Raw genomic sequence first — 144,179 nt, 5'->3', positions numbered from 1 at the left:
TGCCGAAAATCAGTTAAGAACTTTAACAAATCAGTCTGGATGACAGTTGGTCAACTTAATTCACAACAATTGGTTCAAAATGCTGCTGCCAGACTCTTAACAGTAAGCAGAAAGTTTGACCAATTTCCACCCATTTTGGCATCTGGGCACTGCCTTGTCTCTGTGAGGTCAGATTTTAAGGTTCTACTATTAACCTATAAAATTATTCAGGTACTGGCATCTCCCTATTTAGCTGACCTAGTCAAGCCCTATGTACCGGCCCGAGCTCTGTGTTCTCAGGGCTTTCTCTTGTGTCCCTAGGGTGAATAAAAAGTCTGCGGGTCACAGAGCTTTCTCTTATCGTGCACCTGTTTTGTGGAATGATCTCCCTACATCAATAAAACAGTCAGATTCTGTAGAGATGTTCAAGTCCAGACTTAGTACATTATTTATTCTCCCTTTTGTATGGCTAGCATACTGGCATAGTATGGCACTATGCTTCCTACCTTTTTAAATTCATTTTATTCATAAAATGGAGAGCTGTCCACTGGCCATTGCAACAGAGGGGCACCTAAGAAATGTTATAAAGACTACTTAAAGAAGTCCCTCGTTGCCTGCAACATCAACCTCCGCCACTGGTCCAGCATTGCTGCTGACCTTAAGGCCTGGCGGCATATCATCCACCAGTCCGTCTCCTCCTTCAAGTACTCCCGTAGGGCTAAGCTCGAGGAAAAGAGGAGGTGTCATGATTTGCCCCTGCTCCGTCTGTGTAGTTTTTCTGGCCGACTGGTTCTGTTTCCTGTTTCTCTCTGTCCGAGATGCGGCTGGGTCCATGTGCTGGATTGGATGATTTCTGTGGCGGAGACGGGACGGATTCTGCTGTAGGAACAGATATGACAAGTGGCTCAATGACCCCAACTCCCCACCCCTTCCACCTCACGGTGGACTGGACGCCTGCGTGGACTCTCCTCAATTGTTGTGCTGTGTTCTGTATTGTAAACCTTTTAGGTAGAATGGTCTGAGCAGAGAGCCACCCCCTTGAGTCTGGTTTGCTTGAGTTTTCTTCCTCAAATCATCAGAGGGAGTTTTTCCTTACCACTGTCACCTGTGTGCTTGCTCTAGGGGTTGGTAAGGTTAGACCTTACTTGCGTGAAGCGCCTTGAGGCAGCTTTGTTGTGATTTGCCGCTATATAAACTAAATTAATTGAATTGAAATACAAATGTATTTACCCCTCCAGGGCCAGTCTTTTTTTTTTACCCATCTTATAGAAAACACCACATTAAAAAAACCCAACAATAACACCATAGAAAAGCTGGGGAAATCAAAAAAGAAAAACTACAAAGGATTTAATAATCAGATTGCAGAAGGAATAAAGGAGTTTGAATAATGGTGAGCAGAGAGAATTCACTTGCCAAGATGTGCTTGTGCATTACTGGATGATTTACTGATTACACAAATCTCAGTGTTGAACTACAATCAGCTTTGAACAAATCTCCACAAACATATGTCTTTTGCACGAGAGCTGCTTTCATTATCAACACGCTTCATTTCTGTGACCTCAAAGGTTGGCGGTGTGAAGATGGTTTGTAAATGGGTAGCAGCACAAATATGATTTTACCAAAAATGAAATGCAATCTTACAAAAATATTTGAGAAAATAGATCAACCGGGTGCTTCATATGCTTGGGTGAATGCAAGGATATTGTTATGTGCTGACGCAGGTTGAGGAGCGGACCAACGTCTGACCGAACCCAGCGCTAAATAACCAGAAAGCGGTTCCACAAACAAAATGGTTTTATTTCCCCTCCAGTGCAATAATTAGTGTACAAAATAAATATTTGGTTTGTCTGGCGGAGTGAAGGACGGCGCGCTCTCCAGTGCCCAAAAGGATCGAAGCCTCGGCGCTTCTGGACTCAGATTCACCGCCAAACACCCCCCAGGTGGACACGACAAACTGACTCTGTGAAGGATGGAAAAAGGTGAGGTAAGTCAACAGAGCTACAGCAAATATCCTTCAGAGGCACACACTATCAGCAACACATTCAGGTCTGAATTTAAGCTTTATGTAAATGAGCAGCTTCTCACAACAGGTGGAGGATCATCAGTCCGTACGCCACGGCAATGAGAAGCAAACTGCACAATTCTCATCAATGTTCAAATATACTGCGTAACAGAATGCCAAATTACTATTAACGATCATTCAGACAATAATCACCTCTGATGTGTGCTGACAGCATGTGTCCCTCACCCGTCCTCCTTCACAGGCACGATGTGTCAAACCCTGGCGCGGTCCTCAGCGTCTCACAAACGAACGTCACAAGGTCGAGTTCCCGGCAATTCTGCTTGAACCACTCATGGCTTAAATGTAGAACGCCATCTCATTATCTGCTTCAGCTGAAAGTCTTTAAGTTTGCACGTGAGCATCATCCACAGGTGCTGTGAGTCAGTAGGCCTGCACGTGAACATCCTCCACAGGTGCAGCTAATAATGCTGATGAGGGTGAAGGACTCTTCTGCCAGCACCTTCTCCACAGACTTGCATACCACCTGGAGAGCAAAGAAAAGAAAACAACACAAAAGGAATTTGCGCGTCGGGACAGAGCCGCAATGGCGCACAACAAAAAGCACGTCCGTGTTGGAAGTCTCACAGGACAAGTTGTGACATGCCCAGCTGTTACACAATTTCTTGGATACTCACTCGACTGAAAAGCCAACGAAAGCCATCTGAATCTTCCGAATGGTTTCCAACACGGACGTGCTTTTTGTTGTGCGCCATTGCGGCTCCGTCCCGACGCACGAATTCCTCTGCACGTCTTTCATTACAAAATCTCCTGTAATAGTGGAATGTGCCGCAAAAGTGCTGATGTACACCTCTTCTGCAATTTCTCTGGTAGTCAGACGACATCCCGGATCAACACAGCGTTCACTTTGGAAATGATCTGGTCGTTTCAGCCTGTCGATGGCCGCTCAGAGCGCGGCGCGCCCTCCGCCGCTGTGGGCTGTCTTTAATCCGGTTGTAATGCTCCTTAATCTGTGTGACGCCCAGAGTATCCTCACCGAAAGCCGTCTGAATCTTCCGAATGGTTTCCACCTGGCTGTCTCTCACAGTTTCTGGAAAAATTTGATTCAGCACTGCTCCAATCGCTCAGCCATTTCCCTGACAATGAAAATCCGACGAGGGGGGTGGACCAGTGCTCACTCAAAGCCTGCCCACAGGCGAATGACGCAACCGACAGGCGTGAAAAAACTCACGCAGGCGCACGAAGGTTCAAGCTTGGCTGATGCAAGCGCACATGATTCAAATCCATATAGTTTTTGAAAAAAATAAAAAGGTCGGATACTTTTCTAACAGACGGCTTCAACGCCAGCTTCTTTATGGTGAGCTTGCACAAGGAACATGATCAGTCGGACGCCCGAAGAAACGGTTTAAGGACACCGTAAAGGACAACCTGAAACTGTGCGGCCTGGCTCCAAATGAACTTGAAGCCTATGCTTCAAATAGAACTGAATGGAGTTCCTTTGTAGAGAGGGCCCATGCAAACTTTAAGACTGCACGACGGGACCATATCGCCAGCGCCAGGAGTAGGTGAAAAGCAGGGATTCCTAGACCTGACTCTCAACTATTCCAATGCCCTTTGTGCTCTAGAATCTGTGTATCAAGAATCGGCCTGAACAGCCACACAAGGGCCCACCAGAGAAAGCAGCAGAACTGACATCGTCATCGATGATATATATATATATATATACACACACACACACACATAGAGAGTGAGAGAGAGTCATAATTTTTGCCTTTCAGCAGGTGAAAAATCATACTTTTGGAGTTGTTCCAGAATGCAAGCACTATATTGATATTGAGGCAGGAATAGAATTCAATATGTCATCAACAAACATTTCCTCAAGAGAATCACTCCGTTCTCTACAATTTCCATAGAAATTTTGTGTGCAAATGCGGTAATAGACACATTTATAACATCAAAAGGATTCAATTTTCTTTTCAATCACATAACAGTATGAATAGCTTTTTCCATTGAATCTAACAACGAGAGGCCATTACCACATGCCAAAGGATGGGTTGCTGCCACTTGCTTTTATGAAAGTGTGTCAAACCATTTTTCATATCTCACATTTGTTCTAACCAAACGGGCTCTGTCAAACAGGTTTTTTTCTAATTTGTCAGGCAGAGGTCATTTTTATTTCAAATTGGTGCGTGAAATCATCAGTGATGCATAGATATACTGAATGTAGACAGTTTTTCATAAAATGCTGATGTATTTTAGTTTATTTAATACATTAACCTTCTTTTTAAAACTTCACAATACACACAGATGACAACTACTGTCAGCTAATTGCAGCTGGTAAATTTTTTGGAAATGATGGCATGCAAAACAGGACAGATTACTCCATGCTGAGCATTTTAGTGATGTGGGGATGTGGCTAATGTTCAAATAGATGGGTGATAAAAGCAAATATTTTCATCTCAATCATGTAATGGCTCTCTTTGGAGCACTTTGTAGAAAAGGTTTCCAGCAAATGGCTGGAAAAGGGTGAGTTCCTCATCTTTCAAACATATTGTCGCCAGACCATTCCGTGCAGCCTTTTTGTGCTGCTACACTGGAATCAATTCATGCAAAGCAATTTATGTGTGGAGCATAACTGTTACCCCCATCCCCCCAAAATATAAAATATTAAGATTAAAATCAACTGCATCACTAAACTTAGTACTGAAAATAATTTTGTATATATTTGAAATTACTGCCAAATTAATGTCAAGATTTTACTAAATAAGTTGTTCATAAATTAAATCTAAAATCAGTATTTATTCTGACATGAATACATGATGCAGTGAAAGGGTTCACTGTACGATGTGCGTTTTAAAAGTATCCAACCTTTGGCTGTGAAAAATACAATTACTCACCTGGGGGTCTGAAACACTAATCCCCTTGGGACTGCACACACTTCTCCCAGCAGTTCTGCTATTGTTGGAAGCATTTCTGGAAGGCATTTTGGATTGGTGTCCAGCTGGGCTGCAACAATCTGCTTGTGACAAAAATCAAGTCTCTTTTAGTGTCATTTTGATCTTGAGGAACAGCCAAAAATTACAGTGAGCCATGTCAGCAGAGTAGGGAGCCTGACAAATCATAGCAATGTTGTGTTTGGCCAGGAAAACAATCAGCTGAGCAGAATGGGTGGATGCATTGTCATGATGGAGCTGTCAACTTTTCGTCGCCTGCACATCTGGTTGTTTGCAGCACACAGCAAAACTCTTTATTAATATTTTGGCGTTCTGGTTCATACTCATGATGCACCACCCCACAGGAGACAAAGAAATTGTCACCATGATTTTGACATTGCTGTGCACAAGCTGTACTTTCTTTGGCCTCTGTGATGTTGGATGCTTCCATTGCTGTGACTGAAATTTGGTTTCTGGGTCAAACGTATAAACTCATGTCTCATCACCAGTGATGACGGTGTTCAGGAAGTTGCGGTCACTGTTTGTACATTCCAACATGTCTTCCAGATGCAGTTGCATCTCTTGCACTGTTAGCAGCTTTGGCACCAATTTCGTTTACACTCTTTGCATGCCCAAATCCTCCATAAAGATGGAATGTAATGAACCTATGCTAATGCTTGGGTGATGAAACGATGGTCATCCATGACCAATGTCCATATTCTACCAATCAAATCAAATCAAATCAATTTTATTTATATAGCGCCAAATCACAACAAACAGTTGCCCCAAGGCGCTTTATATTGTAAGGCAAAGCCATACAATAATTACGGAAAAACCCCAACGGTCACAACGACCCCCTGTGAGCAAGCACTTGGATCTGGTTAGACACCATGTTTCTAAGATTTCAATCACTTAGTCACTTCGGCTTGTGGATGGCCTACCAAAACGTGCGTCACTCTCCACTGATGTGCACCCATTTTTAAGTGGTTACCATATTTGCGCATCTGAGGGTTCAGGGCTGAGCATCTGCCCACCACCTTTTTTGAAGAAAGTTTATTAAACAACCACCTAAAATAATTAAATTCTCTGACACCCCCCCCCCCCCCCCCAGCATATTGTAAAAGACAACAATAGGTTTTCACCATGTTTTGCTCCTCTTTCGTTTACGACTTGTGATGATATCATCCATTTGTCCTGTGCTCTGTGAAAGGCACTTCTGCAAGTAACAGGAAGTGTTCTGTGACAGTGTGGCTAGCTTTTTGGCTAGCATGAAGTAGGTGGTATCGGTTTGTGCTCATTTTTGTCAGACAAAAGTCCTTTTTTCCATCCAGCAAAATGAGTTCCTAGTCAGGTGATGTCTGCAGTTTGTCAGAAGGTTTTGTGCGTGTTCAGAACTTTGAGGGGAGCTCAGTTGGAGATCTTTCCTCTGCTGCCATGTTCAGTTTGAGACAGTGGGACACAGTGAGCACACGCAGCATTTCTGGACCAAACACAGAGAAAATTGACTTCACATGCTGACAGTCTCAGACCGGATGTTTCACTGTTTTCAGCGAGAGGCTGACAGGAAAATTATGGAATTTTTAAAATCTTAACAACCAGGAATTACAGACAGCAACAAAGAGATTAACTGCTGAGTCACTTGGATTTAAACAGGAAGGAGCTTTTGAAGCTTCCATGAGTGCCAGCGTTTTCTGTTTTAAAATAAACACTGTGCAAAATGTTTCAGTGAAGTAAACTATTGTCCACGAGGTTAATATTGAAAACTCACTTTTAATTTTATTTATTTATTTATTTATTTATTTTGCTGCGCCAGACATCAGCTGACAAGGAACACATTTAATAAATGACCAAAGGGCAGGGGGTGGGCGGGGAGACACAGGCAGATGATTTATTCTTTATGTGTGAGGAAATCAGACATTTTATTGAAATGGGCGGTTTGACAATCATAGTATTTGGGCAAGTTTGTACAAATGCCCAAAACAGAATTTTGTGCGGAACGCCCATGGCGCTCAATCACGCAAATACGGTATATCACTCTTATTTGCATTATGCACTTGGCATCATTGCAAAAGACCTGATAAATTTTGTGAATGTTTTCTGCTTAGGTATCACCAATCTTTTGGCAAAATGTGATGTAAAACATTTGCTCAAGTCGTTCTGTCATGTTATAGCAAATGAGAATCTGGTGGGTCTTCAGTACACGTGTTCAAAAAGTCACACATGCGCAAGAAGATTTGCTACACCTCCCCACCAAATGACAGCTGGCATGCTTCATTTGTTTCCGTAGGATAAAATCAAGTCAGCTACTGCTTCAGTGTACCTTGTTTAATCAGATAACCTTTGATGACTGCTACACTGCACCTTTTGAAGAATTTCTGCTGTTTTATTTTTCTTCTCTTTTCTTTCTTTATTTTTCTTCTTCCTGCGTGATGTTGGAAGATAAGGAGGCTCTCTTAGAGAGCCGTGTCCGTACGTTAGAGCAGCTTCTTAGCGCAGTGGAGTTAGATGTTACGGGCACTCCAGATGAGGTTAGTGTTGGGCCGGCTGGCCATCCCATTAGCATCAGCTTAGAAATGCTGGCTATGGAGGACGGCTTTCGGACTGTGGCTAGACGGAGGAAGCCCCATAGGGCTTGGTGCCCGGTTGTGGCACCCGGATCACACTCGCCAGTGCGAACTGTGAATCGGTTCTCCCCCTTGGATTTGCCAGATGTGAATTCTCTGAGCTCACAAGTGATTTCCACTCCTGTCTCCAGGCCGAAATACCGGACTTTAGTGATAGGGGATTCTATCACCCGCAAAGTCAGGTTACAGACGTTGGCTGACGTTAAATGTATTCCTGGGACATTGCATCTCATCTTAGGGTACTGACACTGCAGAAGGGAAGACAGATGAAGGAACATGACATGAGATATAGTCACATAGTTATTCACGTTGGCACCAATGATATCAGGATGAAGCACTCAGAGGTCATAAAAATGGACATAGAGAGGACTTGTGACCTTGCCAGAAAGATGTGTCGGCATTGATTAATAGTCTCTGGTCCCCTCCCCTCCCGGGGTACTGATGAGGCATTTAGCAGGCTGACATTGTTAAATAGGTGGCTGGCACAGTTTTGTAGAGAGCAAGACTTTAGCTTTATTGATAACTGGCCTTCGTTCTGGGGCCGCCGTGGCTTGTTGATGCCAGATGGCCTCCACCCTACTGGGGAAGGCGCCGCCATCTTGTCTGCGAACATAGATAGAGCTCTACAGGGAGGTTAACATTAGGAATCTACAGCAGGCCACGGAGCAGGTGATTAGAGACCCTGCAAGGCTTATGACAAATGTGGATGTGGAATCCATTAACTTAGCGGGGAATTTAGTGCAGAAAATCCACTATGGTGATAGTGCAGTTTATTTGCCAAGGAGGGAATTTCAACAAGTTGAGACTGTGGCCTGCTTCCGTAGTCATGTCCATAAAAATCATAGAGGGATGTGCTTTCCAAACTTAATACCCATTACTATATTGGATGATGTTGAAATTGAGGATAGCCCAGTAGTTGTTCCAGCAATAGCAAAGATTTTGTGTCTGCTACCTACAACGCGCGTGGAATGTCTTAAACCTAAACCTACTTCTAGGCATCTTATATATGCTACTCTGGATCCACCCCTAAACCCAAACAGTTCAACTGTCAACCCCACTGAGGTCCTTAGACTGGTTCTCATTAACATAAGATCACTGTTCTCAAAATCATTGTTGATCAATGATCTAATTATTGATCATCACTTAGATATGATTGGGCTATGTGAAACCTGGCTTAAACCTACAGCTGTCCTCCCCTTAAATGAGGCCTTCCCACCAGCATATACATTTAGTCACGTCCCCCGTGATGTGAAGCAAGGCGGGGGTGTTGCTCTTATTTATAAATCTAGGTTTGCTTATTAGCTGTTGGGGGTTACAAATATCACTCGTTTGAGCATCTGATTCTCTGCTCTGGTCAGGATGTTACACATTGCCAAGGTCAGAAGAATAAAAATCAGTCATATTACTTTGTCACTGTATATAGGCCTCCTGGCCCATATTCTGAATTCTTAGATGAATTTGGTCCATTCATCTTTAACTTGTCAACTAGTGTAGATAACATTCTGATCATTGGTGACTTTAACATTCATATAAATAAGCCTTCTGATCCCCTCTGCAAATCATTTATGGAAATTGTGGATGCATTAGGATTTCGGCAATGCATTCGGGATTCGACGCACATTAGTGGAAATACCCTGGATCTGGTTCTCGATCATGGCATTGCTGTCACAAATATTGACATCATGCCTCTTACATCAGTGGTGTCTGATCACTCACTTATTAAGTTTACAGTTTCGCTGCCGTGTTTAGTGGAACAACAACCTTTTATATCACTATGGCAATGCATCAACTCCTCAACTAAGACTGAACTCGACGCAAGACTGCCTGATGTCTTAGCTTCACATTTCACAAATACCCAGTCAGTAGACAGACTTGTGGATAGTTTAAACTCAGTGCTCAAAACTACACTCGATCTCAGTGCTGCATTTGATACAGTGGATCATCATATTCTACTTGAAAGGCTGGAAAATCACTTTGGGATTACTGGGAGTGCCCTTGCATGGCTGACATCATACTTGACCAGTCGTTCTCACTGTGTTTTGTACAGTAACACTACCTCTAACCTTAGTGACATGAAATTTGGGGTTCCACAGGGGTCTGTCTTAGGCCCCCTGCTTTTCTCCCTTTATATAGCACCCCTTGGGCACATATTGCAGCATTTTGGGATTACCTTTCACTGCTATGCAGATGATACTCAGTTATACATGCCGATAACTGCTGGTAATCTCGTTCACATAAAATCCTTAGAAGATTGCCTTGCAGCAGTGAGAAGTTAGATGTCTAGAAACTTCCTACTTTGAAACTCTGATAAGACTGAATTGATGGTTCTTGGTCCAGTGAGACATCTGCATCAATTTGACCAGTTAACGCTCAGCCTCAGCTCGTGTGTCATACATCACACTGACAAAGTGAGGAACCTTGGGGTAATATTTGATCCTTCATTGTCCTTTGGCCTCCAAATTAGAAATATAACTAGGATTGCTTTCTTCCACCTATAAATATAGCGAAGATTCATCCCATCCTGTCTATGGCTGATGCTGAGACCCTGATCCATGCATTTATCTCTTCTAGATTGGACTACTGCAATGTTCTATTTTCTGGTTTACAGCAGTCTAGCTTTAGGGGTCTCCAATTGGTTAAAAATGCTGCAGCCAGACTTTTGACACAAAGCAGAAAGTTCGTCCACATTACACCCATTTTAGCATCCCTTCACTGGCTTCCTGTCCCAGTGAGATCAGATTTTAAGGTTCTGCTACTAACCTATAACATTTTTCATGGACTGGCACCTCCCTACCTAGCTGACCTAATTAAACCTTAAGTACCGGCCCGGGCTTTACGTTCTCAGGGTGCAGGACTACTTTTTGTCCCTAAGGTGAATAAGAAGTCTGCGGGTCACAGAGCTTTCTCTTATCATGCCCCTGTTCTGTGGAATGATTTCCCTGTGTCAATAAAACAGTCAGATTCTGTGGAGACGTTCAAGTCCAGACTTAAGACGCACTTATTTTCCCATTCATATGGCTAGCATACTGGTACAGTTTTGTTTTACGCTTTTTAATCTTTTAATTAATTTATTAGTAATTGAAGGGGGCCGCGGCCTCAACTTTACCTAAATTCTGGGTCTTTTAGTAAGTTTAGGGCTAGTGGCCGGTGATCACCTTAGTATTTCTCTGTTTTTCTTGTTGTTTAATGCTGGCAAATTATACAGTATTTTTTTTGTCTTTCTGATGCCTGATTCTGTTTTTTCTCTCTGTTTAAGGTGCAGCTCCATCCAGAGATGGGAGTTGTATTCGTGTTGGCGATCCTCCTGTCCTATGTGCCAATAGCATTTCTTGTATATTTGTCCGTGAATTGTTCTGTAATTTATGTTTGTAGCATGGCCCAAGCAGAGGGTCACCCCTAAAAAATAAATTGAAAAATTCTCATTGGGTATATATGTAGACTTAGTATTAGAGGGTGTGGTATTTGCGCTGGAGACCCTCCTGTCCTGTGCACCAACAGCATTTCCTGTATATTCGTTTTGTGAATTGTTCTGTAATTTATGTCTGTAGCATGGCCCAAGCAGAGGGTCACCCCTTTGAGTCTGGTCTGCTTGAGGTTTCTTCCTCAGAGGGAGTTTTTCCTTACCACTGCTGCTCTGGGGGTTAGTAAGGTTAGACCTTACTTGTGTGAAGCCTTGAGGCAACTCTGTTGTGATTTAGGCCTATATAAATGAAAATAAATTGAAGGTACATGACATTGTATATATGACAAGCAATAAAATGTGTCTTGCAGTTATAGCTTGCATATCTTGTCCTCCTTATTCCAAAATAAACCAACATAATGCATTTCCTTGTCATGGAAGGAGGTGGTAGAAGACCCCAAAGCAGAGATCAGACAAGTATATGCAAAAACAGTCTTTATGGACTCATTCAGGAACAGGTCAAAGGTCGTAGCACCAGAGATCATTCAGATGGTGGTGCGAGGGAGGTGACAGAAGGATTGTCAGTGACGACAGGAAAAAGGTCCAAAAACACAAGAAGCAATCTACTGGTAAGTGCCAAATCCAACAGGTAAAATAAAATAAATAAATAAAACAGTCAGGGAAGTAAGGTTTGGCAAAAATAATTCAACAATGAAACATTGGAAATGTTGACAATAATAAGGCAACAATGCACCACATTCAAGAGAGGCCTGAAAGGAACACAGGGGTTTAAATACATTGGGAGGTTATCACACATTGGAGACACATGCAGTAAACTGCTAATGAGAAAATGCTGAGACACAGAAGAAAGCTACAGAAACACACAAGGAACAGGTGATCACAAAATAAAACAGGAAATGTACAAGAAGGACAGAACTGTGACACCACAGGGAACCACCAAAACCAGGAATGATCACAAAAGGGAGAGAGAGGACAAGGATAGACACAGACATGAATCATTACATACCTGGCTAGTTCTTAACTGGAGAGATCAAAGCTACAGCTCCATTCCAACACTAAAATTCAAAGTGAGTCCTCACAAAGATAGACAGACAATTCTACTCACAAGTACACACAAACACACAGACAGACACAAATTATTTTGTTATTATTTTAGTGTCAATCAGCCTTGTCCACTGTATGTGAAACTGCTCTGCATCCAGATTAGAGGTTCTTAAAATGGAATATTTTCTGTTACTTATATTTGTTCATAAACATTTAGAAGAAATTATTATTATTATTTTTTTTTTACAAACACTAACAAAAAAAATTCAGTAAACACATTTGAGGATATTGTGACCTGGAGATTAGAGAGCAGGCTTGTGACGAGAGGTTCCTCAGTTCATTTCCCCATCAAATTGGCAACTCACCAAGGTGTTCTTTAAACAATTGCTCCCCCCCCAGCAAGCACAGAGGTGACACAGGTTAGGACAAACTCACTCTGGTGATAATGACGAAGAAACTTCATGCAGAGAACAGACTCAGAGGCGTGACCCACTGCTTAGCCCATTCTAACAATTACACGGTTTTTACAAATTTTACAAGAATTTCTTATCAAAAAGAAGAAACAGAAACAGAAAAACAGAAGAGCAACAAAAACAGCATCCTTAATTGAAATTAAAAGGCAGTGTTGTGCTGCCTTGGTTCTGCTCGGCTCCCCCTCCCTTCCTGTGTTTCCAGGTGCCGTATCACGGCCCTTATTTAGCACACCTGTCAGCAATCACCTCCACTGGTATTTAAACTCTGGTCATTCCTCTCTACAATCGCCACAAACTCAATTTTATCTACATGGTATCCTGGCCTCTGTTTTCTAGTCATTTTGCATTTCTTTGTTTTTCCTGGATTTCCTAACCATTTCCTCTTTTGCCATCAGAAACCTGCCTCCTGTCAGCTGGTCGTGGTTTGGTTTTCATCTGCCATCTGGTTTGGAAATGCAGTCATTCTGTATTTTGGTCCAGTTGGCATCTCTCTCCACCAGCACCTCCCATTGGGCTTTGTACAGTTACCATTCATTCTGTTATTTACAATAAATTATTTCTTTTCACTCACTGACTCATTGCATTTGACTTCTAACCTCGTTTTCTGGTCTGACCATTACAGGCAACCCATCTTGGGTTTTTAATCTCTGTGCCTCCAAGTCCAGAACAGGTAGGTCCGGGGTGAAGGACCAGCATCCATCTCATAATGTCTCATCAGTGCCTCAGACAAAGAGAAAAAGAGCAGAATCAGAATCAGATAGAACTACACCGGAGGCATTAATTCACCAGCAGTACATCAAGAGGGAAGCAGAGAGAATTACTAATATGGTCACTGGTGGTTAGCCCTGTGCTTCTCTAACAGTTGACTGATGCAAATCAAAAACTCCATTCAAAGTAATCGATACAGTACAACTCCATTGAAACATGGACCCCTGAACTGGTCAATGGATTGTTTTTAATGTTATGAATCTGCTGAGTTAAGCTTGTTAAATTGTTACTTTGGCATATTCAAACTCTCAAAGTTCAAAGGTCACTCTTGCAAGACTAGTCACATTAACTCAGTGAGCTAAAAACAAAATCTTATCCAATAGGGGTCAATACGATAAATATACCATTTTGAAGTATAAGTTCAGGTCACAAACACTGTCATAACGATTTAGAGTGGGGGAAACTATGGTATGCTGTTTAATTCTAATAACAAGCTAGCTTCTATGCTGCCCTTTCAGGTACTATATATGGTGTCACCTGCAGTGGTACCTCCAGTAGTACTGTGCCAACACACAGTAGCAAAAACCTGATCACCCATCCATCCATCTTACATACCCCCTAATTCCAAAATTAAGGACTGAGCTTATTCAAGCAGTCAACCACCAGGGTTCTATCCACAGCGGGCAGCGCCGGAGGGCCCCGCCTGGTACTGCAAATTTCAACCCGGTGTTCTGTTGAGATGAGGTGCGTCATCGAGATGAGGTGCGTCGTCGAGATGAGGTTGCTCGCATAACTGCATATGTGCGCACTGAAAAAAATTACTTGACGAAGTTCACTTATTTTGATGGGCAAGTAAATGTATAAATTGTTGATCTGAATGTAGTAATGTATAAAATCAACTCACTATAAAACGCTAAGTATTTTTAACCTGGAGTTAGCTTATTTCAACAGGCAAAATATACATATACATACATTTATGCTCCTAACGTAAAATACAGAAAATGTTTTACTTACTAGGCTATAAATACACTGAATACAATTAATAAAAAAAACGTTGACAGAAAAAAACAAAAAACACAAATTGCACATGTGCAGTTGCATGTCAAGTGAGTTACATCATTTCCACATGTGCAGTTGTGCGAGGCACCTCATCTCGATGGGTGACGTCTTCAAGTCCGGGGTAGAGCGATGTGCACATGTGCACACATGCGCAGTAGCGCAACGCACCTCACCTCGACGTTCACCTCATCTTGACAGGACACCTGCTCTCGGGTTCAAACTGGCTGTACCACCCAGCACAGAATTTCTGAAAAATGAACTGAAATGTTGCAGAAAATGTACCAATTCCATTGTATTTCAAGCTTATAGAGTGATAGTTTTGTTCAAAACTTAGTAGAAAAAAAATAGAACGTTTTCCTATAAATAATTATGATGGCTTTTAGAACTAACGAATTTAATTTTAACGATCAACCTATGAGGTTGGACACGTAAGAAATTATTAATAGTGACTCACCAGTATTTCACAGTTCCTCTGACCGCGCCTCTTCGTTGTGGCACCGCTCCGCTGTCCGGATTGGCTGATTACTTGGGTGGTATGAAAAATATTACCCGTCCGCGAAAAGAGTGTATTGCTATTTATTCTTTAGTGTTTTATCCAATCATATTGGCATATCATTTATAGGTATATGATAACTGATAATATCAAATCATTTTTACCCAACGCCAAAATATGGCCATGGGGTATTGTCAAGACTTGGTGTCCATCTGTCCGTCTGTCCATCCATTCATCTGTCCATCTGTCTGTGCTCAGCATAACACCATTCCTATTACTGCCAGGGTCTTCAAATTCACAGGGCGCATTCTTGGGACACAGACCTTGGACAAGTTTAAAGATGGGTAATCTTGACCCATTCTAAGGGGTCAAGCCACATTCTTTCTACACACTCTTTCATCGATTACATGCTCATATGGCCGAGGGTATTTTAGCATTGCATTATATTATAAGCTAAAGATGCTGATGTACACCTCTAGTTGTAGATGTATTATTATTTGGGCATCACTGATTTGAATTATGTCACAGAAGTTCTGTCCAGTCAGGCTTCCACATGGTAGTTTTTGTTTTTTTTCTTTCTCCCCATGTTCACAGACTGGATTTGGAGCAGGGCTGCACCACTTCAAAGCGACTCATTTTGGTCTGTCCCGTGAGAGAGGCTAACACGAGCTAAAGAGAAACATGAATGCCATTGCTCCTGACAGCATGTTGATTTTAATACTCATTGTAGTGAGAGGGAAGGTACTTCAGGGGAGATAATTGTATCTGGTTCTGCTGCATCCTGCTTATTATTCATTCATAGAGAACAGAATGAACTCCTTGTACATATACGAAAATGCATTTAAGTGTCCATTCTCCTTTACTTAAAATTGCAGCTGCTGCTATCTGCTTTTGTCACTTCCAGTTCTGTGCTCTGCCAGCTCAGCTTTTAATGCACTCGTAGGAGCTTATATTTAAAGGAGCTGACAGGTGGGACAGTAACGCAGTTGTCTGTGCTTTTATTTCGTGTTGGGGGTTGCATTTTGAAAAGCCACAGTGCATTAGGATGAAATGCTCTCCGACAGAGCCCACGTGGAAGCTGAAATGCAAACATTTATGCGCTCTGCAACAAACATAAAAAGCTTGTACTCTCCAGCCACCAGCTTAAAGCAAAATGCTAAATGCCTTGTAATTATTTCACTGTTGAGTACTTTAAATGCTGAGATACGTGCCAAAAACAATGGGCATTTCCGAAATAGAAAAACTTTGTCCTGTGAGGTGTATGAAGGTGCACAATGAATTACAGCGCATACACAAAGTATTGAGGTGCATTCACATTTTTACATTCATGATAAAATTCATGACATTGATTTTTGCTGTTATCAAGCAACACGCAACATCTAACTATAAAGCAAGAAATGTCTGTGTGTGGGTGTGTGGGTATGTGGCTCGCATATCTCTCTGTCAGATCGACCTCAGCTTTCGGATATGGGTTGCGCATGGCACTGTGATGTGCATCCTTTATTATGCAAATTTTAGGGATTCATTTTCAAAACCTTTATTTTGACATTAAACCTTTATTTTTACATTCTAACATTAGTACTTCCAAGATGGCACCCTCCGTGGCATCTCTGTCATGCAAAACTTCTGTTTGTATCGGGATTTCCGTCAAAATTTGTTTCCATGTTCCATTTATTTCGTCATATAAAACTGCTTTTAAAATCACACACACACACACATACACACACACACACACACATATATATATATATATATATATATATATATATATACACGAGGTCTGTTAGAAAACTATCCGACCTTTTTATTTTTTGCAAAAACTATATGGATTTGAATCATGTGCGCTTGCATCAGCCACGCTTGAACCTTCATGCGCATGCGTGAGTTTTTTCACGCCTGTTGGTTGTGTCATTCGCCTGTGAGCAGGCTTTCAGTGAGCAGTGGTCCACCCCCCTCATCGGATTTTCATTGCGAGGAAACTGTCTGAACGATTTGGAGCTTTGCTGCATCAAATTTTTCCAGAAACTGTGAGAGACAGCCAGGTGGACAACATTCAGAAGATTCAGATGGCTTTCAGGGACGATTCTATGGGGATCACACAGATTAAGGAGTGTTACAACTGGTTTAAAGACGGTGCACAATGGCGGAGGGCGCGCCGCGCTCCAAGCGGCGATTGACAGGCTGAAACGACCAGATCATTTCCAAACTGAACGCTGTGTTGATCCGGGACGTCGTCTGACTACTACAGAAATGGCAGAAGATGTGCACATAGCACTTTTTTGCCACATTCCACTGTTACAGGAGTTTTTGTCATGAAAAGACGTGCGGAGGAATTCGCGCATCGGGACGGAGCCGCTAATGGCGCGAGACAAAAAGCAACGCCGTGATGAAGCCTCACAGGACATGTTGTGGCATGTCCAGCTCGTCCACAATTTCTCGGATAGTCACATGACTGAAAAGCCACCGGGCCTTTGTTGTTTACAATTTATGTAAATAATCTTTGCGATGATTTGTCTGATGCTGCGTAACATTTTTATGCTGATGACACTGTAATTTACTGTTTCGCTTCCTCAGCCTTAAAATCACTCGAGTTGTTGCAGTCCGTTTGAAACAGCTCAAGTCAAATCAAAGACTATGCTGTTTTCAAATGGCAAGCAGCTTCCATTTCCCCTTCCTAAGTTGTCAACCATTTATGGAGCAGTAATTGAAATGGTCACATCTTACAAATACTTGGGCATCGTAATTGATGAGAACTTGTCTTTTAAATCGCATACTGATAAACTTGTTTTTAAATTGAAATTGAAACTGGGTTTCTTTTTTAGAAATAAATCATGTTTTTCATTGCAAGCTAGAAAAAAACTGATCACCACAGTCTTTCTGCCCTTGTTGGACTATGAAGACTTGCTTTTTATGAATGCTCCTCATCAGTTTTTATTGAAACTGGATGCTGTATACCATTGTGCATTACGTTTTATTACTGGCTGCAGTTATCATGTACATCACTGCTCATTATATGCCGCTGCACATCGTTCATCCTTGTCTGTTCGTAGACACTCTCACCGGCTGATTTTTATCTATAGATGTATTCTTGGACTTCTGCATTCATATTTGTGTTCATATATGTGTAGAAACCTCAGTGCTTATGGCCTGCGCTCTCAGGACGTTATACTGATGCAGGTCCCAAGAGTCAGAACTGAACTGGGCAAAAAGGCTTTTAAAGTTGCTGCCCCGTCCACATGGAACATTTTGCAGAAGGACCTCAAATTGACACATCTTGTAACTTTGGGAGAATTAAAAACAATCATAAAAGACAGAGAGTTAAGGACAGTTGGACTGTGTAATTGCGTTTTGTAACTATGTATTGCATTTCTGTTTTTCGAATGTGTGTGTTTTGTGTTTGATGTAACTACATTGCTTTTGTGTTGCCATCTTGGCCAGGTCACTCTTGAAAAAGAGGTTTTAATCTCAATGAGTTTTTTACCTGGTTAAATAAAGGTAGAAGAAAGCAGTCTGAATCTTCCGAATGGTGCAAGAGCTGGGCATGTTACAACATGTCCTGTGAGACAAACACGGAGGTGCTTTTGTCCCGTGCCATTAGCGGCTCTGTGGCAAATTCCTCCGCTCCTCTTTCCATGACAAAAACTCCTGTAACAGTGGAATGTGGCGAAAAAGTGCTATGTGCACACCTTCTGCCATTTCTCTGGTAGTCAGACGACGTCCCGGATCAACACAGCATTCAGTTTGGAAATGATCTGGTCGTTTCAGCCTGTTGATCACCGCTCACAGCGCGGCGCGCCCTCCGCCATTGTGCGCCGTCTTTAAACCAGTTGTAACACTCAATCTGTGTAATCCCCATAGAATCGTCCCTGAAAGCCGTCTGAATCTTCCGAATGGTTTCCACCTGGCTGTCTCTCACAGTTTCTGGAAAAATTTGATGCAGCAAAGCTCCAAATCGTTCAGACATTTTCCTCGCAATGAAAATCCGATGAGGGGGGTGGACCACTGCTCACTCAAAGCGTGCTCACAGGCGAATGACGCAACCGACAGGCGTGAAAAAACTCACGCATGTACAAGAAGGTTCAAGCTTGGCTGATGCAAGCGCACATGATTCAAATCCATATAGTTTTTGCAAAAAATAAAAAGGTCAGATAGTTTTCTGGCAGCCAGCATCTTTATTGTTGTATTACTGCCACCTTGTGCATCAGTCCGTTATAGCAGTACTAAATCCTCTTGAGTCCAGCGTCTTTCAAATATTTAAAAAGCCAACACGTCCTCCTCTTCCTACAGAAACTTCTTTGAGGCCTTACAATTGATTTCTTTCAGTTTTTACCCGAGGCCATCAAATATGGTCATCGGGTATTGCGAAGGCTTTTCGTCCGTCTATCCATCTATCCACCCATCTGTCTGCGCAGCATAAGTCCAGTCCTATTACTACCAGACTCTTGAAATTCACAGGGAACATTCTTGGGACACAGACCTTAGACAAGTTCAAAGATGGCTAACCTTGACGTATTTTAAGAGGTTAAAAAGTCACATTGTGTTTCATTCTGATCCATTTTGTTTATGAGTGACGTGGGTGATAGCCAGTCAGAGTAGAGCTGCACCATGATGTCAGTCGCTGGTCTCTTCAAAAACGCTTCATTTGGTGTGTTTATATACATGTTTCTTATTTAAAAGCTTGCAAGCAATAAACACTTCTAAAACTGAAAACACTGTTTTTGGATTCTAATAACACCTCAGAACTTATTTACAAGACGTTTTGCTGAGGTTAGCATGGTGACGTCACTTCCTGGTGTAGCTACTTTGTAACCACTTCATTTCTGGTGTATTATGTAAAAGCTAGCAAGAAATAATCACTTCTAAAACTGAAAACACTGCTTTTGTAACCTGATGACACCTCTGGAGTCATTTACAGGACATTTTGCGGACGTTAGCTTGCACGATAACTCAAATGATGATTTGATTTGAACATGTACAAATTATACGTAAAACAATAGGATTGTAATAATTTTTTAAATAACTGCAAATTATAAAGAACACAATGCTCACAGTCTGCACTATTCATTGCATTTATTTTTTATAAAGGTGAATGCAATGAATAGTACAGACTTCTATTTATATACATCTATTTATATACACCTACTGGCTCCTTTGTAAATACATGTATATATTCTTTTTTGTCTTTTATATTTACTTTTACACCTTTGCACTACGGGAGTTGTCTTTTAATTTCGTTGTACCTTGTGTATAATGACAATAAAAAGCATTCTATTCTATTCTATTCTATACAGCCAAGGGTATTTTAGCATTGCATTATATTTACTCTTTAATAGATAAAACAATCAAAAATTATGAGATATATTTTGTAAAATAAAATATTTTGAGGGAAAATTAAAGCACTGTGCTAAATACTGTACAGATATAGTCACTGGTTATGATTTTTATTATTATTTATATTACAACTGGTGTCATTTGAAAGCGCTGCATTCCGGTGATGACATTTCACAATACCTTGTTTAGAATTCAGTTGGTCTGGTGGTGGTATTTGGCATTATTATGCCGTATTGATCTGGTGATGGTCTTTTTTTTATTACATTTTGTTGCTCCCAGTTTTCTCCAGGAATACAAACTTCCTACGGGCACTGCACTAGTTAAAACAAATTACTGAAAATTGTTGCAGATGATTTTACAGCTTGTTTGTAATGGTCAAATGAATTGATTGGTTATAATTAGTAAAGAAAACATCTCACAATTGGGTCTTTGTGTCAGAGAAAAGCCAAACTATGAGGTTGAATGAATCGCCTGCAGAGTCAGTAGACTGGTTTGTGCTGAGGAACTGCAGCACTGATGTTTTCCAGCATCACAGTGGAAGATGGAGGAAGTGTCTGGAATTATTTTGTGTCCATCTCCACTCTGCTATTTTTGGAGGGCATAATCTGAGAGGATACCAAGGTGTAACTATGGGAGTGTTTGGGCATACCTTATAAATAAAGATAGATTTGCAAAGCCACAACAAAGACTGCAACGTGTTATGTTGCTGGCTAACCTGATTGGCTGTCTAAGAATTTAAAATTGGTGAAGCTGCTGAAATCCAAATGTTTCCAACCATGTTGTTTTGAAATGGTGCAGTTAATATGTTTCAAAAGAAAAAAAAAGTGTTTTTTCACATTTAATTACTGTAACGAGTGTTGTTTTAACTTTATTGATTTTAAAATTGGAAAGTTTGCTGTAATCGTGGGCCAGAATATTACAGCATATATTATTTTAGGCGTGTAAGACAGCCAAGCAGCAGGCGCTGAGGTCATGTTAAAAGTCTCCATCGTAATAACGCCACAATGGCTTACTGGTTACACAAAACTGGGGGCAAATACAACCCAGCTGCCAGACAGCTGGTCCTCTTCAACATTCACTTTTGGGGACACCCACAAAAGAAAGCAAAGAAGTGATGAGAATGTACCACACTACAGCTGAAAGCCATCAGGATAAAACGTTAAGATGACGGGCCTTCCGCGCTCAACTAAGGGCTCTTTGTGTCCAAACACTGTCTTGGCACCACCTTATGTAAATGCTCATGTAAATGTGCCATTTCCAATTTATTATCATTTTCCATGGATAATCAAATTAAACATATTTATTTTTGCAGAAAACTATTTGATTTGGCCATCTGAATGATCAGTCATGAAAATACATGTGCTGCAAGACTGGTCTACTATTACTTGGTTTTGTCCCAGGGCTGGTGTAGATCGCAATAAGAAACAATAAGAACATTTAGATTTGTAACAAGTAAAGCTTGGACAGAAGAAGAAAACACAGTTAAAGATGCAAAAATGCCAAATGACTGAATTGATGGATTGAGTGTGAGAAAGAAAAAAAAAACAACCAATGAAGAAACAAGAACCAGATCATTTCTGGGGCAATGATGAATGAGAATAGCCAAAAACAATTGCTTCAATAGGGAAATAGGAAATTACTAAGTATCCTCTGCCTGGTCCATTTATGTGTTTGGGACATGAACCAAGTCTTGGTGAATTGACAGGAAGCCGCCCTCATGTCGCTGCTGAGTGAAGCGTGTGTGTGCACAGGAAAAGGGCGGGGCTGGTGGAGGCTTGTGGACCTGGCAGGACCAGACAAAAACATTGTGTGATGTGCGCTGCCTGGGATGGCCATTCATCCACACCAGTCAGGCCTCCATGGCAGTGATTAGCATTGTCATCGTCATTTCCAGGCCCTCTGTGCAGATGGCCCGCACGCTGGAGGTGCCAGAGTGAGAGTGGCTGTTCTCCCTCACATAATCACTCTCTGGCCTCTGCTCTCATCTGTCCTCTTTATTTCCATAAAAAAAAGTATTCTCGGAAAATTTGTATGGCCGTTTTATACTCCTTCATTACAGCTTTGAATGATCAAGAATAGATTTGCCAGCGAGTGATGAATATTTCTGCAGCACCGGTGACGCAACTGTGTGCTTTCTCAGTCACTTATATTGGCATGACCAAAATTTGATCTTTTTCATCAAGTGAAAATGTGTTTCATGCTGCAATCTGAAGAAATGTAGCTGTAGAAGATGACAGTTTGGGCAGAGCGGAGGGAGAGATCTTATCAGCGCAGCGCCTGGGGCACTACAGGGCTGCCGTGGGCTCTTTGCGGCCTCTGTAGATCCTCACAGCAATTAGCCTCTCTGTGAGGCCTGCACAGAAGAAACTGCTGAAGACAAACAGGGTATGGCATGAGAATTTGATACCACATCACCATGTGGTAATGTCTTATAAACTTATTTAAATCTCTGACAACAACCTTTGACTCTGTTTATACATTTCCACATCCCTCCTTGCTTCTGCTCTTCCTCCCTCTCCTCTTCCTCCTCCTCGTCCTCACCCCTCACCCCTCACCTCATCTCAAAGCTGAGATGATAGGCCTAATAATTAAAGCAATTCTATATGGGCTGGAGGGCTCCAGAGCATCTGTGTGTGTCAGATTCTTGACATGATACAGAGGGACAGCACAACTATTAAATATCCATCACGCCACGCCACATCAGTTCTAATGCAATCAGAAACACATGAGTACGTCAGCTAAGTCCCCCTCCATCCACAATGATTAAAGAAGTCTTTAATTTCAAAGACAAATAAAAAATGCAGAATCATTTCATCAAAAATGTAAATGACCTGTCTCTTTGGATGATGTTACTGTGACAGAGCGAGAGCTAATATAGAAATGTGTAGAATACACAGAACAGCAACACGGGGACTATTATCATTCATAAGCAAGGCTGTGAACGAGTTCAAGGAGGAAAAAAACAGAAATGTTCAGGAACAGAAACATTTCCTGGAAATAATGCTAACCATTTTAAAATGTTTGTTTATTTTGAACAAATTCAAATATTTTCTTATTGTAATACCTTGGTCCTGAGTTTTCTTCTTGTCTTGCTGAGAGAAAATTTCCAACAGCAGACAATTAAAGTAAAATATGGTTTGGTCTCCCTGTTCACCTCCAGACACAGCAAATATCATTCTATGGACTTTCTAAATCTTTGCTTTAGATATCAACTTCATTAATGTTTGATGGGCAAATTAACGTAAAGAGTAATAATGCTGGAAATGTTTGCTATCTACCCCATGACCCTTAATTGGAGTAAGCAGGTATAGAAAATGGACAGATGGATGTTTGCCAGCTAACCACTTCCAACATTAAGCTAAACAGTGTGCCCAGCCTAGCTTGTTATCTGTGGCATGACCAGTTGACCAGTCCCTAGTTCTGAGCCTCACAATGCTTGTTCATAGGGGTGAGATCTAACACTATCAGAAGAAGCCAGCCCCCATAGTAACTGCCAGTCACTCAGAATGCTGACCATTGGAGTGGCCAAACCAAGATCTGGCTATTTCCAGGCATATGGTCCTAAGAGAGGACTGCCACTGCTCCCTAAACAACATCCAGGTGTCCACTTGCATCAGCTGCCCCTTTATTAGACCTCTGTGTTGCTATATAGTGGACAACCTCTTCACTCCAAAAGCAGGACCCGTATTGCTCATATGTTTTATTCTTTTCAAGTGATGGCGATTCAATCCACCATCCCCTTCATAATGTTTGTCAATCTTCTGATGGAAGGCAACAGCAGAATTACTCCCAAAGAGTGCATAGTCATGAGATGTTCTCTTGCAGACTTGAGCTTTGTGGAGGCTGGAGTTCCAATCCCACTACCAACCCCTAAAAAAGGAGTTGACTGCAGGCTAGAGGGCTGTCTACACTCCCGGATGCAGTTTAATGGCATGCCCAACAGAAGTAGGGTCTCAAGAAATTACAAGTCAAAGTAATTTGCTTTTTAATTTGCAAACTTTGAAATGTTCAACAGTTTATCACCCACTACTTGCTGTCATCATCACAACATGTAGGACCTTGTAGTGAGCTCAGAACAGGTTGTGACAGACTCATACCCTACTGGGGCCAAAGGATTCCCACAATTCACTACAGCTAGTTATAAGTAAGCCAAAAGTAGCTAAGCTTGATCATAAGCGTGCCACTACTTCAAGCAAAAGTGATGGAGTTCTTTTGAAATGGTGAAATAGACATGACCACAATAGTGCCAGGGTTTTTGCCTTTTGGGAACTCTTCATCATCATCAGCAGTCAGCATGGCACAATTTGTGAATGTGTAACCAGGTTTAAGGAATATCAGGTTTATTTGACCTCTCTAATAATTTGTATGAATTTGTAACGCTCTGTCTTATTAGTACCACAATGAAACTGAAAATAATGAAATTGAAAACCACAAATATGGAATAATATTTTTAATGAAAAAATTAAAAAGTGACTAAATATTGAAAGACTGTCAACATGGTAAATGTACTGATTTTATATAATGCTTTCATTCTCATTGCTCTTATATTTTATCTTTATGTTCATTTATACTATTTTCATATTTAATAATTGCTGTTACTGACTGGTTGTCACCAATGAAGTTTCGTTGTTATTACAATGACAATAAAGTATCTCTCTCTCTCTCTCTCTTTCTTTCTCTCTCTCTCTCTATTCTCAAAGCACTGAACAGTGATGCCACACACTAACCCATTCACTTACCACTGTCAGGTTGTTGCCATTGGGCACACTGAGGTCACTGATGTTGTGCCCCGTCCGGTCCCCTATGATGTTAAGGCAGAGTGTTGCCATTTCAAGGTATGACAGTGCACAGAGGATCAGAGAAAGAGAAACAGACATGCAATAAAAAAAGGATAATGCCCAAATGGTGGTGCAAGTTGATGGCTGGTACATTCTGGGAATATTGATGGTGGACGTCTAGCCGAGCCTGCACTTCCGCGGCTGCAAACACAGGACAGAGCTCTTGTCTGTGGGGTGCTTTTTGGAAAGGAGGTCTCTGTCCCCTCCCTGTGTTGGGGGAAATCTCTGCACAACACATCCATCTATGATCAGCCCTTCCACCGTACCCCAGCAGTACCAGGCTGGTAGATGGTAGGGCAATTTGTGTACATTACAAATATCACATTTCTGGTCATACATGGGTTTATATAACGGATGAGGAAATTTGATTCTACATGTTTTGTACCATCGCACACTGCAACTACCACCCACTAGTGGAGGGGTGGCATTTAACTAAACATAGCGGAGTTCGTTTTGCTGATGGACGACGATTTGAAGGAGCTAACTGATGGTGCTAATTCTTTGAACACACACACATAAAAATAAATACACTATGCTGTAAGCTGTCTGGAGCTGTTAGGATGATGTTAGGATGAAGAGCTGTACTATTTTGTAAAGTGATTTTTCACTGGACTGAAGTCTTTTTTTTAATACACCAAATCAGTGCACGGCATCACCAACTACATCGTCAGACTTATTTTTGAACAATCTGTTTTTCCAAGTTGACTGAGAACAATTTTGGACTCTTAAAGTTCACGTTGGACTGTTGATGTCAAACCACCAGTGACGAACACCAAAATGTAAGTCCCTTTTCTGTTGTTTATAAATTAATAAAATATTAAATGACAAGGATCTGTTTTAGCTGTTATATAAAACAAATAATGAATGTTTTTACATCCTTTCAATGGTACATTCCAGCTTTCCCCAAATTAAATATTCGTACCATTGAACTCAAAAACATTCATTATTTGTATACTGGCTTATAGTGGGAATTTATTTAATATAATGCTTGTATGACATCATGATGCCATCACAATGGCAGCCACCCCCTGGCGGCGGAAGCTGCCAAAATTCTCAAAAAGTGTAACAGCCCCTATGCGAGACACTAAACTGCACACATGGGAGCAAGGTCTCACAGCGATTTGAATTGGTGGGGGAGGTGATGGTCTAGTGGTTAAGGTGTTGGGCTTGAGACCAGAAGATCCTGGGTTCAAATCCCCGCCTGACTGGAAAATCTCTCAGGGCCCTTGGACAAGGTCTTTAATCCCCTATTGCTCCTGGTGTGTAGTGGCAGCACCCTGACATCAGGGTGAATGTGAGGCATAATTGTAAAGCACTTTGAGCTTCTGATGCAGATGGACAAGTGCTATATAAATGCAGTCCATTTACCATTTGAAGGTTTTCTGATTAGAAGGCCACCGCTTTAACCACTTGACCATCACCTCTCAGAAGAAACAAGGATAATTTTTATTAAATAATAATTTTTATTAAATAATAATTTTTATTAATTATTTTTATTATAATATCATTAAAAACATTCATAAGATACAATTGTTGTTTACATTTGACAGCAAATGTGAAGAGTAAATGACATCAGCGTGAGTGTGTAGGACCCGCTGAGGCATGTCACCACCGGCTCTTATCTTGCACCCCACCACCATCTCAGCTGCTCTCATGTTTATGCAGAAATAGACTGAACTCTTTTGATTCTGCAGTGAAGCTTTTGATTTGGTGCTGAGTGTCTGCTGGCAGCCTTTCAACACTGTATTTCAGTTTCAGGCATTCACTCATCAAGCCCAGGTGGGGCAGGGGCATGGGCGTGAGGGTGAGGGTGGGTGGTTGAGCTGCTTAAAAGATTATTTGGGAAGCTCCGTCACCTATTTCCTGTGAAGACACTTTACCATCTCTTCTTTGCTTGTCCTCATGTTGCCCCACAAGCCTTCACTTGATGTACATGCAAGCGCTGTCTCTTGCCAAACACTGGCACTGGGAACATTTTTGGAAGGTTGACAAATACATTACTGATTCAAACAAACTTATATCAGACATAAACAACTTTAAAGTGCATCTTTTTTTCTTCTAGAAGCTCCTTGTCAATAACTTGAAGTTGTCTTGAGAGAACTTGTTGCAAACTTTCTACAACTTTTAAAATGTTCACATCACAAAACCTTATTTCGACACTTATTCAAGATCTTTAACTACAACCCCAATTCCAATGAAGTTGGGACGTTGTATAAAATGTAGGTAAAAACAGAATACAATGATTTGCAAATCCTCTTCAACCTATATTCAACTGAATACACCACAAAGACAAGATATTTAATGTTGAAACTGATAAACTTTATTGTTTTTGTGCAAATATTTGCTCATTTTGAAATGGATGTCTGCAACACATTAAAAAAAACTGGGACAGGGGTATGTTTACCACTATGTTACATCACCTTTCGAGGAACTGAGGACACTAATTGTTGACGCTTTGTAGGTGGAATTCTTTCCCATTCTTGCTTGATGTACGACTTCAGTTGTTCAACAGTCCGGGGTCTCGGTTGTCGTATTTTGCGCTTCATAATGCGCCACACATTTTCAATGGGCAACAGGTCTGGACTGCAGACAGGCCAGTCTAGTACATGCACTCTTTTACTATGAAGCCACGCTGTGGTAACACGTGCAGAATGTGGCTTGGCATTGTCTTGCTGAAATAAGCAGGGACGTCCCTGAAAAAGACGTTGCTTGGATGGCAGCATGTGTTGCTCCAAACCCTGGATGTACGTTTCAGCATTGATGGTGCCATCACAGATGTGTAAGTTGCCCATGCTGTGGGCACTAACACACCCCCATACCATCACAGATGCTAGCATTTGAACTTTGCGCTGGTAACAATCTGGATGGTCTTTTTCCTCTTTTTATTTTCCGGAGGACACAATGTCCGTTTCTGGATGTTGTTGATGTATGGCTTTCGCTTTGCATGATAGAGTTTTAACTTGCACTTGTAGATGTAGCGACGAACTGTGTTAACTGACAATGGTTTTCTGAAATGTTCCTGAGCCCACGCAGTAAGATCCTTTACACAATGACATTGGTTTTTAATGCAGTGCCGCCTGAGGGATCAAAGGTCACGGGCATCCAATGTTGGTTTTTGGCCTTGCTGCTCATGTGTAGAAAGTTCTCCAGATTCTCTGAATCTTTTGATTATATTATGGACTGTAGATGACGGAATCCCTAAATTCCTTGCAATTGAATGTTAAGAAACATTGTTCTTAAACTGCTGGACTATTTTTCACACAGTTGTTCACAAAGTGGTGATCCTCGCCCCATCTTTGCTTGTGAATGTCTGAGCCTTTTGGTGATGCTCTTTTTATACCCAGTCATGACACTCACAATTAGTGCCCTCAGTTCCCAAACGCTTATTGAGTATTATTAGAAGGAAAGGTGATGTAACACAGTGGTAAACATACCACTGTTCCAACTTTTTTGAAACGTGTTGCAGGCATCCATTTCAAAATGAGCAAATATTTGCACAAAAACAATAACGTTTATCAGTTTGAACATTAAATATTTCGTCTTTGTGGTGTATTCAATTGAATATAGGTTGAAGAGGATTTGCAAATCATTGTATTCTGTTTTTATTTACATTTTACACAACGTCCCAACTTCATTGGAATTAGGGTTGTATTTATTGTAGGGGGTACAGGAGTAAATCGGACCCGTTGAGAGGAACATACGTAGGAACAGCCATGGCGTTGTTTGGAAGCTGACCCTCTCTCCATTCCTAAAAGACAGGCGTAAACATCAACTGTGCGTCAACTTTAAGTGGAACCTTGTTGATTAGATTTGTGTAGCAATGACCAGGAACACTTTATGTAAAACAAGTAGCTGCTGTGACGTGAGGGGCTTTTGGGGGTCAACCACAGGTGAACTACCATTCTGGAGGGTCCCAGACTACATTAGCCAGAACTTCACCTAGAGATCCCCCCAAATGATCTACTGAGCCTGTCAAACACACGGCGGGGGTGTCGGGCAGAGAGTAGCAAGTCAGTTAACATGACGAGGCAACCATACATATAAATCACAATTCACTCAGGGAGCAGTCACACTCGATGACATATTCACTGGCTGCCTCTACAGCTCATTTGATAACGCCGCTGCCATACCATTCATTTCACTGAAGGATGAAAGGGAGGCTGAAAATGTCATCAGCTCACCGAGGCAGGAACACCACTGACTCAGAATAAAGAGGGAGGGAGGTGTCTTATAATTAATTAACTTTTTTAACCCTGCTACAGCCAGAATCATCCCACTATTTTCCAGGGGTCTTTCAATTAGACGTGCGCTGTAATTAAACGCTGTGTCACGGCGCTTCTGGCGCCTGCCAAATTTATGTCTACAGATAAGTTAGTGCCATTCATTATCATGATGGACAGCATAACCCAAAAGGAATACTGTTAGACGGCTTTAGAAAAGCCGCCGCAATCACATAATAATAGAAAAGCCTGTTATTATTGTCTCCTTTATCAGACTGAAATTGCTGTATTTCAAACACAGTTGACAAAATTGCCTGGAAAGACGATGAAAATCCCTGGAATGTCCATAAATAATAAGTTAGGATTTTTTTTCTTTTCTTTTCAAAATAGCAGTTAAATGCAGTGAATTCTAAAGAATAATACTCTTCATGTTCAGTTCTTTTAAGCGTAGGGAAAGTGACTCTGGCTTTTTAATTTTTTTTTTATTTTTATGTGAAAAGAAAAGAAAAACAATTCGGATTTCTCTTTGTAAAAAAGAACATTTAAAAGCAAATAATGCCCTTTCAACTCAATGAAAACAGATTAGATTAGATAGAACTTTACTGACCCCTTGGGAAGTCTCCCTCAGGGAAATTGAGGTTCCAACAGCATTGTATAACAGCACACAGGGTAAGAAGCACACAGAGCCTCAAAAGTCAAAGTAAAAAAAAAAAATTACAAATATAAATATAAATACACAAATATAAATACTGGACATACTGATCGCTACTGGTTTACTGGCTACTACTTCCTCTCCTTCCCATCCTCTGTCTTCCTCTTACTCCTCCTCCCCAAGAGTAAAGAGTTGTACAGTCAGATGTTGACAATATGATGAAGATTAGCATAAAAATCAATCAAAAGGAAAAAATAATGGAATGCATGCATATGGGCACCATTTAATTTTCTTTTTTATTTCTTTGTGTTTTTCTTTCTTTCACTTTTCCACAGTTGTTCTGATGGATATGCATTATGCTTTTGGCACGTTCCGCACCAGATGCTGGACCCTCTTCAGTATAAGAAAACATCATCATCAACATCATTAGAAATCTAAACAGGATGGTCATGTATAGTAAATCTGTCTATGTTGTATCCGAGGCAGTTGTAAAAAACTGAGTGACCACGTAAGAAGGAAACAAGTGAGGGAAGCCATTAAGACACACACCTCTGAAGGAGTTTGGGTGATGTCCCATCATGATTTTGACCCCAGTTTCCATCACAACTTCAGAATTTAGGAAATCAATCCTTGTCTTTTTCTTTTTAATTGTAGCCAAAATTCATATTACAAACATATATCTGCTTACATCCGAGTGTAACAATAGCCAAATTCACCTGAGTATGTGTTTACCATCACGCATCTGTAAAAATGCCATTTTTTTTCACACATTTAGAAAAAGTTAAAATGTTTCTGTTGACATCTCGACCCTGTTTTCTGTTGCAGAGTGTAACATGCTGTTCATGGGTTTCATGTTGCAAAGGAGGATAAGAAGGAAGCATCTGCTCAGAGAACAGCACTACATATTGTACTTGCTCTTCTCCTTTCACCTACAGTTTCACAAGAGTACAAAAGTTCCTCCAGTCTGTGCCAGTTAAGTCTGATTATTCACATTTTGTGGATCACAATTTTACCTGACAACACAAAACTTTTAAACTTTTCCAAATGGTGACATTATTCTACAGTCTTATTTTTTCCACTGATTACACCCATTTTTAGGCCCCAAATACCTAATTTGGTATATGCTTCTATGGCTGTGATTGGAGAAACTGTGCAAAGTGCAACTTTTGCCTTTTACATCTCCAGTTGCACACCTTCATGTTGGAGAAAAAAAGAGTTAAAAAAAAAAATCCAAGATCAAATCTTGGTTTGGGTCTTCCATGTGTCTCCACCCAAACTGTAGCTATTTTTTTCATGTCTTCTTTTGGAGAAAATCTGATGACATAAAACCATTTAAACATGTAAATGCCCAAGGGTACCCAAACTTTTCCATGCCACTGTACTGTGAAGTTATAGAAGAGTAAAAATGTGCACAACAGACGCAGAGTACAAAGAGTCACACATTCCTTTAGGTCATGCTGTCATCATCTCGCCTGCACAACCTTTGTGTTAGATGTACTTTCATGTCTAGAATGCCCAAGATCACACAAAATGTGTTGTCGTATTTTGTCTACATCTTGTTGAGCATACATACAGTGCAGTTTTTCGGTCACCCTGTATGGAAAAGCTCTTGTACGAGTGCAGTGTGGAATATTGATAATAAATGACTAGCTAGCTAGATCGATAGATAGATAGAGATAGGCAAAGACTTTATTTGCCATTTGTACTCGCACACAAGGTTTGGGTACACTGGAATTCTTGTGCAGATCTCTTGAGTAAATAAACAAATATAAAAGTTCAAAATTATAAAAGGTATAACAGTATAAAAAAGATACCCATTGCACCTGAAAAAATACATGTATTACAAGGTGTCAGGTTAGTGGGGGGAGAGACAAGCAGTTATTGCATACTTGTGTTCTACCTAAACATTTTTTTGAGAATATATTTCCATTCTAGCAAATTCTACTTAGTTCAAATTGTACCAAAAAAATTATTTAGCATTTCTAGTGTTTTATTAATTTGTTTTTTTTTTTTAAATTTACTGTGCTATGCTTCCAGTATGAAAATAACAGCAGTCAGCAGACTATTAACATGTATGTGCATATACAAATATGTAGGACTGCTTTTTTGCATTTACGCAATATCTCTAAAATCAGAAAGGTCTTGTCTCAGAGTGATGCTGAAAAACTAATTCATGCATTTATTTCCTCTAGGCTGGACTATTGTAATTCATTATTATCAGGTTGTCCTAAAAGTTCCCTAAAAAGCCTTCAGTTAATTAAAAATGCTGCAGCTAGAGTACTGACGGGGACTAGAAGGAGAGAGCATATCTCACCCATATTGGCCTCTCTTCATTGGCTTCCTGTTAATTCTAGAATAGAATTTAAAATTCTTCTTCTTACTTATAAGGTTTTGAATAATCAGGTCCCATCTTATCTTAGGGACCTCGTAGTACCATATCACCCCAATAGAGCGCTTCGCTCTCAGACTGCAGGCTTACTTGTAGTTCCTAGGGTTTGTAAGAGTAGAATGGGAGGCAGAGCCTTCAGCTTTCAGGCTCCTCTCCTGTGGAACCAGCTCCCAATTCAGATCAGGGAGACAGACACCCTCTCTACTTTTAAGATTAGGCTTAAAACTTTCCTTTTTGCTAAAGCTTATAGTTAGGGCTGGATCAGGTGACCCTGAACCATCCCTTAGTTATGCTGCTATAGACGTAGACTGCTGGGGGGTTCCCATGATGCACTGTTTCTTTCTCTTTTGCTCTGTATGCACCACTCTGCATTTAATCATTAGTGATCGATCTCTGCTCCCCTCCACAGCATGTCTTCTTCCTGGTTCTCTCCCTCAGCCCCAACCAGTCCCAGCAGAAGACTGCCCCTCCCTGAGCCTGGTTCTGCTGGAGGTTTCTTCCTGTTAAAAGGGAGTTTTTCCTTCCCACTGTAGCCAAGTGCTTGCTCACAGGGGGTCGTTTTGACCGTTGGGGTTTTACATAATTATTGTATGGCCTTGCCTTACAATATAAAGCGCCTTGGGGCAACTGTTTGTTGTGATTTGGCGCTATATAAAAAAATTGATTGATTGATTGATTGATATACTGTATATGGATACTTTTTTCGGCAATGTTGGAGGGTTTCCTGTAGAGATGTGTAACCACTTTTGTAAGTGATGCAGTATGAACACAGGAAACAAAAACATCTTACGCATTATTTGAAATGGTTAAAGATCCTACGGGAAATTCCCACTCGTCCTAGGGTGGGCTAGGCCTAGGGTCCACTAGTCCTGGTTAGGGTTAGGGGTTAGAGATATTATTGTTTTGTTTTGTTTTTGGTTTTTTACACTTGATTTAAAGATCTGACCAAACAGCTTGACACTTGCACAATTTTGATCCAAGCACTGGCACACAATCTGGTGTGCCAATGAATAAAACCGTCATAAGCTGTGTGTAAACTGTGTGTGGCTGCGTGCCAGTGGGCAAAGAAGATTTAGAAATATTCAAAACTTCTGGCACGCATTAATTTTGTGAACTAGTCATGAACATTGTGCAACCTACTCAAAAACACTGCGTATCAGTGAGTGTCACTGCGCAAAGCACATCTAAATTTGAAATTGAGATTATGATGAGACAGTGGTGGGGACAGTCCAGCTAATCCAATAGGAGATAATTATCAAAGCTAATGTTTTTGCTATCAGATTAGCTTTTCAGATAAGGTTTAAAACCATCATCGGACCAATTATTTTCCGATAAATTTAGTTCCGAAAACTTTCAGTCCGATAACATTTTTTTTGCTGGTAAAATGTAATAGTCAAAAACATTTGTAAACCCTAAAATCAAACATTTTAGTCCGTTTGTTGTGTATTTGTAGCAGACTAGTTGACTGTTGCTTGCTGATGATGTCATCATTAGGCACAAAACGTGATTGGTCAGTCGACGCAGCAAGCATTGTGGGTAGTGTAGTTCAGGTTCACTTTGGACGTTGCAGTGACTCGTCCACTCGACACAAAAACAAAACAGAGTAATTTTAACATTATTTTATTTTGTTTCTTTGTGGCTGTAATTTAATCGCCGAGACTTAGTGGGGGGAGAGGAGCTCTCATGGCGTACCTGTGTGTACAAAGGGAGGGACTTTTCTTCACGTTTACGCACTGTTTTGGATTTTTAAAAAGGACGCTTTATGGGGATTATTTATTCAGATGAATCCCACTGAAACTAACAGGTAAGAATTTAGATTTACGTGTATTTTATTCTGCCAATCAATGCATTAATGGATGTATTTCAATTGTTTAAGCCGCAGGGTTCAAAGTATGTGAAGAAAGCAGCAGCTTTTGGCTCATAAATGACGGTGTATAAAGATAAACTGTGACTTCTAATACTGTGTTTTACTGCTTTTGAAAGATGATGACAGTGTTTGGGTTTTTATTTTTTATTTATTAATTTTTCGTGCGTTCTTTGTGTTTGAGATCCTTGAATTTACCCAAAAGTCTCTGCGGCACTTAAAGTGAAACTGATTTATCACAAGCCGACAGTGTAATCTGATGTGACCGCATCCAAATCAATACTAATAGCTATCGGTTATCTTTAACAAAGATACATTTTTTAGCAGTTTATCGGTTTATCGTCATAAAAATAACTTTTCAGTTATCTGATTAATGGTTATCAAAGCTAACAATTTGGTTAGCTGTGCCCACCATTGTGATGAGATGTTACATTTTAATAAACCAAACTTTACAGATACATTAGCTAACTCATAAGAAGAAATGAAACTGCAACTGTTTTACGAATCCATTACAATATATTGTAAATAATTACCCTTTGAGACAAGATTCCGCACGATGTGCACAAGACAACCTGTAGCAGTAGATAATTTCTCTGTGATTCTGAGAGCGATGATAGAATGGTTTCATCAGCCAAGTTCTGAGAGCAAATGCATCATCGGCTATGAAATGGTTATTTTATATAACGAGGCATCAAGTGGGACAAAGCAGAGTGAATTGGCACAACCAATTGGGTGGCAGTGCGGGGATCAAATTTCTGCAAGAAACACAAACCAAAATGGGCATGGCAACCCACCACAGTCACATTATTATAAGATGCCCCAAGTTCTCTGAAAAATATTTTGCTGAGTGGAAGGGCATCTTGCGAGCCTTGTGCTGAGCAAAATCCTCTGTCCCCAGGGTCCAACTCCCTGGTTCTTCAGTTTCTCAAGCACAGTGTGTGTAAAAGTGCAAGTCACTGTGATAATGTAAATTAATTCAGACAAATTTAACAACATTAACATCCTTGGGAGAAAATATGTTAAACTCATTATCTTTGCTTTCTTTTTTGAGTAGCCTCCTGACTCTCAGGAGGATATGGATGGATGGATGAGAGTTATTGTCATTGTCATTACACGAGTGCAACAATGAGATTACGTCCACACTCAAATTACCACAGACAAGATACAGCAATTAATCCACAATTATTACTTGTTTATTGTAATAATGGCACACATCAGAATTAAGACAACACATATACATTGACATTGTTTATGTGCACTAAACTTGAAACAGTCCATTTCCCAAATTGAGGCGAAGTGAATGTGGGGGAGCCGCAGCAACATGTAGTCACGCCGCTGCCATCTTGGGGGGGAACAGGGACCTACAGCAGCTAAAACTGTGCAGCACCCCGGAGGGGGAAGGGAGTGGCGTGAGTGGGGGCCGGGCTGGGGTGTGGGATGAGGACAGGAGGGGAATAAGGGGTAGGTGGGAGCATGCTTTCAGTCTGTGTCCATGTGTGAGTGAAATGAGTCAGTTTCTGTCCGTGTGTACTGGAGTTGGAGAAGATAAGAAGGCAGCTGAATGTTCACCAAGGCCGTAGAAATTCTTCTGGAGGAAAACAACAGGGCATTTTGTCCTTCAGAGGCTGATAAGCCTGTCATGTTTATGATTGAGCAGTGAAAAATACCTTTACAACTTCACATGAACAACCAGATCCAATTATGAATATTCCCTGGTCTCCGACATCTTCTTTTGCAAGGTGAGCATTTGCTCTGAGATGTTATCCATTTTGCGTTTGAGTTCAAGCGTTAGTGCAGTCTGAGAATGTATCGCCTTGCCCAACTCATTAATCATAAATCAAATTAAATCAAATCATTTTTATTTATATAGCGCCAAATCACAACAAACAGTTGCCCCAAGGCGCTTTATATTGTAAGGCAAAGCCATACAATAATTACGCAAAAACCCCAACAGTCAAAACGACCCCCTGTGAGCATAATGACGGACAATTGAGGGGTCGTGGTTCTGGTGGCAGCCGTCTTGACAATTTTCCGGTAGGTCAGGGCAGCACATAAGCCAATACTACCAGCTCTCCTACAATGAAACCAAATATAAATAAATCCTCGACATCCTCCACAGAGAATGGCGCAAAGCATGCGACATGCCAAGTCTCCCAGGAGTCAAGAACATAGCCCGCAGGGTAGGTTCCAACTGGGCACGCAGGGTCCCCTGGCACTGATCTCCTTGTTGAAAAAATGGTGTCAATAGTGTTCAGAGACCAGTTGCTCAATTCCATGGTTAATCCAATATAGTTTGAAGAATTCACTGTTGTGTGGGCCGCCAGAAGAGGAGGTACTGCTGGCCCACCGCCAGAGGGCGCCCTGCCTGAAGTGTGGGCTTCAGGCGAGAGGGCGCTGCCGCCACGGACACAGCCGGGGGTGACAGCTGTCACTCATCATCTCATGACATCTGTCACCCATCTACACTTCATCATGCTACTCCATAAAACCCGGACGTCATCTCCACCTCGTTGCCGAGATATCTTCGACCTGTGAAGGTAAACTGCTCAGCCGTTTGTTTTGTCTTTCACAGACAGTTTTTGCTTTTGTGTTGTTTGCAGTCGGTTCTGTGAGTGCTTGCAGCTGGAGGCTGGGTTTGTGGTACGTGGAGGGCTGACGTCTTCGCTCCCCACGCCAAAGTTTGATAAGTACTCACTAACATGGCACGTGCCAGGGTTCTGGATTTGAGGTGGAGGTGGAATCTCCACCTTTGTTGTTACTGGGTGTACACACACCCACATCTTATTGTCTCTGCTCCTCGCCAGCAGTACCAGATCCGACATTCGGAGACGGTGGCCACCTGGGGACTCGGGACTTGGCGGCTCCAGTATTCTCCAGGTTCGGTGGCGGAGGAAATCGTGTGGTTCCGGTTCTTCTCAGGACAGACGTCTTCTATCCTCGAGCCTGCCCACACGTCACCTTTGTGATTGACTGTTTGCAAAATTTTATATTCCTCTGTGTTGTGGTTGTGCTCATTCACGACAGTAAAGTGTTCATATTCGACTCTTTCATTGTCCGTTCATTTACGCCCCCTGTTGTGGGTCCGTGTCACTACACTTTCCCAACATTCACAGTCTTTTGAAGTAGGGGACTTGAAAGTTGGAGCAGAGATAGAGGAGAGAGGAGGAGATACGACCGCCCTTGTCGGAGTCCCAAACAGTGTGTACACACACACATACACACACATATATATATATATATATATATATATATATATATATATATATATATATATATATATATATATATATATATATATATATATATATATATATATATATATATATATATATATTCATTCATTCATCTTGAACTGCTTTTCCAGGTTCGGGTTGCGGGGGCAACAGCTCCAGCAGGGGACTCCAGACTTCCCTTTCCCATGCCACCCATGTCCGTTGAGGCCCTCGACTTTCACTGCCACCCAAAGGACAGCGCACCCGACACCAGCAGTTCCCAATGCAGGTGCTGAGCCCACTGGGTGGAGATGGAACATGGACTGGGTCCATGTTGCCTTGTTGGGCTGTGCCCGACTGGGATCCGCGGCAAGCCCAGCCACCAGGCGCTCGCTGATAGACCCTACATCCTGTGATCTTGGGCATTCAGAGACATGAAAGTACATCTGACACAAAGGTTGTGCAGGCGAGATGACAGCATTCCAGGCCGGGTCACAATTCCTCTGCCCCGTTCTATCATGGTGTCTTGTGAACCATTCTTAGTCTTGCCTGAGACCAATTTGCCATGGGAGACCCCAACAGGAGCACAAACACTCCAGACAACACAGCTCTCAGGTTCACAGCAGCACACAAACCTCTCCACCAGGATAAGGTGATAGTTCCCAGCAAACCTTGATGCATTACTACGAAGGGGTAAATTGCAGTCCATGGGAGATGTGTCACTCCCCCGGTGGACTGGGGATGCAAGTGCAAGCTGTAGGTCTGGGAAAATGACGGAACCTTCTCATAGGGCAGTAGAACAGCATATCAACAGTATAGTATTGGTATTGCTTGGTAAAGCTATCTGAAATTGGCAGTGCAAGGAGAGTGCTGAGGGAAGCCACCAAGACACCCGTGACAATTCTGGAGGAGTTATACGCATTTGTAGCTATGATTAGACAGGCCTTGCTCAAGGGTACCTTGATGATAATAGCAGTTAAATAATTGCAAGTATTCATTCACCTTCCCCATCCACATTTCCTGTCTGCATGGAAAAGCGGGGTTGTGACCCCACAAGCTTTTAGACCACTGTGCCCAGTAAACAAAAACATGTCTTAAACCAGTAAGACTGTTTTACTTCATCTGACAGTGTGATTATTTCAGACATCTTCTTCATGCTTGTGAGATGTCAGAAAAGACACTGAAACACGATTAGTCAATAAATCCACAGGGTACCTCTAATGGTCCCCGCTTTACAAAATACTTGTACACAAAATTGATGTAACAGAAGCCTTGACCCTCGTTTTTGGATTGTGTTGCTTTGTTAAAAAGCGCTGCAGGAGTGTTTTCTGTCATTGCTTTTCCCTGCTGTCCATCTTGCTGGTTGGGTTCTCAGTGAAATTGCTGTAGACTATAATAGACTCGGCCATTTGGGACACCACAATGAATGTTTTGTAATTCCTCCTGTCATGGGGCAACGGATGCTCCATGTTTCCTTTTATTATTTTTTCTTTTGCTTGTTTCCCACATGTAGATAGCAATTTACATGGAGACATTAATGTAACTGTCATGTTCCATCTAAGAGCACTGAGGCAGAACTGCTAAAAGACAAGTCAAGCCACCGCACAGACGCTCGGGGCACTAAAGATTGAGTTGCAACACAAACTTAATGGGATTAAGTAAAGAATCCCCCCATCTGCCAAAGAAGAGATGCTGAAATAAGCCTGGCTGAAGAAATAAATGATAAAAATAAGCAACTCAAAAAGCATTTGCAAATGTAATTTGTACAAGATCATTTGTATGAAAGTGTGGAAAAAATGTGTGACATTAATTTGGATAGTGCTGCAACATCAGCTATTTCAATGCTTTCTCAGCTTGGCTTGTTGTCAAAGAAACAACAAAAGTGTCACCAATTATATCAAGTCCATTTTTTCCCACACAAATGGTAGGGGTGTGCATCTTTCTCTTATAATATAATATGATGTAATACTTATACACGGGCTGCGATACAATTCAGGAACAATGTTTTTTTAAGAGAACAGTTTGATTTGGTGTTATACAATGCAGTGTCACTCATCATCATCATCATCATCATCATCATCTTCAACCACTTATCCGGGATTGGGTCACAGGGCAACAGCTCAAGCAGGGGACCCCAGACTTCCCTTTCCCAGGCCACACTGACCACCTCTGACTGGGGGAGGTGGGTTTGGTACCTCACCTCAGAGCTTGGATATTTTCCCCTCCTGAGGTGCCTCACCATCTGCCAGAAGCACCTTGGTGCCGATCGAAAGTCCTCCTCCATGGTTGCTCCGAACTCCTCCCACGCCCACTGCTTTGCCTCCCCCACAGCAGAGGCTGCTGCTCTTCGTGCCTGTTGGTACCTTATAACTTGTTCTGGGAGATAACATATCCCGGAAGGACTACTTTGTCACTTGGACAGCTTTCCTGACCACCGGTATCCACCGGACAATGCAAGCCGACAGAGATAATTGTTTAATGTAGATATTGATGTTCTATGATAAAATAAAATAAAACAAAGTTACATTGTTTACCTTCAAATACATATAGTGCATCCAGAAAGTATTCAGAGCACTGCAGTTTTTCCATATTTTGTTATGTTACAGCCTTATTCCAAAATGGATAAAATATATTTTTTTCCTAAATATTCTACACACAAAACCCCGTAACAATGTGAAAAAAGTTGGATTTTTTTTTTTTTTGGATTTTTCTAAGAAATCACATGTACATAAGTATTCACAGACTTTGCTATGAAGCTCAAAATTGAGCTCAGGTGCATCCTGTTTTCACTGATCATCCTTGAGATGTTTCTACAGCTGAATTGGAATCCACCTGGGGTAAATTCAGCTGATTGGACATAATTTGGAAAGACACACACCTGTCTACATATAATGCCCCACAATAGGGCAGTGCAGTCTGTTTGAACCCTGCGTGATATCGCGAGATTTGACCACTTATGGGGATAGCCGCTCCCATTGCACAATACACAGCATAACTTCACACGGGAACATGGTGTACTGTTTTGTTTTCAGCTGCAATCACCGCCGCAAGTCGCGAGCAGTGTTTTTTTTTTTTTTTCGATTCCCAGAGGAGATGCAAATGGGAGATGTCAGGTCTTTAAGTGTTATCCTACACAGCTAACCAGAGTAGCTCCATTCTCTCGCCTGCAAAACCACCTTGATACATCCAAGCACCAGGTCATAAACACACCGTAACACATGTCCACTTTCCACTGCATTGTCACGTGTTCTTTGTATTTTCACTTTGTTTGCATGTAATTTGCCCAAAATCTCAGGGAACACGTGATGTTTCTGTCCCCGCAAGTAGAGAAATTACACTCAACAAAAATATAAACGAAACACTTTTGGTTTTGCTCCCATTTTGTATGAGATGAACTCAAAGATCTAAAACTTTTCCACATACACAATATCACCATTTCCCTCAAATATTGTTCACAAACCAGTCTAAATCTGTGATAGTGAGCACTTCTCCTTTGCTGAGATAATCCATCCCACCTCACAGGTGTGCCATACCAAGATGCCGATTAGACACCATGATAAGTGCACAGGTGTGCCTTAGACTGCCCACAATAAAAGGCCACTCTGAAAGGTGCAGTTTTATCACACAGCACAATGCCACAGATGTTGCAAGATTTGAGGGAGAGTGCAATTGGCATGCTGACAGCAGAAATGTCAACCAGAGCTGTTGCTCGTGTATTGAATGTTCATTTCTCTACCATAAGCCGTCTCCAAAGGCGTTTCAGAGAATTTTGCAGTACATCCAACCAGCCTCACAACCGCAGACCACGTGTAACCACACCAGCCCAGGACCTCCACATCCAGCATGTTCACCTCCAAGATCGTCTGAGACCAGTCACTCAGACAGCTACTGAAACAATCGGTTTGCATAACCAAAGAATTTCTGCACAAACTGTCAGAAACCGTCTCAGGGAAGCTCATCTGCATGCTTGTCGTCCTCATCGGGGTCTCGACCTGACTCCAGTTTGTCGTCGTAACCGACTTCAGTGGGCAAATGCTCACATTCGCTGGCGTTTGGCATGTTGGAGAGGTGTTCTCTTCAGGGATGAATCCCGGTTCACACTGTTCAGGGCAGATGGCAGACAGCGTGTGTGGCGTCGTGTGGGTGAGCGGTTTTCTGATGTCAATGTTGTGGATCGAGTGGCCCATGGTGGCGGTGGGGTTATGGTATGGGCAGGCGTCCGTTATGGACGAAGAACAAGGTGCATTTTATTGATGGCATTTTGAATGCACAGAGATACCGTGACGAGATCCTGAGGCCCATTGTTGTGCCATACATCCAAGAACATCACCTCATGTTGCAGCAGGATAATGCATGGCCCCATGTTGCAAGGATCTGTACACAATTCTTGGAAGCTGAAAATGTCCCAGTTCTTGCATGGCCGGCATACTCACTGGACATGTCACCCATTGAGTATGTTTGGGATGCTCTGGACCGGCGTATACGACAGCGTGTACCAGTTCCTGCCAATATCCAGCAACTTCGCACAGCCATTGAAGAGGAGTGGACCAACATTCCACAGGCCACAATTGACAACCTGATCAACTCTGTGCGAAGGAGATGTGTTGCACTGCATGAGGCAAATGGTGGTCACACGAGATACTGACTGGTATCCCCCCCAATAAAACAAAACTGCACCTTTCAGAGTGGCCTTTTATTGTGGGCAGTCTAAGGCACACCTGTGCACTAATCATGGTGTCTAATCAGCATCTTGATATGGCACACCTGTGAGGTGGGATGGATTATCTGAGCAAAGGAGAAGTGCTAACTATCACAGATTTAGACTGGTGTGTGACAATATTTGAGGGAAATGGTAATATTGTGTATATGGAAAAAAGTTTTAGATGTTTGAGTTCATCTCATACAAAATGGGAGCAAAACCAAAAGTGTTGCATTTATATTTTTGTTGAGTGTACATCATATGTGTCATATTTTACCCCTTTAGTGCCTGCCCTCAAATGAGACTGCACTGCCCATTTGATTTGGCAGTCGATGTCAGAGCACAAACCAAGCATGACATCAAAGGAATGGGAGACCCAGCGGGTTAACCAGACGCAGGTGAAACAAGGCCAACAAAGGCTGATCAGGAAGCTTCACTCCACCCGATCCATAGGACCCAGATACATGAACCTTCAAGTGGTCTTTGCGGTCAGTGATACACAAAGTGGCTTTCTTTGGTTATTTTTTTAATAACGCCAATTTGTGAACCCAAAATTTACTGCTAAATTCCAACCAGGATTATTCTTATTACATTTCTATATTTTGTTCTTTCATTTTTCTTGCTTTTCATGTCTTATCATCAACATATCATCTCAGTAATAAAACTATGAATCATCACCCATATTGTCAAAATCTCAGTCACATTTCTTTGTACTTGTGCATGTCTAAATAAACTGTGGTTCATCGTGTTTTACTTGATAGGCTGGAAAATTACTTTGGGATTACTGGAAGTGTCCTTGCTTGGTTGACGTCATACTTGTCCAGTCGTTCTCACTGTGTTGTGTATAATAACACTACCTCTTGTTATGTGGGCCGCTGAAGAGGAGGTACTGCTGGCCCACCACCACCAGAGGGCCCCCTGCTTGGAGTGCGGGCTCCAAGCACGAGAGGGCGCCAGACCCAGAAGAAGTAACAGCTGTCATTCATCCTCTGCACCAGCTGTCACTCGTTCATCATCATCATCACCATAAAGGCCGGACTGCAACTCCACCTCCTCGCCGAGAAATCGACTATTGAAGAGGTAATTTCTCTGCTGACTCATACGTTGTGTAATAATCTGAACTTCTGTTGCAGCCGTTTTCCTGGTGTTTTCCTTATCTGTGGGATTGGCGTTTGGTGTGACAGCGACGGCTTCGCCTCACACCCCAAACCAGATAAGTGGTTAATCAGGAGCTGCACGAGTGTGTGATTGGAGGTGGAGGTGCTCCCTCCTAACTGTGTGCAGACTGTGGATTACTGAGTGTGCGGACTCACACTCATTCATCTTGTCTCTGCTTTCTGCCAGCAGTACCAGGGTTGACAGCCGAAGACAGAGGCCACCTGGGGACTCGGGACTTGGCGGCTCCGGTGTTCTTCAGACCGTTGGTGGTGGAAGCCGTGTGGGGCGCGGCTTCTCTCTCGTCGGGGGTCTTCTATCTTCGAGCCTGCCCACACGTCACCTGGTGTTAATTGACTTTACAAATTTTGTGTATTTAGTTGTGTGTTGTCACAACATTAAATTGTTACTCTTTGGCTTATTCATTGTCCATTCTTTAGCGCCCCCTGTTGTGGGTCCGTGCTACGACACCTTCCCAACACCTCTGGCCTTGTTGAAATAAAATTTGGGGTTCCACAAGGGTCTGTGCTAGGCCCCTTGCTTTTCTCACTTTATATAGCACCCCTTGGGCATATTCTGCAGCATTATGGGATTGCCTTTTATTGCTATGCTCAGTTGTACATGCCGATAACTGCTGGTAAACCTATCCATATAAAATCCTTAGAAGATTGCCTTGTATCTGTGAGAAGTTGGTTGCCTAGTAACTTCCTACTCTTAAAGTAGGAAGTTAAGTCTACTCTCTGATAAGACTGAAATGATGGTTCTTGGTCCAGCCAGACATCGGCATCAATTTGACCAGCTGGCACTTAGTTTGGGTCCATGTGTTATACATCATACAGACGAGGTGAGGAATCTTGGGGTACTTTTTGATGCTACGTTATCCTTTGACCTCCACATTAGAGATATTACGAGAACTGCCTTCTTCCATCTGCAAAACATAGCAAGGATTCGTCCCATCCTGTCTATGGCTGATGCTGAGACTTTGATACATGCATTTATCTCTTCAAGATTGGATTATTGTAATGCTTTATTTTCTGGTCTGCCGCAGTCCAGCATTAGGGGTCTACAGTTAGTGCAGAATGCTGCTGCCAGACTTTTAACACAAAGTAGAAAGTTTGACCACATTACACCCATTCTGGCATCCCTTCATTGGCTTCCGGTTTCTGCCAGATTGGATTTTAAAGTCCTGTTGCTGGTCTATAAAATTGTTCAATCCAATCCACTTTATTTATAAAGTACATTTAAACAGACTCGAGTCTACAAAGTGCTGTACAGCAAAAGCATAGACACGCAAAATAGTAATAATAACAATAATAACAGTAAAATAGATAAGATAAAATAATACATAAATAAATAAAACCATGATAAAACAATAAATTTCAATAAAATAAAAATAAAATAAGACATAAGAACCGTACAACTCATGCAGTGTTAAAAGCCAACGAATAAAAGTGGGCCTTAAGACGGGACTTAAAACACTCCACAGTGTTTTAAGTGTTTTGTTCATGGACTGGCTCCTTCCCTTCCTACCTGGTGGACCTGGTCAAGCCCTACATACCAGCGCGGCCCTTGCGCTTGCAGGGCGCAGGGCTTCTGTGTGTTCCAAGGGTGAATAAGAAGTCTGTGGGGTATAGAGCTTTCTCCTACTGTGACCCTACTCTCTGGAACGATCTACCTGCAGTTATAAGGCAGTCCGACATGGTGGAGACTTTTAAATCAAGACACTTTTTTAGACTGTCATCATTAATTTATTCTGTTTTTATGTTTGCCTTGTAATGTCTTTTTATTCTACTGTGTTTTACCTTTTTATAGTGCCCTTTTTGTTTTTAATTTACTCTGTTGTTATAAATTGTGTATTATGTGAAGCACCTTGGGGCGACTCTGTCGTGAGATGGCGCTATATAAATTAATAAATTGAAATTGAAATCTGTAAATATTATTCAAATTGTTTGTCTTGTGTCCAGTTGAAGATAGATGTTTAATCAATCATATCCAGAACTTATGACTTTCAGATCAAGGATCGATTAATACTGATCATATCAATTTTTCCTACAATTGTAATGAGGTAGTGCCCCTTTTGAGGTATTTAAATTTCATATTTAATTAAATATTGTTTTATCTTATATCTACTACAGTCTCTCGATCAGAACACCATGATCAGTTTTGTCAAAGGCTGCAGCTGTTTGTGCCACATTTTGATGCGAACAGTTCATTTTGATCCAAGATCAATATGTGACAAGATGGGTAGACCTGTTGCATCATTATGTGATGCAATAACCATAGCCATCACCTTAACCATTAAATACAGCGTCTATTTTCTGGTCGTCAGCAACATGCACTTCATGCCTTTTTGCAATTAATAATTCAGAAATACTTTCAGCATTAATTCATTATTAGATTACACTGATTCAGTTCAATTGAATCAATGCAGTCAATCAATTATTTATTGACTCAGTCATGGTCTGCATTTAGCAGAGTTCATGATTGCTTTTGAGATTTGATAATCACATGCTATGGTTTCAATATGGATAATGTCTACAAAGAGACATGAGCAGTTATTTTATGAAACAGCACAACCTGTTGCAGAAACACAATGAATAATCAATTCTGCATGTAACATACACTTCCAGAGTCTCAGTATTACAGTTATATTTGAGTAATCGAAGTGAGAGTGCATCACCAAAACCAAAAAACTAAACTAAAATCATTTTAAACAGAGAAAAACCATGTCTATTTTCTGTGGCAGTAACAACCAATATGTTTTATTTGTTTAGTGCATGTGCGCATTTATAAATGAGTGTGAATGAATGATATATAAATGCATTATTAATTTCATTTATATAGCACCAAATCACAACAAAGTTGCCTCAAGGTGCTTCACACAAGTAAGGTCTAACCTTACCAACCCCCAGAACAAGCACACAGGCAACAGTGGTAAGAAAAAAACTTCCTCTGATGATTTGAGGAAGAAACCTCAAGCAGACCAGACTCAAAGGGGTGACCCTCTGCTTGGGCCATGCTACCGACACAATTGACAAAAAAAATATACAGGAAATTTTGGGAGTTCATGCTGGTGCACAGGACGGGAGGCTTGCAGAAGAAGACACCACTCTCATCTCTGGATGGAGCTGCACCTCAAGCAGAGATAAAAACAGAATCAGGCATCAGAAAGACAACAAATACAGTATAATACAGTCAGCATTAAGCAACAAAAAAACCAGAAGAAATACTAAGGTGATCGCCGGCTGCTAGCCCTAAGCTTCATTAAAAGACCTAGACTTTAGATAAAGTGGAGGCTGAGGCATGCGGCCTCAAATGCATGTATGTTTTTAAAGGAGCAGGCTCTTACCTGCCAATTCAGGTGCTCTAATGACACATTTTTATATTTGTATGTACATTGTACATCTGCAGGGAAAGATAAAAACAATAATGTTTAATATGAAGAGAAATATTTATTATGTCCATGTTTATTTATTTATTTGTCTGTCTGTCTGTTAGCAGGATTAAGTCAAAACTACATATTAGGCCATGGAAGAATCCATTCAGTTTTGGAGGTGATCCATATCTAGATTCTGGATCAAGGTTCACTTTATATAGGCTTTGAAGGATTACCATTAGCAGGATTATGTCAAAGCTACTGCATGGATTTTGACGAAATTTTCAACAGAGATACACAATCAGCCATGGAATCGTCCATTAAATTTTGGAGGTGATCCAGATCCGGATTTTAGATCAAGTTTCACTTTATATAGGCTTTGAAGGTTTGTGTCAAAACTACTTCATGGATTCTCACCAAACTTTCACCATGGATACATATTAGGTGCATGGAAAACTCCACTTAATTTTGGAGGTGATCCAGATCTGGATTCTAGATCAAGTTTCACTTTATATACACTTTAACGGATTACATCAAAACTACTTCACAAATTCTCACCATATTTGCACCACAGATACATATTAGGGCATGGAAGAGGCCACTGAATTTTGGAGGTGATCCGGATCAGGATTGGAAATCTCTGATTGCTCCTATTATTATTATTATTATTATTATTATTATTATTATTATTATTATTATTATTATTATTATTATTATTATTATTATTGTTGTTGTTGTTGTTGTTGTTGTTCATTCAAAGATACAAGATTCAAACAACTTTATTGATCCCTAAAAGGGCAATTCATCTTCACACCCAATTACCTCAAACAAAAATACAGCAATTAATCCACAATTATTACTAGTTGAACGTAATAATGGCACACATCAGAATTAGAACAACCGCACACATACATTTGATTTGTTTATGTACACTAAGTTTTGAAACAGTCCATCATCCGAATGAGGATGATGGACTGAGGCAATGAGTGTGTTGGGGCTGCAGCAGCATTTTCGCTGCGCAGCCGATCTTGGGGGGAGTGGCAGATTGGAGGCCAGGGTGGGGGGGTGAGGACAGAAACAAAAGGGAGGGGGTAGGGGTGGGGGGGCATGCGTCATGTGTGCAGATGAGTTCGTATCAGTCACTGTCCGTGTATGTGTACAGTCTGGAGTGGCCTTGATGACTGCAAACTGTAGGGAGGGTAAATGAAAAGGAGCCACATGCTTCACCAAGGCCGTTGAAAATTCTTCTGGAGGAAAACAAATGGGGCATTTTAACCTTCTGTAGCTGATAAGGCTACCATGTTTGGGTTAAGCAGAGAAGCACAGAGTTCCAATACGGCTTCTCTTTAACTCTCCAGATCCAGTTGTGAATGTTCACTGGTCTCCAACATCAATTCCTTTGCAAGGCAGACATTTCTTCCGAGATGATTTCCAGTTTGCGTTTAAGGTTAAGAGTTAACACAGTCTGAGTTTGTACCGCCTTGCCCACCTCATTAATCAAGATGGACAGGTGTGGGGTTGTGGTTTTGGTAGCACCTGCCTTTCCAGTTTTCTAGTAGATCAGGGCAGTGCCTAATCCAAGCAGCAAAAGCCCTCCTACCATAAAAGCAAATAAGAATAAATCCCCAAGTGGTGCCACTTCTCCCAGGCATTGAGAACATAGCCCGCAGGATAGGTTCCATCTGGGCAAGTAGGGTCCCCCAGCCCTGATCTCCTTGTTGAAAAGATGGTGTCAATAATGTTGAGAGACCAGTTGATCAATTCCATGGTTATTCCAAATATAGTTCGAAGAATTCACAGTCTGGTGAAGTTGGGACTTTTGAGGATTGGGGCAGAGTTAGAGAAACACAGAAAGAGAGAAGAGAGGAGGAGATGCGACCACCCTCACTGGAGTCCTAACTGAGACCTGGGTTTTTCCACTTTAAATGCCTGACTGAAATATAACATATGGAGAAGATTATACGGATTTTGATGAAATTTCTACCAAAGATATGTAGATATTAGGGCATGGAAGACGCCATTAACTTGTGGAGGTGATCTGGATCTGGATCCAGATTCTAGCTCAAGGTTTCACTTTATATAGGCTTTGAAGGATTACGTCAAAACTACTTCACGGATTCTCACCAAATTTGCACCACAGATAGATGTTAGGGCATTGAAGACTGAATTTTTAGGTGATCTAGATCTGGATTGGTGGATGTCAGAAATCGTGGATTGCAATTGTTGCCTTTGTCATTGAGGTTACATAAATGATTACTGGTATTGCTGTCTTTTAACAAGATAACTCCAAAGAAAAAGATATGAATGGAATCAATTTGGTAGAAAAGTGGGCCTCGATCCAGCTCAGGAACAGTGGGTATATTTTCAGATGATTCAGGCACAAGCATCAAATCTTATTTAATTTATTGCATTGTCTTCTCTTGACTTTCACGTTAAATATTATTTTCTGAAACACCACCACCACCTGCACTTCGTTTCAGTTAAGGACAGATAATCAGGCAACCTTTGGGCATCAGCAGAAGTGTGTCCTCAGTGAATTATCTGCAGTTGTCATTATTATAGTTCAAGTGTATGATATAATCAAAGTTATTCCATTGCAAGAGGGTCTTTTGAAATGAAATCTCAGTATGAATAAATGAATGAAAAAATCTTCATTTGTTTCATTCTTGAACACTCAGTTTTTGAGAAATATAGCACATCATTAGTTCTACCAGGAAGACTCAAGTTTGAAGACTTTCATTCAGATTCCCCTAATCAGTAATAGCTATACTTCTAACAGGAAACAAAAAGTCCCCTTTTCGGCTTCAACTCACAACCAATGTGAAATGTACATGTTATTTAAAATGATCAGTTTTACTTACCTCTCTGCTGCTTGCAGTTGCAGGCCTGAAATGCTGCCCCCTCTACCCCACTGCCACTATTTGGTCCCTGTCTGATGCCTGGTGTCGGTTTCATCCCTGGCTTCTTTTGATGACAGGATTCAACATACCCCTTTGTTGTTGTGACCAGGACCTCCCCAAAAACTGTTCTAACATAATGTACGTACAATATCACTATGGATTCAGTTTTTAATGTTTTCTACTTTCCTGAGACATAATGGTAGAACTGCCTACTCCAGACAGAATGACTGTACAACACCAAACTCTTTGTATTTCTTAATGCTTGAAATAAATAATCCCAGCAGTCATAGGGTGAGAGTTGGGATACACACTGGACAGGGCCACATAAAGACAAACAAACTCCTTCAGGCTTGCATACACACCTACTGTCAATTTAAAGTTTGTAACTCACCTAACCAGTGAGAGGAAGTCAGAGCATTTCAAGGGAACCTACGCAAACATGCAAACTCCACACAGAAAGGTCCAGGCAGGAAGCGACCCCATGACCTTCTTGCTGTGCGGCAGCAGTACTAACCACTAAGCCACCATGCTGCCCTTAAGATATATTCAGTGACTTGGAAATGTTCATGTATCCGACTTCTGACTTTTCTATCACTGGCTGTAAAAATGTCATTTTACTGTCAGGGTGCCAACAACTATGTCACATTTGCATTTTATGTCTTTTTTTCATTATATGAAAGCATTTTTGTTATGAAATGATATGAAAGCATTTTTGTTATGAAGTGTTCTGATTATACAAATGGGTTCATTTTAGTAGCAGTAATAGTAACATTACTGCTTCCGAAGTGAGTAGTCGGGCAAACAAAATTCAAGGCAACTTTTTTGGCTATTATATGTCAGCTACTATATTTGATTGAGAAGTGCAGCAAATGAACAGACCTGCCGTATATGTTCTTATCTTAAGAAGAGAGAGACTCTAAAGTAGTCACATACTGTTAAGGACAAATCCAAATGCAAAGAGAAGGAGAAAAAAATCAAAGCCCCTTCTCCCACCCTGTAAGATTCTTTGAACACATCACTTAAATGTAATTTAGTGATTTATTTGGAATTTATTCAGACTCATCCGTAATAAACAAAGCATACTTTCTGCATGGAATCCGGTGAGGCTGAGTGTGTGTCATGGAGCTCCTGACAGCCTTGACTTCAAAAGCACACGGTTGGAGATGAATGCCGTGTATAAAGGTGGAGGGCATGATTAGCAGCTCACTTCTCTCCTTGTCGGATGCGGTGTATGTGCACATCAGTAGTCAGCTTCGCATCACCGAATTAACTCTCTCACCTTTACACAACATAGTAGCATCTACTTCAAACCGCTCTGTCTGAGTAATACTTTGAGCATTTTGGAGTGAAAGGTGTAATTTGAAGATGCAACACATATTGCTAATAGCTGGAAAATTCCTCAATAGTTATTTATCTTTGAAGATAATAAATGCTGTTAACCTGGACTGAATGTTTTCAAATGACCTGGATCAAGTGTTTGTGTTGTCGTGCGCGTGTGTGCACGCATGGTGTTATTCGAATCATGCAAGCTGTAATTCATTGTTTGGGCCTTATAGTCACCCCAGTGCAAAGCAGTTTCTGGAGCAAATAAAAGGTTATACGCGTTTGAGTTTTTCACTCATAGTGCCCATTTTATATTTTATCTCAATACAGTCAATTCTGGCAGCATGCGCTGGTGTTGCACTTCATCGCACCCACGGCACCACAGAACCACCTTGGGTCTTGGGTCAGTCCACTGCCACATCTCTAAAATAGTCATCTATCTGCTGCAGCCAGGTGAAATGTGGGCGTCTCCTTGACCTTCTCCACCGACTGGTGTCCTCAACACTCTGGCACCTGCGTGCTGGTGCCAGAAATGCACCACATGGCCAAAACGTCAAAGGCAAGTGACACTGCTCATCTTAGTCTCTGTAACCACTTATTTATAAAACGTCATTCCAGCAGTGGCCAAGGATCCTCCAAAGAGACCTAATACCATAGACATCCAGTCATCACCTTAGGTCACTAGTTAGCATCCAAGTCTTACAACCATACAACAAGACAGGCAGCATCAGGACCCCAAACACTTGGACCTTCATTCCCCTACAAAGATATCAGCATCACTAAACATCTCTATCCAGAGACCTCATAAAACTGCAATGGAGCGGCTGCTTAAGTCAGAAATCCAAGTAAGAACATCAGACAAGATTTGTGTAGGTTGAGGTTGCTGATCTGATATCACAGTAATATGACAGCACACACAGTGACTGGTAAGCAGAATTACCCTATTGTTCATTTTTACTTGTATGTAGTGTCTCATGGTGAGTTTCACGCAACAGCAATATCTGACAGGTACTGACATGAGTTGTGAAACACTGTGTTGCTCTCAGTACAGTGGTGGGTCGTAAACCCTTGACAATCCTACATCCAAGATGGAGAATAAAAATATGGCAGAAAGGAGGCTGTGTCCTTTTTGCCAAGCAGATGCACTGGAATGCATTTAGACTGGATGTCAGAAATACACTGACCCGGAATTATAGAGTTGAGACATGCAATGGAATGCAGCAGTCATCTTCAAAGATAGACCTACGGACATATAGAGTGGACACAACACTTGCAAATTAAGACAGCACTAGCAAATAAAGATGAATACAAAAAATAAAAATATCTTGCAAATTATATATATATATATATATATATATATATATATATATATATATATATATATATATATATATATATATATAAACATTTTCAGAGAGCAGAAACAAATATTTCATACAGCACATACAACAATTTAAATTGATAACATGTCTTTTGCTCTGTAATAGACTGGCGGCCTGTAAAGGGTGTGTCTTGCATTTCACCCAATGACTGCAGGGATAGGCTTCAACTCCCCTATGACCCTTAATTGGGATATGCAGGTAGAGAAAATGAATGAATGAACACCTCTGCTGCAAATTTTCACAATGACACACAGATGCACTGCATGTGTTGAGGTAGCATTGTTGTGATTTGATGCAATATGAATAAAATAAACTAGCATGGTGCCCGTGGATCCCCACGGGCATGTGTGAGTCCAGAATGTTTTTAGAACCTCAGATATCAACCATTTTTAGAAGAGGAACTCAACCCTATTATTTCTTGTTAATTATGTAATATTTTAATGTTAATTTACAATCTTAATGTATTTATAAATTGTTTACGGTCTTGTTATCATATACACACTATTATTATTTTATTTTATTTTTACTTTCATTTTGTCATTTTGACAAGGGAAGGAACAGATCACACACACACACACACACACCAGGGGGCCATCCACACAGCTGACTGACAGGAACATGACCATGAACCCTAGACAGAAGGACGGGAGAGAAATACCACCAAGAAGAGAAGAAGAGAACCACAAGGGGAACCAGGACTGGGAGCGCGCAAAACCACATATAAACACACCCATACAAATGCACACACAACACTCCCTTTTGGGGATATTCTTTATCATATACACAAGTGTGTTAAGTATTACTGTGGCAGTGGCACATATGAGCTCATTTGCTTCTGTGATGCTGACAGTGGGGATGGTGAGTAGAGCGGTGCTAATGTCTACAAGCATCTCTTCTGACGGGACTTTGTCATGGTGCCGTCTGCTTATGTCTGGCCACAATCTTCATCCTCATCTTAGTAGATGCATCTGTCATAGCAAGTATTTGGGTATCATCCACTTCCTTAAGACTACTCTCTCCTACCAGGGTCTGTTGTTGCGCCTCGGTCAGATCAGTCAGTGGAGCTGTCTCCCCTCCACAAGTTGAAAAAGTCACAGCACCTGAACATCTCATTTCCCACAGACACCAGGCAATCCTGACTGCACGATGACATTATCTCATGAGTCACAAAGAAAAAAAAGGTTCAAATTACCGGCAGTCAGTTCTCCATGTGGAGCGGAGACACTGCAACACACTGTGCATTTTCTGGATGAGGTGCACGTCAGAAAAAAAGCATTTACGTACGTATTTAATTAAGAGTTAAGAAATCTTTTTGTCTAACATCTTTCTGTATAAATATCTCATGTTATAACATGGAGACCTGCGGCTTATTGACAAGCGCAACCTATTTACCTACTATTTTTTTTTCTTTTTAAAATTGGTGGGCGTGGCTAATATTCAGGCGCACTCTATAGTCCGGAATATATATATATATATATATATATATATATATATATCAATCAATCAATCAATTTTTTTATATAGCGCCAAATCACAACAAACAGTTGCCCCAAGGCGCTTTATATTGTAAGGCAAGGCCATACAATAATTATGTAAAACCCCAACGGTCAAAACGACCCCCTGTGAGCAAGCACTTGGCTACAGTGGGAAGGAAAAACTCCCTTTTAACAGGAAGAAACCTCCAGCAGAACCAGGCTCAGGGAGGGGCAGTCTTCTGCTGGGACTGGTTGGGGCTGAGGGAGAGAACCAGGAAAAAGACATGCTGTGGATGGGAGCAGAGATCGATCACTAATGATTAAATGCAGAGTGGTGCATACAGAGCAAAAAGAGAAAGAAACAGTACATCATGGAAACCCCCCAGCAGTCTACGTCTATAGCAGCATAACTAAGGGATGGTTCAGGGTCACCTGATCCAGCCCTAACTATAAGCTTTAGCAAAAAGGAAAGTTTTAAGCCTAATCTTAAAAGTAGAGAGGGTGTCTGTCTCCCTGATCTGAATTGGGAGCTGGTTCCACAGGAGAGGAGCCTGAAAGCTGAAGGCTCTGCCTCCCATTCTACTCTTACAAACCCTAGGAACTACAAGTAAGCCTGCAGTCTGAGAGCAAAGCACTCTATTGGGGTGATATGGTACTACGAGGTCCCTAAGATAAGATGGGACCTGATTATTCAAAACCTTATAAGTAAGAAGAAGAATTTTAAATTCTATTCTAGAATTAACAGGAAGCCAATGAAGAGAGGCCAATATGGGTGAGATATGCTCTCTCCTTCTAGTCCCCGTCAGTACTCTAGCTGCAGCATTTTGAATTAACTGAAGGCTTTTTAGGGAACTTTTAGGACAACCTGATAATAATGAATTACAATAGTCCAGCCTAGAGGAAATAAATGCATGAATTAGTTTTTCAGCATCACTCTGAGACAAGACCTTTCTGATTTTAGAGATATTGCGTAAATGCAAAAAAGCAGTCCTACATATTTGTTTAATATGCGCTTTGAATGACATATCCTGATCAAAAATGACTCCAAGATTTCTCACAGTATTACTAGAGGTCAGGGTAATGCCATCCAGAGTAAGGATCTGGTTAGACACCATGTTTCTAAGATTTGTGGGGCCAAGTACAATAACTTCAGTTTTATCTGAGTTTAAAAGCAGGAAATTAGAGGTCATCCATGTCTTTATGTCTGTAAGACAATCCTGCAGTTTAGCTAATTGGTGTGTGTCCTCTGGCTTCATGGATAGATAAAGCTGGGTATCATCTGCGTAACAATGAAAATTTAAGCAATACCGTCTAATAATACTGCCTAACGGAAGCATGTATAAAGTGAATAAAATTGGTCCTAGCACAGAACCTTGTGGAACTCCATAATTAACTTTAGTCTGTGAAGAAGATTCCCCATTTACATGAACAAATTGTAATCTATTAGACAAATATGATTCAAACCACCGCAGCGCAGTGCCTTTAATACCTATGGCATGCTCTAATCTCTGTAATAAAATTTTATGGTCAACAGTATCAAAAGCAGCACTGAGGTCTAACAGAACAAGCACAGAGATGAGTCCACTGTCCGAGGCCATAAGAAGATCATTTGTAACCTTCACTAATGCTGTTTCTGTACTATGATGAATTCTAAAACCTGACTGAAACTCTTCAAATAGACCATTCCTCTGCAGATGATCAGTTAGCTGTTTTACAGCTACCCTTTCAAGAATTTTTGAGAGAAAAGGAAGGTTGGAGATTGGCCTATAATTAGCTAAGATAGCTGGGTCAAGTGATGGCTTTTTAAGTCATGGTTTAATTACTGCCACCTTAAAAGCCTGTGGTACATAGCCAACTTACAAAGATAGATTGATCATATTTAAGATCGAAGCATTAAATAATGGTAGGGCTTCCTTGAGCAGCCTGGTAGGAATGGGGTCTAATAAACATGTTGATGGTTTGGATGAAGTAACTAATGAAAATAACTCAGACAGAACAATCGGAGAGAAAGAGTCTAACCAAATACCGGCATCACTGAAAGCAGCCAAAGATAACGATACGTCTTTGGGATGGTTATGAGTAATTTTTTCTCTAATAGTTAAAATTTTGTTAGCAAAGAAAGTCATGAAGTCATTACTAGTTAAAGTTAATGGAATACTCAGCTCAATAGAGCTCTGACTCTTTGTCAGCCTGGCTACAGTGCTGAAAAGAAACCTGGGGTTGTTCTTATTTTCTTCAATTAGTGATGAGTAGAAAGATGTCCTAGCTTTACGGAGGGCTTTTTTATAGAGCAACAGACTCTTTTTCCAGGCTAAGTGAAGATCTTCTAAATTAGTGAGACGCCATTTCCTCTCCAACTTACGGGTTATCTGCTTTAAGCTACGAGTTTGTGAGTTATACCACGGAGTCAGACACTTCTGATTTAAAGCTCTCTTTTTCAGAGGAGCTACAGCATCCAAAGTTGTCTTCAATGAGGATGTAAAACTACTGACGAGATACTCTATCTCCCTTACAGAGTTTAGGTAGCTACTCTGCACTGTGTTGGTATATGGCATTAGAGAACATAAAGAAGGAATCATATCCTTAAACCTAGTTACAGCGCTTTCTGAAAGACTTCTAGTGTAATGAAACTTATTCCCCACTGCTGGGTAGTCCATCAGAGTAAATGTAAATGTTATTAAGAAATGATCAGACAGAAGGGAGTTTTCAGGGAATACTGTTAAGTCTTCTATTTCCATACCATAAGTCAGAACAAGATCTAAGATATGATTAAAGTGGTGGGTGGACTCATTTACTTTTTGAGCAAAGCCAATAGAGTCTAATAATAGATTAAATGCAGTGTTGAGGCTGTCATTTTCAGCATCTGTGTGGATGTTAAAATCGCCCACTATAATTATCTTATCTGAGCTAAGCACTAAGTCAGACAAAAGGTCTGAAAATTCACAGAGAAACTCACAGTAATGACCAGGTGGACGATAGATAATAACAAATAAAACTGGTTTTTCGGACTTCCAATTTGGATGGACAAGACTAAGAGACAAGCTTTCAAATGAATTAAAGCTCTGTCTGGGTTTTGGATTAATTAATAAGCTGGAATGGAAGATTGCTGCTAATCCTCCGCCCCGGCCCGTGCTACGAGCATTCTGACAGTTAGTGTGACTCGGGGGTGTTGACTCATTTAAACTAACATATTCATCCTGCTGTAACCAGGTTTCTGTTAGGCAGAATAAATCAATACGTTGATCAATTATTATATTCAATCAATTATTTTCAAAAATATTTATTATATAATTATTATTGGTAGTCTGGGAGCAGGCACCATCTCTACGGGGATAGGGTAATGGGGGGATGGCAGGGGGAGAGAAGCTGCAGAGAGGTGTGTAAGACTACAACTCTGCTTCCTGGTCCCAACCCTGGATAGTCACGGTTTGGAGGATTTAAGAAAATTGGCCAGATTTCTAGAAATGAGAGCTGCTCCATCCAAAGTGGGATGGATGCCGTCTCTCCTAACAAGACCAGGTTTTCCCCAGAAGCTTTGCCAATTATCTATGAAGCCCACCTCATTTTTTGGACACCACTCAGACAGCCAGCAATTCAAGGAGAACATGCGGCTAAACATGTCACTCCCGGTCCGATTGGGGAGGGGCCCAGAGAAAACTACAGAGTCCGACATTGTTTTTGCAAAGTTACACACCGATTTAATGTTAATTTTAGTGACCTCCGATTGGCGTAACCGGGTGTCATTACTGCCGACGTGAATTACAATCTTACCAAATTTACGCTTAGCCTTAGCCAGCAGTTTCATATTTCCTTCAATGTCGCCTGCTCTGGCCCCCGGAAGACAATTGACTATGGTTGCTGGTGTCGCTAACTTCACATTTCTCAAAACAGAGTCGCCAATAACCAGAGTTTGATCCTCGGCGGGTGTGTTGTCGAGTGGGGAAAAACGGTTAGAGATGTGAACGGGTTGGCGGTGTACACGGGGCTTCTGTTTAGGGCTACGCTTCCTCCTCACAGTCACCCAGTCAGCCTGCTTTCCCGGCTGCTCGGGATCTGCCAGGGGGTAACTAACGGCAGCTAAGCTACCTTGGTCCGCACCGACTACAGGGGCCTGGCTAGCTGTAGAATTTTCCACGGTGCGGAGCCGAGTCTCCAATTCGCCCAGCCTGGCCTCCAAAGCTACGAATAAGCTACACTTATTACAAGTACCATTACTGCTAAAGGAGGCCGAGGAATAACTAAACATTTCACACCCAGAGCAGAAAAGTGCGGGAGAGACAGGAGAAGCCACCATGCTAAATCGGCTAAGAGCTAGTAGCTACGCTAAGCTAGCGGATTCCTAAAAACACGCAAAGTGAATAATGTGTAAATAATTTAGAGGTGATTCAGCAGAAGGAGTGCTTTAGTTAAGGCACGTAAAGATTACACTGGGAAACAAATCGTAATCTAGATAACTAGACCAATCTAACTGCGCAGATTAAACAGCTAACAGATACAGCAAAACACCGCTGTGCTCCGGAACAGGAAGTGATACAATACCGCAGTGAGAGCCAACCACCAGTAGAGGCAAGCAAGAGAGGCTGAGTGGATCCTTGTCATTTGATTGGTGCTTTGTATGTCATATGACATGGATTAATTCATCCCATTTGTGTTGCGTTGCACTTAGAGTGCAGCTTGGTTCCATTTAGAGTGCACACAACACGCGCGCACGCACACACAAAACAAATCCACTGTGCTGCCTGGAGGCTGTTGGCAGGAAGAAAAAAGAAAAGCTGGACTCATTTCTGATGTGATTTTTTTATCGCGGCCCTGAGGACGTACACAGTTGACCGAGCCGGTTGCGTGTGTGCGTGTGTGCATACCTGTGTAGGGGACAATTACATGATGATTTAATTAAGCTAACTGGCGCTGCTTGTAACATACACAGATACACACACACACACACAACATCCACTCCGCTGTAAGCCGTCTGGATGCATGAAGAACTGTTCCCATGAAACGCTGATGTGATTTTTGGCTGGACTGAGGAACTACACAAAGTCTTTTTTTTTTTTTTTTATGAAAGTCCAAAGTCAGTGCACAGCATCACTAGACTACACTTTACGGTGGAACACCAAAATGTAAGTCCCTTTTCTGTTGTTTATAAATTAATAAAATATCAAATGGCAAGGATCTATTTTAGCCGTTATATAAAACAAATAATGAATGTTTTTACATTCTTTCAATGGAATGAATGGTATGTAGTAGCTGACTTAGAACTTGTGCGGACCAGGGGAATCTGACTGTTTAATTAAAACACATAATTAAAACACAAACCATTCAACTCAGCTTTGCCTCATTGAATGGTTTGTTTCAGCTTTGACCTCATGAAATATTCGTACCATTGAGCTCATAACCATTCATTATTTGTATTTTATATATATACTTTGTATTAGATGCATATATTAGATTAAATTGAATTGAAATTAAAAAATTTAATTGAATTAGAGAATATATTTTTTGTGAAAGGTATACTATATTGTATGTATGTTTAACAATAGAATGTGTCTTACAGTTATTGTGTGCACATCCTGTCCTTGTTATTCCTAAATAAACCAACGTAATGCGTTCCCTGGCTAGTTCTTAACTGTAAGGATCAAAGCTACAGCTTTGTTCCAATACTAAAATTAAGTGTGAGTCCTCACAAAGATAGACAGGCAAGTCTATGCATGCACACACACACACACACACACACATAGTGATCTTTGTCTTCTCACCAGGGCTCAGTCTGAGCCAGCAGCAGGTAAAACTTCTGCAAATGATAGCCTGGGGGCAGCCTTTGCTGCTCAGTGTTCAGTGTTGTTTGATACTGTCTGGACAGTTTGTGAAATTCTACGTTTCTCTTATTGAGTTTTCTCATTAATCTATTGATACAGACTTCTTTACATAAAGCATTTACATGAATCATTGATTTTTTGTCATACTGACTGAAGAATAAGAGCTGGCATTTCCATTGGTGCAGAATTCAATTAAATATAAATATAATGCTGATATAAAGGGTGGCAGAAATTGAGGCCTTGAATCTTTTTTTTTCCAGCTGTATCAACACTGAAGGCACATTCCAGCTGTCACTTATGTCTACTGTTTAGCCGTTGTTGCTTCAGTTGTGTCCCCTGTTTGTGAGTTTCAGGAGACGATGTAGTTGTCCGTTACATATTTTGCTATTCAAGGAAAGTCTGGAACCATCCCAGGTCCTGGATGGTAACTGCCCAGGTAGACATCCATCCCTGAGTCTCAAAATGAAAAGTCTATCTGCTGAAGCTCAGTAAAATGTGAGCATTTTCTTGGCCTTCTCCAGCCACTGGGGTCCCATGACACTGTGGCACTGACATGCTGGATCATACCCACAGAAACTCACCACATGGCTAAAATTTCACAGCTGACTTTCCCTCACAATGCAAGTCACTCTCCTCATCTGAGTCACCCTAAGTGACCACTCCGTTGACACAAAGTCATGCCATTGGTCCTGAAGGAATCTCAGAAGAGATCTAATACCAAAGACATCTAATCGTCACCTTAAGTCACTGGTTAGTGTCCAAGTGTGACAATCTTGCAGTGAGACAAGAAGCACCAGGACCCTAAGGACTTGAACCTTTAACCTCCTGCAATGATAACCTCTGTCCAGCCACTTCATGACTCCTTAAACTCGTCCCAGGTGCCTCTCAATCTCAAAAGTCATGGATCCAGACACCTGATTAGTGAATGTCTGTATAAGTTCACCATTTTGACCGCATCCAGACTTCTGATGACACTTCTGATGATTACGTCCAGGAAGTCACTGAAAGGCTTGGATCTTAGTCTTGGTCAAATACAATTCACAAACCCAAACACCATCCATACAGAGATTTTCATTGTTTGGTTTTGTGCTGTTTATTTTTTCAGTACATCATGTTCTTTTTTGTTGCTGTTGGATTTTGTTTTGTTTTTCTCCCTTTTTCTAACTCCATTGTGATGAAAAATGACAAAAGATGGGCCATGGTCCAGATATTTATGGACCTGGCTGTATTTTGACCACTTGTATTTGTTGTTACTTCCATTAAAGATAAATCATCAGGTTGTTGTTGTTTTTACATATTTTTCTAAGGAAAAAAATGAGGGATTAAGTGCCCCACAATGCTTCTGGTTCTCTTAGGATGTACTGCAGGCTGTATGTGGGGGTGACATCAAGAATAATGGGAGTGAATAATACATGCAAAGTGGCACGCAAGTAGCACGAGCTCTCTCATGGTACAGGGAGTCCCAAACAGGAAGTGCCAAATTTTTAGTCCACAGTGAAACAGGAAATGCCAAATGTTGAACACTTCCTGGATCAACACTTCCTGGATTGACAATAGAGGAGATCTTGTGGGATCTCGCTGGAATTCATTAGCAAGTTGCCACTGAAACAGGAAGTGCTAAATTTTTGAGCCCAGACTGAAACAGGAAATGTCAAATGTTGAACACTTCCTGAGCTACAGCAGAAGATATTAACCTGTTTTTTGTTATGTTGTTTTTTTTTTTTTGTTATGTTGCTAATGTTTATCATCTGTAAGGTTTTTGTGTAACTTTTTGTTTGTCTCAATTATTAAAAAAAGATAAAGAGGAGATCTCGCAGGAATTCAGTGGAAAATCAACACTGAAATGTTAAATGCTGAACACTTCCTGGACCAACAGTACAGGAGATGAACCTGTTTTTCAGCTTTTGCTGTGGTATATTTTATCTCTGTAAGGTTTTTATGTAACTTTTTGTTTGGCTCAATTTAACAAAAAAAGAAAATAAAATAAAAAGAAGAGAAAGAGAAGATCTTGCGTGAATAGAGGAGATCTCGTGGGAATTCAATGGAAAGTCGACACTGAAACAGCAACTGCTAAACTTTGAGTCGACATTGAATCCAGAAACGCTAAAGTGAGAGGCAGTGTGCACCTTAACAGCTCATAAGCTCAGTCAGTATTTACTGTGTAAATTGCATGCAAGTTCTGCTCCTCAGAAGCACTTAACTGCAAAAATGTCTGAAGGACCTAAACATGGTGAGATGCAGAAGAGCTTCGCTTGTTCATGCCCGCGCATATATATTAATGATAACAATAATAGTAATAATTCATATTCAGATACAGTACTGTGCAAAAGTTTAAGGCATCCCAGAGTTAATAAAAGTAGCATTTGATGCCCCTCCTCCAATCCTCTATTTTTAATTGGCATGTCAACACAAAATCAGTTCCAACAAGAGTGAATATGTGAGCTATATTTTTATATAACAACACCAACAATAATAATAATAATTTATTTGTAAGTGTACTGGCCAATGCAATACAACAAAAACACAGTTGCAAATGATCATGCAATATTAAAATGAATGGGAAACACAGGTATTCATACTTCAAGTCAAGTCACATTTTTCACAAAATTGTTTTTGAGGTCCTGCGAACTATATCCAGGTGCAATATATATACCAAAAAAAAAAATCATACATACATAGAACATAGTTTCATAATGATTATCACTGAAGTTGAAATTCATCACACGTTTCATATTTGTGAATATTTATCAAATCAAATCAAATCAATTTTATTTATATAGGGCCAAATCACAACAACAGCTGCCCCAAGGCGCTTTATATTGCAAGGCAAAAGCCATACAATAATTACAGAAAAACCCCAACGGTCAAAACGACCCCCTATGAGCAAGCACTTGGCGACAGTGGGAAGGAAAAACTCCCTTTTAACAGGAAGAAACCTCCAGTAGAACCAGGCTCAGGGAGGGGCAGTCTTCTGCTGGGACTGGTTGGGGCTGAGGGAGAGAATCAGGAAAAAGACATGCTATGGAAGAGAGCAGAGATCAATCACTAATGATTAAATGCAGAGTGGTGCATACAGAGCAAAAAGAGAAAGAAACACTCAGTGCATCATGGGAACCCCCCAGCAGTCTAAGTCTATAGCAGCATAACTAAGGGTTGGTTCAGGGTCACCTGATCCAGCCCTAACTATAAGCTTTAGCAAAAAGGAAAGTTTTAAGCCTAATCTTAAAAGTAGAGAGGGTGTCTGTCTCCCTGATCCAAATTGGGAGCTGGTTCCACAGGAGAGGAGCCTGAAAGCTGAAGGCTCTGCCTCCCATTCTACTCTTACAAACCCTAGGAACTACAAGTAAGCCTGCAGTATGAGAGCAAAGCGCTCTATTGGGATGATATGGTACTAAGAGGTCCCTAAGATAAGATGGGACCTGATTATTCAAAACCTTATAAGTAAGGAGAAGAATTTTAAATTCTATTCTAGAATTAACAGGAAGCCAATGAAGAGAGGCCAATATGGGTGAAATATGCTCTCTCCTTTTAGTCCTCGTCAGTACTCTAGCTGCAGCATTTTGAATTAACTGAAGGCTTTTCAGGGAACTTTTAGGACAACCTGATAATAATGAATTACAGTAGTCCAGCCTAGAGGAAATAAATGCATGAATTAGTTTTTCAGCATCACTCTGAGACAAGACCTTTCTAATTTTAGAGATATTGCACAAATGTAAAAAAGCAGTCCTACATATTTGCTTAATATGCGCATTGAAGGACATATCCTGATCAAAAATGACTCCAAGATTTCTCACAGTATTACTAGAGGTCAGGGTATTGCCATCCAGAGTAAGGATCTGGTTAGACACCATGTTTCTAAGATCTGTTGGGCCAAGTACAATAACTTCAGTTTTATCTGAATTTAAAAGCAGGAAATTAGAGGTCATCCATGTCTTTATGTCTGTAAGACATTCCTGCAGTTTAACTAATTGGTGTGTGTCCTCTGTCTTCATGGATAGATAAAGCTGGGTATCATCTGTGTAACAATGAAAATTTAAGCAATGCTTTCTAATAATACTGCCTAAGGGAAGCATGTATAAAGTGAATAAAATTGGTCCTAGCACAGAACCTTGTGGAACTCCATAATTAACCTTAGTCTGTGAAGAAGACTCCCCATTTACATGAACAAATTGTAATCTATTAGATAAATATGATTCAAACCACCGCAGCGCAGTGCCTTTAATACCTATGGCATGCTCTAATCTCTGTGATAAAATTTTATGGTCAACAGTATCAAAAGCAAAACTGAGGTCTAACAGGACAAGCACAGAGATGAGTCCACTGTCTGAGGCCATAACAAGATCATTTGTAACCTTCACTAATGCTGTTTCTGTACTATGATGAATTCTGAAACCTGACTGAAACTCTTCAAATAGACCATTCCTCTGCAGATGATCAGTTAGCTGTTTTACAACTACCCTTTCAAGAATTTTTGAGAGAAAAGGAAGGTTGGAGATTGGCCTATAATTAGCTAAGATAGCTGGGTCAAGTGATGGCTTTTTAAGTAATGGTTTAATTACTGCCTGCTTAAAAGCCTGTGGTACATAGCCAACTAATAAAGATAGATTGATCATATTTAAGATCGAAGCATTAATTAACGGTAGGGCTTCCTTGAGCAGCCTGGTAGGAATGGGGTCTAATAGACATGTTGATGGTTTGGCGGAAGTGACTAATGAAAATAACTCAGACAGAACAATCAGAGAGAAAGAGTCTAACCAAATACCAGCATTACTGAAAGCAGCCAAAGATAACGATATGTCTTTGGGATGGTTATGAGTCATTTTTTCTCTAATAGTTAAAATTTTATTAGCAAAGAAAGTCATGAAGTCATTACTAGTTAAAGTTAAAGGAATACTTGGCTCAATAGAGCTCTGACTTTTTGTCAGCCTGGCTACAGTGCTGAAAAGAAACCTGGGATTGTTCTTATTTTCTTCAATTAGTGATGAGTAGTAAGATGTCCCAGCTTTACGCAGGGCTTTTTTATAGAGCAACAGACTCTTTTTCCAGGCTAAGTGAAGATCTTCTAAATTAGTGAGACGCCATTTCCTCTCCAACGTACGGGTTATCTGCTTTAAGCTGCGAGTTTGTGAGTTATACCACGGAGTCAGGCACTTCTGATTTAAGGCTCTCTTTTTGCAAAGGAGCTACAGCATCCAAAGTTGTGCTCAATGAGGATGTAAAACTATTGACGAGATAATCTATCTCACTCACAGAGTTTAGGTAGCTACTCTGCACTGTGTTGATATATGGCATTGGAGAACATAACAAAGAAGGAATCATATCCTTAAACCTAGTTACAGTGCTTTCTGAAAGACTTCTAGTGGAATGAAACTTATTCCCCACTGCTGGGTAGTCCACCAGAGTAAATGTAAATGTTATTAAGAAATGATCAGACAGAAGGGAGTTTTCAGGGAATACTGTTAAGTCTTCAATTTCCATACCATAAGTCAGAACAAGATCTAAGATATGATTAAAGTGGTGGGTGGACTCATTTACATTTTGAGCAAAGCCAATTGAGTCTAATAATAGATTAAATGCAGTGTTGAGGCTGTCATTCTCAGCATCTGTGTGGATGTTAAAATTGCCCACTATAATTATCTTATCTGAGCTAAGCACTAAGTCAGACAAAAGGTCTGAAAATTCACAGAGAAGCTCACAGTAACGACCAGGATGACGATAGATAATAACAAATAAAACTGGTTTTTGGGACTTCCAATTTGGATGGACAAGACTAAGATTCAAGCTTTCAAATGAATTAAAGCTCTGTCTAGGTTTTTGATTAATTAATAAGCTGGAATGGAAGATTGCTGCTAATCCTCCGCCTCGGCCCGCGCTACGAGCATTCTGGCAGTTAGTGTGACTCGGGGGTGTTGACTCATTTAAACTAAAATATTCATCCTGTTGTAACCAGGTTTCTGTAAGGCAGAATAAATCAATATGTTGATCAATTATTATGTCATTTACTAACAGGGACTTAGAAGAGAGAGACCTAATGTTTAAAGGTGATAGAGAGAGGTTGAATGGGGCATTAATCCTTATTCTGTGATGTGATATGTAGCCCCAAAAAAATGGTTGGGTCTGTAATGGCTCAGAACCTTCCTAAAAGACTCTCTGAAATAGCTATGTTACTATGCTGGGTTTAGAATGCCTTGTTTGCTTTTAATGGTGTCGTTTCGGAGCTTATTTGGCACCCTCATTATGAAATGCATGTAGGTGTTGGCGCTGTTCGGTTGCCGTTGTTTGATTGGCTGCCCTTGCTCTTACTGAAAATGCCACTCAGAGGATTAGGAAAGTCTCCGGTTCAACTCAGAACAGAATGAAAATGATCGCTGAGTCACTCATTTCGCTGTCAATCAAAAATGGATTCAGCCTCAGACAGATCATCCAATCATCATGCAGAAGCTGGGCGTCCGGGCCGGCCGAGGCCAGCCCACTGCCCCATAGACCCCCATACACGCAGAGCCTCCAATGGGCGGGACAAAGCCCAGCATTTATCCAATGACTCGTCTCGTTTTGCTGCACTTGTGTCGCTATTGAAGTCTGTGGACGACGGTTTAAAGCACTGTGAAGCTGCGGGTTTGAGTGATAGGAAATCCGCGTCGTTACCAGTGACAAGAAGCTGATTCTGAACAAAAGTTGAGCGCGTTGTAGCGAAAACGAGACAACAATAATCTTCACTAACTTATTTAACAGATCACATTTCAACATTGCTGTTGAGTGATAAATCTTGTTCCTCGCCCACCAACATGAAGTCAGCCAGAGGCTGACTGTGACATAAAGTCCAGTCACAAAATAATAATGATAATAAAAAAAAGATCCGAAATAAATTTAAAAACAAATTTAAAACAAAAGAAAATGTGATACTTACAGGCTGTACTGATTACTGGGGTTGATTTTGTTTGCAAAGTCGGAACTGACCCTCTACTGAGTATTAAATTTCGACTGAAGCCAGCTCGAAATTGTGCAAGGTTTGTGAAACAGTCCTCCGTGAAATGCGCAGAGCAAAGAAATAGTCGGCGGTTGTATGTACTGGGGATGCGGTTAAAAATGAATAAAAGCCAGTGATCGTGTACATTGCTTTCCGTGGAAAGAATATGTAAAGATCGTAGTCCGCTATGACAGCCTGGGAAGGCACACCTGTAGCTCGCCATTGCTCCTCTTCCAGTGTTACGAATGGGTGGGCACAACCTTATGAATAATTAATTTCGAAGGGGCGTGTATGAAAGGGGGTGGGTGTGGGTGTGTGTGTGGGGGGGGGCTATTGGTGAAAAAGTGACATAATTTTTGTCTCAAAAACGGACTGGCCTGTTTTCTAGGGGCAATTCAAAAAAGGAGAAATACTTGAAATAGAGGTTCTGAAACTTGCTGGCACTTCATGTGTATTCCCCACAGCGGGGAGACTCTGAACTAACACCAAAAACATGAAAAAGATGATTTTGATTCTCTATCCCCTTTAATAGACCACATTTAACTGTTTTAGTCTGTGGTGCAGTTGAAGGTACTATATTATTTTTTCTTTTTGAATTTTTATGCTTAAATAGATTTTTACTGGTTGTTGGTGGTCTGGGAGCAGGCACCGACTCTACGGGGATGGGGTATTGGGGGGATGGCAGGGGGAGAGAAGCTGCAGAGAGGTGTGTAAGACTACAACTCTGCTTCCTGGTCCCAACCCTGGATAGTCACGATTTGGAGGGTTTATTAAAATTGGCCAGATTTCTAGAAATGAGAGCTGCTCCATCCAAAGTGGGATGGATGCCGTCTCTCCTAACAAGACCAGGTTTTCCCCAGAAGCTTTGCCAATTATCTATGAAGCCCACCTCATTTTTTGGACGCCACTCAGACAGCCAGCAATTCAAGGAGAACATGCGGCTAAACATGTCACTCCCGGTCCGATTGGGGACCGGGATTTATTGGGGCTTCATAATTTTTAATGCTTTTACGATATATTAAATGTGCCTAAAACATTTGCACAGTGCTACACGTACATACACTCAACAAAAATATAAACGCAACACTTTTGGTTTTGCTCCCATTTTGTATGAGATGAACTCAAAGATCTAAAACTTTTTCCACATACACAATATCACCATTTCCCTCAAATATTGTTCACAAACCAGTCTAAATCTGTGATAGTGAGCACTTCTCCTTTGCTGAGATAATCCATCCCACCTCACAGGTGTGCCATACCAAGATGCTGATTAGACACCATGATTAGTGCACAGGTGCAGTTTTGTTTTATTTGGGGGGGATACCAGTCAGTATCTCGTGTGACCACCATTTGCCTCATGCAGTGCAACACATCTCCTTCGCACAGAGTTGATCAGGTTGTCAATTGTGGCCTGTGGAATGTTGGTCCACTCCTCTTCAATGGCTGTGCGAAGTTGCTGGATATTGGCAGGAACTGGTACACGCTGTCGTATACGCCGGTCCAGAGCATCCCAAACACGCTCAATGGGTGACATGTCCGGTGAGTATGCCGGCCATGCAAGAACTGGGACATTTTCAGCTTCCAAGAATTGTGTACAGATCCTTGCAACATCGGGCTGTGCATTATCCTGCTGCAACATGAGGTGATGTTCTTGGATGTATGGCACAACAATGGGCCTCAGGATCTCGTCACGGTATCTCTGTGCATTCAAAATGCCATCAATAAAATGCACCTTGTTCTTCGTCCATAACAGACGCCTGCCCATACCATAACCCCACCGCCACCATGGGCCACTCGATCCACAACACTGACATCAGAAAACCGCTCACTCACACGACGCCACACACGCTGTCTGCCATCTGCCCTGGACAGTGTGAACCGGGATTCATCCGTGAAGAGAACACCTCTCCAACGTGCCAAACACCAGCGAATGTGAGCATTTGCCCACTCAAGTCAGTTACGACGACAAACTGGAGTCAGTTCGAGACCCCGATGAGGACTACGAGCATGCAGATGAGCTTCCCTGAGATGGTTTCTGACAGTTTGTGCAGAAATTCTTTGGTCATGCAAACCGATTGTTTCAGCAGCTGTCTGAGTGGCTGGTCTCAGACGATCTTGGAGGTGAACATGCTGGATGTGGAGGTCCTGGGCTGGTGTGGTTACACGTGGTCTGCGGTTGTGAGGCTGGTTGGATGTACTGCCAAATTCTCTGAAACGCCTTTGGAGACGGCTTATGGTAGAGAAATGAACATTCAATACACGAGCAACAGCTCTGGTTGACATTCCTGCTGTCAGCATGCCAATTGCACGCTCCCTCAATTCTTGCGACATCTGTGGCATTGTGCTGTGTGATAAAACTGTACCTTTCAGAGTGGCCTTTTATTGTGGGCAGTCTAAGGCACACCTGTGCACTAATCATGGTGTCTAATCAGCATCTTGGTATGGCACACCTGTGAGGTGGGATGGATTATCTCAGCAAAGGAGAAGTGCTCACTATCACAGATTTAGACTGGTTTGTGAACAATATTTGAGGGAAAAATTACGGCACAAAAAATAACAGATGCAACATACAATCCCAGACAAAATAAATTAAAAGCAAGGTATAAAAGCCTGCATTAAAACAGCATAAAACATATGTCACAGAATCATAGAATCTAATGTAATTGACCTTGTTTGACCTTTACTTTGGAGACTAAACATACAACACATTCAAAACTATTTCATTTATTAATCATTTTTTAACCAATAATTTGCATATTTTTTACTGAAATTGGAGCAACTTTAACTTTTGATCCCTGTCCAAACTGAAAATGACCTTTGTCACTGTGTTTTCACTCTGCCTGGTCACTATTGTGCTGTTTCGGTGTTTGCTCAGACTGACATCACCCACTGAGAAATGGAGAGTAAAATGTATTTCCAGAAATGTAGATGCTGACTCGCCAAATGAGAGGTTTAATTAGCAATAAAGTATGACAGCGACCACTGATTATGACCACGTGTGTGGATAGACTTACAATCACTAACACTTTGATGTTGTGTTGTTGAATGACACGTTAAACACCATGCGACATGTCCATTAAAGCAGTGAGTGGAAAATAGAAATGATGTATAATTGGTGAGTTATTTTCTAAATAAAAGCATTCAGTTAAATCTGAACTTTCTCAAAGTTAATTAAAACCAATGATTAAGAAGGTTGAGTCAAGGCAACATGAGCCAAAGACAGCAGGAGACATTTTAAACTTCACACTGACTGCTGTCTGCAGTCTGTATTCAGTATGTAACTGTGATATGATAGTTTTAACTTCATATTTGTTAGTTGTAGTCTTTTATTTAGAGTCCTTCATTGTAAATGTGATTAATGATGTATTCTGCTGATTAGATTAGAGATTAGATTAGATAGAACTTTACTGATCCCTTGGGAAGACTCCCTCAGGGAATCTGAGGTTCCAGCAGTATTGTGTAGCAGCACACAGGGTAAGAAGCACACAGAGTATCAAGAGTGAAAATAAAAAAAATTGCAAATATAAATATTGTTGTTGTTGTCGCTTCAGCTGTTCGGGGTTGCCACAGCGGATACAGCCAGATCCGCATTGCTTTTTTGGCACAAGTTTCACGCCGGATGCCCTTCCTGACACAACTCCAGTTTTACCCAGAGAAACACACACAACCCTGTTGTTCCAAAGAGGTCTCCCATCCAAGTACTAACCAAGACCCTCACTGCTTAGCTTCTGAGATCTGATGGGATCTTGCTAACGCAGAGCAGACTGGCTGCAATAAATACGCAAATATAAATACGAGGCATAGTGATCGCTACTGGTTTACTGGCTACTACTGTTCCTCTCCTTCCCGTCCTCTGTCTTCCTGTTACTCCTCCTCCTCCCCCTAAGTGTGGAGATGTACAATCTGATGGCCTGAGAGACAAAGGAGTTTTTCAGTCTGTTGGTCCTGCACTTGGGAAGAAGCAGTCTGTGGCTGAAGAGGCTCCTCTGGTTGCTGATGATGGTGTGCAGTGGGCAGAAGTGTGCTATTTAAATTTTTCCTATGGTCAAACAAAAAGCAAACAAAGATCACAAGACATTATCAAATTGAAGTGAAGGAGTTGAAGTACCTCGGGGTCTTCTTCATGAGTGAGGAAACAATGGAGCATGAGATTGGCCGGACAATTGGTGCAGCAGGGGCGGTGTTGCATTCGCTCTACTGTACTGTTGTGTCAAAAAGGGCGAAGCTCTCGATCTACTGGTCAATCTTCGAACCTATTCTCACCTATTGTTATGAGGTTTGAGTCATGACCAAAAAAACTAGATCACGGTTACAAGCAGCCGAAATGGGTTTACCTAGGAGGGTGGCTGGTGTCTCCCTTAGACATAAGGTGAGAAGCTCAGTCATCCGTGGGGAGCTCGGAGTAGAACCGCTGCTCCCTTGTGTTGAAAGGGGCCAGCTGAGGTGGTTCGGGCATCTGGTAAGGATGCCTCCTGGTTGCCTCCCTAGGGAGGTGTTCCAGGCACGTCCACCTGGGAGGAAACCCCGGGAAAGATCCAGGACTAGGTGGAGAGATTATATCTTCACACTGGCCTGGGAAAACTTCAGGATCCTCCAGTCAGAGGTGGGCAATGTGTCCAGGGAAAGGGAAAACTGGGGTCCCCTGCTAGAGCTGTTGCCCCGCGACCCAATCCCGGATAAGCAGATGAAGCTGAGTGAGTGATGAGTGATGAATTGCAATACTTACAGAATCACATTTGTTAATAATCAAGATACGTATCGTATTGAGTATTGTCCCAGTCCTAGTGTCTATGGGAGATTTTTTACCTACATTCTTTACTATATGTTTTGGAGACACCCACTGACCTACATTCGCTGTGCATTTTAAATAAAATAATAATGTTTTTTCGTGCAACAGAATGCTGTTTGTTTTATGTGTGTGAAAGGTGCCTGTATGATTTCTATAAGAACATGTTTCTATTGAGTGGGGGGGTCTGTCTGATGGTTGTTCTAGTGATCTGGAGCTGATTTCTGGGCAGGTTCTGCTTGACATGCTCTGCGTCTGCCGTCTGCCTGCTATAGGCTCTGCTGGCTATAGCTTGTGGCGCTCCCAGTGGAGTAAGTGCTTTCCACTAACAAAATGCAAAATACAAAATTAATAAAAACACCCTTTGAAACTGACAAATATGCCTCAGGCAAGCTATCGGCCCGCTGGCTGCTTAAAATTTAATCAGTATTTTTTGTTTATTTATTTATTTTCCACAGCCACGCTCATCTTTTTAATAACATGTTGCCGAGACTCTCTATATACAAAGTTTTCCTCTGTCAGGAATTACAGAGGGCCTGTCAGTTCACGGTCTCGACTCCCTCAGGGGGTTTTGAGAAAATAAACTAAGCAGATTTATTTTAGCTCCTAACCTTAGTCCTTGTCCTCCTTGAAACTGGTTCTCCGCTTGTTTGTTTCAGCTCGTATTGTAACCTGCATCCTCAGATCAGTTCACATTCATCCTCTGGAAATCAAATACATTGTTCTAAAACTGAAAAGGAATGGGTAAAATGAGAGAACTGTTGACACTGAATGCAGCACACCAAATTCCCTGATAGCTCTCTCATACTGATGTAATATTCATGCACTCATTTATAATTTAATCATATTAACACAGGATTTCAGTCAGTGACAACAGGCAGTCAATCCTTCATCTAAGTGTCAATCACATTCTCTCATCAAGGCTAAATGTGGGCAGTAATGGCACAAAGACACACCAGCATCAAAATATCTACACCCTGTTACTGTTGAATATGAGTCTGCAGCATTTCTAACAAATGGGAAGACATGTTTCAAAGACTTTGTCCAACCACACTTAATTATAGAGGACCATCACAGTGTGAAATGTACAACCCCAATTCCAATGAAGTTGGGATGTTGTGTAGAATGTAAATAAAAAAAGAATACAATGATTTACAAATCCTCTTCAACCTATATTCAGTTGAATACACCACAAAGACAAGATATTTAATGTTCAAACTAATAAACTTTATTGTTTTTGTGTAAATATTTGTTCATTTTGAAATGGATGCCTGCAGCAGATTTCAAAAAAGCTGGGACAGTGGTTTGTTTACCACTGTGTTACATCACCTTTTCTTCAAACAACACTCAATAAGTGTTTGGGAACTGAGGACACTAATTGTTGAAGCTTTGTAGGTGGAATTCTTTCACATTCTTGCTTGATGTATGACTTCGGTTCTTCAACAGTCTGGGATCTCCGTTGTCACATTTTGTGCTTCATAATGCGCCACACATTTTCAATGGGCGACAAGTCTGGACTGCAGGCAGGCCAGACTAGTACCCGCACTCCTTTACTATGAAGCCACGCTGTTGTAACACATGCAGAATGCGGCTTGGCATTGTCTTGCTGAAATAAGCAGGGACGTCCCTGAAAAAAAGACGTTGCTTGGATGGCAGCATGTGTTGCTCCAAAACCTGGATGTACCTTTCAGCATTGATGGTGCCATCACAGATGTGTAAGTTGCCCATGCCATGAGCACTAACACACCCCCATTCCATCACAGATGCTGGCTTTTAAACGTTGTGCTGGTAACAATCTGGATGGTCTTTTTCCTCTTTTGTCGGGAGGACATGACGTTCAGGATTTCCAAAAACAATTTGAAACATGGACTCATCAGACCACAGCACACTTTTCCACTTTGCGTCTGTCTATTTCAAATGAACTCGGGCCCAGAGAAGGTGGCGGCATTTCTGGATGTTGTTGATATATGACTTTCGCTTTGCATGGTAGAGTTTTAACTTGCACTTGAGATGTAGCGACAAACTGTGTTAACTGACAATGGTTTTCTGAAGTGTTCCTGAGCCCACACGGTAAGATCCTTTACACAATGATGTCAGTTTTTAATGCCTGAGGGATCAAAGGTCACGGGCATTCAATGTTGGTTTTCGGCCTTGCCACTTATGTGTAGAAAGTTCTCCAGATTCTCTGAATCTTCTGATTATACTATGGACTGTAGATGATGGAATCCCTAAATTCATTGCAAATGAACATTGAGAAACATTGTTCTTAAACTGTTGGACTATTTTTTCATGCAGTTGTTCACAAAGTGGTGATCCTCACACCACCTTTGCTTGTGAACAGCTGAGCCTTTTGGGGATGCTCCTTTTATACCCAATCATGACACTCACCTGTTTCCAATTAACATGTTCACCTGTGGGATGTTCCAAACAGGTGTTCTTTGAGCATTATTGCCCCTATCCCAGCTTTTTTGAAGCATGTTGCAGGCATCCATTTCAAAATGAGCAAATATTTGCACAAAACAAAAAATTTTATCAGTTTGAACATTAAATATCTTGTCTTTGTGGTGTTTTCAATTGAATATAGGTTGAAGAGGATTTGCAAATTATTGTATTCTGTTTTTATTTACATTTTACACAACGTTCCAACTTCATTGGAATTGGGGTTCTATAACAGACACACAGATTTGGGCCTTAGATAATTATGATATACATGATTTTGATGATCATTAAAAATTGAAATAATCTGAATAAAATTCATATTCACAGTGAAAAGCCTCATATTGAATTTGATTGTATTCTGTAAAGATGACATATTACTCGTAAGTCACATCTGACCATATCAAATCTAAATGTCTAAATATCTAAATATTTCAGGCTGACAATACCTACACGATATAAATGATTTCCACACAGTTGTACTGCTGGATTGTGTGCTGTCTGCCCGGAGGGAGGCCAGTCTCTTGTTATTACACACAAGAAAATGTGAATGTGAGCTAAATTCCCCTTGGCAGGTTTATCTCCTCTGTGGAAAAAGCTCCCAGTTTCATGCTGCTTTATCCTTTTCTTACTTTTTAAGTTATTAATTGGGAGTCAAAGCTTTCAGCAGAGGAATAGCTCCAGAAGACAAGAAATGCTTGAACTTCTCATGCATAAATATTAATGAGCAATATATTATGCATATTATTCTTTAAATACCACATAAAATGTGTTTTTGTGGCTAAATCTTAATTTTGCATATGCTCTTAAGCAATCTGCATTAAATAATAATTGCCATTAAATTGATGGCAGAAGCAGCTTTGGTACTGTCAATCAAGTTTGTCCAGACACTGTCTGACATGTTGTCTCTTGTCACATTCAGCTGTCATCTCATCATTGTTCACTGCAGCATCTCAGAGTGCAGCAGAATCAGCACATGCAGCAGTACGTCCCATCACTTTCCTGTCTGTACGAGTCACAAAGATCCTTAAATTAACTCTAGGTTGTCCTTAAATAAGAGAGGAAAAAACTTTGAAAATTATAGTTTGTCAATGTACTGTACGAGGGCTGTCAATAAAGTAAGGGTCCTTTTTATTTTTTTCAAAAACTATATGGATTTCATTCATATGTTTTTACGTCAGACATGCTTGAACCCTCGTGCGCATGCGTGAGTTTTTCCACGCCTGTTGGTGACGTCATTCGCCTGTGAGCACTCCTTGTGGGAGGAGTCGTCCAGCCCCTCGTCGGAATTCCTTTGTCTGAGAAGTTGCTGAGAGACTGGCGCGTTGTTTGATCAAAATTTTTTCTAAACCTGTGAGACACATCGAAGTGGACACGGTTTGAAAAATTAAGCTGGTTTTCAGTGAAAATTTTAACGGCTGATGAGAGATTTTGAGGTGATTCTGTCGCTTTAAGGACTTCCCACGGTGCGAGACGTCGTGCTGCACTCTCAGCCGCCGTCGTCAGCCTGTTTCAAGCTGAAAACCTCCACATTTCAGGCTCTATTGATCCAGGACGTCGTGAGAGAACAGAGAAGTTTCAGAAGAAGTCAGTTTCAGCATTTTATCCGGATATTCCACTGTTAAAGGAGATTTTTTTAATGAAAGACGTGCGGACGGGTCAGCGCGTTGGGACGCAGCCGACGCGGTGCGGCGGCACAGGAAAAACACCTCCGTGTTGATAACCATTTGTAAAATCCAGGCGGCTTTTGATGGCTTTCAGTGGAGTGAGTATATGAGAAATTGTTTAACAGGCAGGACATGTTCCAACTTGTCCTTAAGGCTTTCAACAGAGGTGTTTTTCCTGTGGTGGAGTGTCGCGGCGGCTGCGTCCCGACGCGCAGACCAGTCCGCACGTCTTTCATTAAAAAAATCTCCTTTAACAGTGGAATATCCGGATAAAATGCTGAAACCGACTTCTTCTGAAACTTCTCTGTTCTCTCACGACGTCCTGGATCAATAGAGCCTGAAATGTGGAGGTTTTCAGCTTGAACAGGCTGACGACGGCGGCTGAGAGCGCTGAGCGACGTCTCGCACCGTGGGAAGTCCTTAAAGCGACAGAATCACCTCAAAATCTCTCATCAGCCGTTAAAATTTTCACTGAAAACCAGCTTAATTTTTCGAACCGTGTCCACTTCGATGTGTCTCACAGGTTTAGAAAAGATTTTGATCAAACAACTCGCCAGTCTCTCAGCAACTTCTCAGACAAAGGAATTCCGACTAGGGCTGGACGACTCCTCCCACAAGGAGTGCTCACAGGCGAATGACGTCACCGACAGGCGTGGAAAAACTCATGCATGCGCACGAGGGTTCAAGCATGTCTGACGTAAAAACATATGAATGAAATCCATATAGTTTTTGAAAAAAATAAAAAGGACTGTTACTTTATTGACAGCCCTCGTACTTCAGAGGATCTTTGTCAACTGTAGAAGTGTCCAGCAGTTGCTTGTGGAGGTTCAGGTGAAGAGTATCATTTGCATTGTGAAGGAACATCTACAGCATTCTGGCCATGTGGTGCATTTTCCTAGACATGATCCATCACACAAGTAACGGATGAGCACTGAGGACTCCAGTGAGTGGAGCAGGTCAGGGGATGCCAACATTTTCAATGGCTGTGGCAGATAGATGGTTACTTTCAAGAGGTAGGGATGGACTGGTTGTCTGTCTGGGTGGTTGCCATCCAGGACCAAAGGTGGCTCTATGGTGTGCTGGCAGTGGAAACGTGTGGCAGTACTGCATTCTGCCAGAGCTGAGCTGACTGGACGGGGCGTCCTACACTTGAAATCATGAAACAAATATCCTTTACTTGGTGATTTGTGGTAACTTGACTGTTTGTTTCCAGCAGTGATTTGGGAATATTTCACAGTTCCAGTATTTAAGCACTGATTCATATCAGTGCCTGATGTGAATATTCATTGTTAACTGTAATTATTACAGCCACCAAGGATGTAATAAAATCATTGGCATTTATTTATTTACAGTATGTATTTGCCTGTCTGCTTGTTAGCAGGTTTAACGCCAAAACTAGTGCACAGATTTGAAAAAATTTTCACTACAGATAGATATTAGGGCTTGGAAGACTCCACTGATTCTGAAGGTGATCCCGATCTGGAGTTGCCGATGTCAGATATCTCTGATTGCTCTTGTTGACAAATAGATTTAGTGACTTGAGACATCAAAGTACCGTTATGGTCAAATTATCATATAAGCACACTTACAAAAGCTCTAAATTTTAGTGGTGTAATCTTTCATAAGCAAAATGTTATTATATTATGCTGGTTTTTGTCTGTCATTCTTTCTATCTTCATGTGTGTGTGTGTGTGTGTGTGTGTGTGTGAGAGAGAGAGAGAGAGAGAGAGAGAGAGAACAAATTCCTGTGAACATTGCAACCTATTACCAATAGTTAATAAAAAATCCTTGAGTTGAAAGGAAAAGAAAAAAATCATGGTGCTGTTTTACTGATTGGTCCTCAAAGATGCGTAATCACTTTCATTTAAAACCGGAAAACATAACTGAATTGCTGCTGCTCATGACCACTGAGAACCAGATTCATTCTCAGTGATTGTGCGTTAATTAATCTGTGAGGTAAACTCAGACAGAAAACCTGCAGTACACCTCCATGTGGCTGAGACCCAAGGTGAGTTTTATATTTGGTTTGGGAGCAATTTTTTGCCAAAATGCCAAAGATTTTTACTCTTGAACATATGATATAGTGATCATTTTCTTGCATCCAACGTACATAAAACCTTTATAAAATTTTCAGAAAAATGAGTTGACAGGGTGGCATGGTGGATTAGGGTTACCACTGTTACCATCATGGGACAAGAAAGGTCGTGTGATCACCGCATTGGTGAACACTGAAGGTGGCAATAAAATAGTGAACCTTTTTTCAAGAACACAAAACATTATTAGGGCATTCGAGGATCATGTCTTTGTCCACTAGATTCAAATTGGTGCCCTCAAAGTGAAAAATTGTAAGTTAAAACCATATGATCCTAAATGACTTTTGAACTTTACAAAAAGAAAACCTCTAAAGTGCAGTTCGTGGTTCATCCGTTACCAGTTTGATGGAGATAAGCCACAGGACCCTGGAATGATGACAAAACAGACGAAATGATTCGCAAATTACAGGATGATATTCAATTAAACACAAAACAGCAATTTACAATTTACATGAATTGTCATATGTAGTGTTTTATTCAAACATTCATTCTTGAAATATTCATGTTGATAAGAATTACACGGTGGGTGGCACAGTTGCTTAGTGGTTGCACCCGTTGCCTCACAGCAAAAGCTGCCCTGCTGATCGCTAGCCCGTCTGGTCCTTTTGGTGTGGAGTTTGCATGTTCTCCTCAGGTTCGCGTGGGTTCCCTCCGGGTGCTTCCGGCTTCCTCCCACTTCCAAAACCATGCAGGTCAGATTAAATGGGAGAGACTAAATGGAGTGCAGGTGTGAATGACTTTGTTTGTGTATATGTGGCCTGTGACAGACTGGCATCCTGTCCAGGGTGTAGCCCCACATCTGGCCCTATGACTGCTGGGATAGGCTCCAGCACCCACCCCCCCCCCCCCCCCCGATTGGCGTAAGCACCAATAGAAAGAATGAACAAGACACTGCTGACAGTCACTCACGCACTCAGGAGCACTTCAGCACCATGGACAGCAACTTAGGGAGTTTTTCAGCTTTGTTTTTTAAAGTTTTAAATCCAAACACTGAGCTGTTTTCATGAAACACAGTCAAGTAAAAATAAATAAATAATAAACTGCACATGACAGGAATAATAGATCATCGGAGGATATCTCTGTGTAAGCTACATCCTCTGAAGGCCCCGCAGACATTCAGCGCATCTCAGTGGTAGGGGCTCCACAGCTGTCCCCCCCCGCTCTCCATCACTGGAAGTATTTCAAGGGACAGCGCCTTTGGATGTGAGCAATTCATAACGCAAATTATACAAACAGGATATTAACATGGCTGCCGGCGTGTTTACCCTCCCTGTGTTGTTACATCGCAGTCGGGTCCTTGAGCCATACACGAATGTGCGTGCGTGCACATCAGTCAAAACAGTGTGAGATGTAATTCCTCAGTTTTTCATAATGTGATCATATAACAACAAACACACAATGAAATATGCCTGACATCAAAGAAGGAAATGATTATGTATTTCATAACTCTTTTTTAAGTTTTTGAAAACAGGCAACAGAGTGTTGATGCACTGACATCCTTGTGGACTTAATTGATAGTGATGCAGCTGCAGGACAATGCTTGTATTATCATGTGAGCTGCCTGCCCCTGGGCATCAGCTTGCTGATTTTTATTTTATATATATAATATAATATATATATATATATATATATGTGTGTGTGTGTGTGGTGTGTGTGTGTGTGTGGTGTGTGTGTGTGTGTTGTGGGTGTGTGTATTCATGCCCTGCATGTGTCTTATCACCTAAATTGGCTGCCGTGTCATTTTCCTGTGTGGGTGTTGATTGTGCTGTGGCAGCTCCAGTAACAGATGAAGCAAAATAAAGAAGCTCACTTTCACAGAGGATTTGAATTAAAAGGCTGTGCAATAACAAGCTCTTTCTCTTTGACATTTGTTCAAAATTTGTACAGTCGTAGAATACAAAACCTCAGATGTTCTTCAAAAAAAATGAAACAACGGCTGTAAATTTTTCATTTGAACATGAATTCTTTTTACCTGTTTAGTTGAGAAAGAATGGGTATGACTGCGCGTGCCCACCTTTCATCATTCAGCCTGGCTGTTAGCAGCGACTATCACCCCATGCATTAGAATGCATTAATTTGGAATCACAGCACTCTTCAAGTTCAAATATGAGCACTTAATTATGGACAGGGAATGAATATATTTAACAAAGGCAATCAGACAGAAGGGGATTTTCAGGAATACTGTTAAGTCTTCATTTCCATACCATAAGTCAGAACAAGATCTAAGATATGATTAAAGTGGGTGGTGACTCATTTTTTTGAGCAAAGCCAATTGATTCTAAATAGATTAAATGCAGTGTTGAGGCTGTCATTCTCAGCATCTGTGTGGATGTTAAAATTGCCCACTATAATTATCTTATCTGAGCTAAGCACTAATCAGACAAAAGGTCTGAAAATTCACAGAGAAGCTCACAGTAACGACCAGGATGACGATAGATACAACAATAAAACTGGTTTTTGGGACTTCCAATTTGGATGGACAAGACTAAGATTCAAGCTTTCAAATGAATTAAAGCTCTGTCTAGGTTTTTGATTATTAATAAGCTGGAATGGAAGATTGCTGCTAATCCTCCGCCTCGGCCCCGCTACGAGCATTCTGGCAGTTAGTGTGACTCGGGGTGTTGACTCATTTAAACTAAAATATTCATCCTGTTGTAACCAGGTTTCTGTAAGGCAGAATAAATCAATATGTTGATCAATTATTATGTCATTTACTAACAGGGACTTAGAAGAGAGAGACCTAATGTTTAAAGGTGATAGAGAGAGGTTGAATGGGGCATTAATCCTTGTTCTGTGATGTGATATGTAGCCCCAAAAAAATGGTTGGGTCTGTAATGGCTCAGAACCTTCCTAAAAGACTCTCTGAAATAGCTATGTTACTATGCTGGGTTTAGAATGCCTTGTTTGCTTTTAATGGTGTCGTTTCGGAGCTTATTTGGCACCCTCATTATGAAATGCATGTAGGTGTTGGCGCTGTTCGGTTGCCGTTGTTTGATTGGCTGCCCTTGCTCTTACTGAAAATGCCACTCAGAGGATTAGGAAAGTCTCCGGTTCAACTCAGAACAGAATGAAAATGATCGCTGATCACTCATTTCGCTGTCAATCAAAAATGGATTCCCTCAGACAGATCATCCAATCATCATGCAGAAGCTGGGCGTCCGGCCGGCCGAGGCCAGCCCACTGCCCCATAGACCCCCATACACGCAGAGCCTCCAATGGGCGGGACAAAGCCCAGCATTTATCCAATGACTCGTCTCGTTTTGCTGCACTTGTGTCGCTATTGAAGTCTGTGGACGACGGTTTAAAGCACTGTGAAGCTGCGGGTTTGAGTGATAGGAAATCCGCGTCGTTACCAGTGACAAGAAGCTGATTCTGAACAAAGTTGAGCGCGTTGTAGCGAAACGAGACAACAATACTTCACTAACTTATTTAACAGATCACATTTCACATTGCTGTTGAGTGATAAATCTTGTTCCTCGCCCACCAACATGAAGTCAGCCAGAGGCTGACTGTGACATAAAGTCCAGTCACAAAATATAATGATAATAAAAAAAAGATCCGAAATAAATTTAAAACAAATTTAAAACAAAAAAAGTGATACTTACAGGCTGTACTGATTACTGGGTTGATTTTGTTTGCAAAGTCGGAACTGACCCTCTACTGAGTATTAAATTTCGACTGAAGCCAGCTCGAAATTGTGCAAGGTTTGTGAAACAGTCCTCCGTGAAATGCGCAGAGCAAAGAAATAGTCGGCGGTTGTATGTACTGGGGATGCGGTTAAAATGAATAAAACCAGTGATCGTGTACATTGCTTTCCGTGGAAGAATATGTAAAGATCGTAGTCCGCTATGACAGCCTGGGAAGGCACACCTGTAGCTCGCCATTGCTCCTCTTCCAGTGTTACGAATGGGTGGGCACAACCTTATGAATAATTAATTTCGAAGGGGCGTGTATGAAAGGGTGTGTGTGGTGTGTGGGTGGGGGGCTATTGGTGAAAAAGTGACATAATTTTTTCTCAAAACGGACTGGCCTGTTTTCTAGGGGCAATTCAAAAAAGGAGAAATACTTGAAATAGAGGTTCTGAAACTTGCTGGCACTTCATGTGTATTCCCACAGCGGGGACTCTGAACTAACACCAAAAACATGAAAAAGATGATTTTGATTCTCTATCCCCTTTAATAGACCACATTTAACTGTTTTAGTCTGTGGTGCAGTTGAAGGTACTATATTATTTTTTTTTTTGAATTTTATGCTTAAATAGATTTTTACTGGTTGTTGGTGGTCTGGGAGCAGGCACCGACTCTACGGGGATGGGGTATTGGGGGGATGGCAGGGGAGAGAAGCTGCAGAGAGGTGTGTAAGACTACAACTCTGCTTCCTGGTCCCAACCCTGGATAGTCACGATTTGGAGGGTTTATTAAAATTGGCCAGATTTCTAGAAATGAGAGCTGCTCCATCCAAAGTGGGATGGGCCGTCTCTCTAACAGACCAGGTTTTCCCCAGAAGCTTTGCCAATTATCTATGAAGCCCACCTCATTTTTTGGACGCCACTCAGACAGCCAGCAAGTCAAGGAGAACATGCGGCTAAACATGTCACTCCCGGTCCGATTGGGGACCGGATTTATTGGGGCTTCATAATTTTTAATGCTTTTACGATATATTAAATGTGCCTAAAACATTTGCACAGTGCTACGTACATACACTCAACAAAATATAAACGCAACACTTTTGGTTTTGCTCCCATTTTGTATGAGATGAACTCAAAGATCTAAAACTTTTTCCACATACACAATATCACCATTTCCCTCAAATATTGTTCACAAACCAGTCTAAATCTGTGATAGTGAGCACTTCTCCTTTGCTGAGATAATCCATCCCACCTCACAGGTGTGCCATACCAAGATGCTGATTAGACACCATGATTAGTGCACAGGTGCAGTTTTGTTTTATTTGGGGGGGATACCAGTCAGTATCCGTGTGACCACCATTTGCCTCATGCAGTGCAACACATCTCCTTCGCACAGAGTTGATCAGGTTGTCAATTGTGGCCTGTGGAATGTTGGTCCACTCCTCTTCAATGGCTGTGCGAAGTTGCTGGATATTGGCAGGAACTGGTACACGCTGTCGTATACGCCGGTCCAGAGCATCCCAAACACGCTCAATGGGTGACATGTCCGGTGAGTATGCCGGCCATGCAAGAACTGGGACATTTTCAGCTTCCAAGAATTGTGTACTGTCCTTGCAACATCGGGCTGTGCATTATCCTGCTGCAACATGAGGTGATGTTCTTGGATGTATGGCACAACAATGGGCCTCAGGATCTCGTCACGGTATCTCTGTGCATTCAAAATGCCATCAATAAAATGCACCTTGTTCTTCGTCCATAACAGACGCCTGCCCATACCATAACCCACCGCCACCATGGCCACTCGATCCACAACACTGACATCAGAAAACCGCTCACATCACACGACGCCCACACACCTGTCTGCCATCTGCCCTGGACAGTGTGAACCTGGGATTCATCCGTGAAGAGACACCTCTCCAACGTGCCAAACACCAGCGAATGTGAGCATTTGCCCACTCAAGTCAGTTACGACGACAACGGAGTCAGTTCGAGACCCCGATGAGGACTACGAGCATGCAGATGAGCTTCCCTGAGATGGTTCTGACAGTTTGTGCAGAAATTCTTTGGTCATGCAAACCGATTGTTTCAGCAGCTGTCTGAGTGGCTGGTCTCAGACGATCTTGGAGGTGAACATGCTGGATGTGGAGGTCCTGGGCTGGTGTGGTTACACGTGGTCTGCGGTTGTGAGGCTGGTTGGATGTACTGCCAAATTCTCTGAAACGCCTTTGGAGACGGCTTATGGTAGAGAAATGAACATTCAATACACGAGCAACAGCTCTGGTTGACATTCCTGCTGTCAGCATGCCAATTGCACGCTCCCTCAATTCTTGCGACATCTGGGCATTGTGCTGTGTGATAAAAACTGTACCTTTCAGAGTGGCCTTTTATTGTGGGCAGTCTAAGGCACACCTGTGCACTAATCATGGTGTCTAATCAGCATCTTGGTATGGCACACCTGTGAGGTGGGATGGATTATCTCAGCAAAGGAGAAGTGCTCACTATCACAGATTTAGACTGGTTTGTGAACAATATTTGAGGGAAAAAATTACGGCACAAAAAATAACAGATGCACATACAATCCCAGACAAAATAAATTAAAAGCAAGGTATAAAAGCCTGCATTAAAACAGCATAAAACATATGTCACAGAATCATAGAATCTAATGTAATTGACCTTGTTTGACCTTTACTTTGGAGACTAAACATACAACACATTCAAAACTATTTCATTTATTAATCATTTTTTAACCAATAATTTGCATATTTTTTACTGAAATTGGAGCAACTTTAACTTTTGATCCCTGTCCAAACTGAAAATGACCTTTGTCACTGTGTTTTCACTCTGCCTGGTCACTATTGTGCTGTTTCGGTGTTTGCTCAGACTGACATCACCCACTGAGAAATGGAGAGTAAATGTATTTCCAGAAATGTAGATGCTGACTCGCCAAATGAGAGGTTAATTAGCAATAAAGTATGACAGCGACCACTGATTATGACCACGTGTGTGGATAGACTTACAATCACTACACTTTGATGTTGTGTTGTTGAATGACACGTTAAACACCATGCGACATGTCCATTAAAGCAGTGAGTGGAAAATAGAAATGATGTATATTGGTGAGTTATTTTCTAAATAAAAGCATTCAGTTTAAATCTGAACTTTCTCAAAGTTAATTAAAACCAATGATTAAGAAGGTTGAGTCAAGGCAACATGAGCCAAAGACAGCAGGAGACATTTAAACTTCACACTGACTGCTGTCTGCAGTCTGTATTCAGTATGTAACTGTGATATGATAGTTTTAACTTCATATTTGTTAGTTGTAGTCTTTTATTTAGAGTCCTTCATTGTAAATGTGATTAATGATGTATTCTGCTGATTAGATTAGAGATTAGATTAGATAGACTTTACTGATCCCTTGGGAAGACTCCCTCAGGGAATCTGAGGTTCCAGCAGTATTGTGTAGCAGCACACAGGGTAAGAAGCACACAGAGTATCAAGAGTGAAAATAAAAAAAATTGCAAATATAAATATTGTTGTTGTTGTCGCTTCAGCTGTTCGGGGTTGCCACAGCGGATACAGCCAGATCCGCATTGCTTTTTTGGCACAAGTTTCACGCCGGATGCCCTTCCTGACACAACTCCAGTTTTACCCAGAGAAACACACACAACCCTGTTGTTCCAAAGAGGTCTCCCATCCAAGTACTACCAAGACCCTCACTGCTTAGCTTCTGAGATCTGATGGGATCTTGCTAACGCAGAGCAGACTGGGCTGCAATAAATACGCAAATATAAATACGAGGCATAGTGATCGCTACTGGTTTACTGGCTACTACTGTTCCTCTCCTTCCCGTCCTCTGTCTTCCTGTTACTCCTCCTCCTCCCCCTAAGTGTGGAGATGTACAATCTGATGGCCTGAGAGACAAAGGAGTTTTTTCAGTCTGTTGGTCCTGCACTTGGGAAGAAGCAGTCTGTGGCTGAAGAGGCTCCTCTGGTTGCTGATGATGGTGTGCAGTGGGCAGAAGTGTGCTATTTAAATTTTCCTATGGTCAAACAAAAAGCAAACAAAGATCACAAGACATTATCAAATTGAAGTGAAGGAGTTGAAGTACCTCGGGTCTTCTTCATGAGTGAGGAAACAATGGAGCATGAGATTGGCCGGACAATTGGTGCAGCAGGGGCGGTGTTGCATTCGCTCTACTGTACTGTTGTGTCAAAAAGGGCGAAGCTCTCGATCTACGGGTCAATCTTCGAACCTATTCTCACCTATTGTTATGAGGTTTGAGTCATGACCAAAAAAACTAGATCACGGTTACAAGCAGCCGAAATGGGTTTACCTAGGAGGGTGGCTGGTGTCTCCCTTAGACATAAGGTGAGAAGCTCAGTCATCCGTGGGGAGCTCGGAGTAGAACCGCTGCTCCCTTGTGTTGAAAGGGGCCAGCTGAGGTGGTTCGGGCATCTGGTAAGGATGCCTCCTGGTTGCCTCCCTAGGGAGGTGTTCCAGGCACGTCCACCTGGGAGGAAACCCCGGGAAAGATCCAGGACTAGGTGGAGAGATTATATCTTCACACTGGCCTGGGAAAACTTCAGGATCCTCCAGTCAGAGTGGGCAATGTGTCCAGGGAAAGGGAAAACTGGGGTCCCCTGCTAGAGCTGTTGCCCCGCGACCCAATCCCGGATAAGCAGATGAAGCTGAGTGAGTGATGAGTGATGAATTGCAATACTTACAGAATCACATTTGTTAATAATCAAGATACGTATCGTATTGAGTATTGTCCCAGTCCTAGTGTCTATGGAGATTTTTACCTACATTCTTTACTATATTGTTTGGAGACACCCACTGACCTACATTCGCTGTGCATTTAAATAAAATAATAATGTTTTTTCGTGCAACAGAATGCTGTTTGTTTTATGTGTGTGAAAGGTGCCTGTATGATTTCTATAAGAACATGTTTCTATTGAGTGGGGGGGGTCTGTCTGATGGTTGTTCTAGTGATCTGGAGCTGATTTCTGGGCAGGTTCTGCTTGACATGCTCTGCGTCTGCCGTCTGCCTGCTATAGGCTCTGCTGGCTATAGCTTGTGGCGCTCCCAGTGGAGTAAGTGCTTTCCACTAACAAATGCAAAATACAAAATTAATAAAAACACCCTTTGAAACGGACAAATATGCCTCAGGCAAGCTATCGGCCCGCTGGCTGCTTAAAATTTAAATCAGTATTTTTTGTTTATTTATTTATTTCCACAGCCACGCTCATCTTTTTAATAACATGTTGCCGAGACTCTCTATATACAAAGTGTTTCCTCTGTCAGGAATTACAGAGGGCCTGTCAGTTCACGGTCTCGACTCCCTCAGGGGGTTTGAGAAAATAAACTAAGCAGATTTATTTTAGCTCCTAACCTTAGTCCTGTCCTCCTTGAAACTGGTTCTCCGCTTGTTTGTTTCAGCTCGTATTGTAACCTGCATCCTCAGATCAGTTCACATTCATCCTCTGGAAATCAATACATTGTTCTAAAACTGAAAAGGAATGGGTAAAATGAGAGAACTGTTGACACTGAATGCAGCACACCAAATTCCCTGATAGCTCTCTCATACTGATGTAATATTCATGCACTCATTTATAATTTAATCATATTAACACAGGATTTCAGTCAGTGACAACAGGCAGTCAATCCTTCATCTAAGTGTCAATCACATTCTCTCATCAAGGCTAAATGTGGGCAGTAATGGCACAAAGACACACCAGCATCAAAATATCTACACCCTGTTACTGTTGAATATGAGTCTGCAGCATTTCTAACAAATGGGAAGACATGTTTCAAAGACTTTGTCCAACCACACTTAATTATAGAGGACCATCACAGTGTGAAATGTACAACCCCAATTCCAATGAAGTTGGGATGTTGTGTAGAATGTAAATAAAAAAAGAATACAATGATTTACAAATCCTCTTCAACCTATATTCAGTTGAATACACCACAAAGACAAGATATTTAATGTTCAAACTAATAAACTTTATTGTTTTTGTGTAAATATTTGTTCATTTTGAAATGGATGCCTGCAGCAGATTTCAAAAAAGCTGGGACAGTGGTTTGTTTACCACTGTGTTACATCACCTTTTCTTCAAACAACACTCAATAAGTGTTTGGGAACTGAGGACACTAATTGTTGAAGCTTTGTAGGTGGAATTCTTTCACATTCTTGCTTGATGTATGACTTCGGTTCTTCAACAGTCTGGGATCTCCGTTGTCACATTTTGTGCTTCATAATGCGCCACACATTTTCAATGGGCGACAAGTCTGGACTGCAGGCAGGCCAGACTAGTACCCGCACTCCTTTACTATGAAGCCACGCTGTTGTAACACATGCAGAATGCGGCTTGGCATTGTCTTGCTGAAATAAGCAGGGACGTCCCTGAAAAAAAGACGTTGCTTGGATGGCAGCATGTGTTGCTCCAAAACCTGGATGTACCTTTCAGCATTGATGGTGCCATCACAGATGTGTAAGTTGCCCATGCCATGAGCACTAACACACCCCCATTCCATCACAGATGCTGGCTTTTAAAACGTTGTGCTGGTAACAATCTGGATGGTCTTTTTCCTCTTTTGTCGGGAGGACATGACGTTCAGGATTTCCAAAAACAATTTGAAACATGGACTCATCAGACCACAGCACACTTTTTCCACTTTGCGTCTGTCTATTTCAAATGAACTCGGGCCCAGAGAAGGTGGCGGCATTTCTGGATGTTGTGATATATGACTTTCGCTTTGCATGGTAGAGTTTTAACTTGCACTGAGATGTAGCGACAAACTGTGTTAACTGACAATGGTTTTCTGAAGTGTTCCTGAGCCCACACGGTAAGATCCTTTACACAATGATGTCAGTTTTAATGCCTGAGGGATCAAAGGTCACGGGCATTCAATGTTGGTTTTTCGGCCTTGCCACTATGTGTAGAAAGTTCTCCAGATTCTCTGAATCTTCTGATTATACTATGGACTGTAGATGATGGAATCCCTAAATTCATTGCAAATGAACATTGAGAAACATTGTTCTTAAACTGTTGGACTATTTTTTCATGCAGTTGTTCACAAAGTGGTGATCCTCACACCACCTTTGCTTGTGAACAGCTGAGCCTTTTGGGGATGCTCCTTTTATACCCAATCATGACACTCACCTGTTCCAATTAACATGTTCACCTGTGGGATGTTCCAAACAGGTGTTCTTTGAGCATTATTGCCCCTATCCCAGCTTTTTTGAAGCATGTTGCAGGCATCCATTTCAAAATGAGCAAATATTTGCACAAAACAAAAAATTTTATCAGTTTGAACATTAAATATCTTGTCTTTGTGGTGTTTTCAATTGAATATAGGTTGAAGAGGATTTGCAAATTATTGTATTCTGTTTTTATTTACATTTTACACAACGTTCCAACTTCATTGGAATTGGGGTTCTATAACAGACACACAGATTTGGGCCTTAGATAATTATGATATACATGATTTGATGATCATTAAAAATTGAAATAATCTGAATAAAATTCATATTCACAGTGAAAAGCCTCATATTGAATTTGATTGTATTCTGTAAAGATGACATATTACTCGTAAGTCACATCTGACCATATCAAATCTAAATGTCTAAATATCTAAATATTTCAGGCTGACAATACCTACACGATATAAATGATTTCCACACAGTTGTACTGCTGGATTGTGTGCTGTCTGCCCGGAGGGAGGCCAGTCTCTTGTTATTACACACAAGAAAATGTGAATGTGAGCTAAATTCCCCTTGGCAGGTTTATCTCCTCTGTGGAAAAAGCTCCCAGTTTCATGCTGCTTTATCCTTTTCTTACTTTTTAAGTTATTAATTGGGAGTCAAAGCTTTCAGCAGAGGAATAGCTCCAGAAGACAAGAAATGCTTGAACTTCTCATGCATAAATATTAATGAGCAATATATTATGCATATTATTCTTTAAATACCACATAAAATGTGTTTTTGTGGCTAAATCTTAATTTTGCATATGCTCTTAAGCAATCTGCATTAAATAATAATTGCCATTAATTGATGGCAGAAGCAGCTTTGGTACTGTCAATCAAGTTTGTCCAGACACTGTCTGACATGTTGTCTCTTGTCACATTCAGCTGTCATCTCATCATTGTTCACTGCAGCATCTCAGAGTGCAGCAGAATCAGCACATGCAGCAGTACGTCCCATCACTTTCCTGTCTGTACGAGTCACAAAGATCCTTAAATTAACTCTAGGTTGTCCTTAAATAAGAGAGGAAAAAACTTTGAAAATTATAGTTTGTCAATGTACTGTACGAGGGCTGTCAATAAAGTAAGGGTCCTTTTTATTTTTTTCAAAAACTATATGGATTTCATTCATATGTTTTTACGTCAGACATGCTTGAACCCTCGTGCGCATGCGTGAGTTTTTCCACGCCTGTTGGTGACGTCATTCGCCTGTGAGCACTCCTTGTGGGAGGAGTCGTCCAGCCCCTCGTCGGAATTCCTTTGTCTGAGAAGTTGCTGAGAGACTGGCGCGTTGTTTGATCAAAATTTTTTCTAAACCTGTGAGACACATCGAAGTGGACACGGTTTGAAAAATTAAGCTGGTTTTCAGTGAAAATTTTAACGGCTGATGAGAGATTTTGAGGTGATTCTGTCGCTTTAAGGACTTCCCACGGTGCGAGACGTCGTGCTGCACTCTCAGCCGCCGTCGTCAGCCTGTTTCAAGCTGAAAACCTCCACATTTCAGGCTCTATTGATCCAGGACGTCGTGAGAGAACAGAGAAGTTTCAGAAGAAGTCAGTTTCAGCATTTTATCCGGATATTCCACTGTTAAAGGAGATTTTTTTAATGAAAGACGTGCGGACGGGTCAGCGCGTTGGGACGCAGCCGACGCGGTGCGGCGGCACAGGAAAAACACCTCCGTGTTGATAACCATTTGTAAAATCCAGGCGGCTTTTGATGGCTTTCAGTGGAGTGAGTATATGAGAAATTGTTTAACAGGCAGGACATGTTCCAACTTGTCCTTAAGGCTTTCAACAGAGGTGTTTTTCCTGTGGTGGAGTGTCGCGGCGGCTGCGTCCCGACGCGCAGACCAGTCCGCACGTCTTTCATTAAAAAAAATCTCCTTTAACAGTGGAATATCCGGATAAATGCTGAAACCGACTTCTTCTGAAACTTCTCTGTTCTCTCACGACGTCCTGGATCAATAGAGCCTGAAATGTGGAGGTTTTCAGCTTGAACAGGCTGACGACGGCGGCTGAGAGCGCTGAGCGACGTCTCGCACCGTGGGAAGTCCTTAAAGCGACAGAATCACCTCAAAATCTCTCATCAGCCGTTAAAATTTTCACTGAAAACCAGCTTAATTTTTCGAACCGTGTCCACTTCGATGTGTCTCACAGGTTTAGAAAAGATTTTGATCAAACAACTCGCCAGTCTCTCAGCAACTTCTCAGACAAAGGAATTCCGACTAGGGGCTGGACGACTCCTCCCACAAGGAGTGCTCACAGGCGAATGACGTCACCGACAGGCGTGGAAAAACTCATGCATGCGCACGAGGGTTCAAGCATGTCTGACGTAAAAACATATGAATGAAATCCATATAGTTTTTGAAAAAAATAAAAGGACTGTTACTTTATTGACAGCCCTCGTACTTCAGAGGATCTTTGTCAACTGTAGAAGTGTCCAGCAGTTGCTTGTGGAGGTTCAGGTGAAGAGTATCATTTGCATTGTGAAGGAACATCTACAGCATTCTGGCCATGTGGTGCATTTTCCTAGACATGATCCATCACACAAGTAACGGATGAGCACTGAGGACTCCAGTGAGTGGAGCAGGTCAGGGGATGCCAACATTTTCAATGGCTGTGGCAGATAGATGGTTACTTTCAAGAGGTAGGGATGGACTGGTTGTCTGTCTGGGTGGTTGCCATCCAGGACCAAAGGTGGCTCTATGGTGTGCTGGCAGTGGAAACGTGTGCAGTACTGCATTCTGCCAGAGCTGAGCTGACTGGACGGGGCGTCCTACACTTGAAATCATGAAACAAATATCCTTTACTTGGTGATTTGTGGTAACTTGACTGTTTGTTTCCAGCAGTGATTTGGGAATATTTCACAGTTCCAGTATTTAAGCACTGATTCATATCAGTGCCTGATGTGAATATTCATTGTTAACTGTAATTATTACAGCCACCAAGGATGTAATAAAATCATTGGCATTTATTTATTTACAGTATGTATTTGCCTGTCTGCTTGTTAGCAGGTTTAACGCCAAAACTAGTGCACAGATTTTGAAAAAATTTTCACTACAGATAGATATTAGGGCTTGGAAGACTCCACTGATTCTGAAGGTGATCCCGATCTGGAGTTGCCGATGTCAGATATCTCTGATTGCTCTTGTTGACAAATAGATTTAGTGACTTGAGACATCAAAGTACCGTTATGGTCAAATTATCATATAAGCACACTTACAAAAGCTCTAAATTTTAGTGGTGTAATCTTTCATAAGCAAAATGTTATTATATTATGCTGGTTTTTGTCTGTCATTCTTTCTATCTTCATGTGTGTGTGTGTGTGTGTGTGTGTGTGTGTGTGTGTGTGTGTGTGAGAGAGAGAGAGAGAGAGAGAGAGAGAGAGAGAGAGAGAGAGAGAGAACAAATTCCTGTGAACATTGCAACCTATTACCAATAGTTAATAAAAAATCCTTGAGTTGAAAGGAAAAGAAAAAAAATCATGGTGCTGTTTTTACTGATTGGTCTCAAAGATGCGTAATCACTTTCATTTAAAACCGGAAAACATAACTGAATTGCTGCTGCTCATGACCACTGAGAACCAGATTCATTCTCAGTGATTGTGCGTTAATTAATCTGTGAGGTAAACTCAGACAGAAAACCTGCAGTACACCTCCATGTGCTGAGACCCAAGGTGAGTTTTATATTTTGTTTTGGAGCAATTTTTGCCAAAATTCAAAGATTTTTACTCTTGAACATATGATATAGTGATCATTTTCTTTGCACCAACTTACATAAAACCTTTTAAATTTTCAGAAAAATGAGTTGACAGGGTGGCATGGTGGATTAGTGGTTAGCACTGTTACCTCATGACAAGAAGGTCGTGGGATCACCGCATTTGGTGAACACTGAAGTGGCAATAAAAATATTGACCTTTTCAAAAACAAACCATTTTAGGGCAATTCTAGGATCAGTCTTTGTCCACATATTCAAATTGGTGTACCTCAAAGTGAAAAAATGTAATTTTAACCATTGATCCTAATGACCTTTGACTTTACAAAAAGAAAACCTCTAAGGGCAGTTCTGGGTTCATCCAGTTACCAGGTTTGATGGAGATAAGCCACAGGACCTGGAATGATGACAGAAACAGACAAATGATTCTCAAATTACAGGATGATATTCAATTAAACAAACAGCAATTTAACAATTTACATGAATTTGTCATATGTAGTGTTTTATTGCAAACATTCATTCTTTGAAATATTCATGTTGATAAGATTACACTGTGGGTGGCACAGTGGCTTAGTGGTTAGCACCGTTGCCTCACAGCAAAACGGCCCTGCGATCGCTTCCCGTCTGGTCCTTTTGGTGTGGAGTTTGCATGTTCTCCTCAGGTTCGCGTGGGTTCCCTCCGGGTGCTCCGGCTTCCTCCCACTTCCAAAACCATGCAGGTCAGATTAAATGGGAACTAAATGGAGTGCAGGTGTGAATGACTTTGTTTGTGTATATGTGGCCCTGTGACAGACTGGCATCCTGTCCAGGGTGTACCCCACATCTGGCCCTATGACTGCTGGGATAGGCTCCAGCACCCAGCCCCCCCCCCCCCCCCCGATTGGCGTAAGCACCAATAGAAAATGAATGAACAAGACACTGCTGACAGTCACTCACGCACTCAGGAGCACTTCAGCACCATGGACAGCAACTTAAGGAGTTTTTCAGCTTTGTTTTTTAAAGTTTTAAATCCAAACACTGGCTGTTTTCACGAAACACAGTCAAGTAAAATAAATAAATAAATAAACTGCACAATGACAGGATAATAGATCATCGGAGGATATCTCTGTGTAAGCTACATCCTCTGAAGGCCCCGCAGACATTCAGCGCATCTCAGTGGGAGGGGCTCCACAGCTGTCCCCCCCCGCTCTCCATCACTGGAAGTATTTCAAGGGACAGCGCCTTTGATGTGAGCAATTCATAACGCAAATTATACAAACAGGATAATAACAATGGCTGCCTGCGTGTTTACCCTCCCTGTGTTTACATCGCAGTCGGGTCCTTGAGCCATACACGAATGTGCGTGCGTGCACATCAGTCAAAACAGTGTGAGTGTAATTCTCAGTTTTTCATAATGTGGATCATATAACAACAAACACACAATGAAATATGCCTGACATCAAAGAAGGAAATGATTATGTATTTCATAACTCTTTTTTAAGTTTTTGAAAACAGGCAACAGAGTGTTGATGCACTGACATCCTTGTGGACTTAATTGATAGTGATGCAGCTGCAGGACAATGCTTGTATTATCATGTGAGCTGCCTGCCCCTGGGCATCAGCTTGCTGATTTTTATTTTATATATATATATATATATATATATAATATATATATATATGTGTGTGTGTGTGTGTGTGTGTGTGTGTGTGTGTGTGTGTGTGTGTGTGTGTGTGTGTGTGTATTCATGCCCTGCATGTGTCTTATCACCTAAATTGGCTGCCGTGTCATTATTTCCTGTGTGGGTGTTGATTGTGCTGTGGCAGCTCCAGTAACAGATGAAGCAAAATAAAAGAAGCTCACTTTCACAGAGGATTTGAATTAAAAGGCTGTGCAATAACAAGCTCTTTCTCTTTGACATTTGTTCAAAATGTTGTACAGTCGTAGAATACAAAACCTCAGATGTTCTTCAAAAAAATGAACAACGGCTGTAAATTTTTCATTTGAAACATGAATTCTTTTTACCTGTTTAGTTGAGAAAGAATGGGTATGACTGCGCGTGCCCACCTTTCATCATTCAGCCTGGCTGTTAGCAGCGACTATCACCCCATGCATTAGAAGTGCATTAAATTTGGAATCACAGCACTCTTCAAGTTCAAATAATGAGCACTTAATTATGGACAGGGAATGAATATTTAACAAAGGCATGGTTGGCCTCATATGGAGGAGTACTAAGGAGGACATGAGGTCTCTGTGACCCAGAAATTCACCCCATCTATGTCATTAGACTCACCATCATGGTCAGCGCAAATGCCCACAAGTGAAGTCAAGTCCAGAAGCATGTGCTGGTGCTACACTTCACCGCATCCACAACACCATAAAACCAACTTATGTCCTGTATGGCAACCAGCCAGGCAGGCAACTGGTCCATCACCACCCCTCTAAAGTAACCATCTCTTTGCCACAGCCAGGTGAAGCATGGACAATCTGCAAGTGATTTAGCACCAGGTTCTCCACAAACATGAGGTGTAAGGAAGGAGAGGAGCAGCCACATATCCAGTCATGCCCCAGTCCAGTGAAGAATGGCTGTGCTCACTGGGCCCCCAGGAGAAGGTGGTCCAGTAATGACAGGGTCAACTGAAAATCCAGGGCACATCGGTATCTCCTCGTCTAGGCAAGATTGTGACTTAGAGGCGTACAGTCATTCCCCCAGAGATGGTAGCTTTGCACCATTGGCTCCTCAGCTAAGCACATACACCAAATGTCTGAATCTGCAGCTCCTCTCATACTAAGCAGGATTACTGTAAAAAGAATACATCATCAATAGGGTAAAACTAACCTGTTTCATGATGGTCTAATGGGGTTTTCACTAGTGTTCAGTTGGTGGATGTTGGTGTTCCATTGGTGTATGTGTTCTAGTTCCTGCACTGCTTAATGCTTGCATAGACTGGATGATGGGCAATGCTGTGGGGAGGAACCATCACCTAATAGCACTCAATGAAATGTTACCAGAATGTAGCAAGCACATGTACCAAAGCAGCATTTGCCATCTGGGGATATTGTGCTCTCGGAGCACTCTTGTTCTTGTAGTTCCATGTCTGGCCGCTTGAGGTTGGCTCAGTAACAGAGCACTTTCCCATAGGACTCCATGTTAAAATGTCCAAATTTAGAGCAGAAATAAAAATGTTTACAGCCTGGTACAAACAATGGCTTTGGGCTTTATCGATAGTTTCCGCCTCAAAGACAACTGTGCAGGAGGTGAATTTGTTTCTACCTTCTTAGTTTAAGACGTTTTAAGCAATGAATTCTGTTAAATTGTAGGTGTGGTTGACTTTGGTGACAGCTGCTGACTTCAGGGACTCCTCCCCTTATTGCCTCTGACCATAACTCAGAGTTTGCTGGCAGCGGCCACATGCTTTTGTGTTGTTGTTGTGTCTGTTTGGAGTATTTTATTACAAACACCAGAAATAATTTGGATTGTTCTGTGGTTAAATGTCCTAACAGATCATCTAAGACGTCAATGTTGCAGTATTAATGCTGAGTGGAATTGGACTTATTTAATGTTGTGTGCTAATGGTGTTAGCACTTTTTGCAGCTATTGATAGTCTACTTAATGCATGATTACATGGTTCATAATTATTGCTGTCCCTACGGTAGCAAACTATTAGGATAACCATGGGGCAGTCCCCAAAAATATGATTTAACTACAAGCACTCAGAGAGTGCAAACTTCCGCCAAGGCCATGAGGTCACTGATGCCATAACATCTACACGCCGTGGAATCATTGAACCTAAAAAAGTCTAACAATGATGTTTGCTAGTAAAAAAAGTTTCATCTGCTGTGACTGGATAGCATGTATCCTTAGCGCTTGGCATCACAGTTTATTGCAACTTGCACCTTTCCCAGAAGCTACTGTCATCTGAGCACTGATATTGATATTGCATGTGCTTATAGACAAAAACAAATAAGAGACAAAATTCAATTTATTATTCAACTAAACTGCAAATATATTAATTTTTTAACATTTATGAAACACTTCTCTAAACAAGGCCATAGGGTCACTGACCCTAAAGAGATTCTCTCCTTGGCACAGTGATCTATTTCTTTTTGTCTCTTTCTCTAAAATTGTATATAATAATCATTAGATTATTAATATATAAAAAAACAAATTTAAGAAATATTACAATTTGAAAACAAATGCACCCGAACGTGATGACAGCTGCAACTGCTTAATGCTAACTTTTAACATTGAAAATGCCATAGACATGCTAACGCGTTAGCATCAGGAAAAGGATCATGATCCGAATCACCACTAAAATTAATCACTTGTTCCTCTTGTCATTTCCAACCACTCCACAAAATGTCATCAAAATCCGTTCAAAACTTTTTGAGTTATCCTGCTGACAGACAGACAAACAAACAAACGCAACATAAAAAACATAACACATAACCTCCTTGGCGGAGGTAATGAACACCTGAACCAAGGTCAGCCTGTTAGCTAGTGGGTCAAAGAGAGGTGCATGTTCAGGCTTTTTCGTCACACAGGGAGCCATCTACGCTCCTCCCCTTTATGCATTCATGAGTTCATAGTGAACCAGTACGGGCTGGGCTCTCAACATGGTGATGCCCAGAAAAGGGATTATTTTGGGTTTCTATATGGTCTCTATAGAAAACCAGTGGGTGACATCACATAGGCTCTGTCCAGTATATATACAGTCTATGGTTTCTCTGTATATTTATACTTTTCATGCTCGGTCCCTGGGTCATGGTTCATAGTTTCTGTTACATGTTCCCTGCTTTGTAGTCACCTTTAAATTTAGGGCCCTGTCACACCTTGAAGATTTACTCAGCACATGCTGACTTATGAGAAATTTGTTGAATACGGTGGGTATGTTGAATAAGTTATGCAGCTGTCACACCATGACAATTTAGCCAGCGAATGCTGACAGCCCATTTCCACTGAGCGGTCCAGGTCAGAACGGTTAAATCTGGCTTGGCTTGCGTTTCCACTGTTGGCAAAACCCTTTTCTTTGGCAGGCAGAACACGTAGATAGTGACATGCACGTCACTGAGCATGCATACACTGTCGCGCGGCCTGTCCCCTCCACACAGTGGCCAAACAGAGTAATTTAACATTTTTTAAATTTTATTTTATTTTTGTCTTGGTGGATCACGGGATTTATTTTTCATCGCCTGCAGAATGCTGAAAAATGGACTGATGGCTGTGGTAAACACTGCCGTGAATAAATGAGGCACTGTGACTCTTTCAACTTTTAAAATAAGTAAATTTTTTGTTGTGACACAAAGCGCTGGCGTTTTCTGGTTCAGGCTGAGAAACGCACAAAACACAGAGGGACCTCTTTTCAAATGCTACGTTTCTTCAGTCATGACAAGGAACTAAATTATTTTCAGACGTTGGTTTCCAAAATCAGGAGGCTGTAAGTTTCCATCAGGCTGTGATGATGAATCAGACTGAAATGAACAGGTAAGATTAAGACTTTATATTTGCTCTGTGTGTGAATGGTTTTAATATTTGTAACAGTCTGAACTGTTTGCATGACTGCAGTTTTCAATATTGAGCCAATCAGTGGACAGCATCAATGGACATATTTCAACTTATTTAACCTTTATTTAACCAGGTTAGTCCCATTGGGATAAAGATCCACTACCCACCGTGCTGTGTAACATACAGGAAATGTGTGTCAACAATCGCATAACTTACCTACAACTTATGGTCCACATATGTGGGATGTCTGACTCATACGCTGGCATGCATCGAAAATATTGTGCATGCCCAAAATTTTTTGGCATACTCGCTATACATCAGCAAGCTTCAACATGCTCTTAACTTAAAACCTAAAAACCTACCCATAACTGATGTACACCAACATATTCTGTATATTTTTCATACATGGTCATACACTGGCTAAACCGTCAAGGTGTGACAGGCTGTGTTACAGCATTGTGCCTCATTCCCTTTTGTCTTAAATCGTCTTTCCACCTGGGTCTCAGTGCTGTGAAGCAAAATGTGACTGAAATGCAGAAATCAGCTCACTAATATTGTTGATGCCAAAATTCTTTTGTCCATCTGTTTGTCTTTTCATTAATTTGGTTTAACCTCTGCTTCTGAGTGCTTGTTTAGGTTGTAAAAGCAGCTGAAATACAACATATTTGCTCAAAAAATGGCATCTGAAGAACTGAAATGAACCACTTTCATGCATCCAGTCTTTATCCCCATGACAATATTTTTTTTATTTTCTACACCGTTTTGGAGTAGAAAAATCGAAGGTGATTTGGTTATCATCTTACAATAGCAACCTGAAAACACATTTTAGGTCTACAGCACGATACAAAATAGTTTTATAGTCTATTTATTTTCATTTGCTAATGTGAATTCATTAAATCATAAATTCAGTATAATGAAGAGAAACAACTGTGTGTTGCCTATGCTGTTCACAACAAGCAAACATTTGTTCTCAAAACTTCCAAATATTAATGTCTGCACATTTGGGATTTCCAAGTTTTGTCAGTCAGAACTAAATGTGGAGAAAGAAGATGAAGCTGTTTTAAGTGAAGCTTTTCTGTCACAGTTTTAATCCTCACTATCAGAAGGTGCCTGGTATTACTTGTTTTTCTATTCTTGGAAAAAGAGCTATTGAACTCAAGGAATCTCACTTTCTATTACCATAACAGTTTAATCCAAATCAATGCCGTTAACATTTATGTTAACTTTCTTTGGTCACTGTGAGATCTAATGAATGAATCTTAGAAACTCTGCCTTTAAACCCAAATCCTGTTTGTTCGAGAGAGCTGCACCAGAAGTCTTTTCATGAAACACTGTGGGATCAGATCCTGCAAAGACCGAAATAGAAGACAAACAGGAGTGGCGAAAATAAATAAATAAAAACTGGTCCACAGGATCTCTAGGGAATGAACCACTTAAGTGTGTCAGTCATCCTGCTTTTTATATTCCCACATCCCCTCCTCATCCACCACCGAAAGGCCCTTCAGATCTTATCTTTTGTAAAATGTAAAAGAAAAGAAAGTTGTAATGTCTTTTGTTATTAGAGTAGTATTTATCTCGTTTATTCCTTACATATAGTTTCTCTATTTGAGAACAATACATATCCAAAATATATATTACGTCACCTATTTATTTATGTAATAATGTATGTAATGTAAATACCATCAACATGCTAAAATTGGGTGTGAGTGTGTGTTTAGATAGATAGATAGATAGATAGATAGATAGATAGATAGATAGATAGATAGATAGATAGATAGATAGATAGATAGATAGATAGATAGATAGATAGATAGATAGATAGATAGATAGATAGATAGATAGATAGATAGATAGATAGATAGATAGATAGATAAGTTTATCCTCACTGGCTTGAAGATAGATTTGTAGTAAGTGTGGTGCAGCTTTCCAATACCCAATTTGCACAATTTGAAGCAATGAAGAGATTATACACCTCATGGAAATACATGCATTTCAACAATATATTTCCACTCGCATGAAGTGGTTTTCCAGGCAATTTCAAAAGCACTTATTTCTTAAAACCGCAAGAAAAAGATTTTTATGCTATTATTGGTCACGCACAGAAAGAATCACATAACATTCTAAAGTACAGTGCATCCAGAAAGTATTCACAGCACTTTACTTTTTCCAGTTTTTTTTATGTTACAGCCTTATTCCAAAATGGATGAAATAAATTTTTTGTGCCCTCAAAATTCTACACACAACCATAATGACAATGTGAAAAAGTTTTTGTTGTTGTTGTTTTTGTTGTTGTTATTGTTGTTGTTTGTTTGTTTGTTTGTTTTTTGCTAAAATTTATTCAAATTGGAAAATAAAAGAAATCACACATATATAAGTATTTGCAGCCTTTGCCATGAACATCAGAATTTTTCTCAGGTGCATCCTGTTTCCACTGATCATACTTAAGATGTTTTTCGACAGCTTAACTAGAGTCCACCTGGCTTAAATTCAGTTGATCAGACATGATTTAGAAAGACACACACCTGTCTACAAATAATCAGAATCAGAATAGCCATTATTCGCAGAGAATCTACTAGAATATGAGGAATTTGACTCCAGTTTCAACTGCACTCTCTGTATGAGCATGTACAAATATACACTAAACACTAAATAATTCACAGTAAAAATGTGCAAATAAAATATGGAATAAAAAATTTGTGCAAAGGAGAAACAGACAAACGGATTGAAGTTGTACGTGAGGTACATGAATTAGTGAGTTTTTTTGGCAGGTTAAATTGTTTATCATTGTGACGGCCTGTGGAAAGAAACTGTTCCTGTGTCTTTTTTGATGTACAGAGCTCTGTAACGTCGACCAAAGGGGAGGAGTTTAAACAGTGTGTGTCCAGGGAGTGAGGGGTCTGCAGAGATGTTACCAACTTGCTTCCTGGTCCCATAGTTGACAGTGCATGTCAGAGCACAACCAAGCATGAAGTCAAAGGAATTGTCTGTAGACCTCTGAGACAGGATTGTCTCAAGGCACAAATCTGGGGAAGGGCACAAAAATATTTCTGCTGCTTTGAAGGTCCCAATGAGCACAGTGGCCTCCAATCATCTGTAAATGGAAGGAGTTCGGATCCCCCAGGACTCTTTCGAGAGCTGGTCACCTGTCTAAACTGAGCGATTGGGGGCGAAGGATCTTAGACAGGGAGGTGACCAAGAACCTGACGGTCACTCTGTCAAAGCTCCAGCATTCCTCTGTGAAGAGGGGAGAACCTTCCAGAAGTATGGTAGAGTATGGTAGAGTGGCCAGATGGAAGCCACACCTTATTAAAAGGCACATGGCAGCCCCCCTGGAGTTTGTCAAAAGGCATGTCACCGATCAGGGCCTTTTGATCACCAAATATGCCTCCTAAGAAACAGTCCAAAATAGTGTTCACAAAATTGGAAGCAGTTTATCCACAAATAAAATAAATAAATGTTTAGCCAAGGCAATAAAATGTCAATATAAAATATCTACAACTGATCAGAACTAATAATAATAAAAAAGGAAAAAATAAAAGTCCCAATCAAAATAAGATCACAAGGGGGTCCTGGTTTTTTAAAAAAAGAAAGAGACTCTGCATAAAACTGGGCGGGGACAATGGGGGACTAAAAAATTATTCCTCTTTTTTAGGTAGCACTCCGTAACGTCCGAGGTCAGGCCTCCACTATTCTTGATGGGCGCTGCCCATACGTCTTGTCCTCTCCTTCCCCTGCACCTCCGGCCGCGTCCCGCGTCTCTCCTTCCCCGTGCCTCCACACCCAGCAAGCTGCACAGATTTAAGGGAGGGGCTCAAGGTCAAACACAATCTCCGACATGCACGCACACACACACACAAGCAGTCTGGGACACGTCCCTTTTACTTAACCATATAGTGAGCATTGTGCACGCGTCCTGTCCTCTCAATCCCCTGCGCCTCCGACCACGATGCTTTTAACCCAGTCTGTGGGCCACAGTAGCCAATGCTAAAAGTTCTTGGGCCAATGAGGGCGGAGCCCAATTACTAGCATCTACATTTCATTAAAAAACATGCAAGAACACACACATGCAAAAGAACCACAACACAGCAAATCACATCACGACTACACACGCAAAAAAACAGCACAGCACGTCATGTCACAACTACACATGCAACTAACAAGCACAGCAAAAAAGTAAATAAAAAAAAAGGCCCCTGTGACATCCTCCCTACCCCCTTTAACATTGGTGGTCCCGGCCAATCATACCCGATATCTGTGCCAGAATTTGCACGCTGAGAGTGTCTTACTTGTGGTGTTTGTTCTGGAGAGCCAGGTGGAATAGGATTCACCGGGCGGTTCTCGTGGGGGGACAGTCATTTGGGCCACTGTCAATCTGGGAAGCCATAAGGTGGGATGTGGCAATTGAGGTTGTTTCGGCCTCTCTTCTGGCTCGGCGCCCGGTTGCTGTAACAAATCAAAAGGGCAAGGGCGGAGGTTCTTATGATGGTATATACTTGTTAGGCCCTCCCTACCTTCGGGACGAATATAATAGACTGGGTAGTCCTCTCAGAACTGAGAGACCACTACATATGGGTCTGGACACCAGTGGACAGCTTTCCTCGAGTCCTCCGGCAGAAATTATGAACCAATACCCGTTTGCCCAGGCGGGAGTGGGGCCCGTCGATTGTACCTAGTCTGGTCCTGATGTTGACGGAGAATTGTCCGTTCTTTTACAGTCTTATACACACCTCGCAGGGCTTGTTGGTGGTGTCTGGCCCATCCTTCTAGGCTCTGAGTGTCTATGGTGGGGGCCCAACCAGACAACCAATCCAACAGTAGCCGTGCATGTCTACCAAACACACGTAATGAGGAGTCATCCCTGTTGTGCTGTGAACAGTGTTATTATAAGCCTGTACTAGGGCTGGCAATTTATCTGGTCAAAATCGCTGTTGGGTCTCCGGGAGAGAGTTAAGCAACTGTAATAGGGTGTGGTTGAATCATTCACAACCACCATTTCCCTGGGGATGGTATGCCGTCGCTCTACCTTTACAGCACCCATACAGTCGACAAAGCTGCTTCATAAAGGAGGATTTAAAGGCCGCTCCACGATCGGAGAGTATCCGTTCTGGGCAGCCAAATGCCAAGATCTAATTACTGTATAATGCTCTGGTGGTGATATCTGCAGACTGGTCCCGAGTAGGCACTGCAACCGCATACTTTGAAAACAGGTTGGTCATAGCCAATATGTATTGATACCTGTCCTCCTGGCGACCAAGGGACAGGTAATCAATGCCTACCACTTCAAAAGGGTAGGAGGTCTGAATAGGTTTCAATGGGGCCCTGCCATCAGGCCCAGATTTATTATACATGCACTGAGGACAAGAGCTGCACCACTTCTCCAAATCTTCCTCCATTCCAGGCCAGAAGCAGCGTTGCTGGAGAATCATTTTTGTTCAATCCCTGCTTGGATGGCCCATCCCATCGTGGTAGGCCCTAACCCAGTCTCCACATCCTCCCATCGCCTTTTCAGCACCCCATCTTCTACTTCAATCTTGTCCCAATGTCTTATAAGGCCTTTCAGAAATTTGGAAGTGTCAGCACATACCTCAGGGCACACTCACTGCAGCTCTTGGTGCAGTCTTATATGGCAGAGGACAGGGTCAGCCTTCTGCCCGTCTTCCCACGATACTCCATCTTCTGCCATAACTTGAAGTGACTGCACCAGGCCATCATCCTGCTCAGGTAATTGGGATAGAGCATCTGCATTCCTGTTCTGAGTGCCAGGCCGATACTTTAAGGTATACTTAAAGTTATAGCTAACTGAGCTACCCACCTTTGTTCCACTGCACCCAGACAGGCTGTATCCAGGTGTATCAGTGGATTATTGTCAGTAAAAACTGTGAATTCTGCACCATACAGATAATCTTTAAATTTCTCTGTGACCGCCCACTTTAGTGCCAGCAGCTCTAGCTTAAGCGAACTGTAATTTTGGTCATTACATTCCGTTGGTTGGAGGCTACGGCTCGCGCAGGCAATAACCCTCTCCTTCCCGTCCTGTACCTGTGCAAGTACTGCTCCTAGGTCCTCAAAGCTGGCATCCGTGTCGAGACAAAAAGATTGGGAAAAATCTGCATATGCTAGAATTGGGGCATTTACTAGGGCCTCCTTCAGCTTATCAAAAGCCTACTGGCACTCTTCCGACCTGGCAACTGGAGCTATTCGGTTTTGAGCAGTACCATGGGTCAAAGTGTTAAGAGGCAGGGCGATCATAGAGAAGTTTGGTATAAAGCGGCGGTAGTACCCAGCAAACCCAAGGAATGACTTCACTTGTTTTGCCATCTTAGGGACAGGCCAGTCCTTCACCGCCTCCATTTTTGCTGGGTCACTGGCTACTCCCTCCTCATTGATCACGTGCCCCAGGGTTCTCTGGAAAAGACAGCACTTCTGAGGCTGCAGGTTCAACCCATGTTCTTGCAGCTTCGCAAAAAGTTCCTCCAGGTGGCACAGGTGGCTGTCAAAATCAGAGGAGAACACCACAACATCATCTAAATAAATGAGCAGAAAGTCATTTACCATCTGGCACGTCCATCTGGGAGGATACCCCAGGGAAGACTCAGGACTAGGTGGAGAGATTATATCTCCACACTGGCCTGGAATGCCTGGATAACCCAGTGGAGCTGATAACTTGCTGGAGCTGTTGCCCCCGCGACCCGAACCCGGAAAAGCAGTTGAAGATGAGTGATGATTGATAAGTGAAAGTCATTTACTATATGGCCCAAACACTGCTGCATGACCCTCTGGAACATCACGGGTGCATTGCATAGCCCAAAGGGCATCCTCTCAAATTCATAAAGACCAAAAGGCGTGGTAAAGGCAGTTTTCTCCTGGTCAGCTGGGTCTACCTCAACTTGCCAGTAACCACTCGCCAAGTCCAACATAGAATACCATTTTGCTGCTTTTAGCAAGTACAAGTCATTCTGTGTTTCAGCTATATCGGCAACACATCTTACTGCCACCTCTATAACGTCAGGGGCCACACTGTTCAGCACAAGGTCTTGCTCCCCCTGGATTACCGCTGTGTCCACTTCAGTGACTCAGGCCAACAGTAGCTGCTGAGGCACCTCTACAAGGTAAGGATTGGGATTGCAGAACTGTCAGGGTACTCGTCCATCTTTTATGGTGGCTAAAGTCTGCCCAACCAGCCACTCCCAATCACTGCTTGGGGGAAGTTCAATAACAACAGCACAGTTTGTAGGAATATCATTTACCTGTGTCCATAGCACCACCTTCGTGTGTGGGGGGATGGTCACAGGCAGCTGGCATGGATGTCTGGCAACCCCGTCCACTGTAGGTCGGGGCACACTGATGGCAAGCCGCTGGCACTCTGTGAAAGCTTTGGTCCACACTTTTCCTTCGGATGAAGGCAGAGTGGTTTTGAAGGCCGCTAGCCCCAAGTGGTTGCCCTGGGTAAGTGAAGACCAAAGATCTTGAATAATGTTCATACCAAGGATTCCCTTCTCTGGCACAAGACATCCATCTTCCACAATAATAATTTCCTTTTCGTAGATGTTAACTCCTCCCACTACACAATTTACAATCACATAGCCAATATATGGAATCTGTAGGCCTTTAGCAGCCCGCAGGGTTAGCCAAGGGACCTCTGCAGGGCTGTCAATTTAATCCCTTCCATATGTTTCCAAAACAAAGTCTGGCTCATCAAAGATACTTGCGACCCCGTATCAAGTATAAAAGGGGTTGTACAATTATTTACTTTAACCCTCTGGGGTCCGAGGGCATTTTTTTGAACAGTTCACTCACCTGGCATAAATGTTTTATTATTGCTGTTAAAAGCTCTCCCTGCATCCCACAATCAAGTTTTATGTCTTTTTTTTTCAGGACAACCTGTACTTTCAAAATATATATGCTATAGTTGTGTTTTATAAGTGTAATAAAGGTTTACAATCAGAAATAAGAAAGGAAACAGTAAAGCGGCAAATAATTTTCCACACACATTTATTCAAACACACAGCAAACTATAATAAACAACTGTTTTGACATTTTATAAAGGTAATTTTGGCTCTTGTGTGAAAGAATGTACAACAAAAAGGTTTAAACAATAAACACAAATGCACATTTTGAACAATATATACAAAATGGTCTATGCGCTTTGTTTGTCTTCATCTCAAAGCAATTTATGTCTGCTATTACACAAAGGTCACATCACAAACTTCTCCTTCTATGAAGTTGACTGTGTGTTTGTTCTCTCCTGCTCTGAAAGCAACATTCACACTTCGAGGCTCATTCAGTTTGAGGAGCGGCCCCTCTCCCCTCGCTCCATTGATATGGTAAACAGTGCTTTAAGCCGGAGCCAGAGAGCTTGCAACAGGCTTACCCAGGAACATTCACAGGAAAACTAGTCGAGCAATCCTGATATTCACACACTCTGTTTGAGCACATGAGATTGTATGAGAGGCTCTCCGTCTGCTCCGTCTGCTCACTTTCACTTTTGCTGTGCGTAATGACGCAGGGCGCATTGGAGCAAAATAATAAAATAATAATAAAATAATAATAAAAATAATCTTTGGTGTGTCACATGAGGTGAATCTGCCCTATGATTGGACTCACAGTGCGCACGTCATCACACAGCTACTATGAGGAGTAGAAAGATGGTGGACGGTGGCTCGAAAGTCCGCGGAGTTAACTTTTCAGCAAAAAAAAGTAAGTTTGTATTGCATATCATTAAAAAGTTATTTATAATTTATATGGAGAGTGCTCTGGACTCTGGAGAGTGCTCTGGACTCCGAAACCCCCCCACTACTTGGCCCTCAGCTGCAGGGGTAACTAAAAATCCTGCGGCCTGGAAGATCTCTGGGAGCAGTGGCACTGGACGTGCCCCACAGTGCCATAGCTTCGACAAATAGGTCTCCTTTGTTCATCCCACTGGTAGGAGGGAGTCCTTCGTCGTGGATGTCCCATTTGAGACTGTGGGGTTGGAGATGGAACTTGGAGCTGAGTCTTAATATCCTCTACTATGGCAGATGATATAGCTTTCAACTGTGCTTCTTCTTCTTCTTCTTCTTCTTCCTTCCTTCTTTAACTCCCCCAACAGCTCCTCCTTCAGCTCAGAGTGAATCTCTTCCCTTAGTTTGTCACTGTTGAAGGTGGTTTGCCTAGATGGGGCGTAGGCTGCAACACAATTTGACGCCAGCACATCATCCTCTTCCTCAAGCTCTTTCTCCAAGGTGCGAGCCTCTTTACAAGCAGTTTTAAAAGTCATATCATCTCTACGCCGCATTTGGCAACTGAGTTCCTGTTTAAGCGGCCCTTTATGGAGTCCAACCATAAACTGGTCCAGAAGCAGGTCGTCCTCCTCCCCAGGTCCGTTTAAGTCAGCATCTTGCCACCTCAAAAACACTTGATGGAGGCATAAAATAAAAGCAGTAATTGGTTCATCAGCCCTCTGTTTACAGTTTAAAAAATTTACAAATAATTGTGCTTTTGTGGCGGACTTAGCGTAGAGATTTTGCAAAAGAATCCAATACCTTAACTCCAGTGTCCTTTTCATTTGGTTTAGCTCGCATTAGCTCCTGCTTGGCTTCCCCTTTCAAGGCTCCCAAAACAAAATCTGCCTGTTGCTGTGGGTTTAGACCTTGCACCCTCAACATTGCTTCCACCTGGGCTCTCCAGTCCCCAAAGTTTGCAGCTTCCCCATTGAATTTTGGAATCCATGCGGCCCCCATAAACCATGGCATCATAAAATTTGCATTAATAGCTGCACTGGTGCCTGGTTGGGCTGGGTCCATTTCTTAACAGTAGTATTGGTGATCCTGCCGACAACCCCAAATAATGTCACCAATCAGGGCCTTTTGATCACCAAATATGGCTCCTAAGAAACAGTCCAAAATAGTGTTCACAAAATTGGAAGCAGTTTATCCACAAATAAAATAAATAAATGTTTAACCAAGACAATAAAACGTCAATATCAAATATCTACAACTGATCAGAACTAATAATAATAAAAAAGGAAAAAAATAAAAGTCCCAATGAAAAAAGATCACAAGGGGTCCTGTTTTTTAAAAAAAAGAAAGGGACTCTGCATAGAACTGGGCGGGGACAATGGGGGACTAAAAAATTATTCCTCTTTTTTAGGTAGCACTCCGTAACGTCCGAGAGGTCCCGGGGCTTAGGTCAGGCCTCCACTATTCTTGACGGGCGCTGCCCATACATCTCGTCCTTTCCGTCCCCTGCACCTCCGGCTGCGTCCCGCGTCTCTCCTTCCCCATGCCTCCATGCCCAGCAAGCTGCACAAATCAAAGGGAGGGCTCAGGCACAAGCAGTCTGGGACACGTCCCTTTCCTAACGCGTTGTACGTGTCTCCTGTCTCTCCACCTTGCATCCTACTTCCGTCTCCGTGTCTGCGTCCCAGACTCTCATGCGCGTCTCCTCGCTCCAACTTCCTCCCCCCTACCTACAATCTCTGCACTTTTAACCCAGTCTGTGGGCCACAGTGGCCAATGGTAAAAGTTCTTGGGGCAATTAGGGCGGAGGCCAATTACTACCATCTACATTTCATTAAAAAAAACAAAAAAAAAAACATGCAAGAACACTTATGTGCAAAAGAACCACAACACAACAAATCACATTGCGACTACACATGCAAAAAACAGCACAGCACATCATGTCACAATTACACATGCAACTAACAAGCACAGCAAAAAAAAAACAAAAAAAAAACAAGGCCCCTGTGGCAGGCACATGAACGACTCTCAGACCATGAGAAACAAAATTCTCTGGTCTGGTGAGACCAACATTGAACTCTTTAGTGTGAATGCCAGGCCTCATGTTTGGAAGAAACCAGGCACCATCCCTACAGTGAAGCATGGTGGTGGCAGCATCATGCTGTGGGGATGTTTTTCAGTTGCAGGAACTGGGAGACTAGTCAGGATTGAGTGAAAGATGAATGCAGAAATGTACAGAGACATCCTGGATGAAAACCTGCTCCAGAGCACTCTTGACCTCAGACTGGAGTGATGGTTCATCCTTCAGCAGGACAATGACCCAAAGCACACAGGTGAGATATCAAAGGAGTGGCTTCAGGACAACTGTGAATGTCTTGAGAGGCCCAGCCAGAGTCCAGACCTGAATCTGATTGAACATCTCTGTAGAGATCTGAAAATGGTTGTGTACCAATGGTCCCATCCAACCTGATGGAGCTTGAGAGGTGCTGCAAAGAGGAATGGACAAAACTGCCCAAAGATAGGTGCACCAAGCTTGTGGCATCATATTCAAGAAAACGTGGGGCTCTAATTGCTGCCAAAGGTGCATCAACAAAAGGCTGTGACTACTTATGTTGTCATTATGGGGTGTTGTGAGTAGAATTTTGAGGGGAAAAAAATTTACTCCATTTTGAAATAAGGCTGTAACAACAAAATGTGGAAAAAGTAAAGCACTGTGAATACTTTCCGGATGCACTGCACATTGCATGGGATGTGTAGATGGAGCAAGAGATGGAGAGCTTATTAAATCTCATAAAAGGTGGCTCTACAGCAATATTGAATCAAAAAAAAAACTACCAAATGGTAATAATTAACTGGACTTAGCTTTGAAGTACTTGCAAGAGCTTCACTGGAATGACAGTTATTGTGAGTGGACAAAACCCAGCTGTCACTCCTTTTTACTCTTATTCATTCCCTCACCCTGACATTTTGCTGTTGTGTTTTGTCAAGATTATAAAAATATCCCTTCACTTTTGGGCAAATCTGTAATGGAAACCCAGCTCGGGACACAGGTGTATTTGCTTGGAAATATACAAAATCAGAGACGTAAACTTTCTTCTTTCTTGCTGACACTGAATATGTTTTGGACTTTATTTACATTATTTACAAAGAAATACAAACAGTATGGCACTTTATGGTAAATCTGCATGAAGTAGACAATTCTCAAAAACTGAGTGACTGTGCAAGAAGTAGAAGAGTGAGGAAAGCCACCAAGACTCCACTATGAAGCTAAGAGTAGTGATGCACAGGATGCACAGGAAGCAACCCCATACCCAAGGGAAGCGCATAGGGTGCCGACCCACAAAGGGGGGGGGGGCCCTCAACTACACCACCTAGATCACTGTGGGAGGCTGCAGCACACAGCTGCACCACAGACTCCCTGGCAAACCCATCCCCAACACCTGACCGCAAATCTATATGAACCCTATAATGTGCTACTTAAAACCCAATATGATGTGCGTGCATGTACTAAGCTGGTGAAGTGCATTAAAAGGGGTGACATGTGAGGCCCAACCCCAAGCAGCCAGCTGAAGGGAGAGGCGCGGTGCAGGGAGCGGGCCACACACACTGGCTCCACAGGGTCCTGCGGCCCACCCCAGATCCAATGGAGGCGCCAGCGAAACCACGAGATGGGGGATGCGGGCAGTCCCGGAGGAGCACCGGAAGCCCAGGGGAAGAACAAACCAACAGGGGTGGACAGGGGCCCAGGCAGCCAGAGATGGAAGAGCCACCCTGCATGGCAGTCCCCAAACTATGGAAGGCATGAGATGAGCCAACCGAGGAGGCAGAGGGAGACAGGCGGGCCCCACAGGATAGGCACCACCCCCCACCCAGGCACCGGACCCCAGCCCACCAACAGCAGAGCGGACAAACCCCCACATGAAAAGGAACAATGGCCGCCCAATTAACCACCCCATCACCACCACTCCACCCCTCAGTAGGAATAGCAGCCCCGTGGCACGGCACAGGGGCCCCCACAGGCAGGCCAGCCCGCTGCCCAGCACCCCCCCAGGCACAGAGGCTCACCCACACCCCGCAAGGAAGGAGCCAGCAGGGAGCGCGGGCAAGCAACCGGTCCAACCCACACAGAAGCCCGCAGAGCCACCAGGCACGCCTCGAAAGCAAACTCCCCAGACCCCCGAAGCCCCAGCCCCGACCATAAATCCCCAAGCAAACTCAGGACTCCACACCCGGACAACCAAACCATCTCTACACGCACAGGCCGCACAACTCCACCATATCCGAGGGGCCACCCACTCTAAAAAACACAAGCAATCTCCTCCACCAATTCAATGATTTTCAAGAAAAAAAACACATAGTGTCAATCTCTGACGAGAGTACCACATTAAGCTGCAACCTGGATCTGCAGCACAAGAAAGAAGAGTCAGTAGGTCAACAATAATAGGAACAAGTCACAATCTAATATTAATATAGTACTTTAACAGGTGCAAGAGTGGCATTCGCTAACAGGCAAAAAAAAAAAAAAAAAAAAAAAAAAAAAACAGACCTCCAATTTCCAATTCAAATTTAATGAGTTGATAAATAAGGACCATGTTTCATTAAGCTGTGGTAATTGGTTTTTTAATGAAGCAGATATTTTTCCATTGATACATATTTGAAAAGGAGGTTTGACCAGTGGTTAATATTGATTAACTGTTTATCTTTCCAATTCAGCAAAATTGTTTTTTGGCAATAGTCAGTACTACAAGTATAGATTTAGATTGTTTAGTTGGCAGTTCAACAACTGCAGTGTCTCCAAGTAAACATAAATTAGGAGATAAGGTAATGCTATATCCCAAGATAGAGGACAAATTTTCAGTGACTTTTGACCAAAAAACTGGACGGGTGAGCAAAGTAAACTTTCTGATTGTTTCACAGAGTTTACATTCCAAACCTCAAATAACACACCACAAATCCAAACAATCCTACAGGTGTTATAATCCTGTCTACGTGCTTGTCTTATCATGTTTTCTTTTTTGTTTTTGAGTTATTCTGGGGATTAGATGTGTTTTTAGTTTGATTTATGTTTGATTGCTGCTTTAGTTTTCATCTCATAGTGCACAGCCATCTGGTGTCTCTCTGGTCACTTGTGGTTTGTTTTAGTTTGTGGACATACACCCTGCCTTGTCTCTCTTGCTTTCGCACTTGCACCTGCTTGACAATTACACACCTGCAGCATATTGTCTCATCACTGTTTACACTACATTATTTCTTGGTTTTATCATGTGCTGAATTGTTGTGTCTATATCACATCTGTCATCGTTGTTCATGCTACTGTCAGCTGAAATGTCTTCTTCCTTTCTATGCATCACAGCAAAACGTTTGTGACAAAGCTGATAAAGTTCTGACAAAACTCTCCATGATTACACAAAAACTCATATTCCTGAAACCTGAGGGGTACTACACAAAGGCAGAATTTAAAAAATCCAACATGATAGAAACCCAAAACTTATCCAGGCTTTATACACTTTGGGTAAATACTGCACGCATGTTTAATGATGGCAGATCTAGTCAAGTTCAAGGCGGGTGTAAGCAATCTTGGTAGAAGTGTATTTGCGGTTTCAACAGACCAAAAGGTCAATCATAAATTTATGGATTCTAAAATGGATAAAATGTATGCAGCACACTTTAAACTCAGTGAGCAATAAATACTACTGAAAACATATGAGGAAGCTGTTATCTAGTTTTTTAAATACCCTTCTGGTTATCTTAGCTAATTATAGGCCAATCTCCAACCTTCCTTTTCTCTCAAAAATTCTTGAAACTGATCATCTGCAGCGGAATGGTCTATTTGAAGAGTTTCAGTCAGGTTTTAGAATTCATCATAGTACAGAAACAGCATTAGTGAAGGTTACAAATGATCTTCTTATGGCCTCAGACAGTGGACTCATTTCTGTGCTTGTTCTGTTAGACCTCAGTGCTGCTTTTGATACTGTTGACCATAAAATTTTATTACAGAGATTAGAGCATGCCATAGGTATTAAAGGCACTGCGCTGCGGTGGTTTGAATCATATTTATCTAATAGATTACAATTTGTTCATGTAAATGGGGAATCTTCTTCACAGATTAAGGTTAATTATGGAGTTCCACAAGGTTCTGTGCTAGGACCAATTTTATTCACTTTATACATGCTTCCCTTAGGCAGTATTATTAGACGGCATTGCTTAAATTTTCATTGTTACGCAGATGATACCCAGCTTTATCTATCCATGAAGCCAGAGGATACACACCAATTAGCTAAACTGCAGGATTGTCTTACAGACATAAGGACATGGATGACCTCTAATTTCCTGCTTTTAAACTCAGATAAAACTGAATTTATTGTACTTGGCCCCACAAATCTTATCAGGTGACCCTGAACCATCCCTTAGTTATCCTGCTATAGACTTAGACTGCTGGGGGGTTTCCATAATGCACTGAGTGTTTCTTTCTCTTTTTGCTCTGTATGCACCACTCTGCATTTAATCATTAGTGATTGATCTCTGCTCCCCTCCACAGCATGTCTTTTTCCTGGTTCTCTCCCTCAGCCCCAACCAGTCCCAGCAGAAGAATGTCCCTCCCTGAGCCTGGTTCTGCTGGAGGTTTCTTCCTGTTAAAAGGGAGTTTTTGCTTCCCACTGTCGCCAAGTGCTTGCTCACAGGGGGTCGTTTTGACCATTGGGGTTTTTACGTAATTATTGTATGGCCTTGCCTTACAATATAAAGCGCCTTGGGGCAACTGTTTGTTGTGATTTGGTGCTATATAAATAAAATTGAATTGAGTTGAATTGAATAGGGGTGAGACATAAACTAAATCATGACCCATTAAATCTTGGTGTGCATCTGTTCTCCTCGACACACATTTTCATCAACACAGGGAGATTGGACATTTTCTGAAGTTTCTCATGAAACACTTTATAGCTGTTCTTATTGTCATTGGGTGTAGATTGGATTAATATGGTTCAGGGGTCTGTTTCACCTTGACAGAAGTAGTCAGATTAATTAAGTGATATTTCCCTAAGCAGTGGTTTCCATGACCAAGGCTTTGGAAATGGAAGAAACTTAGAAATAAGTTTTAAGGTTACAAGTTAGATGTAATCTTAAAACACACATTGCGCTTGTTTTTCATGCATTTATTGACAAACTGGAGGTGTTGTGGTCTGGAAAATCGAGCTGGCTCATTTTTGTTTTTCTCCAGTCCTTGTTGTGCTTTCCCTGCCTGTAGTTGTGGCACACCTGCGTCAATCAGTACCATTCTAATTAAGCTTAATTTGAACAGGAGGACGCCGTCAAATCTTTCTGTCTCTGGATTGTTAACACTGGCCTCACATTTAGTCTTGTTCACATTCTTGATTATAGTCTGTTTTTCCCTGTTTAGATGTTTTGTTGGTTATTCTATTTTTTGTGTTTGTCCCTTTGTCCAGTCCGCAGCCACCACCAGCTTCACTGGCCCGCCTGGCTTCCCACACCTGCAATCCGTCCTCCAGTGCTTTCACTGCCTGGTCTCCACCATTTCCACTATATCCCCCTTATGATTTAGTTTTATTGAAAGCTAGCCTTCGTTTTGGGGCCACCGTGGCTTGCTGATGCCAGACAGCCTTCACCCTACTGGGGAAGGCCCTGCCACCTTGTCTGTGAACATAGATAGAGCTCTACAGGGGAGGGTAATATTTGGACTTCACAGCAGGCCATGGAGCATGTGATTAGAGACCCTGCAAGGCTTATGACCCCACTAAGGTCCTTAGCATGGGTGTCATTAGCATAAGATCACTGTCCTCAAAATTATTGCTGATGAATGATCTAATTATGGATCATCACTTAGATATGATTGGGTTATGTGAAACCTGGCTTAAACCTACAGCTGTCCTCCCCTTAAATGAGGCCTGCCCACCAGTGTACACATTTAGTCAAGTCTCTCATGATGTGAAGCAAGGCGGGGGTGTTGCTCTTATTTATAAATCTAGGTTTAGACTATTAGCTTTTGGCAGTCACAAATATAATTTGTTTGAACATCTGATTCTCTGCTCTGCCCACGATGTTGCATATTGCCATGGCTGGAAGGCTAAAAATCAGCTGTATTACTCACTGTATATAGGTCCCCTGGCTCATACTCTGAATTGTTTTATGAATTTGGTGAGTTCATCTCTAACTTGTTAACTAGTGAAGATAACATTCTGATTATTGGTGGCTTCAACATTCACATAAATAAGCCTTCTGATCTCCTCTGCAAATCATTTAGGGAAATTATGGATGTATTAGGATTCCAACAATGTATTCAGGATTTAACATACATTACTGGAAATACCCTGGATTTGGTTCTCCCACATGGTATTGCTGTCACAAATACTGACATCATGCAGCATGACCACTTCTCTGATCACTCACTTATTAGGTTTACAGTTTTGCTGCCGTGTTTAGTGGAACAACAACCTTGTTTATCATTGTGGCAACACATCAACTCCTCAACTATAACTGAACTCAAAGCTAGACTGCCTGATATCTTAGCTTCACATCTGGAAAATGCCCAATCAGTAGACAGTCTTGTAGATAGCCTCAAAACTGCACTCGACATGATTGCACCGCCTATATTAACCCCACCCCCCAAACACAGTCACCTTGGTTTAATGATTACTTGCGTGACCTCAAGCATAAGGCTAAAGCTCTAGAATGGAAATGGTGTAGTTGTGTGGTGTGGGTGAATAAAAAGTCTGCGGTTCACAGAGCTTTCTCTTACTGTGCACCTGCTTTGTGGAATGATCTCCCTGCATCAATAAAACAGTCAGATTCTGTAGAGACTTTCAAGTCCAGACTTAAGACGCACTTATTTTCCCTTTGGCTAGCATACTTGCATAGTATGTTACTATGCTTTTTACCTGTTTAAATTCATTTATTTGTAAAGAGAGTGTGCTGCGGCCTCAACTTTATCTAAAGTCTGGGTTTTTTAGTGAAGCTTAGGGCTAGTGGCTGGTCACCTTAGTATTTCTTCTGTTCGCTTTTATTGCTTATTGCCAACAAGTGATTCTTTATTTGTTGTCTTTCTTATGCCTGATTCTGTCTTTCTCTCTATTTGAGGTGTGGCTCCATCCAGAGATGAGTGTCATCTTCTTTTGCAACCCTCCCGTCCTGTGCACCAGCATGGATTCCTAAAATTTCCTGTATATTCGTTTTGTCAGTTGTGTAGGTAGCACGGCCCACGCAGAAGGTCACCTCTTTGAGTCTGCTCTGCTTGAGGTTTCTTCCTCAAATCATCAGAGGGAGTTTTTCCTTACCGCTGTTGCCTGTATGCTTGCTCTAGGGGTTGGTAAGGTTAGACCCTACTTGTGTGAAGTGCCTTGAGGCAACTTTGTTGTCCTTTGGTGGTATATAACTGAAATAAAATGAAAATCCTCAACACCATTACAATAAACTGTTCTTCAACATGTTCTGCCTCATTGCATTTAAGTCCATTTCAGTTCGCAGGCCTCTTGCGGTAGGAGGTCCTGTGCCCATCATTGCTCCTCAAAGATTCAGTCTTTCAGGCAGCACTGTAGCTTAGTGGTTAACACTGGTGCCTCATAGCAAGAAGGTTGTGGGATCGCTTCTCACCCTTTCTGTGTGGAGTTTGCATATTCTCCCTAAGTCTGCATGGATTTCCTCTAGGCACCTCGGTTTCCTCCTACACTCAAAAACATGCTTATTTATTTGGGATCTGCTCCTTTCTCTGCCCTTGACCAAGGCAGTGTCTCTTCATCTGGAGCTGGTCCCTCGGCACCAGACTGTGGCAGCCCACTGCTCCTAGTGGTTGGATTGTGTTTAACTGTAATTAGGGTGGGTTAAATGCAGAGAACAAATTTTGGTGTATATACAGTATGTACAATGGCAATAAAGGCTCTCCTTCTTTTTCATGGATATTGCTTTAATACAAATCATGATTACAATGACATGTTAACATCACCAGTTTGGAAAACATCAGTGTTAAATGTTGAACATCATTACTACTGCTAATTTTCCCCTCTCCCAACATTTTTTTTCCTTTTTCCATATCATTCCAAGTTTTGTTTTGTTTTTTAAGTTGAGGTTTGATGCATCTAATGCATCAAATGTGAAAGGGATTGTCCTCATTATATGCACAGTTTTAATTGATTGAGTTACAAGATGACAGTGTTTGGAGTTTTGTTTGTTTGTTTATCTGTTTTTTAACCTGGGAAAAGTGAACTCAATTCATTTATGTAATCACTCACTGGATTTTAGAAGCTACATTCCTAGGCTTTCCACAACCTAGGAATAAAGCAGTTCACTTAATGAACACCTGAATGTTTTTTTGTTGTTGTTTGGTTTTCTGTTTGTTTTGTTTCTGTTGTTGTTTTGTGAGTACATGTACTTATATTTAAAATGATCTTGCTCTTAAAGCATGGCTGTGGGTGTAAACCAGGCAGGGGACATCGTCTGGTCTCTCTGTATATCTGCATAGCTCTAGTTTCTCTACTGTAGCTGACCTACAAATACTGACATCTTAATTAGATCTTTAGGATCCTGTTAAAGCCTTTTATTAGATCAGAGACATATGGTTTTGCTCTACTGTCAGAAAAGTCATGCGTCCCCATTTGTTGTGTGCTGGCATAAAGTATTGTGTTAATTTTAATGAGCTTTGTTCCATACTTTCCAGTGTGGAGTCATATTCAGTCTCCACATCTCCTGCCATAACCTTTTCTGCAGCCTTTCTTCAAGGTTATACTGTCTGTCTGATGGTATAATGCTTATATCATCCCACACCTCACAAGCAAACCCCCTGCAATGCTTCTGACAGCTGAGAAATGTCATTACAGGCCATAATGAAGAATGAAATCAGTTATACCATCGCCGCACGCCCAAAATTTAATTAGCACCTCTGAAGGTCAGCTCAAATAGCTTCCTCGTGATGTTTTCATGTGAGCACAATGTTTGGTTGTAAATTTATTTCCACTTTGGTGCAGCACAACAAAAGCCACCGTTCTGAAGAAACACATGGAAGGACATGTAATTAGCAAATTGTTAACTGTACAACTTTTGAACGCACCTCAACAAGCACCGGTGCGACAAAAGCAACAGATAAGACATTGAGATTGAAATGAGGTCTGAAGAAAAGCCCTTTTAAATGGCTAGTGCCACACCTTCACACAATGTACAATTAGAGCTCGTACTCTGGAATGAAACACAACGCAAGTGTCGCATCAATTTGCAGATCATTTAGTCTTTTCACATGCATTAGGTCTCTGATAAAACAGCAGGAATCAAAGCAGGGTAAAGATGAAAATAGAACATGACAGAAGAAGGGAAAAAAGTTATGCAAATGACTTTTGTTATTCACTGTGATTTTTATCTGAATTGTAAGTGATCATCCTGCCTTTTAGTTACAGCTGTCAGCCCTCATTAGCGTCTGTTAGAAATTGTGCCAAAGTGCATAAGGTTGTGTGTGATTAATTTATATAGCTCCTTACATTGGAGGAAACCCTGCAGGTGGTGACAACCGACTCCTGACAGTATGTTTTCTGTCAGATGTGGCATGTGTCTGTCACTCCAACAGTGAGACCCAAAGAAGATTACATGCTCATAATATGAGCTAACAACTTCAAAGAACTCCCCCTTTTTCCATAATGGCAATTAGTTATGGCCTAATTAGGCTCATAAGTGATTTTAACCTCGTGCCATTTCCAATCAACATATGTAGCCCAATAAAGGTGATGTATTCAGCTCCATGATGCTCGTGTGTTGTGTCATAATTACACATTTACTGTGACGCTGTTTCATATTTCTCCACTTACGAACAATGTGGATATTTTTTAAATATATGAATAACACAATTTCAAAGACCAATGAATCCCAAAGTGTTGCCAAAGCTGCATACATACATATATACTGAGTGCCCAGTGCCCAAGGAATTTGCATGCAATTTGGCTGGAGGACCTGCAGACATGGACACAACTGAAGATCCAAATAGGTTGTGGGAATTCTTCTGTAATCAGACCCTAAGATGAGGATTGTATTGGAGCTGCCATTGCCCAAAGGAGGATGTGTTTCATTTCTGAGGACACTCTACTCATCTTCCACAGCAGTCGTATTGTATGACTTGATGGAAATGTGGATGCACAGTGTGTCTAAAAAGTATTCACAGCGCTCAACTTGTTCCACATTTTGTTATGTTGCAGCGTTATTCCAAAATTGAGTTAATTCATTTTTCCCCCCTCAAAGTTCCAATCACAATACCCCATAATGACAACATCAAAAAAGTTTTCATTTTTAGTTTTTGCAAATTTATTAAAAATAAAAAACTAAGAAATCATATGTACGTAAGTATTCACACCCTTGCTCAATACTTTGTTGATGCACCTTTGGCAGCAATTACAGCCTCAGCTCTTCTTGAATATGATGCCACAAGCTTGGCACACCTATCTTTGGGCAGTTTTGTCCATTCCTCTTTGCAGCACCTCTCAAGCTCCATCAGGTTGGATGGGGAATGTCAGTGCACAGCCATTTTCAGATCTTTCCACAGATGTTCAATTGGATTCGGGCCTGGGCTCTGGCTGGGCCACATTCACAGAGTTGCCCTGAAGCCACTCCTTTGATATCTTGGCTGTGTGCTTAGGGTCCTTGTGCTGCTGTACGATGAACCGTCACCCCAGTCTGAGATCAAGAGTGCTCTGGAGCAGGTTTCCATCCAGGATGTCTCTGTACATTGCTGCATTCATCTTACCCTCAATCCTGACTAGTCTCCCAGTTCCTACTGCTGAAAAACATTCCCACAGCATGATGCTGCCACCACCATGCTTCATTGTAGGGATGGTGCCTGGTTTCCTCCAAACATGATGTCTGAGCTTCACGCCAAAGGACTCTTTGTCTCAACAGACCAGAGAATTTTGTTTCTAATGGTCTGAGAGTCCTTCAGGTGCCTTTTGGCAAAGTCCAAGCAGGCTGCCATGTGCCTTTTACAAATGAATGACTTCTGCCCGGCCCTCTACCATACAGGCCAGATTGGTAGACTGCTGCAGAGATGGTTGTTCTTCTGGAAGGTTCTCCTCTCTCCACAGAGAAATGCTGGAGCTCTGACAGAGTGATCATCGGGTTCAGAGTCCTACTGGATCCGAACTTTTTCCATTTACGCATGATGGAGGCCACTGTGCTCATTGAGCCCTTCAAAGCAGCAGACATGTTTCTGTACCCTTCCCGAGATTTGTGTCTCAAGACAATTCTGTCTTGTATGTCTACAAACAATTCCTTTGACTTCATGCTTGGTTTGTGCTCTGACATGCACTGTCAACTGTGGGACCTTATATGTAGACAGGTGTGTGTCTTTCCAAATCATGTCCAATCAACTGAATTTAGCCCAGGTGGACTGTAGAAAGATTAAGCTGAAGAAACATCTCAAGGATGTTCAGTGGAAACATGATGCACCTGAGCTCAATTTTGAGCTTCATGACAAAGGCTGGAAATAATTATGTACGAGGTCTATTAGAAAAGTATCCGACCTTATTATTTTTTTCAAAAACCATATGGATTTGAATCACGTGTGATTGCGTCAGACAAGCTTGAACCCTCATGCGCATGCGTGAGTTTTTCCACGCCTGTCAGTTGCGTCATTCGCCTGTGAGCAGGCTTTGAGTGAGGAGTGGTCCACCCCCTCGGCGGAATTTCATTGTCAGGAAATGGCGGAATGATTTGGGCTTTTTTTCCATCAGAATTTTTTCAGAAACTGTTAGAGACTGCCAGCTGGAAACCATTAGAAAAATTTATCTGGCTTTCTGTGAAAATTTTACGGGCTTCACAGAGAATAAGGACTGTTACTACAGCTTTAAGGACGGCTTTAAGGACGGCTTTAAGGACGGATTTAAGGACGCTCGGTGCGCCGCGCTCCGTGCCGCCATCAAGAGCCACAAACCACTAGATCATTTCTAAACTGATGGCTCTGTGGAGCCGGGACCATCGTGTGCACTTTCTCTGGTTATCACAAGAGCTGGACATCAACCATTTTCCAGCAGATTTCACTTTTAACAAGAGATTTTGTCATGGAAAGCCGAGCGGAGGCTTCGCGCGTCACGATGGATTCGCTACTGGAGCAAAACAAAACCACCTCCGTTTTGGTCTCACAGGACGGCTTTGAGATGGCGTTCAGACAGCTGTCGGTGGTTTTTCCATCGAGTGATTATCCGAGAAATTGTGGATGTGCCTGGACATGCTAGAACATGTCCCGTGAGTCTTCATCACGGTGTTGCCGTGCACCATGCGGCACCGCCGCGACGCGTGGAATTCCTCCACACGTCTGTCTCAATGTGCCGAAAAAGTGCTGATGTCCATGTCTTTTCACAATTCCTGTGCTAGTCAGATGACGTCCCGGATAAAACACAGCGTCCAGTTTGGAAATGAATGGCACATTCCACTGTTACAGGAGTTTTTGTCATGGAAAGAGGACCGGAGGCTTCGCGCGTCGCGGCAGTGCCGCATGGCATAGCAATGCCGTGATGAACTGAATCCATCGTGACGCGCGAAGCCTCCGCTCGGCTTTCCATGACAAAATCTCTTGTTAAAAGTGAAATCTGCCGAAAAATGGCTGATGTGCAGCTCTTGTGATAACCAGAGAAAGTGCACACGACGGTCTCAGATCCACGGAGCCATCCGTTTAGAAATGATGGTGGTGGTTTGTGGCTCTCAATGGCGGCACGGAGCACGGCATGCCGGGCGTCCTTAAAGCCGTCCTTAAAGTGACAGTAACACTCCTTATTCTCTGTGAAGCCCATAAAATTCTCAGAGAAAGCCAGATAAATTTTTCTAATGGTTTCCAGCTGCCAGTGTTATGTGTCGGACGCAGCTCGGAGAACCGACCAGCGTTTGAAGGACCCAGTATGAAATAAGCAGAGCACGGTACAAAGGCTAACTGAATTTAATACATAACAGTGATAATATAACAAAAAGGTGCGGCCTGGCGTGGTGCGCTCCCAGCAGCGCTAACGGTCCGGAGCCAGAAGCTGTTTCGGACCCAAGGACCCCGCCGACACCCCCCAGGTGGCCGCAACAACCGAGTCTGTGAAAGAAGGAACCATTATGTGAGTCCACACTCTACACACAGAACACTTAAAGGTGTACAAACAGCAAACACTTCCTGGCTTGATTACTGATCAGCTTCCCAACCTGCAGGCATGGAACCTCCCGTTCACAAAACTCCACTGCAGTGGAAGCTGATACATGACTAACAAACAGCTCAATACAATAAGGTGTGAGGGACACCACATTTACTGACTGTATAACTGTTAGTCACAAAATCTAACGTACCTCAGGAAGTGTGCTGACGAGCGTGAGACCTCACCCCCCTCCTCTTTCACAGACTGTGCATCAAACCTGGACGTTCTCAGCATCCGCTGCTGATGAGATGGCTCCCGAGACGACGATCTCACCCGTCTGGTCACAAGGTCGAGTCTCTGGCAAATACACACTGTGCACTCCAGTCTTAAATGCCAACATGTTCCAATCCATCCAGATGCACTACAGCTGTGAGTCCTGACGAGTCGCAGGTGATCAGGGTGAGGTCCTGACAGCCTCAGCAACACAGCCACTCAGTCCCAAACGCACGCCACCTGGGAGGAAACCAAAAGACAAACAAACCGGCAGCCAGGCCCCCCCCAGCCATATAACAGCCAGTCTCTAACAGTTTCTGAAAAAATTCTGATGGAAAAAAAGCCCAAATCATTCCACCATTTCCTGACAATGAAAAGCTGCTGAGGGGGCTGGACCACTCCTCACTCAAAGCCTGCTCACAGGCGAATGACGCAACCGACAGGCGTGGAAAAATTCACGCATGCGCACGAGGGTTCAAGCTTGTCTGACACAATCACACGTGATTCAAATCCATATGGTTTTTGAAAAAAATATAAGGTCTGATACTTTTCTAATAGACCTCGTACATGTGATTTCATCATATTTTTAATAAATTTGCAAAAATGTGGAAAAAAAATTTCACTTTGTCATTATGTGGTATTGTGTATAGAATTTTGAGAAAAAATGAATGTGGAATAAGCAGTGATGGGAATAACGGCGTTGAAATAAACGGCGTTACTAACGCCGTTACTTTTTTCAGTAACGATTAATCTAACTAATTACTCTGACTGTCACTATAACGCCGTTACCACTACTGACACCCCGTTACTGCACGTTACTGAAGCCGCTCAATAATCTTTTTTTTTTTTTACTTCACGCATACAGACACAGGACTCTCAGGCGCAAGTGTGTGTGTCTTGTCAGTGTGTGTGTGTGTGTGTGTGTGTGTGAGTGACAAAGGAAGGGAGGGTGAGATAACCGCCTAAGCAATGATGATTGGCTAAGGTATAGTAAGATTACGTCTTCAGCCAATCAGAGAAACTAGGTGGGTGGGTGTTTAGAGCGCATGCATAGTGGAGGGTGTTTACAACGCATAGCGAGAGATGGCGAGTGAGGAGGATTCAAGTGTGAAGACAGCGTTTGCCAGATGGAAATACAGACACTACTTTAACCACGTTGAGGTCAAAGGTAAAAATGTACACGTCGAGTGTACATTATGTCCCCGAGCAAAAACTTTGTCCACGTCTTGTGTAAGCAACTCCAACCTACTGAAACACCTGTCGACGGCTCACGCTTCCGCTAAACTAGTGGCCCAAGAAGACCAAGACACAGGTAGCAGGGCTGGTGTTAACGTGGGGTCCGCTAACAAAGGGCACGGTGAAGGACCCTCACTGTGTAAGCAGCAAAAGCTTGATTTTTGTGCTTCAGCTCCCCAAAAACTAACGCAGACAGAGCTCTATGACTTGATAGGGAGATATATTGTGGAGAACATGCTGCCGATGTCAACAGTGGAGTCAGACTCCTTCAGGGCTCTGATAGGGAAAATACCGAGAAAAGGAGGCGTCGGCCCGCCTTGTAGAAAGACATTTTCGAAATACATTGATGCCGAATATGTTAAAATGAATGCTGAGCTCAAAAAAGAATTTGAACAGCTGGAATATTTGGCAACTACTGCAGACATATGGACTGCACACAATAAAAGCTACCCTGGCGTAACTGCAGACTGGATACATCCACCAACAAACATGGAACGAAAAAAAGCTGCCCTGGCATGCCGACGGTTTAAGGGCCGTCATACACACGAGAGTATCGCCACAGAGCTTGACAACATCCACTCGTCATATGGCATTTCGCACAAAATAACAGCAACTGTCACTGACAATGGCTCAAATTTCATTAAGGCTTTTAAGAGGTATCAGTCATTCGAGGAGGATGACTCTGGGGATGAGGAAGATGATGAGGTGACTTTTGTTGACATGAATGATGTCTTGCAAAGCCGTGTTGATGAGGATGACGATGTGATTAATTTACCACCACACTACAGGTGTGCATCACACACACTGAACCTTGTGTCTTGTTCTGACATTGAGAAGTGGATTCTCTCCAGACCAGAGAAGGCAGTGTACAGGAGTGCAAGTGCAAAATGCACAGCCTTGTGGAATAAGGCCAGCCGTTCCACAGTGGCTGCAGAGACTGTAGAGGATGTGGTTGCAAAGAAGCTGATAGTGCCTTGCAGTACCAGATGGAATTCTTTTTATGAAGCCTTAGCTAGGATCTGTGAGATTCCCATAGTCGATCTCAACACCATCTCATCCAAGTTCGGCTTGAAAGCAATCACAGAAAAAGAGCATCAGCTCCTGAAGGAATATTGCATTGCGATGAAGCCGCTGACAGTCGCCCTAGATATCCTCCAGGGAGAGGACAACTGCTACCACGGCATGCTGCTACCTACCCTGGAGACCTTGATGATGAAAACCCTTGAACTGAAGAGTGGACTCCAAATACTTGTGGACCTTCCAGAGGCAATTGTCGAGGTAAGAACTACATTTCTGTCTAATACATCCATACGTTGTGAAAATGAATAATATAGAGTATATATTGTACTCATAATGTGTGTGTGTGTGTGTGTGTGTGTGTGTGTGTGTGTGTGTGTGTGTGTGTGTGTGTGTGTGTGTGTGTTTGTATAGACAGTCAGTCATATGTTCTTTGCTTTATGTCATTTCAGGCGATAAAAACAAGATTTACAGAGGTGCTAGAGAGCGACAGTGCTCTCCTGGCTGCTGTGACTCTGCCCAGGTTCAAGTTACGTTGGCTGCGAACACAAGAAAGAAAGGACAAGGCCAAAGCAGAGCTGCTGGCGGTATGTCGTGCAAGTCTAAGAAATGAAGACAAGCAAAAAGGTACAAGCACCACCACACCCACATGTACCAGCTCAACTGTTGAGGATGCGTTCTTCTCCTTTGATGATGAGGACAATACTTCTGCTACTACGGAAAGTCAAGTCGCAGATTATTTGAAATCAGGAGCACAAGGGATGGACTCACTTCATGGATTTCCTCTTATAAAGACAATTTCCCTGAAGTATAATGCTGCCACTCCATCCAGTGCTCCAGTGGAGAGACTGTTTAGCCTGGGGAAGCTGGTCTTCACCCCAAAGAGGAACAGACTCTCTGACCTCAAATTTGAGAAGCTGCTTCTCCTACGATACAACCACTGATTTAAGGGCTAAAATGTTGAGATGACTGGGTTGGGTGGGTGGATGGATGGAGAGAGGAATGCATGCATGTTTAGAGTTGGATTTAACAAATGCATGAACATTTTCAGTTCAATTTAAAAAGCACTCCTGTTAAGCTATTTACTTTCTTTAAGAAACAAAATTGAAGCACTTTATGTCCATCTGTTGGCTATAGTTGTGTACTAATTCTGGTAAGTTAGAGTTGCAGTAAATGAAAACCTTTGTGCAGGTCTTTGCTGTTGGTGAGACGACTGGGTTGGCTGGTTGGATAAATGATTGCATACATGCAAGATGAATGAATGCATGTTATGGACTTTAAGTTGGATTTAACAAATCCATATACATTTTCAGTTCAGTTTAAATGAGCCTCTGTTAGATTGTGTACTTTTCTTTTTAAATACATATTTTGAGAACTGTATGTCCATCCGTTGTCTATAGTTTGCGTTGAGTTGCAATAAATGCAAAGCTCTGTGACCGTACTTGTCTTTGCTGTCCTGCTCTCTATGCATCTGGCTTATGAAACACACTCTGAGAAGGGGGGGGGGCTAAGAGGCGAGTAACGCAATAGTTACTTTTAGTGGTAACTAGTTACTTTTATAGTGGAGTAACTCAGTTAGTAACTCAGTTACTTTTTGGGAGAAGTAACTAGTAACTATAGCTAATTACTTTTTCAAAGTAACGTGCCCAACACTGGGAATAAGGCTGTAACATAAAAAATGTGGGGAAATGCTGTGAATACTTTCTGGATGCACAGTCAATGTCAAATTTGCATTTTGACCTATAACTCCCAAACCATGAATCACACATTCAAATGATTTATATTCTCACAATGACTGGATTAAGCTTAATCTCATAACATAGGCCCCACCCATTTCTGCTTTTGCATTTTTACAAAAAAATTGTAGCATATGCTAAACCTATTAAACCTATTACTCAGAGGCCATTCATTCAGTTCTTTCAAAATTTGGTGTACTATGTCTGCCATCTATGCTGACAAAAATTATTCAGGGATTTTTGTTATCTCAAAGCATTTTAAAGATATACATCAATCAATTTCAGGTTGAGGCCCATTATCTTCCATGGCCAATATTTTGTGATGTTATGCTCCAACCTTAACCAAACTTAACACACACAATCATTCAAACATTCTTTGGACTCAAGCACAGTTTTGTGAAATTTCATCCACAGAGGCACTGTAATAGTCAAATTATTATTTTGTCTAATAACTCCCAAACAGTACATCTCACATTCAAATGACATAGTATATTCATGCGGTCACTTGAATGAACTGAATCTTGTGACATAAGCACGGCCCAATTCTGCTTTATTTTTTTTTTAAATTCTACATATGTAAAGCCAAGTAAAACAGACTACTCAGAGGCTATTCATCCAATTCTTATTCGATTTGGTGTACACCATCTACACTGAAAAAAGAACAAACTTAATTTAATTGTGTCAATTAGTAACACTTAAATGAATTAAGTTTTTTGGAATTAAGTTAATTAAGTTAATAAGTTAGATTAACAAGTGTTAAATGGCCAGAGAGAAAAAGCCGAATCAGTCCGTCTGAAATAACTGCACCTATGGGCCCTGTCCCACTGGGGAGAGGATTAATTGCGCATGAATTGAGTATACAAATCGCGGGCGTTCCTTGTCGTCTGCAACAAAAATGGCCAAAAATGACAAATGTCCCAGTATGAATTACGGATATATTAATAATATACGAGGTCTATTAGAAAAGTATCCGACCTTATTTAAAAAAAAAAAAATATGGATTTGAATCACGTGTGCTTGCGTGAGCCAACCTTGAACCTTCATGCTTCATCCTTTCCATGACAAAAACTCCTGTAACAGTGGAATGTGTCGTTCATTTCCAAACTGGACGCTGTGTTTTATCCGGGACGTCGTCTGGACTAGCACAGGAATTGTGAAAAGACGTGGACATCAGCACTTTTTCGGCAAATTGAGACAGACGTGCAGAGGAATTCCGCGCGCGGCACCCGCGACGCGCAAAGCAACGCCGTGATGAAGCGTCACAGAACATGTTCTGGCATGTCCAGGCTCGTCCACAATTTCTTGGATAATTACTCGACTGAAAAACCACCGACAGCTGTCTGAACGCCATCTCAAAGCCGTCCTGTGAGACCAAAATGGAGGTGGTTTTGTGTCGGTCCGGCAGCAAATCGATCGTGACGCGCGAAGCGTCCGCTTGGCTTTCCATGACAAAATCTCTTGTTAAAAGTGAAATCTGCAGGAAAATAGTTGATGTCCAGCTCTTGTGATAACCAAAGAAATTGCACACGATGGTCACGGATCCAAAGAGCGATCCGTTTAGAAATGAAATGGTTGCTCAGCCTGTCGATGGCAGCTGGAGCGTGGCGCGCCCCACAGCTGCTGTCGGCCGTCCTTAAAAGGACAGTAACATCCCTTAATGTCTTTGAAGCCCATAAAATTTTCACCAAAAACCACCTGAATTTCTCGAATGGTGTCCACATGGATGTGCCTCACAGTTTCTAAAAAAAATTTGATCAAGCAAAGTGGCAGTCTCTCAGCCATTTCCCTGACAATGAAAATCCGCCGAGAGGGCTGGACCACTCCTCACTCAAAGCCTGCTCACAGGCGAATGACGCAACCGACAGGCGTGAAAAAAATCACGCATGCGCATGAAGGTTCATGGTTGGCTCACGCAAGCACACGTGATTCAAATCCATATGTTTTTTTTTTTTTAAATAAGGTTGGATACTTTTCTAATAGACCTCGTATAGCGAATATATGATGAACAATCACGGTTATATAACGCATGTAGTGAGGAAACTGATCCGACACATTGAGATTATCATGGCAGTATTACGGGTGTATTATGATGCATCGTGCATGTGTTGCGCGTGCACGGCATCTGCATTGCAGTCATAAAAGAAGCTCACTCGGGCCGTCGGCATCACTATTCACACCAACAATACAGCCTCTGGAGCATTTGCTGGACTTGGACAAGTTGATCACAGAGTGTTGTCATGCGAGGGTTAACTATTCATGAGTTTGGGGAGCGGGAGGGGGGAAGCCGCTCGGGGTGTGAGACGGTGGTTTTTTCTTTTTTTTTTCTTTTTTTTTTGAGTGAATTGTGGCTAAAACACCAACTCTTCCTTTTGTTGGTGTTAAATAAAAGTCCTGGATTGCAGCAGCTACATCTTTGTGGTTTTACACAGCCGGACCTACACTGACTGGCAGGTATGTTTCTTTCTGCCACATATAGTACTTTGGGTTTACGTGACGTGTTTGTTATGCATTCACAGATTGTATGCATTCACAGCCGCAAAGCAGATGTAATAACAACGCTTTATTCGTGGCCAATGTGTATGCTTTCACTACAACTTATTTTAGTTTGTGATGTGGACATGATGGGCACAATATATATCTGTTTTATACACTGTCCCGGTCCGCTGCCAAGCCGCAAATCCCCGTCAGTTGCGGGTATCAGCGGTTAACGGCAGATATACAGCGCATAGAGTGAGTATGTATTGTGTATGAATTGAGTCTATATGGCGTATGTAAGGCGGATGTCATCCGCATCCAGATTTTTGAGCTACTCAAAAATCCTGGCTGCGGAAATGCGTGCCTCTGCGGATGATCACGGGCGTGTTCGGATGACGGCCGACTCATACAGGCATGTTACATGGATATTGCGGATGTTTGGCGAATATGAGCCAATTTTGTGCGCAATCCTTACGCAAATCCTTCTAAACACCAGTGGGACAGTGCTCTAAGGTATGAGTTCCTTAACAGTAAATCAAAAGGGAGACAGAGACACTAATCAGGTGATCACGGGCAGCTAGCCCTGAGGTACATGAACAGACTCAGAAATTAGATGAAGTGAGGCCAAGAGCTGTTCCATTGCAAATCAGATGAATTAAAAGCACTGGAAGCATAGTTCTATACTATGCCAGTATAGGGACACAAATAGTCCCGCGCCCTGAGGATGCAGAACACAGGCAGGTACGTAGGGTTTAATTAGGTCAGCTCTGTCGGGAGGTGCCAGTTCGTTTGAACCCTCTATGATATCACGGGATTTGAACACTTACAGGAACCTCCATTTAACACAACATAACTTCCCTGTGGAGAAGAAAAGGCGAGGAGGGAGGAGACTTATGTCAGCTCCGTGCTCTCACCTGCAAAACCGTCTCAACATGTTTGTGCTCCGGATCATAAACAAAACACAACACATACCCACTTTCCCACCGCATTGTCACTTTTTCTTTGCATTTTCACTTTGTTTGAATATAATTTGCCCAAAACCCCACTGAAAATGCTGTGGCTTGTACCCCGGAAGTAGAGAAATTATGTTATATGCATCATATTTTACCCCTTTAGTGCCCGCCCCAAATGAGACTCCAATGCCCTATTTCATAGGTTAGTAACAGAAAGGGAAGTTTGGAGTCCCCTGCTGGAGCTGTTGTGCCCATGACTCTGTTCCGGATAAGCAGTTGAAGATAAGGGATGAGAGGTAATGGAGCCTTAAAATCAGATCTCACCAAGACCGGACGCCAGTGAAGAGAGGCCAAAATCGGTGTAATGTTGTTAAACTTTGCTTCTTGTCAAAATTCTGGAAGCAGCATTTTGAGCCAATTGCAGACCCCTAATGCTGCATTCACACCGGGCACGACCAGACGCCACAAATTCGCGTCCGTCGCCCCTGGTGTGTCGCTCTGCTTTCCCTGTGAAAATTCGCCGCAGTGCGTCATAAAATAGGAGGAGCGTCCATTCCGCTCGACGGCTCCAGTTGTCAGTCAAGTTAACATGACGGACCTTGATCACACGGAGTGAGTTTCTGTGCTCTTAATTGTTGTGGAAAGCTGTGTTCACAACATCCTCATGAGACGTTCCCAAAAAGTATCATTATTTGCTGCAGGAGCTGCGTCTGGATGATGCCTGCTGTCAGCGGTCCTTTCGCCTCTGCAGGACCCAGTTTGAGGACCTCCTGTACCGTTCACAAGCGCACATGTAAATAATTAAAAATAAAAAAAAACTCTGCTGCCCCTGCTGCAGGGCTTCTGCTCGCTCTCTGTCATAATTGTGGTTATAAACCTGTTACCATTTGTTTTATTATATGAGGTCTATTAGAAAAGTATCCGACCTTATTATTTTTTTCAAAAACCATATGGATTTGAATCGTGTGATTGCGTCAGACAACCTTGAACCCTTGTGCGCATGCGTGAGTTTTTCCACGCCTGTCAGTTGTGTCATTCGCCTGTGAGCAGGCTTTGAGTGAGGAGTGGTCCACCCCCTCGGCGGATTTCCATTGTCAGGAAATGGCGGAATGATTTGGGCTTTTGGGATTTTGGGCTTTTGATTTGGCCGCGGAATTCCTCCGCACGTCTGTCTCAATGTGCCGAAAAAGTGCTGATGTCCACATCTTTTCACAATTCCTGTGCTAGTCAGACGACGTCCCGGATAAAACACAGCATCCAGTTTGGAAATGAATGGCACATTCCACTGTTACAGGAGTTTTTGTCATGGAAAGAGGAGCGGAGGCTTCGCGCGTCGCGGCGGTGCTGCATGGCGCACAGCAACGCCGTGATGAAGCCTCACGGGACATGTTCTGGCATGCCCAGGCACATCCACAATTTCTCGGATAATCACTCAATGGAAAAACCACCGACAGCTGTCTGAACGCCATCTCAAAGCCGTCCTGTGAGACCAAAACGGACGTGGTTTTGTCTCACTCTAGTAGCGAATCCATCGTGATGCATGAAGCCTCCGCTCGGCTTTCCATGACAAAATCTCTTGTTAATAGTGAAATCTGCCGGAAAATGGCTGATGTCCAGCTCTTGTGATAACCAGAGAAATGGCACACGATGGTCACGGATCCAGACAGCCATCCGTTTAGAAATGAAATGGTCGTTCAGCCTGTCAATGGCGGCTTCGGAGCGCGGCACGCCCGACAGCCATTGGGGGCCGTCCTTAAAGCGACACTAACACTCCTTATTCTCTACCAAGCCCGTAACATTTTCACCGAAAGCCAGATAAATTTTTCTAATGGTTTCCAGCTGCCAGTCTCTAACAGTTTGTGAAAAAATTCTGATGGAAAAAAAGCCCAAATCATTCCGCCATTTCCTGACAATGAAAATCCGCCGAGGGGGTGGACCACTCCTCACTCAAAGCCTGCTCACAGGTGAATGACGCAACCGACAGGCGTGGAAAAACTCACGCATGCGCACGAGGGTTCAAGCTTGTCTGATGCAATCACACGTGATTCAAATCCATATGGTTTTTGAAAAAAATAATAAGGTCGGATACTTTTCTAATAGACCTCGTACATCTGTGTAGTTAATCAATAAAATAATCTTCACAGATGATTCGCACGCACGTGAAAAAAAAACTCTGCTGCCCCTGCTGCGGGGCTGCTGCTCACTCTCTCCCCAAACTCTGTCATAATTGTGAAATAAAGGACAAAAGGGACATAAGTCCTGCTCACAGGCTGCTACCAGAGACAGGACATGTTCACATCCAATTCAGTCAAACTCCAGACATCTCACATCACTACATATTCAGTCCCTGATTGGTCACCGTGGCGCAACAAGATGAAAAAGTTCAGATTTTTCAACTTGGGGAGGAGGGCAGCGCGACATGACGCGCCGCAATATCGCGCCAAACGCGCCAATCACTCAAAATCGCTTCACTCGCGTCACTTCATTTGCGTCCGTCGCATTGCGTGGCTTGGCGCCACAACACCTCCTTCCATAGGGATTACATGGCAAGCTGTCACTGCTGACGCTCACGTCGCGCCCAGTGTGAACGCGGCATAATGCTGGACTGCGGCAAATTAGAGAATTCTATGGATGATCTCAGCACCAGTTGTATCAGCTCACATAGAGTCCCAGGTTCCAACTTGTTCAATAGCTGAGTGGATGTCAATCACCTACTGGTTAAGAGTTCTGCTTAGGCCACAGTGCTACATGTTTGGAAACTTTGAATTGGGATGTTGGGATGAATGTTGGGATTTGTTGTTGCCACAATGATTTTCACTCCCAAGTACCACATTTCTTGAAGGTCTATGTTTTGAAATATCCCAGCAGCCTTCTGGGATAGGGTGCGGCTCCCCTGCTCCTCCCTTCTTTGATTGGCTTAAACGGGTATATAAAATGTATGAATGGGTCTAGGTTTTCACAGGTTGCTTCAACCTTGATGATCGCTGCTTACTGCTATATTTGTTTCTGTATTTTAACATCTCCCTGGTGTTTTTTGACTAATTAAATACACAGAATATCCAAGGGTGATACATTGTTTTTTAAATATCCCATTTAGCCTGACATCTACTGTTTCTTACTGTGATTAAAAAGGACAATTATTTCTCATGCTAGCCAGCTGGAACATCATTCTAATGAAAGAACCTGAATGAGTCTGAATGTGATAATATGTCATAAGAGCAATGGAACGTTTTCAGCATTTTTAAAACAGGTCATGTGTGACACATAAATGGCTGTTGACAATTAATGGTTTCAAATAATGAGGTGAAACACTTTACAAATCAGATTAAACATTTTTACTTTCACTTATTTCGCTTATTGCTTTTCCAGAGGTCGATATTTAATGTCTCAGGTTGAACTGCCACAAACTGCAAACATGCTTTCCTAACTTAAATGTGTTATTTATTTATTTGGGCAAAAATTCATTGAACACATCAAACACAAAACAAAATCAATGAGAAACATAAATGAAATGCTTTTTAGGAACCCTCTCCTCTCTTATGCAGCCTCCCTGGAGGAGTTGTCCTTTAATTAATCGTGAATGTTTGACATTTATATTGCAGACGTAAAAGAATATCAGTGAGCTAAAAAACAAAAGGACAGTTTTAAACTGGCCTTTGTTTTCGTCAAAGGAAAAGATAGGGATTAGCTGTGAATGATGCTTTGAAGCTGCGGAAATTTGTAATAAAAAATTTAAGCTGCAAGCGAGCAGGATGCAAAGGGTTTTTTATTGGGGGGGGGTGGAGGGGGTTAAAGCACAACATTTCATTTGACTCTGCATACATTACAGGGATGTAATTCAAAGGCTGCGCTGTGTGTTTTGGTAATTTTGCCTTTAATAAATATTTTTGCTTTGATATACTGATTGTCCTGTGACGGGCAGGCGTGGCGGTAGAAGGAAGGGCGAGAACAGAGCGAGCAGCCTGCTGGCTCTAATGAGAAGGTCACTGCTCTCTAATTATCACGGGCAGCTCAGCATCGTGCAAAACACCCAAAAGAGCACTAGCTTTACACATCTTCACTCACACGCACAAACAATTACTCAGTAATGCATGCCCAATCAAATGGCCGCTGCACAACAGGCATTCTAACTTAGTTGCGTTTTAATATTTGTTAAAGATGTGTTTACAGAAATAATGTCTGCTCGGCGAAAAATGCTCGGTGACCATAGTAGGATGGAGGAGGTTATGGAGGCTTAAACGGCGAACTTCTTTTGGCTGTTTCTTTCAGGCTATGATGCATTTAGAATTTAAGAATCCAGAGCTGGTAAGTGTATTGCTTTTGTTTTCAAGTCTCGTGCTTTACAGCACAAAAGTTATCTCATATCTCATGTCTCGTCTCCCTCCAGGGCATCTATGGCAATGTCTTCATCTGCATAACTGCATAAAAGAACTCCAACATCGTCCCTCCACTCTACGCACTAAGATCGCCCTCTCCACCCCATGAGAAGGCCCATGAGAATGTTCTCCCTGACCATTTGAGGGCACCAGAGACTACAAAGAGTTTTTTTAAAGGACTAAAAACCTTTTTTAGCAAATCCTATGACTTTTAATTAATCTTGCTTGTTTTTAATCTTTCCTCATATGTTTGTACTGTCGTATGTTTTTTTCTCTTGTAGCATTTTGAGATTTGTTCTAAGTGCAATGTGCATTACATATATTATTATTATTATTATTATTATGATTATTATTATGTAACCCCAGTGTTGCGTTCTCTGCACTGGTTGCTTGTTCAGATGAGAGCATAGTTAAAAGTTTGAAAATGATCCTCAAGATTTGCATGGTTGTGCATCATCTTATATGCCTAATTTGATTGAGCCACATGTACCAGAGCACGTGTTGTGATCACAGGCAGTCGGCCTGCTGTGTGTTCCAAAGGTTACAGAGAAATCAGCAGGTGGTAAATCTTTTGCAGTTTGTGCACCATGGCTGTGGAATAAATTGCTGCCTGAGATTAGCCAGTTAAGTTCTATCCAGATTTTTAATTCATTTTCTGTCGTTTATCTGGGTCCAAGTCGTACCGGCAACAGACTAAGCAATTCACCCTACGCTTCACTATCCTCAGCCAAGTTCTGCAATGCTTCCCAGGGGATTCCAAGGCATTCCCATACCACCTGGGAAATATAATCACTCCAGTGTGTCCTGTGTCTTCCCCAGAGCCTCCTTCCAGTTTGCCTGGAAGACCTCCCTAGGGAAACAACCAGGAAGCATCCTCACCAGATGCCCAAACCACCTCAACTGGCTCCTTTCAATGCAAAGAAGCAGCGGCTCTACTCAGGGTTCCTCCCAGATAGTCAAGCTTCTCACCCTGTCCAGGAGTGTATGCCCAGACACCCAAGTGAGGAATCTCATTTCCTCCATGACCTGATACTTTCGGTCATTGTTCCATGACTATGGTGAGGATAGGGGCCTAAATCTACTTGTAAATTGAGAGCCTCGCCTTCTGGCTCAGTTCCTTCTTCACCACGACAGTTCACTACAGTGTGCATAAAATATCAGATGCCGCCACAATCGATCTATCTATCTCAAGCTCCAAATTACCCCCACTCATGAATAAGACCATCAGATAATTAAACTCTTCAACCTGGAGCAGTAACTCTCCCCTGACCCAGAGGGGACAATTTCCCCTTTTCCAAAAGAGGTCTTTCCTGTTATTGACTGGCTAATGTGTTAGGAACAAAAGGATGCTACATCATTTGATGGAAATGAAAATTGTCAACCAACAGAAGGCGGAATTCAAAGACACCCCATACATCAAAGTGAAAAATGATGTGGCAGGATTGTTCATTTAGACAAAATTTCATTGCAGCAACTCAAAATGGTACTCGCCTGTACGCATGCCTAACAATATCAGGGCAGGCTCCTAATGAGACGACGGATGTTGTCCTAGGGGATCTCCTCCCAGATCTGGACCAGGGCATCACTTAGATTCTGGACAGTCTGAGGTGCAACCTGGTGGCATCAGATGGACTGAAACATAATGTCCCAGAGGTGTTTTATTGGATTTAGGTCAGACGAGCATGGGGCAGGTCAATAGTATCAATTTCTTAATCTTCCAGGAAGTGCCTGCATACTCTCACCACATGAGGCCGGGCATTGTCGTGCACCAGCATAGGGTCTGACAATGGGTCCAAGGATTTCATCCCAATAGCTAATAGCAGACAGGGTTCTGTTGTCTAGCCTGGAGAGGTCTGTGTGTACTTCCAGGGACATGCCTCCCCAGACCAGCACTGACCCACCACCAAACCGGTCATGAATGATGAATGATGTTGCAGGCAGCATAATGTTCTCCACGGAGTGCCCAGACCCTTTCACATCTGTCGCATGTGCTCAGGGTGAACCTGCTCTCATCTGTGAAAAGTGATCCACGACAGTACATCAGGCCCTCAGGCCACCCTCATCAAGTCTGTTTCTGATTGTCTGGTCAGACACATTCAGACCAGTGTCCTGCTGGAGGTCATTTTGTTGGGCTCTGACAGTGCTCATCCTGTTCTTTCTTGTGGATACTGGTCCTGCTGATGGGTTAAGGACCTTGTTCAGTCCTGTTCAGCTCTCCTAGACTAACTGCCTGTCTCCTGGAATCTCCTCTGTGACTTTGAGACTGTTTTGGGAGACACAGCAAACCCTCTGGCAATGGCACATATTGATGTCCCATCCTGGAGGAGTTGGACTATCTGTGCAACCTCTTTAGGGTCCAGGTACCACACCATGCTGTCAGTAGTTGCACTGATCCTAGCCAAATGCAAAAACAATGAAAAATCAGTTAGAAAAGATGAGGAGGGAAAACTGTCAGTGACCTCCACCTGTAAAACCATTCCTGTTGTGAGTGTCATGTCATCGCTGCCCCTCTAATGTACCTGTTAATAATTTAATTAGTAACAAAGTTGTTAAAACAAAGTTAAAACTGATTATCGCCTCCTCTGCTACTTACAGTTTTTCTCAATCACTTTAGTGCATATCTCACATCACGATTAACATTTGAATAACAGTTAGTTTAACCTCCACCACATTTAGTCATTTGTGCACATCATAGTAGCATTTTCTCATTCCAACAAACTGCAAATGCTTTCGGACATGCATCAATTGCTTTCATACAACTGCCTGCTGTTTTATAACATTATCATTTGCTTATGTCATGTCAGTCAAAATAAACTATACTTGAATGCTGAATAGTTATCCCCTATAAAACTAATTATCCTCATTTTATCGCTTGAGTCATTACATACAAAAATATTGAATTTGTCAAAATATGTCAAGCAAATGCTATACATTTATTTATCTTTATTTTTCCTTGAAAATGTCTAAAGTGAACAATTACACTCAGGTGAACCTCAGCTTTCACTGATAAGAAGGGGTGTGTGAAGTTATGAGTTGCAACCATTGATAAGCCACTGAACAGTGATGGACACAGATAACCAAGAAATTAACTTAGATAACAGATAATCAGATAACTGAAAAGTTATCTTTGATAAAGACAAACCAATAAACCACCCAAAAATGTATCGGAAGTTACAGATAACCAATAAATTCCAGTATTGTCTCTGGTACATTTGCAACTACTAATAAACTGAACTTGAGTTTTAACACCACGATCACTTTTGGAAGCATCAAAAGCGACAAAAGACCCAAACAATGAGCCCACAGTTCTATGTATGAACATCCTGCTCCCTGCTGGAAGCTGTGGTTTACTACACAGCTTACAGCACAGAAGGAAGCTGAGAGCAGCCACAAAGCCCTGGAAGTGTCATCGCAAAATGTTTTGCATGTGGAGAGAATGTGCGCACGTTTTATTAGTGCTGTGCGCACGTTTTATTATATTGTAAAACGTGCACTCAATATTGTCTTGACACATAAATGTTGGCTTTACACTGTGCGAGTTTTGGCCCTTTTTCAGATGATTTTTTGGACCAAGTCTCAGGTTAATTGCGCGTTCTGCATCGTGTAGTGTACATGGAGTAACAAGCTGCGTTTAACATCTCACGACCACCTCTTGAGCACCGATCGTATAGTCGAATGAAAATCAAACCTGTTATATTATTCTGGTCGGCCGTCGTGAAGGTATCCTGCTGCTGAAGATCAACAAGCATCCAACCGCTCGCACTGTGCATGTGCAAACACCGCAGACCTGTCTTGTAATGTTTTTTTTTTGTTGTTTTGTTTTGTTTTTAAACTTTGATGTCTCCCATCAAGAGTTTTTGTAAATTAAGTTTGAAAAAACTTAACTTGTGATTAAAAATATCATACAGTGTCTGCTCATCTTCAGGACGAATACTGCCATGAACACTAGTGGCCAGTAGATGGCAGTAAATTCCAGATAATCTGTGTCTGCTACATTTAAGATGCGTGGAATTTAACAAACGCAAATACAATGTCTATAAACCCAGAGAATATATTCACAAGAGTTTTAGGCAGTAGAGTTTAATGCTGTTGTCTGTGGAGCCTGAACAGAGTGTCTGAAATGCATTTGTCCTGTCGTGAACGTACTGAGATTACCCTATCCTACCCATAATGCACTGCTGGGCATAGCATGTGCTCACTAAAACCTTAAAAATTAGCACATTACGTTAAAACTAAAACATATATCTGATATTTTCACTTTATAAAACTTCAGACATGACGTTAATTTAAATAACTTGTCCAAAATTAGTTTGGATAAAATTTGAACCATAAGTTAAAAATGTATGCCTCTGGATGACTTGGGTGATATTGCCAGTGTATCAGTATGGTGTTAAAAGAAATGATTTTTTTTTTTTTTTTTTTTTTTTTTTTTGTGACCAGTTCTCCTTTGTCTGTAGAGAATAAAGCAGTTTTTCATAGAAACAGCTCTCTTCTGTTTGTAGAGGGTGGAACTATACGTCTGTTAGGAAACTTTTAACAGGTAGGTGCTCAACTGATTTTAAATTTTGAAAATGTTTGCTGCTGTTCAGCTTTGTTTACTGCGTTATCGGACAAAAATTTATCAGAAGATAATTAGTCCCATAATGGTTTTTAAAGTTATCTAAAAAGATAATCCGATAATGAAAACATTATCTTCGATAATTATCTGTTATTGGATTAACGGAACTATGCCCACCACTGAATCTAGAGCTTTCAGAGCTGAATCCCATGAACACCCCCCCCCCAGCCCCACTTTACAAGCATGTGTGAACCAAGAAGGACATAGTGTGCACCATTTCTACAACACTGTGAAGCAGAAATGGAAGGTCAGCCTCTTGGAAGAGGGGTGAGAATGTGGTGAGGAAGGGGAAGGGGGCAAAACAGGAGAAGAGGACGAAGAGGCCAAGTACATAGATGGATTCCTGATGAAATCAGGGCTACAATTGTGGATCATGTGGCCTCAGAATGGCCGAGGCTGGTCGAAGGGTGCAGCCAAATGTTGGGAGAACAACTGTAAATTCAATTACTCAAACATTTCATCAGGAGAATAGGTGGGTATAATGGACAGTAATTCAGGTTGAGGAGATACTGGGCATCATGGTGGCTTAGTGGTTAGCACTGTTACCTCACAGCAAGAAGGTCATGGGATCGATTCCCACCTGTTGCCTTTCTGTGTGGAGTTTGCATGTTCTCCCCATGTTTGTGTGGGTTCCCTCCAGGTGCTCCGGCTTCCTCTCACATCTAAAGACATGCAGGTTAGGTGGATTAGAAACTTTAAAAATTGTTCAGGTCTCCCTTGTAAAAGACTAACCTGGTTAAATAAACAATCTGCACTGCACTACTGTCACTGTGTCATACATGAAACTTGCAGTGGGAAGAACTCGTCAGCATTTTACATTCAAATTTACAGCTTCACTGCGCACAGATGTGGTGTATTGTAGTGTATAGTAGTGTTACAGTAAAGATTTGCCATATTGACTGTAATTTACTTTGCACCACATAGGATTGCAAGACAACCTTGCAGAAATTGAAGAGGGCCCCTTTTTACTCTGCAAAAAGAAGAAGTCATTTGTGCAACTGTGATTGCAAACAAGGCCATAAGGTTGAGCGAGATACAAAGTGCTGTTATAGAGGAAGACAACATCGTTGGATATATTTAATTTATTTCAATTGCTACAATTGAGAAAGTGCTCTGGAGAAATTAAATATACATGAAACAATTGAACAATGTGCCATTTGAACGGAACAGCGACAGAGTTAAGGAAATCCCTCACCAGTATGTACTGGTGGTAAAACATGTATGTGTTCTATGCATACTCTAATGTTCAGTGTTGTAAACTGTTTACATGCACTACACTTACACTTTCTTACAGTTGTGTATTCACAGTGCACACTGTACAACATGTTGTCCAAAATACATTATGTAATACAGGAAAAGTTTTTTTCTCCCTCTTCTGTGATAAAGCGTGTACTGGAGCTGGAGGCCAGGGAACCACTGTGCACATTCATAAACCTTGAGGATGCAGGTTTCAGTCTGGTAAAAGGCACAAGGTGTGGAAGGAATCACATTGGACAGGGAGCAACCATTGATCTCCCAGGCCAATGAGGACAGAATATTACTATGTGTGTAGCCATCTCAGAAAACAGCATCCTCACCCATATGTCCCGTCGTGGTCCATACAACACACAACATCTGCTGACTTTTTTAGACATTCTTTACAGGGTCTAACTGGAGACCGTCAAAACAAGTATGTTCTTTGGGATAATGTGCGTTTTCACCACACAGATGTGGTTGACAGTGGTTTGCAGCACATGATAGGATGCTGGTGGAATATCTCCCTCCCTACTCATCATTTCTAAATCCAACAGAGGAGTTTTTCCTCTTCCTGGAGGTGGAAGGTATATGACCGGCATCCACATACCCAAATGGCCCTGCTAGCAGCCATGGTTGCAGCATGTGATGACATGACAAGCAGAGTTGTGCAGAGGGTGGATTCGCCACTCGAGGACATGCTTTCCCTGTTGCATTGCAAAAGATTATACTCACTGTGACGTAGATGAATATATGTGGCCAGACAGACAGGAACATCTGGATGGGCATGAATGATTTACAGTACTGTGGTAGTTGTTTGTTCAGTTCCAATATGTACTACGATATAGTTTACAGTTGTGTACAGGTCGACCCAAAGTTTATGTCTGTTGTAAATAAGGGTGCATTTTTCTTTTGTACAATGCTGTGAATAAATTAGAATGGCAAAGAGCATATGCAGTAAAAATGTGAGACTTACATATTCAGAGTCTTGTAGTCAGTTACCTCACTAAATACACTGATGTGTGACTTTACTGTGGCTTTCAAATGGCTGTGTAAATAGTATACAGTGCTGTCTGGATCATTTTCAGGGCATGTCAGCAAGATCTGACTTTTTTATGCATTGGAAAACACTTACAGAGTAAACTGCCATAATGAAAACACGACTAAGCTATTTGATCTTGTTCATAAACAATGGTGTCAGGACTTTTCATCTTGATGACACTAACATGAATACTTGCTTTTGAGGAATGAACTATCCATTTTGAGCAAGTGACATGCCTTTGCAGGATATCAACTAGGTTTTGCAGTTTGTACTAGTTGTTTTGAGAAATGCATTAACTGTTGTGCAAATGTACACTCAACAAAAATATAAACGCAACACTTTTGGTTTTGCTCCCATTTTGTATGAGATGAACTCAAAGATCTAAAACTTTTTCCACATACACAATATCACCATTTCCCTCAAATATTGTTCACAAACCAGTCTAAATCTGTGATAGTGAGCACTTCTCCTTTGCTGAGATAATCCATCCCACCTCACAGGTGTGCCATACCAAGATGCTGATTAGACACCATGATTAGTTCACAGGTGTGCCTTAGACTGCCCACAATAAAAGGCCACTCTGAAAGGTGCAGTTTTGTTTTATTGGGGGGGGGGGGGGGAATACCAGTCAGCTCACCCACACGACGCCACACACGCTGTCTGCCATCTGCCCTGAACAGTGTGAACCGGGATTCATCGGTGAAGAGAACACCTCTCCAATGTGCCAAACGCCAGCGAATGTGAGCATTTGCCCACTCAAGTCGGTTATGACGACGAACTGGAGTCAGGTCGAGACCCCGATGAGGACGACGAGCATGCAGATGAGCTTCCCTGAGACGGTTTCTGACAGTTTGTGCAGAAATTCTTTGGTTATGCAAACCGATTGTTTCAGCAGCTGTCCGAGTGGCTGGTCTCAGACGATCTTGGAGGTGAACATGCTGGATGTGGAGGTCCTGGGCTGGTGTGGTTACACGTGGTCTGCGGTTGTGAGGCTGGTTGGATGTACTGCCAAATTCTCTGAAACACCTTTGGAGACGGTTTATGGTAGAGAAATGAACATTCAATACAGGAGCAACAGCTCTGGTTGACATTCCTGCTGTCAGCATGCTAATTGCACGCTCCCTCAAATCTTGCGACATCTGTGGCATTGTGCTGTGTGATAAAACTGCACCTTTCAGAGTGGCCTTTTATTGTGGACAGTCTAAGGCACACCTGTGCACTAATCATGGTGTCTAATCAGCATCTTGATATGGCACACCTGTGAGGTGGGATGGATTATCTCAGCAAAGGAGAAGTGCTCACTATCACAGATTTAGACTGGTTTGTGAACAATATTTGAGGGAAATGGTGATATTGTGTATGTGGAAAAAGTTTTAGATCTTTGAGTTCATCTCATACAAAATGGGAGCAAAACCAAAAGTGTTGCATTTATATTTTTGTTGAGTGTATATATATATATATATATATATATATATATATATATATATATATATATATATATATATATATATATATATATATATATATATATATATATAATGGAACTGCTTGAGCAAAACTATTGTGTCAAATTTTGCCAAAAGCAGAAACAATTCTCAAGATTCACCAGACAGAGACAGACAGACAGACAGACAGACAGACAGACAGACAGATAGATAGATAGATAGAATCAGCCATTCAGACTGATACTTGTCCCTGAAGACCACAGTGTGAAACAGCTAATGGTCCATGACCTTCCAGATTTGTATGGTCAAAACCTAATTACATTTTACAAAAGTCATTCATGTCAATACAGTGCCCATTCTGGTGCCGTGAATGAATTCCACAGCAGAACACAGTGACAACAGTAGTTTTCAGAATAAAGGTGGCACCAGTATGATTTTTTTTTTTATGGTTGTTTCTGTTATATTTGTGGAGAATTAGTCATCCTCAGCGAGGAAGAATTAGTTATCCTAGCTGGAACAGATTCCCCCAAACAGATGTCATGCACCACCTTTCGGCAGCTGGTTTATAAGATCAATTTGGATATGCTCGAGGGATCTCCAAAGAGCCTAAGAAATAGATTTATATCTAATCCACATGGGTGCTGTTAATGACATCAAACATTTTGGTGGATTACAGACCTGTTTGTTTTAAGCAGCCAGTCTGCTCTGTGTACGCCTGATCCCAACAAATCTCAGAAGTGAAGGTAGAGGAGGTCCTGAAACTTTTGCTTGAAGAGCACTTGGAAAGACCTTGTGCTTGTTCTTCTGTAAATGCAAGTGCATCAGGAAAGGCACCCAGTGCAAAACGTTTGGAAAACTTCTTAATTGGCAACCTCATTTTTAAGTTTAAAATGTAAAGCATCAACAACAACACAAATATTTGTAGGTAAAATCTGATTATATCCATCTTGATTTTCCAAAAACAGCCTACATGGTTTTAAAGGTGAGACTTGCTTTTGCCACATTTGATGTGCCTATAACTTTTACACAGTACTGTATACATTTAAAAATATTAGAACTGTCCTGCCTTGAGCATGCGTTACCATAAAAGACACTAATTATCATTTGTGTTTGAAGCACACATCAAATATAGAACATAAGATTTATTATTAATAACATATTTGACAGTTAATAAATAAAATTTTTGAGTTGAAAGAAAAATAAAAAATAAATCATGGTGCTGTTTTGATTGACTTGTCACAAAGATGCATAATGACATTCATTCAAATGCATAAAATGTTAAAATTGAATCGCATATACAGAGTGGTTCTCACTAGTCCTGTGGTCTGTGAGGAGCTCATTCAAAAGACATAAGACTCCCTGTGCTCAGGCCAGGTCATGGTACATATTTTGGATTTTTACTGTTTTGTGAAGTCTGAATGTTTGCTGCCTAAATGGCATTCCAAAAGAAAGAATTATTAGGGGAAACCGGAGCATGGTGAATCACGGGGCACAGTGAATCAGTAGCTATATCTGCAAAACTACATATATATTTGCAGCAGTTATGCCATATTTTTATACATGACATCCCCCTTATAAATTAGTGTTTTGTTTTTGGATACATTAAGGATAAAACTAAGTGGCAAGTGAAGTCAGTTTTTTCCTATCAAAAGTAAATTTTGTGGATGTCAGTGTCGTCGTAATTTCTCACAACAGGAAAGATGGCCTAAAAAAATTGTTATTAGTTAAAAGACTACCCCATCCAACTGATGAGCATGTGTTATGTCTTCTCCAGACTATCAACTATTTGATAACATGACTCATGTGTGTCACATGCACCCGGGGCACAGTGAATCAGTCTAGAAAGTGATTTACTAAGCCACTATCAGGAATGGTGGACAGAAATGTCTGGACACAATTGCAGGACTCGACAACGTAGCTTTGGTTCGTAAAGGCATTTACTGAAGGATTCAGTGGGGTCCGGTACACAGCAAGGCAGACCAAAACAAGCAAACAGATCCAAAACATCAGGCTTAAGGCGTGGTCAATACAAACAGGCAGGTGGCCAAAACACAACATGGTAGGAGGAATTGGAGACATGAAACACAGCGAAGGCACAAGGCGCAGTGATCTGGCGAAGGAGTAGTGCCACCAGTGGGACCTAAATACACCCAGGTGATGAGATGCAGATTAGAAACAGGTGTATGGAAAGATCCAGAACTGGGCATGGCCCAAACCGAGTGCAACACCCACCACCAAGCACCGAGAGTCACAGACCAGAGAGATAGGGACAGAAAAAGAGCAGGCAGGAAAAACCCAGCACCGAGAAAACTATTAAAACCTAAACTAGACATGACATAACACAGAGCACAGGTACAAAGCATGACAGCCGCATTGACAAATATTACTTGTTGAAGCTTATACATTTATTTTTCCATGAATTATTTCTATAATTTGTATATATAAACAACTGTGTTCACGTTTGAACAGAAATGATGACAGTTGTATTTATAATAGTTTCTAAAGGAATTATATCACTATACGAGGTATCTTATAAAACTAACTGGCAGTTTTATAAAAAAAAAAACT

At 41.8% G+C, this 144,179-nt stretch overlaps 1 long non-coding RNA gene across 6 annotated transcripts; it reads left to right on the top strand.

Moving 5' to 3' along the window:
• The first annotated feature begins 91,517 nt into the window (after window positions 1-91,517).
• Window positions 91,518-122,330, top strand: LOC117528532. Of its 6 annotated transcripts, none has more exons than XR_004565810.1 (3): window positions 91,518-91,552; window positions 102,369-102,374; window positions 122,161-122,330. It is a non-coding gene; the product is annotated as an uncharacterized LOC117528532 (long non-coding RNA). The 6 variants fall into 6 exon arrangements; XR_004565807.1 differs by having other exon boundaries at window positions 91,518-91,562; XR_004565802.1 differs by lacking the exon at window positions 91,518-91,552 and adding an exon at window positions 93,574-93,611.
• Window positions 122,331-144,179: the final 21,849 nt, after the last annotated feature.

The sequence above is a fragment of the Thalassophryne amazonica genome, chromosome 2, assembly GCF_902500255.1.
Source record: "Thalassophryne amazonica chromosome 2, fThaAma1.1, whole genome shotgun sequence".
NCBI lineage: Eukaryota > Metazoa > Chordata > Actinopteri > Batrachoidiformes > Batrachoididae > Thalassophryne > Thalassophryne amazonica.
This window is presented reverse-complemented; position numbering and strand designations above follow the sequence as displayed.